General features: G+C 42.6%; 1 long non-coding RNA gene across 1 annotated transcript; it reads left to right on the top strand.

The window, feature by feature from the left end:
* The first annotated feature begins 17,661 nt into the window (after positions 1-17,661).
* Positions 17,662-81,650, top strand: LOC118398281 (uncharacterized). The gene is made up of 3 exons (XR_004828593.2): positions 17,662-17,898; positions 77,566-77,769; positions 81,447-81,650. It is a non-coding gene; the product is annotated as an uncharacterized LOC118398281 (long non-coding RNA).
* Positions 81,651-127,928: the final 46,278 nt, after the last annotated feature.

Below are 127,928 nucleotides of genomic sequence, written 5' to 3'. Positions count from 1 at the left end.
TCACACATGCAGAAGGCTGTATTTCCCTGTTTTTTTAGTAAATGTAGTTTTATCCCATTTAGGTGGTAATAGAATTCAATGTTTACATACTTTATCATATAAAATGAAGTGATATATCATATCAAATGTTCTTTTCTCCTCTCACCAAAAATAGCCACAACATGGTGCAAAACCCTGCGAAAGCTGTCAAAATTCCAATCTGGGAGAGCGCTCTGTGTTTTCAAGAAAACACAACCGAAATCCAAGAGTGAGTAGATAGAGGAGGAATGTCTTCATCGGCAGCCAGCGAGGGAAGCCAAGGGAATACTGTGGTGAAAGGCCCAGGGTCAAAAGGTCAAGTCCCTATTATGGACAGTGCCCTGACATCCCTAGGATTCAGGGCAGGCTATCAACAGATACAAATGACCAGGTCCTCATCACTTCACTGTGGTCCAAACCACCCCGATGTGTGTGTGAGATGTGTGTGTATTCTGTCATAGTGGGGGCACAGTGTGGGAGAGGAAGGGTGTGTGAATTAATGCATTGAGGAGACCCAAGATAACAAATCCCCAGAATAACCAAGACTACCAAAGACACAAAGCATGTGCAAACATTTCTGGGAAATCTGGGTACTGTTGACGTACTTTGCTGGCGACTGTTACAAAGTCCAAACGAAGCAGAGAGTCATTGAATGTATTAAATCAAAACTACTTGCACTGCCATGAACATTAGCTTAAATGCCATGCTGTCAAATAAGACATACTATCATACAGTCTGCTGTATACATAGCAGGGTTGAAGGCAGTCAGTTCAGGAAGTAAACTGAAATTCCAATTCAATGATTGAAAAAAGGGCATCTATTTTCAACGACCTCTCAATAAATTGAAAAGAAGAAGACATTTATGTGAGCAAGAAGAATTTGGGGGGGCGATTTTAAGTTCCTGAATTGACAATTTAATTTGAGCTCAACCCTGATACATACGTAGGCATACATCTAAAATCTAATCCAATCAAATCTACTCACATGCCTCGTAAACAACAGGTGTAGACTAATAGTGAAATGTTTACTTATGGGTCCTTCCCAACAACACAAGAGAGAGAAAATAAATTAATAATAAATTAATTAATAATTATAATTAATAATAAAACTAATATTAACACAAGGAATAAATACACAATGAGTACCATAACTTGGCCTTTTGTCCTTTCTTCAGATTACGACCTCTCACTTTCTGTTATTTGAAAATGAAATATTCTCCAAAATATCGCAATTGTTTTTTTTAAAAACAAGCCATAGAAAGTTGGTTGCAATTTCAGTTGAATCCACCAAAAAAGACCGAACAAATATTACAACAACAAATATTATGGTTCAACTCAAATATACTCACTGATAATATACTAATGTCGGCCCGGCATTAAAGACCAAAAGCGGTTCAAAAAAATTGTGACAAATTAAAAAGTACACCTGTTTCATTTAAGGACATACAAATAAAAAAAAAAGCTGTACCATATAGATTGCAAAATAGTTTTTCAATGTACCAATTCCATGACACGTGGTTTTATGAACTGATACACAAAATTACGCCTTAAACAACTCTTGAAAGAGTTTTTCAATTTAAATGATTATACAACATTCTTGCCACCAACAGAATGTTATATATATATATGGGGTATACAACCATCCCAGCTCTGCAGATACAGAATCATGCTGCGAAGATACAGAATCATTTGATCATCTGTTTTGGTACGGTCCATAATGTAGCTTGTTTTTGGGGTCGCATGTTCAGGAATGGCTGAAGAATTGCAACCTTTGCCTGGAGCTAACTCTGCAAATAGCACTGCTGGATGATTTAAAAAAGTCATAGTCAATTGATCATAAAATACAACGATACTCTGAGCAAAAATGTTTATCTTAAATGTACAACCTGTAGAAACTATTAGAATAGAAAGGTTCAGAGCTTTTGTGAAACATCACAGCACAGTTGAAAAATATATGGCAAATAGAAATCAAAACGGGATGGTCTTCAGGGATAGATGGGAGGGGTTGAGGGTAAACCGAAGGCTGGAACTGGAAGGTCTTCAGGGATAGATGGGAGGGGTTGAGGGTAGCTGAAGGCTGGGACTGGAAGGTCTTCAGGGATAGATGGGAGGGGTTGAGGGTAACTGAAGGCTGGGACTGGAAGGTCTTCAGGGATAGATGGGAGGGGTTGAGGGTAACTGAAGGCTGGGACTGGAAGGTCTTCAGGGATAGATGGGAGGGGTTGAGGGTAGCTGAAGGCTCGGACTGGAAGGTCATCATAGATAGATGGGAGGGATTGAGGGTAGCTGAAGGCTGGGGCTGAAAGGTCTTCATAGATAGATGGGAGGGGTTGAGGGTAGCTGAAGGCTGGGACTGGAAGGTCTTCATGGATAGATGGGAGGGGTTGAGGGTAGCTGAAGGATGGGACTGGAAGGTCTTCATAGATAGATGGGAGGGGTTGAGGGTAGCTGAAGGATGGGACTTATAAGAAACAAAAGATAACTATTGCAAAATATAATGTGTAGATGGGAGGGGTTGAGGGTAACCGTAAAATGTATATAGCATGTATGGAAGTAGAAACCTAAGTGTTGTTGTCCATTAGTTTACTACAATTAGGGGAGGGTTAGGAGAAAATATATTTAAAAATATCTATATACTGTACATACAGGAAAGAGTTAGTGCAAAAAGGGTCTATACAGATAATCCGGATAGCTATTTTTTAAGAACCATTTAACTAACTCTTCAGCAGTCTGATGGCTTGGGGTCTGTTCAGGGTCCTGTCTGTTACAGGCGTGGTGTATCGGTACTGCTTGTCAAGTGGTAGCAGAGAGAACAGTTTATGACTTGGGTGGCTGGAGTCCTTGACAATTTCTAGGGCCTTCCTCTGACACCGCCTGGTGTAGAGGTCCTGGATGACAGTGATGTACTGGGCCGTATGCACTACCCTCTCTAGCGTCTTGTGGTCGGATGCCTAACAGTTGCCATACCAAGCATCGTAGAACCTTTGAGGATCTGAGGGCCTATGCCGAATCTCTTCAGCCTCCTGAGGGGGAAGAGGCATTGTCGTGCCTTCTCCACAACTGTGTTGGTGTGTGTGAACCGTGATAATTCCTTAGTGATGTGGACACTGAGCAACTTGAAGCTCTCGACCCGCTCCACTGCAACCCCTTCGATGTGGATGGGGGTGTTTGCCCCGCCCTCTGTTTCCTGCACCACATTGCCAGGTCACTGACCTTCTCCTTATAGGCAGTCCAGTCGTCGGTGATCAGGCCAACCAACATCATGTCGTCAGCAACTTTGATGATGTTGGAGTCGTGCGCGGCCACGTAGTCGTACTTTGTACGATCAAATTATGAAGCAGAAATGCATTGTCATATCAGAAATAACCTCCTTTCCGCTCATATTGGCATCGTCTGTGCCTTTTCACAACAAGCAGCAGTTGTAAGTCTACAGGAGGAAACACACGAGCTGTTCGTACTTGCAGCATCTTAATTGAGTTGTGTAATCTCACATCTGAATTCTCATAGAAATGTAAACATTGAACATTGAGAAAACAAATGCAGTTTCAAAGCTACAGGACTACAGTCATTTAAAAAAAAAACCGATGCGGTCTCAAGTGGGTCTTTCGACATACCACTTTCTTTGACAAAATGTGAAAATCGGCACAGCATGGATTATGTCCGTTTTTCAAGGCTGCTGTACAGCTTTTCTAAATCGGAATCTGGCTCATGTTGTGCTTTTGAAAAAAAAAATGAGCAACATTTATTGGTTGTCAGTTGATTTCTTCAATGCATGTGTACATACACAATACAGCTATACATGCAAGACAATTATTACATTGAGACTACTGAATTGTCTAGAAATATCAAGATTGAAAAATGTACAAATTGCATTAAAAAAAGCATGGTTATACGTAGAAGACAAGTCTCAATTGTCATACAATTATTACGTTGTCTCCATATGACCGGATGTCAACTGTAAATCACATTAGCCTCTTACATAGATAAATAGCACATTATTTTCTTGGGATATTATGAAAGAAAGATAACTGTTACAAAATGCACAAAGTGAGTTTAATTTAACCCAGAGTTATAGCCCAATAGAGACTTAAGCAACGTATTCAGACCCTCTTCAATAGCTTAACACCCTTCGTATATAACAAGGAAAATTTGAATGAATTACATGGTTGTGCAATCCTTTCAGAGCTCCACTGTGGTACTGACACTATGAGGACATAGAATAGGCTAAAGCCGCTAATCCCCAGGTTTGTCATGGCAATGCTGAACCTGCGCCAGCATCCATACCATTCATTGCAAGTGCTAATGCGGGTCATAGCAGTGTATTATTCTCCTGTTTGGAGTTTGGAGTCCAGGGCAGACCTGTCATATTCTGAGTTCCTACTGAAAGACCCACAGTTGAGTCCCACCATGGTCTCAGGGGTCCGTAAAGCATACACACAATGGCTATGTTAACACGCCTCGGCATGATGACTTTACTTTTCAAACTTGACGGTTGAGAGGTGAGAATTAGGGATTGAAGCTATGTGTGTGTGTGTGTGTGTGTGTGTGTGTGTGTGTGTGTGTGTGTGTGTGTGTGTGCGTGCGTGCGTGCGTGCGTGCGTGCGTGCGTGCGTGTCTTGGTGTGAATGGGAGTAGCTATGCGTTTGATTATATCATAATAATAATAATGGATTGGATTTATATAGTGCCTTTCTACCAACTGAGGTACTCTGAGTGCTTTGCATAGTAAAGCAAATGTGCAAGTAGATGAATTACTTGCACATTCATCTTCTGCACATCTATTACTCCAGTGTTTAATTGCTCAATTGTAATTACTTCACCACTATGGCCTATTTATTGCCTTACATCCCTAATCTTACCTAATTTGCATACACTGTATATAGATTTATTTCTGTTGTGTTATTGACTGTACGTTTGTTTATCCCATGTGTAACTCTGTGTTATTGTTTGTTGTCGCACTGCTTTGCTTTATCTTGGCCAGGTCGCAGTTGGAAATGAGAACTTGTTCTCAACTGGCCTACCTGGTTAAGTAAGGGTGGGGAAATAAGGGGGAAACTCACCTCTTCAGTGTGTGTCACCCACCTGGGTAAACACCCCTATTCTTGTCCACAGAGAGTCAGGACGCCTGTTTAACATCCCATCCGAAAGACCGCACCCTGAGCAGGGCAATGTCCCCTTTACTGCCCTGGGGCATTGGGATTCAATCTTAAGACCAGAGGGAAGAGTGTCCCCTACGGGCCCTCCAACAACACTTTCAGCAGCATCTGGCCTCCCATCCAGGGACCTAACCAGGACCGATTCTGCTTAGCTTCAGAGACAAGCCAGCAGCGGGATGCAAGGTGGTATGCTGAGAGAGGAGGACTGTTCACCTACAATTAAATCCATAAGGGTACTTCAACAAGGCCTACATTACAATGAGCACACAATGTAAGCTCACTTACCAAGATCCTAGAGGCCCCAAAAAATTAAGCGGCTCAATCTCTCACGGATTTCCTTGCAAGGAAGTGCATTTAAAAATGACATAAGAATAGAAGCATACACACTCAACACACCAGAAAGAAAAGACCAGCCGAGAGACAAAGTGGGCGTCTTGTGGATAACCATGGATAACATGTCCCCGGACGAGAGATAGTGACTGACAGACAGACAGACAGACCGACCAACATGTTTAGTCTGCCTCCTAGCCCCTTGGATTAATTCCTGCTGCAGCAGATGAATTGACTGATTCTATAAACAGCCTAACATGGCATATGTCTGGAGGGATGATGTCATCAGGGTGAGCCGGCTCAAAGAGTGACACCCCCAAGCCATTAACTCGAGCGGGCTGCCATTCCTAGTTATCCCCTCCACTCTTGAGACCGAACTCAACACCGGCACTGGGCGCTGTCCTCTGTCAAAGCAGACGGTTCTCCCCTTCTATCCACCCAGATGGCAAAGTTCAGGTCAAGTTTAAAGAAAGGTAAGAAAGTCCCTGCCTGTCAATTTTCACAATGCAGTCTTTTATTGTAATTCTTGATTGAGGCATTAGTTCCTCTCATCGTCATTGGCGGTTTCCAGATGTGGCAATGTCACAGGAGGAATGTAAGGTATGAGCAGTGCTGGAAAAAGTATCAAATTTTTGGACTTGAGTAAAAGTAAAGATACCTTAGTAGAAAATTGCTCAAGTATAAGTGAAAGTCACCCAGTATCAATCAAATGTATTCATGAAGACCTTTTTACATCAGCCTATGTCACAAAGTGCTAAACAGAATCCCAGCCTAAAACCCCAAACAGCAAGCAATGCAGATGTAGAGGCACGGTGGCTAGGAAAAACTCCCTAGAAAGGCAGGAACCTAGGAAGAAACCTAGAGAGGAACCAGGCTCTGAGGGGTGACCAGTCCTCTTCTGGCTGTGCCGGGTGGAAATTATAACAGAACATGGCCAAGATGTTCAAATGTTCATAGATGACCAGCAGGGTCAAATAATAATAATCACAGTGATTGTAGAGGGTGAAACAGGTCAGCACCTCAAGAGTAAATGTCAGTTGGCTTTTCATAGCCGACCATTCAGAGTTAGAGACAGCAGGTGCGGTAGAGAGAGAGAGTCCAAAACAGGAGGTCCGGGACAACGTAGCACGTCAGGGTTCCATAGCCGCAGGCAGAACAGGTTCAACTGGAGCAGCAGCAGGTGGACTGGGGTGGACTGGGAACAGCAAGGAGTCATTAGGCCAGGTAGTCCAGGGCTCAGGTCCTCTGAGAGAAGAGAGAAAAGAGAGAAAGAGAAAGAGAGTTAGAGGGAGCATACTTAAATTTACACAGGACACCGGATAAGACAGGAGAAATACTCCAGATATAACAGACTGATCCTCGCCCTCCGACACAAACTATTGCAGCATAAATACTGGAGGCGGAGACAGGAGGGGTTGGGAGACACTGTGGCCCTGTCCGACGATACCCCCGGACAGGGCCAACCAGGCAGGATATAAGCCCCCACACCACTAGAGGGATATCTTCAAACCACTAACTTATTACCCTGAGACAAGGCCGAGTATAGCCCACAAGGATCTCCCCACGGCACCAACCCGAGGGGGGCACCAACCCGGACAGGAAGATCACGTCAGTGACTCAACCCACTCAAGTGACGCACCCCTCCTAGGGACGACATGGAAGAGCACCAGTAAGCCAGTGACTCAGCCCCCGTAATAGGGTTAGAGGCAGAAAATCCCAGTGGAGAGAGGGGAACCGGCCAGGTGGTTCGTTGCTCCAGTGCCTTTCCGTTCACCTTCATACCCCTGGGCCAGACTACACTCAATCATAGGACCTACTAAAGAGATGAGTCTTCAATAAAGACTTAAAGGTTGAGACAGAGTCTGTGTCTCTCACATGGATAGGCAGACCATTCCATAAAAATGGAGCTCTATAGGAGAAAGCCCCGCCTCCAGCTGTTTGCTTAGAAATTCTAGGGACAATTAGGAGGCCTGCATCTTGTGATCGTAGCATACGTGTAGGTATGTACGGCAGGACCAAATTGGAAAGATAGGTAGGTTTTGTAGGTTAACAGTAAAATCTTGAAACGAGCCCAAGCCTTAACAGGAAGCCAGTGTAGGGAGGCTAGCACTGGAGTAATATGATCAAATGTTTTGGTTGTAGTCAAGATTCAAGCAGCCGTGTTTTGCACTAACTGACTTTTATTTAGTGCTTTATCTGGGTAGCCGGAAAGTAGAGCATTGCAGTAGTCTAATCTAGAAGTGACAATAGAATGGAGTAAAAGTCTAAAAGTATTTGGTTTTAAATATACTTCAGTATCAAAATAAAATGTAATTGCTCAAATTTAAAGTAAAAGTAAAATTATAAATAATTTCATATTCCTTATATAAAGCAAACCTTTTCTAGTTTTTAAAAAATTACAGATTGCAAGTGCCATTCTCCAACACTCAAACATAATTTACAAATGAAGCATGAGTTTAGTGAGTCTGCCAGATCAGAGGCAGTAGGGATGCCCAGAGATGTTCTCTTGATAAGTATGTAAATTAGACCATTTTCCTGTTGTGCTATGCATTCAAAATGTAACGTGTACTTTGGGTGTCAGGGAAAATGTATGGAGTAAAAAGTACATCGTTTTCTTTAGAAATGTAGTGAAGCAAAAATGAAAGTTCTCACCTCCTGGGTACTTGCCCCTACAGTTAACCAGTTTAGCATTGTAGCTAAAGCAAGCAAAACGTTTGAGTAGTCATTCATCTTCAGGGCCAACAAGTTACGAAAGCCTACAGCATTTTGCATGCTCATGCTAACATGCCAATTCAACTATACTTCTTGCTTGTTACAGCACCTGAACACAGAACACCTTCAACAATCTGCAATGTGCTCTGTGCACTCACAATACAGAGCAAGTACCTACTGTAGCACACTAAAGCACATATCTGAATACTTCAACTTTTTCAGCATTCATAGGACTCTTTTACAAATCCATTTGATCAGGTCTGTCACATAGAATTACCTTATGCAATCAACAGGTTGCCTGACCCTGCGCGCCAACGAACGCGTGAACAAAGAACGTGATCTTCGCTGCTTGTTTGCGAGGCAAGCGGAATTTGGCGCAATTTAGAGATATCTGTCACGTCATACAGACAGCTACCCTTTCCTTTGCTCCATAATCTGAAAAACAGAGTTAACACTAAACGACGTGTGCCTGCAGGTCTGCTTTGGTCGGAGAAAGTTCAAGGTCCTTCGCTGAAGTGTGTACAATCACTGCATTTCCAGGGTGATTGGCTTTCCAGATCAAACTTGTTTAGATCCCCTATGGGCCATTAGCTTCTGTACTCGAATGAATCTGGCGTGTACTTAAACAAGTGGTCAATGCTGCTATGCTGTTATCTCGGCAAGCAGAGGGAGGAGAGACCCTTCAGAAGTGTTTACGGAAGATTAGAATCACACTCCTCCATTCTCCCTAACAAGGCACATAATATCCCCCTAAAGTTTACTTCCATTTCCACACACTGGGCGAAAACCAGTTGAATCATCATTGTTTCCGTGTCATTTAACCCAAAAATGCAATGTGATGACGTTGAAGCAATGTGGAAAACTGATTGGATTTGCAAAAAGTCACCAAGGTAAGGGAATGTCATGTTTTTTTTTGACCCAACTTTGAACCTAAATCCAATGACAGGGAGACATTTTTGGTTGATTTCACATTGACAACTTATCCAAATGTAAATCAAAACTAAACGCTGAACTGACGTCTGTGCTCAGTGGCCTAAACTAACGCAGACCTATCAAATACACTGGCCATAAAGATGGATTAGAAGATCTCTAAAAAATTACACTCTAATAGTCTCGGTTTGCGTGAAGAGGACCCCAACCCCATACCTCTGCATTGAGTTTAACGTCCCATGTAAGATCTATTGCTCTCTCTCATTAAATGGGGGTAACATTTTGGCTAAGATTCTACTGTAGTAGTGGACTGCATGCACGAAGTGCAACTGACATCTGCTGAAAGCTGAAACCAGTTGATGTCAACAGACTTACTTTGCCTGTAAATTTGTTGTCGTTGATCTAACAAAGAAATCCTAATCGTAGCCGCCTCATTGTAGGATTTCATTCAGTGCCCCTTCAACGTCAATTATTTCCCTTTGAATAAATACCTCATCCACTTCATCAATACAATGCGTTTCGTCTGTGCGAGTGTCTACGTAGCCCACTATTCTTCGTTCCTGGTGTTTGTCAGCCTTCCACAACACTGTCAAACCTGCAACCCGATCCACTATGGGGAAAAGATAGCAATGCATCAGTAATTAGCCCCAACTCATTTAGCTGGCTACCTGGACCACTGTTTGACACGAGTCATGATGTATGTGACCCCAAAGTCACTGACAGGAAGCTTTTTTGTCATCGTCAGCATTGGCCCGATGACGTACATCAGACAGACGTAGCAAGCCCAGCTATCTTTCTACTTACTCTTCTAATTTCCCCATTGGCCAGCCCTGTTTGCACTCTTAATCTCGAATGCAGCCAGCATGCTGCCATTTGTCATGTTGTATTTTCATCTGCGGTAATGGGACTGGTCGCTCTAACATGGGAAAAGAGCATGACATCATCGCACGGTTACTTTCTGGACTCACGTTGCCTGTGGAATCAACAACACATATCAAGTCAAAGTGTGTGTGTGTGTGTGTGTGTGTGTGTGTGTGTGTGTGTGTGTGTGTGTGTGTGTGTGTGTGTGTGTGTGTGTGTGTGTGTGTGTGTGTGTGTGTGTGTGTGTGTGTGTGTGTGTGTGTGTGTGTGTGTGTGTGTGTGTGTGTGTGTGAGTGAGTGTGGATGAGATCACCCACGTGAGAGCAATAAATGTATTCACCTATGGTACTTTGTCTTTCGTCTATTCCATCATTATCCAACCGTTCCTGACTCAAATGTAGTTGCCTATCAGGTTCACTTACTGGGATGTAAAAGCACCAAAGTGGTGCTGAAACATGGAAGTCCCACGCAATTAGCCACGGATAGAGTTCGTGTGTGTGTTCATCCTCTTCTAGTTAACCCTTGCCTTGGTTTTCTTGACAGTGCTGGCCTGTGTTTTCATGACACACAGGAGGATACATCAACCCCCTGAGATGAATGGGGATAGGGATGGGTACATTTCAGGTTTACTTGCAGTACACTTCCCTTCTCTGGCTCCCAACGCATGAAGTATGGAAGTAGAGAATCTGATAAGGCCTAAACAGGGCAGAGTCTGTTTCTCTGTCTGCCTATCCGCTCCAGCCATCGCCTGTTGGGGGGCTGTTTGCAGATATCATGAGGTATGATGCAGCCAACACCAGACAGAGCAGGGTTTTGTTGATTCTGTCACCATGGTAGTATTTTAATGGAGGGAATGGGAGTCCAATAATGTTCACAATGTAAACAATGTAAAAAAGGAAAGGCTCTTTTTCAGGACCCTGTCTTTCAAAGATAATTAGTTATAATCCAAATAACTTCACAGATCTTCATTGTAAAGGGTTTGAACACTGTTTCCCATGCTTGTTCAATGAACCATAAACAATTCATGAACATGCACCTGGGGAATGGTCCTTAAGACACTAACAGCGTACAGATGGTAGGCAATTAAGGTCACAGTTCTGAAAACTTAGGCCACTAAAGAGGCCTTTCTACTGGCTCTGAAAAACACCAAAAGATAGATGCCCAGGGTTCCTGCCCATCTGTGTGAACGTGCCTTAGGCATGCTGCAAGGAGGCAAGAGGACTGCAGATGTGGCCCGTGCAATAAATTGCAATGTCCGTACTGTAAGACACCTAAGACAGTGCTACAGGGAGACAGGATGGACAGCTGATGTCCTCGCAGTGGCAGACCGCGTGTAACAACACCTGCACAGGATTGGTACATCCGAACATTACTCCCGCGGGACAGGTACAGGATGGCAACAACACCTACCCGAGTTATACCAGGAAAGCACAATCCCTCCATCAGTGCTCAGACTGTCCACAATAGGCTGAGAGAGGCTGGACTAAGGGCTTGAAGGCCTGTTGTAAGGCAGGTCCTCACCAGACATCACCATCAACAACGTCGCCTATGGGCACAAACCCACCGTCGCTGGACCAGACAAGAATGGCAAAAAAGTGCTCTTCACTGACGAGTCGCAGTTTTGTCTCACCGGGGGTGATGGTCCGATTCACGTTTATCATCGAAGGAATGAGCGTTACACTGAGGCCTGTACTCTGGAGCGGAATCGATTTGGAGGTGGAGGGTCTGATGTGGTCTGGGGCGGTGTGTCACAGCATCATTGGACTGAGCTTGTTGTCATTGCAGGCAATCTCACCGCTGTGCGTTACAGGGAAGGCATCCTCCTCCTTCATGTGGTATCCTTCCTGCAGGCTCATCCAGCAATGCCACCAGCCATACTGCTCGTTTTGTGCATGATTTCCTGCAAGACAGGAATGTCAGTGTTCTGCATATGAGCCCGGATCTCAATCCCATTGAGCACATCTGGGACCTGTTGGATCAGAGGGTGAGAGCTAGGGCCGTTCCCCCCAGAAATGTCGGAACTTGCAGGTGCCTTGGGGGAAGAGTGGAGTAACATCTCACAGCCAGAACTCACAAATCTGGTGCAGTCCACGAGGAGGAGATGTACTGCAGTACTTATTGCAGCTGGTGGCCACACCAGATACTGACTGTTACTTTTGATTTTGACCCCCCCTTTGTTCAAGGACACATCATTTCATTTCTGTTAGTCACATGTGTGTGGAACTTGTTCAGTTTATGTCTCGGTTGTTGAGTCTTGTTATGTTCATACAAATATTTACACATGTTAAGTTTGCTGAAAATAAACGCAGTTGACAGTGAGAGGACATTTCTTTTTATTTTATTGTCAGGAAACGTACAATATGAGGACTCATGTACAACAGATGAATCTTACTTGTGATTGATGTAACAACTATCCAGGTCACGTTGCTGTAGATCTGTTTGGCTCTGATGAAAACATATCTTCTACTTTGATAGATAATGTACTTCTTGTAGCAAAGCCAAAGAAGACGTTCATTCATAATTCATTCTATTAACACTATGTAAGATGTTCCAGCCTTGTTTGCTCATGTGATTAAATGTTTCTATGAAATCCATCTTCTGGAGTATTTATGTTGTTGTTCATCAATTATACCTTTATTTGAAATGCCGCGAGTCAAAGCCTGTCATTTATGATAATATAGTTCACATCTGTGCACATGTCTCATGTCTTGTTTAACAAAACGACATGCAAGAGGAAAAAAATGGGGACATTTAGACAATTTTACATAAACACAAAAATAGCAGTAAATCAATCCCTTTTCACTAGTGAACTAAAACATTGCCTGTGTATGAAACAAAGGCCAACACACCTGTGGAGGAACTTGTAATCCAGCTAGATAAATGCCCACCACAACCTACTGTTTTATATCATGTTTTATGGACTGGAAATGTAAATATTTGCTCTCTGGACAAAATGGCAACTGACATGTATGGCAACCAAGTCCCATGTGACCCATAAAATTAAAGCCAGCCCCTTTCATGTTTTCAGACACAAACAGTGGGATGATGAATCCTGTATCCATTTACAGTTGACTTACTTTACAAAGCCTCAGTAGTATTGAGTCACCCCCACCTGCTTTTGAATGGCTCACTGTAGAAACATTGAAATTCTGAAGCAATAGTCCAGAAATGAGGGTAATGGAATGTTTTCTGTGGTAAATTAGAGAGAAATACAGGCACATATCTGGTAATACAATGCAAATGAATATATAGGTAAAGTGGAACTCATTGTTATAATATAATATTTAGTTGCTTACACAATAAAGGTGGAAAACGTATTGGGCTTGGCTCACATCCACTCACTCTCACATGCTAAAATAAAGAAACCCTTTGCTCTATTGGTATACATTTGGCTATGAGATGCACAAATGACTTATTCATTAGATTTTCATGACATTTTTTTACAAACGATTTCATAACATGTACATTTATTAACTACCAAGATGTCCTCACCACAATAGTCCTATTTCTCTCCCTGTATCTAGATCTAAATCCAGAGTAGCACCTGCGGAGACTATGGCCCTCCACTCTCCTATTCCCCCTGCCCGGATATTTTCCATCCATTGGCACCAGACCTGCGAATTCCTGTGTGATATTAGAGATAGCTACTGGTCTAAGAATAGTACCCAGTTAGATAGCCATGTACAGGGGGACAGGTGGAGTAGGCCCTAAAAGGCTGACTGGCTGGCACGTTGGATCGTTTCAATGGCATGCCTTTATTTGATGCCTACTGCAGAAAATGATTAGTGTCACACTGTTATGTCAGGAGACTCCATCTACACCTGTGTGTGTGTGTGTGTGTGTGTGTGTGTGTGTGTGTGTGTGTGTGTGTGTGTGTGTGTGTGTGTGTGTGTGTGTGTGTGTGTGTGTGTGTGTGTGTGTGTGTGTGTGTGTGTGTGTGTGTGTGTGTGTGTGTGTGTGTGTTTTTTGTCAGTTGATGTAACATTGAACCAATCTACCCAGGTAACCCTACAAACGTGCCCCGGTCAATGTGAGCTATCATGGACACTTCCTCGATCTGTTTTGACATCTCCTCCTCGTCTCTTCAATTCGATTGTGCATTCTTGCAGTTAACTCGGAGTGATTTGATTATATCACTTTCGTTCTCACATTCTCTTCACCAGATCGATGACCCGCCCTGAGAAAATAAATGGTTTTAGCTCTAGTGTTTTTTTGCCAAATAAGCCACAAATCTGAAGCCACAGTGTAATAATGGAGACAAACCCTCACTCTGAACCTCAAGCTGCTCGAAGCCCACTTGAACTGGATCTGTACAAGCAAAAGCTGATCTGCCTCGAAAAGGACATGTACTTCTCAGAAAAGCACACAGAAAGTGTAAAAGCAACCCAAGATTAGCAACATTAAAGAAACATTCAATTGCTGAGATAAATTGGGCTCAGCAGAATCCAAATGAAGCTCTCTTGCACCGAATGATCTTCTTGTACGCATGTGAAGTGGTGGCCACCTATTGAAGCTCTGATAGTACAACACTGATATAGTCTGAGAACCTCTGCCAAGCATGGGACTATGCCAAACTGTGATGTTTTCAAATGCATTTAGGAGAGATATGGCATGAGCTTATTCTATGATAAGACCTCCATGAAAAAAAAAGCCTAGATACGGTATGACCACATCTCTACGTGTACTCCTAAATCTCTTTGCCAAGAAGCCAAAGTCATTATTTTTTATCTCTTGTTGCGAGGTTAAGTTTAGGCTTCTTTAAGATTGTGTGCGGGTTGTGTAATGTCAAAGCAATATAAATAAATGCTGTAACACACTGCTGACAGCAGCACTCCCTTAGGTTGACAAGACTTTCTGATTATGGGAGACTTTTATGGGACCCCAACTAAAAATGATGAGAAGAAGATGGGGGACATGGAGCCCAAGTGTACCATAAGTCCAGTATTTCCACATAGGGAAGTCTGAGCTGCTTTCTCTTAGTCCCCGAATATGAAAAGGGTCTGTAAAGGATCATTGTGTCATGGTTGGCGACGCGTGCCTCGCTGATCTGCAACACAATGAGGTGACAGAGTTTAGCGAGGACCTTAAACACTTTTCTGATGTAGCTCTATATTACACAGGAAAATAATAAAACAGTCAGCTCGACGTGTCTTCAGCCAACAGCAAGTTATCCTCCGTTTTGATATGAGGGGGGGGGGGATCACCTGTCAGGAACACTGACCGTGGTACAAACCAGACCCACTATCCTCCGCCACACTTTTCTTTACGATGTGAAGTAACTTTAGTACGTGGAAAAAAAGGCCATTTCGGGGTGTTAGATTCTTCACATACTATCTAAAAATGAATACCCTAATTTCACCATCGACGCACATTTATTATTGACTTTGATCTATGTCATTTCTGTTTACGTGGTTGCTAATTTGCACTCATCAATTTCATGTCAAGTCTTTAGGGTGGAAAGTGGAGGACAAGAATAAGCTTGGTCACGCTAAGTATATGTTTACTGTGAGACTGTCACATCAAATAAAACCAGAAGTGGTCCAATGGTTTACATCACGTCACTTTGTTGTGTGGGTCAGGAGGCCAACGATAAACACAATCAATGGAGCTCCCTCTCTCTCCGTGCCTCAGGATAGGCGTGTGCGGGCTTCAGTGGTTCTTTGAGTGTATGTCTATGTACTTGTCATGCACTGAAGTCACTATTAGCTCGTAGAAAAATACTAGAACTAAATTCCATAAAGGGGAGCCGAAAGCACCAGCACATGGTGTGCAACCTTTCTGACCCAGAGTTTGACCAGCTTGCTGACTGTGGTGGTTCTGTTTGTTGATCCTAGTTTTTTAACAGTTTACAGAACTGGGGACCGGTCATGCAGTGTCGTTTCCCCGTTTTCACAGATGGGCAGACGGCGGGCACGGCTAGCGCACATTCTCTGCTCGTTCAACCGTGTCTGAGTGACAGCCACCCGACGCTCTGTACTGAGTGAAGCCCATGTGTACTTAACATGGAAAACATTTGACAAAGCCAGAAGTGTGGATTCCAACAATATGCTCTTTATGAGTAATTACCCTGGGTTGTTGTAATCAGTCTGTTACAATGATCTTATAAATGAAGACAGCTATCCAATAATAACATTCAGTAGCATGTTACAACTGGCATTTTATTCCCATGTGAAGTCAAATTCAAGATCCTGTTTAGGTGAAGTGGTAAAGCAGTAGGCAGCATATGGTTGTGTGGATTTGTGAATACTGACGATGGAGGTGAGTTGTGGTAATAAGTAAGTCCAAAAACGTTCCGAGCAGACCATTTCAATTCACTGTGTACTTTCATCGTGACTTTATCAGACTTCCTTATCAAAGACGTGATTAGAAGCCAGCAAACTTGATGTGAAATACGTCAATCGGTTTCAGATGGAAATAATATGATTGAGAGGAAAATATTAGAAATGCAGCCAGAGACTGAGTGTGATTTTGTGGACAATGTTTCTGCATTTTTTTTCTTGTTCAAGGCTTTGACATGCCGTACCTCAGGTTGTGGGCAAGCAAACAAATTATGATAAATAAAGTGAACAGCAAGGATTTCATAGTCAGCCAAAACCAGAATCTGGCCATGTGTGTTACCGTCACAAACATATGTCTCCATGTCGGCAATGGTCTTCTCCTAGGTGTAAAGGTGGTGTTGTGGTGCCTTTGAAGGAAATGTAAACGGTGTATTGAAACTTTTACTAAAATACATTGTTGCCATGGAACATGACTTACCATAATGGAACATGGCAGCCATTTTGTTTTCAATAACCACACAACCGTCTGGGGTGTCAATGTTCTGAAAACAGTTGATACAATAACTGCAACAAGGGGTAATCTTAAACCTCCAACTTCCTTGTTTGTTTTTGAGTAGCAATGGAAGTTGCTGTGCTGAAAGTTATGGCCTTTGGAGCCACAGGTAATGCCTCCCAAAATACAATGTTCATAAAAGGGTTGAAAGGTCGTTACTACAAAGTTTTTCATTTCATCACTTCCAAGCTTGAGTTGGGTTTAAAAACACATAGATATATTCGATGTGAAGGTAACACTCCAATTCTCCTGGAATGTCAAAAATGATACTGAAGGTCCATGGCTCGTGAGGCAAGGGGCCAGCATTGAGAAGGTCGAAGGTAATGTTGAAGCTCACTCTGTGCCAAGTTTGTGTTAAAATAAAACCCTGTTACAAACAATATGAACCAAGAACATTTTGTGAACCCATCACAAGCTGTTGAAAATATTATATTTGATGAAACATTGTGCAGAAGCGTGTGGTTTACTGATCTAGGTCCATATCTTAATTTCAATCATTAATTATCCAACCACACAGCACAAGACAAGTCTTTCAGAAGATGCGATCGTGCCAGAGGTACTATTTTGTGTCAGATATACTTTTTCATGCCAAAGAGATACTATTGCCCTATTTGAATATAATGAACAGCAGATGTGCGCAAAACGAAAACTTGTATATCATCTATAGCTTGTCTATAACATCCCACCATATTGAGCATTTCATACTCCGTTGGACACTCGCCAGCCTTTCAACACTTCATCCAACTCCTGATGCTCTTAACATGCTAGCTCTTTTTTCTTCCTGTCCTGCCATGGTGAGGGAGAGTGGGAGAGGTCTTGTGCTAAGCACCTTCATATGCTGTGAGCCCGTTGCCAAGTTAGCTCTCAACACATGGAGAACGGCCCAGAACGATGAGCTCCTCTGGACCAGAGTCCGGGTTCGTCTGTCACTGCCACTTTCCCCGTTAGCCCTGAAGAGGAGGACAATGGGTGAAGGCAAGAGTCACACCTGACTGTATGAGAGAGTGGCTCCACCGAGGTCCCCATATGACATGTGCTGAACTCAGCAGGCGGCGTGACAGGTAGGCGGGTCGACAGACTCTGAGAATAAGCTGACACTTTCTTTGGCCACATAAGGGACATCACAGGAGATGATAAATCAACCGTATTTTTACCCTCGTCCTTCCCGCCATAGTGATATGTTCTTGATTACAGTATTAAAGTGCTCTTGAGGGGATTACAACACTAAATAGACATAAATCCAGGTCAGAAACAAACTGTCAGCGCTATCTAAAAGGGTCTAAATGGCCGACTCAAACCCTACGCGTAGCTTCGGAGGAATTCGGCATCTTGCTCGCCCAGGAGGGGCCTGACGTGGAGACGTACAGTGTGGTTCGAAATTATTTTTTACTTGTAAATATTACTTGTTAAAAAAAAAATCTCTTTCTCTGAGCTATTTTATTAGTATTTCATAATATAATTTCCCCATTTATTTGAGTATACAATATAGCTCAGTATTTTAATTATTTATTTTATACAGTCGTTATTACTTATCTTTATCGAGGCTGTCAATAATTTAGGCTTCTACTTTGTTGTCTGATCACTAAATTTGGCATTTGACCATTGTATTGAGAACATGGTTATTTTTTCAATTTCTTCTTTTTTTTTATTCAACATTTATTTAACTATAGGCAAGTCAATTAAGAAGAAATGTGTATTTACAACGATGGACTATCCTCATAATAAGCGATTGGAAAGAGCCCAAACCGAAATATGTGGCAAAAGAAAAGGAAAGCCTTCCACATCTCAGATTCCAGGTCTTGCATTATGAATCCACGTTCATTAGTGGGAAATTGGCGTGCTTTGTTAGTATTGTGCGAGGTGAAATCTATCTGTACAAATGACTTAAGGACACAAGTGGAAGGTTAAGAATGTAGGTGACAGAGAGAGGTGAAAATCTAAGAATTGTATTTTCATTGAACATGTATTTTAAACTCCCTCCACTGGTTATTTGATTACTGTACTTTTCATGTATTTTATGTAGTTGCTTGTGTTTAGGCACCAGGTCCAACCAATAACCCAGTTTAACCGTATGGATGTAGTATCACATATCTTCCATGCTGTGCACACTGGCATTTTCTTGCACACGGGCATTTTCCTCTTCATGCCACAAATAACTAGCGATTGCCACATGCAGAAGAACAATATTGAATCATTGATGTAGGACTGTCTGTACTCCAACATGAATATCTAAAGAGATCAAAAAATAAAAAATAAACCCTTCAGGTTAACGCAAGGTACATGTAACAGATCTGTAAAATAACAGTTATAGTGCAATATCGGGCCGCGATTAGCACATTGGGGACCTAGATCTATGAGACCTTAGATTCAAACGTTTATGAACATTCTTTATACTCCAGTAGCGTAACATTGGCCAACGGAGCCATGGGGGGAAAGGTTAAGGGCAAACAGATAAAGAGCAATAGGGAGGATAGGGCTGATGAAAGCAGCACCAATATATAAAAAGGCCAGCCAAGGGCCACAAGCCCTAATAATAACCCTGACAACAAGATTACCAGCTGTGAGGGTGTGAGAGAGAAATGGAACAGCACAGCCAGGTGTGTGTGTGTGTGTGTGTGTGTGTGTGTGTGTGTGTGTGTGTGTGTGTGTGTGTGTGTGTGTGTGTGTGTGTGTGCGTGCGTGCGTGCGTGCGTGCGTGCGTGCGTGCGTGCGTGCGTGCGTGTGTGTGTGTGTGTGTGTGTGTGTTATTTAGTGAAGTACGCAAAGTGTGCCAAGTAAGCCAAGAATAGTAAGTCAGGCTGAGCAATGGAAACACTGTATTCATATTTGAACGGAAATAGAAAGCTAAATCTAATACTAAGTTCTAAATATATGGTTGTAATTCAAATCCTTTAGAGTTCTTTCACAGAGGTAGAATGTATTTGCTTGCTACACCTGGTGTCACGCCTGTCACACTGGTATGAAGGATTTTGGAGAGAGGCGCAGGAATACACGATAGGGGTTTTTAATACACCCAAAACAAACAGGTATGCAAAAACACGGGGCTGCAGAAAAGAGGCAGGTGGCAGAAGTCGTAAACAACGGACATGGGAACAATAACCGACAAGGACAGAGGGAACCGAGGGCACATACAGTGGGGCAAAAAAGTATTTAGTCAGCCACCAATTGTGCAAGTTCTCCGTAAAAAGATGAGAGAGGCCTGTAATTTTCATCATAGGTACACTTCAACTATGACAGACAAAATGAGAAAAAAAAATCCAGAAAATCACATTGTAGGATTTTTAATGAATTTATTTGCAAATTATGGTGGAAAATAAGTATTTGGTCAATAATAAAAGTTTGTCTCAATACTTTATTATATATACCCTTTGTTGGCAATGACAGAGGTCAAACATTTTCTGTAAGTCTTCACAAGGTTTTCACACACTGTTGCTGGTATTTTGGCCCATTCTTCCATGCAGATCTCCTCTAGAGCAGTGATATTTCACCCACGGGGTGAGATCTTGCATGGAGCCCCAGATCGAGGGAGATTATCAGTGGTCTTGTATGTCTTCCATTTCCTAATAATTGCTCCCACAGTTGATTTCTTCAAACCAAGCTGCTTACCTATTGCAGATTCAGTCTTCCCAGCCTGATGCAGGTCTACAATTTTGTTTCTGGTGTCCTTTGACAGCTCTTTGGTCTTGGCCATAGTGGAGTTTGGAGTGTGACTGTTTGAGGTTGTGGACCGGTGTCTTTTATACTGATAACAAGTTCAAACAGGTGCCATTAATACATGTAACGAGTGGAGGACAGAGGAGCCTCTTAAAGAAGAAGTTACAGGTCTGTGAGAGCCAGAAATCTTGCTTGTTTGTAGGTGACCAAATACTTATTTTCCACCATAATTTGCAAATAATTGAAAAAAAAATCCTACAATGTGATTTTCTGGATTTTTTTCTTATTTCGTCTGTCATAGTTGAGGGAGAGGAACGGAGTGGCGGAAGGTGGAGGAAAAAGTGAGAGAGGAGGAATGGCGTGATGGAGGAGCAGAGGCGTAGGGGAGAGGCGGGCAGTAGTGATAATGTACAGGAGAACGAGAAAAAGACCAGTCAAGACAGTAACTCTGCCCCTGAGGCCTCCATCATGCAAGAAGGGAAGGAAAAGAAAGGAAGCGTGTGCACCAGGTGGTTCTCCACGAAATGGTGATCAGGAGAAATTAAACACCAAACTATTCTATTAACAGAAATATTACCCCACTCCTCATTTTGATTGAATTAAGTTCAGATGTTCATTACAAAAAGAATACTGTGTTTGTACAGTATAATGTCTCTACTATAAATGGTCCTGGGTACGGCGGCTCCTTTTCTTCTCACGTCAAAACAGTACCATCACCGTCGCTAACAAACAAACAGCATCGCTGCTCAGGAGTCAGTTACATTGGCAGAGCATGTCAGTTTATGTATCTGGTTGAGAGAATGCAAACAAGATGTTCCTATAAACCAGACTTGTGATGGTTTCTGTAAGCCCCAGCAGATTAAGGAGACAGAGAGGCTGAGCTCATCGGAGAGTTGGGCACCAACGTTTATTCTCAGTAGCAGAGCTCGGGGGCTGTAATTTGTACGTGTAACGGATGTGAAACGGCTAGCTGAGTTAGCGGTGCGCGTTAAATAGCGTTTCAATCGGTGACGTCACTTGCTCTGAGACCTTTAAGTAGTAGTTCCCCTTGCTCTGCAAGGGCCGTGGCTTTTGTGGAGCGATGGGTAACGATGCTTCGTGGGTGACTGTTGTTGATGTGTGCAGAGGGTCCCTGGTTCGCGCCCGGGTATGGGCGAGGGGACAGTCTAAAGTTATACTGTTACATATGTGTGTGTGTCCGCACATTTGTGCATTCATGTGTGTGTGTGCACATGTTGAAGAGGGGCCAATGAGCATTAATAAATTTGCCTTATTTTTCTCGTTAGCTACTCTGCTCTCCCCCCATTTGGCAACGGGTCGTAGGATGGCAGTTGTTAACTAAAAAACAGTAGGATGAGTACTGAAGCCCCAGCTGAGTGCTACTTCACAAACACTAACATCTCTCTCTTCACTTTTTAGATAGAGGAGTTGATGACGCCGAAGACATTAGTTATTTACGTTGACAAACAGGTAACTGACCAAATAAAGGAAACACTTGAGTAAATGAGGGATATAAAGTATTTTGAAAGCAGGTGATTCCACACAGGTGTGGTTCCTGATTTAATGAAGCAATTAAAAGATACCATCATGCTTAAGGTCATGTCTAAAAATGCCCAGTTGCCTATTATTTTTGCTACCATGGCTAGTAGAAGAAATTTCATTGACCTCGAAAGATGGGTCTCAAATTAGCATAGGGGGTTTAAATGGTGTGTATGTGTGTGTGTCTTAGTCACAAGATCTCAACCCAATTGAACACTTCTGGGAGTGTTCTGGAACGGGTTTTCCACCACCATCAACAAAACACTAAATTAGGGAATTTCTCACAGAATAATGGTGTTGCAACCCTCCAATAGCGTTTCAGACTCTATGCCAAGGTGCATTGAAGCTGTTCTGACAGCTTGAGGTGGCACTCTGCCCTATTAAAACACTTTATTTTGGTGTTCATTTTTATTTTGTCAGTTACCTGTACATTTAATATATCATCTAAATGACATGTTGAAATACTATAGTAATGGATTTATTGATATAGGTACCACTCATATCTGTGTTGTGTCTATGGCAATGTATTTGCCAGAGGATCACATGGAAGGCTTTCTAAGACTGCTTTAGGCCTGTGTGTGTATTAGCCCGCATTAGCATTGTGGCTAACACCCTCTTGTGATATCACCACAGCTTTCCTTTCACCCTCTACAACGAGATAAACACCCCACTGAAATCCAACTTCTGCCTGGAAACACTGAACTGTGACCCAGTGATGTCTCAGCCAGCTATTTGGCGCCTTGGTTTGGTAAGGATATACAATGTTAGTGGCTCTATATACAGCTCTTCTGGCTGTTGTACAGTATCATCCAGTTTGATCACAGCGTGAGGTAATCTTTTAGGTGGATTAATGTTTATAGAGAAAATGTTTGTCAAAGTACAGCATCAGCAGTGTAACGTACATTTGGAGAAAAAAGGTTCCAAAAGGGTTCTTCAGCTGTCCCCATAGGATAACCCTTTCTGGTTCCAGGCAGAACCCTTTTGGGTTCCATGCAGAACCCTATGTAGAAAGGGTTCTACATGGAACCCAAAAGGGTTCTACCTGGAAGCAAAAAGGGTTCTTCAAATAGATATCCTATGGGGACAGCCGAAGAACACTTTTAGGTTCTAGATAGCACAATTTTTTTTGTTAGAATGTGCTCTGCTGTGTAAGCTAAAAGATAGCTCATTTAGGAGCCACTAGATTGTGTGTGTGCATGCCTGTACTGTAGATTGTCAATATGCATGTGTGTGTGTGTGTGTGTGTGTGTGTGTGTGTGTGTGTGTGTGTGTGTGTGTGTGTGTGTGTGTGTGTGTGTGTGTGTGTGTGTGTGTGTGTGTGTGTGTGTGTGTGTGTGTGTGTGTGTGTGTGTGTGTGTGTGTTTGTGTATGTGTGTGTGCCTTTGTGCACGTATGCTTGTGCGTGAGTGTGTGTGTTGGATAAGATACATCGAATGACGAAGGGATAGACCAGAGAGGGCTCACCCATACTGTTGAAGAGTCCCACTTTGAAGCCTGGTGTCACAGAGGTGTGTCGAGATTAGACACACACCGCCTTACCCAACTAGCTCTCACAGTCTCACGTCAGAATTAGACGTTCTTCCATGTTTCTCAAACGTCAAATTTCAAAGTTGTTCCAAATGTCACATTTAGAAGTGTTTAAGGTTAGGTTTAGGCATTAACTCTGAATTTGTAAGGGTTAAGTTCAGCCATTAACTCCAAAATCTTAAGGTTAGACATTCACTCTGAAAGGTTAAGGTAAGGGTAAGGTTTGGGATAGGCTTAAAACAAAAATGTCAAAAACAACTTTCTATTGTTGGATTTCAACTTGCAACCTTTGGCATGAGAGGCAGATGCCTACAGCCATCCACCATCCTTATCCACAATGCCCGAGCTAAACCGAAACATACTTAAAGGTAACAGTGCTCACTGCTGCTCCTAGTGGCAGGTTTCCACGTCATCTCCCAACGTCAAATACTTACTTGTATCTAGGGTGACCTAGCTGGCCTTTCCTGTCACAGGTTAATTCCTTTATGGACGAACTGCTCGATTAATTGTGAGTGTCTCATATCTGCTGAAAGGTGTTGGATGAGAGGCCTGCGTGAGGTCCTTTTTCATTTTGGCACCGGCTCTTTCTCTTACACCCTCTATTTTTAACCACTTGACAGCTGCATACATGTACAGTAAACCAGCACATGAAACCTTTTACAAAAAGGTTGGAAGTGGGAACAACCGGATGCAAGGCCCAACCAATGTAATCCCGACTCGCGTGTTAAAGAACTCTAAATATTGATACAGTCCGGATTTAATGCCTTATATCACCCAGACGTGCCATTCCTCCTCCAGTTCCTCATCAGTTTGAATTATGCCCATGGGATTGTTCACATTGGTCCTTGGTTATTGCAAAACTCACAGGCAATACTGTGCTGGGCAACTGTGGGCGTCATCCCTTTTCAAAACACATCTCAATTAGCAATTTATACCAATTAAGGTGGGACTTTATGCTAACAGACCTCGGGTATCACTGTCCAGGATATCCAGGATATATGATGTCTTCATTTATCTGTAATTATGCAATGGCCTTCGCAGCTGCAGTGTATTAGGGTCAATTCGTTGGACACGCTCCGAGAGCCGAGGTCATCAGACATTACCCAGGGTCCGCCTGGGTAATGGCGTGTTTGGGTTGGCCTCGCTCTGCACACAACTGTCTTTTTGACATCTCTAATATGAGGAGGAGTCATGAAAACGATCAATTATCAACATTTTACGAAATATCTTCTCACTAATTGCGATGGTTTGCCATAGCATTGCCAGGACGGAGTGTATATATATATATATATATATATATATATATATATATATAGATATATATATATATATATATAGATATATATATATATCAGGTATGAAAAACACGATTCCTCTGAAAACCGACGCAAGGTCCCTTGAGCGACTTAATAAATCTGACCTCAATTTCGTGATTCAGACCAACTGCTGCTTCATTTGACTATTGTATTTGTTTTTGTCCAGCCTTAAATATACATACCTGAGCCATTTATGGATGAAAGCTGCCCAAAAAAATGGAATGCGTATTATTGCTGTGGCTCGACTCGATGTCCTGCGTGCAGGTGGAAAGATGGCATCTGCTGTGAAATGGTATTTCAGGCCCAGTTAATGAATGGAGTCATTGTGCTACAACATTAATGTGCTACTCAAGTTGTTACCTGAAAATGCAAAAAAATGGGTTCCAGATTTGACGAACAAGAAACGTTAGGTGTTATTTGTTATTTATGGACGTTCGGTAGTTTATTTATTTTTTTAGCTCAGCATGCCCGTGTTGAAAAGAGTTCCTAATGACACAACAGTGTTTTGGTTAGACTTGGATGGAAATTGATGATAATTTGGTGAGGAAATGAAAGGTTTCCCTTCCCTTTAAGTGATTTATAAACAGCCTTTGAAAGGTGAGTGAATGAATATGCCTGAATGAAGCCACATCAATCATTCAGCTGGAAATAAACTTCAACAACCTTTCTCTCAGCATTGGCTGTTGAACTGAGGCAGCAGAAATCTCATCCATTTTCACCTCTGTACTCACATTTAGCCCTCTCAAACAATGCACAAGCAAGAGCCTTGAAAGAGCCTTGGAGCATATTACCAAACACTATCGCTGGGTTATGTATGGTCCCCCTTTGAGCTCATATCCAGAGAGAATTTTTAGGGAAAATTAGGGTCCACTATCTCCTTGGTAATTAATTCCTGTGCTGCGTATGTGTGCGGTGGGCAGTGTAGTGGGCAGTGTAGTGTGTGTTTATGCTTAGAAGTGAGTATTATGTGTATATGACTAATCCATAAAAGTAGGTTTGAATGTGTGAATGTACACACAGCCATCAGTAGCACTTTATCCATTAGCTCAGCTGTACAGCCTCATGACTCTCCCATTCTCCCATTGCCCCATAGCTGCAGTTATCACCACCCTCTCTAATTATGCCTTTCACTCGCGCAGCTAGCTGAGGGGAGACCTATACTATCCACACCAGCCCTTCATGGCCATGCCATACTAAGGACTTAGCTCCCACTCAGCCAATTGACAGGAATATGCAGGCAGATAGAGGGGTTCACCGGTTCATCACGCAGGGGCTCTGCCACCACTTGAAGCCTGCAGGGTTCCATTTATGTGGCAACACATGTAAAGAATGCCGGCGAAAGCGCCTGATAAAGGATGGTTGACTGTAGAAGACTTTGTTTGGTCTGTTGTTAACCCCTATGTGAAGGAATGCCTCTCTGGTCTTTGCTCTGACAACATACACCCAGAATACATTCCTCTTTAGTTATTAAGCGTCTATCTTTCCTCGTCTTCTCAATGTAATGTGATGTGCTGTGATGTTAGGTGTATCCTCGAAAATTGAGGATTGTTGTTGATTTGTTTTGTAGAAAAACAAATGGGTTGGTCATATTTTAGATTGTGCAGAGCTTGATACTCAAGCTTGAGGCTCAACTAGGCATGAGGGTAATTCTAAAATCTACTTCAAGGGATTCAGGTTTGAGGCTGAGGGCTTTTGAATAATCATATTTTGCATGTTATATATTTTCCGTTTTAGATCCATTCCATGTCAAAGGACCCATGAGCACCAACATGTGAAGTTCATAGGAGCATTTCAAATTGGGTGTCAAATAAAAGCTAAGAGGCAAGGCATATATGCATTTTTATCTAAAACACTTTATTTTAAGGGGTCCATATCACCGTGTAATTACATGTATAATAACACTAACAAGCGTTGTAGTTAATTGTAATAACTCATAGTTACACTGTAATAACATGTAACTGGTGGTAATTGCAGTCTGTAATTACAGAGGTGTAACAACAAGTGCTTGTCACCATGCTTGTTACAAATGGGCAAGTTTCCATTAAATTCACCAATTTCAGTGTTTTATTTCTTACTCAGCAGCATCTGATTCAGTAATAACGATCACAAGGTTGTAATCGGTTGTGGAGAGAGACGCTGGATGTTCCGAGATTACATGGGCTCTAATTATCTTCCTGCAAAAGCACACTTCAAAATTTCCTCTCAATGTTGTTGCTACCACTTGCCCCCAAAAAGTGGACCATCTGGGATAACTTGGTTGAATTCACAGAAACAGATAAGATGTAGGTCAACCTCACTGTCTGGGGTCGACCATACGGGTGTCATCCTCAAGTCAAACCAAGTCAAATCAAATCAAATCACATGTTATTGGTCACATACACATGGTTACCAGATGTTAATGCGAGTGTAGCGAAATGCTTGTGCTTCTAGTTCCGACAGTGCAGTAATATCTAACAAGTAATCTAACAAATTCACAAAGACTATCTTATACACACAAATGTAACAAAAACTGCCCAAGTTACACCAGGAACGCACAATCCCTCCATCAGTGTTCAGACTGTCCCCAATAGCCTGTGAGGGGCTGGACTGAGGGCTTGTAGGCCTGTTGTAAGGCAGGTCCTCAGCAGACATCACCGGAAACAACGTTGCCTATGGGCACAAACCCACCTTCATTGGACCAGACAGGACTGGCAAAAAGTGCTCTTCACTCAAGAGTATTGTCTCACCAGGGGTGATGGTCGAATTCTCGTTTATTGTCGAAGGAATGAGCGCTACACTGGGGCCTGTACTCTGGAGCGGGACCGATTTGGAGATGGAGGGTCCGTCAAGGTCTGGGGCGGTGTGTCACAGCATCATCGGACTGAGCTTGTTGTCATTGCAGGTAATCTGTGCGTTACAGGGAAGACATTCTCCTCCCTCATGTGATACCCTTCCTGCAGGTTCATCCTGACATGACCCTCCAGCATGACAATGCCACCAGTCATACTGCTCATTCTGTGTGTGATTTCCTGCAAGACAGGAATGTCAGTTCTGCCATGGCCAGTGAAGAGCCCGAATCTCAATCCCATTGAGCACGTCTGGGACCTGTTTGATTGGAGGCCGTTCCCCCCAGAAATGTTCGGGAACTTGCAGGTGCACTGGTGGAAGAGTGGGGTCATCTCAAAGCAAGAACTGGCAAATCTGGTGCAGTCCATGTGGAGGAGATGCACTGCAGTAATTCATATAGCTGGTGGCCACACCAGATACTGACTGTTACTTTTGATTTTGACCCCTCCCCTTTGTTCAGGGACACATTATTCAATTTCTGTTAGTCACATGTCTGTGGAACTTGTTCAGTTTATGTCTCAGTTGTTGAATCTTATTATGTTCATACAAATATTTACACATGTTAAGTTTGCTGAAAATAAACGCAGATGACAGTGAGGGGCCCTTTCTATTTTTACTGAATTTACTTGGCCCCCGATGATGCGTTGTGCAGACCGCACTACCCTCTGGAGAGCCTTGCGGTTATGGGCGGAGCAGTTGCCGTACCAGGCAGTGAAACATCCCGACAGGATGCTCTCGATTGGGCATCTGTAAAAGTTTGTGAGTGTTTAAGGTAACAAGCCAAATTTCTTCAGCCTCCTCAGGTTGACGAGGCACTGTTGCATCTTCTCCACTCTGTCTGTGTGGGTGGACCATTTCAGTTTGTCCATGAGGTGTACACGAGGAACTTAATACTTTCCACCTTCTCCACTACTGTCCCTTTGATGTGGATGGGGGGATGCTCGCTCTGCTGTTTCCTGAATTCATCTGATTTGTTTTGTTGACGTTGAGTGAGAGGTTATTTTCCTGATACCACACTCTAAGGGCCCTCACCTCCTCCCTGTAGGCTGTCTCGTAGTTGTTGGTAATCAAGCCTACCACAGTAGTGTCCTCTGCAAACTAGATGATTGAGTTGTAGGCATGCATAGCCACACAATCATGGGTGAACAGGGATTACAGAAGAGGGCTTCGAACGCACCCTTGTGGGGCCCCAGTGTTGAGGATCAGCAGGATGGAGATGTTGTTGTTTCCTACCTTCACCACATGGGGGCGGCCCGTCAGAATTTCCAGGACCCAGTTGCATAGGGTGGGGTCAAAACCCAGGGCAAGTTTGGTGAGTTTGAAGGGTACTATTGTGTTAAATGCTGAGCTGTAGTCAATGAATAGCATTCTTACATAGGTATTCTTCTTGTCCAGATGGGAAAGGGCAGTGTGCAGTGTGATAGTAATTGCATCTTCTATGGCCCTATTGGGGTGGCAAGCAAATTGGAGTGGGTCTAAGGTATCAGGTAGGGTGGAGGTGATATGATCCTTGACTAGTCTCTCAAAGCACTTCATGATGACAGAAGTAATTTAGTTCAGTTACCTTAGCTTTCTTGGGGACAGAACAATATGTCCGTAAACACACCAGCCAGCTGGTATGCGCATGCTCTGAGGATGCGGCTAGGGATGCCGTCTGGGTCAACACGTTTAAATGTTTTACTCATGTTGGCCACGGAGAAGGAGAGCCCACAGGCTTTCCTAGCGGGCTGTGTCAGTATGTTTGAGTTTGAGTTTATTTTTTATTTTTACAGGGACAGTGCACATTAATCAACGTTTCAGTAAAAGTGCCGGTTTTAGCCAGCCGGCTAATTTTCAACCACAGTCCCTGGGCAGGTTATTAAAAACAATTACAATATAGACAATAGCAACATAGAACAAGCAAGACATAGCAACATAGGACAAGCAAGACATAGCATACAGACAGAGCAACATAGAACAAAAAGCAGCAAGACAAAATTCATAAAAGCAACAAAGTGTTTCCACACCTCACAAGCTACAGACAACAGACAACATGGAAAGCGGCAACACACAGCTAGGGACCATGTTCACAAATCTGATTGACCTTTAGCCATGTCTTCATTCTTTATGTGTGTCTGATGGCAGTGTATTCCAGACATGGGAAGCTCTCACAGAGAATGCAGATTTACTAAAGGTGCTTTTCCTTAGGGGAACTATACAGTCACCTCTCATGGCAGACCTTGTGGATCTGCTGCCATATGTCTGGGTTTTCTGTTTAACAAAAATATTGAGTGGAGGGGGAGCCAGGCCATTAAGGATCTTGAATACAAGACATGCGTCGGTGTATCGCACAAGATTTTCCCAACTCAAGAGCTCATGCTTTCTAAGGATGTGACAATGATGATGGCTATTGGGCTTCCTATCAAGCACTTTGAGAGCCTGTTTGTAGACAGACTGAATAGGTTTTAATGTTGTACAGCAAGCTTGGGCCCAACTAGTCAAGCAGTATGTTAAGTGGGGGAGTATCATAGAGTTGAAGTACAGTTTTTCTACCTCTGTAGTCAAACAATTTCGTATAAATCGGAAATTAGCTAGGTTGAATTTAGTTATTTGAATTACCTTTTTCACATGCTTTTTAAAAGAGAGGTTGGAATCAAGTATGATGCCAAGGTACTTAAAATCGGATACCACCTGGAGCTTCTCCCCTGACACATAGATATCTGGCTCAGTAGCATCTGTTGCCCTCTTTGTGAAGAACATGCAAACAGTTTTTTTCACATTGAGATGCAAACACGAGTCACTGAGCCATTTTGTAACCTGGACCATTACAGTAGTGAGTTCTTGTGCAGCTTGTTGTTTGCTCTTTGCATGCACATATATCACTGTATCATCTGCATACATTTGAACTTCAGACCCAGTACAGACAGAAGGCACTGTATTGTCGTCAAAGGGAGCCAAGAAGTTGTTTAATTTGTCTGGAAGCAAGATGTCGATGTCCGCGATGGGGCTGGTTTTCTTTTTGTAATCTGTGATTGACTGTAGACCCTGCCACATTTGTCTCGTTTTTGAGCCATTGAATTGCAACTCTACTTTGTCTCTATACTGACGCTTTGCTTGTTTGATTGCCTTGCGGAGAGAATAGCTACACTGTTTGTATTTGGTCACGTTTCCAGTCGCTTTTCCATGATTAAAACGGAGCTTTCAGTTTTGCGCGAATGCTGCTATCAATCCATGGTTTCTGGTTACAGAAGGTTTTAATAGTCACAGTAGGTACAACATCACCAATGCACTTGCTAATGAACTCGCTCACCGAGTCAGCGTATACGTCAATGTTATTGTCTGAAGCTACCCGGAACATATCCTAGTCCACGTGATTGAAGCAATCTTGAAGCGTGGAATCCGATCGGTCAGACCAGAGTTGGATAGACCTGAGCACGAGCGTTTCCTGTTTTAGTTTCTGTCTATTGGTTGGGAGTCATGGTCAGATTTGTTGAAGGGAGGGCAGAGGAGGGCTTTGTATGCATTGCAGAAGTTAGAGTAGCAATGGTCCAGAATGCTACCAGCTCGTGTCGCAAGTTCAATATTCTGATAGAATTTAGGAAGCCTTGTACTCAGATGAACTTTGTTAAAATCCCCAGCCACAATAAATGCAGCCTTAGGATATATGGTCTCCAGTTTACATAGAGTCCAGTGCAGTTCTTTCAGGGCCGTCGAGGTATCTGCTTGAGGGGGGCTAGATATACACGGCTGTGACTATAATCGAAGAGAATTCTCTTGCTAGATAATGCGGTCGGCATTTGAATGTAAGGAATTCTAGATCAGGTGAACAAAAGGACTTGAGTTCCTGTATGTTCTTATGATTACACCATGTGTCGTTAATCAAAAGGCACACACCCCCATCCTTCTTCTTACCAGAGAGATGTTTGTTTCTGTCAGCACGATACGTGAAGAAACCGGGTGGCTGTAGCTAGAGTGAGCCATGTTTCCATGAAACAGAGAATGTTACAATCTCAGATGACTCTCTGGAAGGCAACCTGTGCCCTAATTTCGTCCACCTTGTTGTCTAGAGCTTGGACCTTGGCGAGTAATATGCTCGGAAGCGGTGGATGGTGTGCTTTGCCTTCTAAGTCTGACCAGTAGGCCACTCTGTCTGACTCTCCTGCGGCGACTGCGTTGTTTTTGGCCGGCCTCTGGGATGAGATCCCATGTTCAGGGTGCAGGTCCGAACAAAGGATTCGCTTCAGGAAAGTCATAATGTTGGTAAATTGACGTCGCTTTTATATCCAATAGTTCTTCCCAGCTGTATATAATAACACTTGGGCTAACAATGTAAGAAAGTGGGTGTCATCCTCAAGTGGGAGGATAAACACACAAGTACACCACAGAGTACAAGTAAAAACTGTTTAAGTACAATGTAATTACTAGGTGTTAAATGGGATTACGCTAGTCAATACTTACTTGTAATTAATGCGTACTTACATAGCACATTACCCATCCTGACAATCTGGCCCTAATTGCAAACCTTCTGGAAGCACCATACAAGTGAAAAAATAAACACACTAGTACGTGACAAAGTACATATAATATCTGCATACGTACAAAAGCATTGCCGCTAGTTGTAACACAGGATTTACCTGTGTAGAGTTAAGTGTAACTTTAAAGTTACCTATGAGCTATTTCTATATAATTACCTACTACTCATTACCAAGTCAAAATACCTACAAACAAAAGGTGAGCTTCTCCATTAGTCAACTTTATTGCAACATGTAACAGACCTTACATTTCTTTGAAAATTACAAGATGAAACAAAGATATAGACCTACTCAATAACATAAACCTAACTATTATAGTGGTGGTGAGTAGTAGTCTAGGGGTGCATTCCTAAATTCCAAAAAATCTACTCCAATTTCAGAGTATTCATACAGCCAAAGCTTCCAGTGTGCGCTCAGAACGCTCCGAGAGCGAAACACTTTGAATTTAGCAACCACAATCTGACAAAGCTCTGTATTTAGGAACGGCCAGAGCTGAGCGCACTCTGGATCGTCTTTTTCTTCCCTTTTTAACATGACAAGTAACAATGGAAATCATCAACTCTGTCTCTGTCTTCATCTGTTTCTTTGTTGTAAGCATTTCCCCAACCTGTAGTCTGAAACCTTGTGGTATTAAAGAAGATTGTAGCTATGACAACTTTCATGACCCTATACTAGTTATCATCATAATGATTTCTATATGTTAGGTATGCTACTTAGCTAGTTGTTGTGTTATCCCGCTAGCAATAATAGTGCTTGCTAACACTATTAACACATAACTATTTGCCATCTTTAGTTAAGTAGCTGGTCAGGGTTAGAAAACTAGCTTGCGAATCCCCAAAAAACACAACAGATTGCATGGAAAGTGTTTTCTGTAGATGGTAACTAACATTAACTAGCTAGCTAAAGTTAGTTTGTAAGTTTGTAGCTCTAACAAAAATGCCAGAAAAACAAACGTTGGCTAGTTAAATAACTGTAGCTATCTAGCTAACACAAGGCTAGCTAGCTGGCAAATGCTAACTAGCTAGTTAACTACCTGTGTTAATTTGTTCAGCAAAATGAATGTATACATATTGCATGTAAAACTTACTTTCTGTCTCCTGTGTTAACGTGTGTGTCTTGTCTACAACACTTTGTTTCTTTTGCAGCAATCTCCCATGTCTAGATTTTGCACACTGATGAGAATGTCAGTGTCAACCAATTTGGGCCCTTTCAAAGCCGTAGTAATTTCGAGCATGTAGTACAGATGGGTAAATGTTGACATGATGCCTTAAAGGTGCGCTATGTGGAATAGTTCACCTAATTTCAGTTTATGTAGAGAATCATTGTAATGTAGAGAATCATTGTACCATCTAAACCGCTGTTAGATGGTGCAATAACAAACAATATTGTATTCTAAACTTTTTGAAGCTGGTTTACAAAACCGAAAGTAAAAGACGTGAAAACGAACCTTAAGAACAGGAAGCATAGAAATAGCGCACATAGAACAGATCTACTGCTTCTTAGACTTGCTTTCAATGTCAATGACAGATATATAACTCACATTTCTATGGGAAGTTGGTCAAGTCACCCAGAAAGTTACATATTCCAGCCTTAATTACTTGGATAAATATCCAATTGCACTGATGCATCCAATGACATATATAAACCCTGGATTAATGATGCTGTATATTGGCCATTGAGAGGCTTTGAAACCACCGGTAGGCCATATTGGCACGACCTAGTATTAGTGGTGGGAAAAGTACCAAACAATCATACTTGAGTAAAAGTAAAGATACCTTAATAGAAAACAACTCAAGTAAAATCACCCAGTAAAATACTACTTGAGTAAAAGTATAAAAGTATTTGGTTTAAAATATACTTAAGTATCAAAAGTAGAAGTATGAATCGTTTCAAATTCCTTATATTAAGCAAATCAGATAGCACCATTTTATTTGTTATTTATTTATTTACAGAAAGCCACTGGCACACTCCAACATTCAGACATAATCTACAAACGAAGCATGTGTGTTTAGTGAGTCCGCCAGATCAGAGGCAGTAGGGATGACCAGGGATGTTCGGTTGATAAGTGCGTGAATTTGACTATTTTCCTGTCCTGCTAAGCATTCAAAATGTAACCAGTACTTTTGGGTGTCAAGGAAAAAGTACAATATTAAGGAATGTAGTGAAGTAAAAGTAGTCAAAAATAGAATTAGTAAAGTAAAGTAAAGATATCCCAAAAACGACTTAAGTGGTACATTAAAGTATTTTTTAGTTAAGTACTTTACACCACTGCCTAGTAGGATAATCCCTCCATAGGAATGAATGGAATTCTACAGTCTTTCAATTAAATGTTTCAAGGACAAAATACTTTTTTTACATGGAATAAGAGTTTGTCTTATGAAAATGTTAAGTGCATTTATAAACCATTATTCAACCGAGCTTAATAGGCTTTATTAATGTGTCTAATTAATTCTGCGTCGTCCACTAATTCCAAGGTAATGTACAGAACGACTGCGTTTATCCCTTACTTATTATTTTTTTTAATTCTTCAAGCTCTGTCAAGTTGATTGTTAATCATTGCTAGACAGCCATTTTCAAGTCATGCCATAGATTTTCAAGACAATTTAAGTTAAAAATGTAAACTAGGCCACTCAGGAACATTCCAATTCATCTTGGTAAGCAAGTCCAATGTAGACTTGGCCTTGTGTTTTAGGTTATTATCCTGCTGTAAGGTACATTTGTCTGTGCTTAGCTGTATTCCCTAGTCCTTGCTGATGACAAGCATACCAATAACATGATGCAGCCACCACCATGCTTGAAAATATGGAGAGTGGTACTCAGTGATGTGTTGAATTTGCCTCAAAAATAACTTGGTATTCAGGACTTAAAGTTAATTTCTTTGCCACCTTTTTAGCAGTATTATTTAAGTGCCTTTTTGCAAACATGATGCATGTTTTGGAATATATATATTCTGTACAACCTTCCTTCTTTTCACTCTGTCATTTAGGTTCGTTTTGTAGAGTAACAACAATGTTGTTGATCCATCCTCAGTTTTCTCATATCATGCCCGTTCAACTCTGTAACTGTTTTAAAGTCAACATCCGCCTCATGGTAAAATTCTTGACAGGTTTCCTTCCTCTCCGGCAACTAGGTTAGGAAGGACGCCTGTATCTTCGTAGTGACTGGGTGCATTGATACACCATCCAAAGCCTAAATAATAACTTTACCATGCCCAAAGGGATATTTACACATCTACCAATTGGTGCCCTTCTTTGCGAGGCATTGAAAAACCTCCCTGGTCTTTATGGTTTAATCTGTGCTTGAAATTCACTACTTGATTGAGGGACCTTACAGATAATTGTATGTGTGGGGTAGTTATTAAAAAATCATGTTAACCACTATTGTTGAACACGGAATGAGTCCATGTAATTTATTATGCGATTTTGTTAGACACGTTTTTACTCCTGAATTGATTTAGTCTTGCCATAAATAAGACTCAAAACCTTTCCTGTGGACTTAGGGACATTGGTCCCTCAACAGTACAAATCGGGTCAAATCCTGATGGGGAGTGTCTGAGGACTGACTAAGTGTATCTCTTTCTGTTTACTAAACACTGGTTTCTCATGAGATTACAGATTATTCAGGAAGGTGGTATGTGTGAGTGTGAGTGTGTGTGTCTTCCATGTCAGCTCCTGATGCAACGGTCCAGACGACCTCTCTTTATCTCAGCTACAGTGTTTGGGCTGAGGAAAGGTTACAAGCACTGCAGCACTGCTGGAGTCATCATCAGGCTGGTAATTCAAACCTGCTGTTTTAAGGGCACACACAGGCACGCGACTGGAATGGGGTCAGAGGTAGAGGGGGGGTATCTAATCTTAAATTAACTGCGCTGGAGTGCTTTGTGGGGAAGATCAAAGGAGCGTTTGTAGTCCAGCTATTGTCCACCATCTCTGGGGGTAGATTGGTTTTTAAAGAGGGGCAAAAGCCACTGCACCTATAGGGTGGGGTAGTGGGTTATCGGTCAAGGCTGTGTGCTATCTGCACTGAAGTGCCGGTGAAGTTGATCAAAGCTAGCAGAGAACAATAGTCAACGATCTGCAAGAAGATGATGGAATTCTCGGAAGGTGAGGACTTCTAATATGTCTTGTCGTCTGTGCTATAATTGTTGATAGATGAGTATTTGCTAGAATTAACTCCATATCCGTAAGTCTTTATATGATGTATTGCAGTAGATAGTGTTAAACCAATATTGTTGAATCAGCTGAATAAATATTCTGTTTTATTTGATGACTAATCCAAATCAAAGAAGAGGCCACAAAAACAATAATGTGAGTAGAGAAAACTTTGCCAATTTCACAAAGACCTGCTGATTCCAATTGTGTTTTACATGACTTGGGTTACAACCCCTCTTCCTCACCCTGGCCCACCTACAGAATAAGAAACTGTAAAAATTGAACTCTGATAAATCATCCTTATGCCATGTGCTCTCTCCATCCTCCGTGGTCATTCTGGGAATGGCTGTGGAACGCCGGTATACTGTAGGAAATCTGGGATTGGAGTGTAATGGATTGTTGCGCTGGGAATAAGGCTGGGATAGAATGTAACATTCTGAGACAAGGCTCTGATATATTGATTTATAGAAGCTGTGGAATATATTCCAACGAGTGGGAGCCCAACACAAGGCAAGAATTAATCTCAGTCAACCCAACAGATAGTTTGAGATATTTTACCTCCACTCAGAGAGTAACTTCATTGTGATGAACATGGGGTTTGAAGCTTTCCAGTAATAAATGCAGACTGAGTGTACAAAACATTAGGAACACCTTCCTAATACAGAGTTGCACCCCCTTTTGCTTTCAGAACAGCCTCGATTCGTCGGGGCATGGACTCCACAAGGCGTCAAAGGGTTCCACAGGGACGCTGGCCCATGTTGACTCCAATGCTTCCTACAGTTGTGTCAAGTTGGCTGGGAGTGGACCTCTACTCTAAATAGTTCACTCCATCTCATCCCACAGATGCTCAATTGGATTGAGATCTGGTGACTGGGCAGGCCACTGCAGTAAGCTGAATTTACTGTAATGTTCTTGGAACCATTCCTGGATAATCCTAGCCTTGTGGCATGGGGCATTATCCTGCAGATGGATACACTGCTGCCATGAAGGGATGCACCTGATTGGTAATGATGTTCAGATATCCTGTGGCATGCAAACGTTGCTCCACTTTTATCAAGGGAACCAAGGTGTGCCATGAAATCACACCCCGCACCATCAGCCTGCAATGACCCATTTTCTACCAATGGCTGGATGTCATTTGGGTGGTGGACCATTCTTGATACACAGAGGAAACTGTTGAGTGTGGGAAAGCTAGCAGACTTGCAGTTATTGACAAACACAAACCGGTGTCCATACCCTGTTCAAAGGCCCTTACATTTACATTTACATTTAAGTCATTTAGCAGACGCTCTTATCTAGAGCGACTTACAAATTGGTGCATACACCTTGTGACATCCAGTGGAACAGCCACTTGCATCTAAATCTTTTTTTTTTTTTTAAGGGGGGAATCTTTTGTTTTGCCAATTCACCCTCTGAATGACACACACACACACACACACACACACACACACACACACACACACACACACACACACACACACACACACACACACACACACATTTACATTTACATTTAAGTCATTTAGCAGACGCTCTTATCCAGAGCGACTTACAAATTGGTGCATTCACCTTATGACATCCAGTGGAACAGCCACTTTACAATAGTGCATCTAAATCTTTTAAGGAGGGGGATTACTTTATCCTATCCTAGGTATTCCTTAAAGAGGTGGGGTTTCAGGTGTCTCCGGAAGGTGGTGATTGACTCCGCTGTCCTGGCGTCGTGAGGGAGTGTGTTCCACCATTGGGGAGCCAGAGCAGCGAACAGTTTTGACTGGGCTGAGCGGGAACTGTACTTCCTCAGTGGTAGGGAGGCGAGCAGGCCAGAGGTGGATGAACGCAGTGCCCTTGTTTGGGTGTAGGGACTGATCAGAGCCTGGAGGTACTGAGGTGCCGTTCCCCTCACAGCTCCGTAGGCAAGCACCATGGTCACACACACACGTCTCAATTGTCTCAAGGTTTAAAAATCCTCCTTTATTAACCTGTCTCCTCCACTTCATCTACACTGATTGAAGTGGATTTAACAGGGGACATCAATAAGGGATCATAGCTTTCACATGGATTCACCTGATTAGTCAATGTCGTGGAAATGTTTTGTACACTCAGTATATAACTTGTGTATGATTCATCATGTACATAGATTGATTCATCAGAGATAGGATCATCTGTATTGCTAATTCTATTTTTCAGTAGAAGTAAGTCCACATGTTAAATGTTACAAATCTAGTTCGTGTTTTTTTGTAGTGATTCAGGTTAAAAAGGAAACGTAGAACCTATTTAATTTCACCACTGAGGGCCTCTATAGTTACACTTGCCTGGCTCGTGACTGCCACCTGTTGTAGGCACAGTTTAACTACATCCCTAACTTAACACCAACAAAGGTCAGTTCACTTTGGCCCCCATCTACTGTAATTTACTATGGTCTTTCACTGAACACATGTCACTTGGCTAAAACAATACAGTCAGGTTCAATATGCTCAAAGACAAACTTTGGCCTAGTTACTAAAATCACTAGGCTTCATGAATTTGTCAACTCCTGGTCTCTTTGAAAGGGGCCAAAACTTGAAAAACTGTTAAAGAGCAGTAAAATGGTGACTGGGCTCTGTGTTTGTGTGTGAGCTGCGTTTACGGCGCATGGGCCCCTAAGAGCTGTGACAAGGGAGTGTGGGTCCAGACATGCTGTCTGGAGGAGGTCCCGTCACTCATCGCCCCCGGCTTTCTGAAAGGGGAGGGAGGGGACACAGGGCTGGGGGATAACTGTGGCTGCATATGGTCCTCTGCCTCTGTCCAGTGGGCCTGGGGTAGCAGGGAGGCGAATGGGTCGGTCTGTGGCTGCATATGGTCCTCTGCCTCTGTCCAGTGGGCCTGGGGTAGTAGGGAGGCGAAACAGGTCGGTCTGTGGCTGCATATGGTCCTCTGCCTCTGTCCAGTGGGCCTGGGGTAGTAGGGAGGCGAATGGGTCGGTCTGTGGCTGTATATGGTCCTCTGCCTCTGTCCAGTGGGCCTGGGGTAGTAGGGAGGCGAACAGGTCGGTCTGTGGCTGCATATGGTCCTCTGGGAGAGGGCATTGTCAGTCTGCTCATGGTCCTATAAGGTAGAAATAGGGAGGGGAAAGGTGGGGAGAGGGCTGAGTCTGCCTGGCCTGCCTATGGTCTTCTGTATTTTTGGTGTAGTACTATAGCGAGAAAGGAAGCTTCCGTCCATTGGGGTTGGGAGGGAGAGGAACAGTCTATTTTCTTTCTGCCTGCCTACAGTCTTCTGTAGTTGATCAAGTTTTCTTTGGGCCATGGCTAGAAGGGGAAGGCAAGGGCTGTCCCCCGTTCCTCCTTATGGTCTTAGGACAGAACAGAGAGGGTCCACTGGTGCTGAGGTAGTGCAGAACGGAATGGGCTGTGTCCGCCTGGTCCTTTGTCCTCTAGGGTAGTGGGGATGATAGAGGGTTGTCACTGTGCCTGCCTTCAATTTTCTGTCCACTGAGTAGCGGGAGTCCACAGGGCCCTGCTCTTTACCCTAGTAGAAAACTGGAGACAAGCCAGATACTGTGAAACAGTTCCACAAGTTACTCACATGTCAGAGCACGTATGTGTGTGCGTGTGTGTGCGCGCGTGTGCGTGTGTGTGTGTGCGTGTGCGTGTGCGTGTGCGCGCGTGCGTGAGTGTGTGTGTGTGTGAGAGAGAGTCTGTGTCACACTTGATGCCCACTAGAAGTCATGTCATATCCTGCATTAGGAAGATTTAACTGGAGACAGGAAAGTCCCCATGGAACTCAAAACTGAATGGAAAGATATGTTGCACTTCAATTAATACTTAACCTGACCTTGGCTGACTCCTCAGATAAACACGCAACATAGCAGCCAGATGACAGTATAATGTACAGCGTCATTCAGCTTCACATTCATTTGGCTGCTAACTGCAGTCCATGAACAGTCAGTCATAAACATAATCTGTTCTGACACTGATCTATAATCGTAGCAGTTTTACCACACTTTCTGTCTGCCCCCAATGTGGAAATTCCTTTTTCCTGTTTACCACCAGATGGCCCCACAGTACATCGTATTAGACTAAAGGATCTTTGAGGGATGAAAGTCAAGTCACTGTACTACTACTAAGTCACTAACCCTCAAGCTATTTCCAAAATTCTAAAGAAACACAACACCATAAGTGCTTATGCCACATGGTGTCTTAAAATGGGTATGCATTTACATATTGTGCATAGAGATAGCACCCGGGGAGGCGATCACGTTAGAATGTGTGTCACCGCAGAACGTGAAATTGATCCTGAATACATCTGCAGGAAAAAAACGTGTTGGTGTGTTTGGTGTTTCTAAAGCCGTTGTGTGTGTGTGTGTGTGTGTGTGTGTGTGTAGGGGGGGTGGGTGGGGGGGGGGGGGGGGAGATATAGTCTTAAAGGGACATTTCCCTGCTGATCTTTCACTGCATGTCCATTAACCCTATCAGTCCCAAGAACCCACTTATCATTTATCTGACTTTCATTTATTTGCATGTCCAACACTCATATTTAGCCTCTGGAAGACCAGGGCTACAAGTAGAACACAACACAATTCGACATAAACAGCTGTATTCAAATGTCAAAAAGAAAGACAGGTCAGCCAAAGCAAAAAGCTGTCAAAAACAGGATTTATATGAAGTACAGAAATGGTTTGCTCAGTGGGAAATTAATATCCAACTAATCAGTGACAACTGTGTGGAGTTTGTGACAGCAAACATCGTAAGCTTATTATAGTGCTACAGACACTATGTCCTTGGATTTCCTATGATCCTCTATGTAGAAGAACCCCTTACATTCTGACGGCTCTTGTATAGCTTGTGAGCGTCACAGAGGAAAACGCGAGCTTTTTTTTCATAGACAGCTTTTAATAGTTTGTAGCTCAGACCATTCGTACTCGCTCAAATTCCGTGGTCGGGTTCCCTTTTGTAGGGCAATGTGAACACACTCGACTACTGCAACACCGTTTCTCCAGCTATAACCCCTCACATTGGTTCTGCAAAAGAGAGAAGATGGTGATGTGCAGGTTCGCAGAAAACAACTTGTGCTGTTTTTGAATATAGATAAGCAATTGATAAGGATGCACAGAGATAACAAAATATGTAAGGCGTTTAGTACTGACACGATGTGCAGATTATTTGCTTGCAATATAGGCTAACAGGTTCACGCTGTTTATTATATTGTGGAGTTTAAATAGTGTGAGAAGACAACAACATATTTGGTGAATCAATGCTAGCGCTTAAAGGGGCATTGGGTGTACAATTTTCAATTACATTCTTATTTAATCTGCTTTTATTCTATTTATTTATTCTGCTCTTTATTATTTACTATTATGTCTTCACCTTTTAACTAAATGCAATCGATTCGCTTCCAAAATGTAAGTAGGTATATCGAGCTGTCCGATAACACGTTCTGATGGAGTAGCTTGTCCCGCACAAACCCATAGTGCATTGAGTGAACATTGGAAAAATACCTTGGCCACAAAATAGGTGAAGTGAACTGGCAAAAGAGTTGAGTCCTCATTCAAAGGCAAGGGCAATGTCAATACAAAGAGAAGTGAGTTCTTAAGCTGTTTTTTATTTGACCTCAAGAGTTCACTTGGATGTAACAACTACCAGCAAGCACGGGCTGCTGAGGTAACATTTCTTCGGTTATCTTACTTAGAAGTTGTGCAGAGGTAACGTGGCTAACTTATCTAGCTAGCTAACAAGCTAGCGATCTACATGTGTTTATCTAAACCAAAATTGCGCTAGCTTTCCCCTTATGAAAAAGATAAAGAGAAAGGAGAATACCTAGTCAGTTGTACAACGGAATGCATTCAACTGAAATGTGACTTCCGCATTTAACCCAACCCCTCTGAATCAGAAACGTTCGGGGGGCTGCCTTAATTGACATCCATGTCATCGGCGCAGGGAACAGTATAACTGCAGTTAGAGTGCAGTATAATTGCATTATGATTCAAATACTGCTTCCAAATAACACCTTTTATTTACAGCAGTAAGTTAGAGTGCCGGTATAAATGCAGTTCAGCTGCAGTACACTGCAATTATTCTGCAATTACAAAATACCACAGTCGACTGCAGCTAGTGCACTTTTACTGCAGTTTCAAAACTGCAACCGTTTTTTGTAAGGGTCAAAATACGCTGGTTAGAAATTCCAAAGCAAATTAGTGTAATTAGCCAGCTGCTATCTGGCAATCTGATTTTCTAACTTTGCAAGCTTACATAAGGTCACGTTAGCTAAGGTCTACTGGACCATATCTAACCGTTAGCTAGCTAATTAACTACTGCAGAGGGTAACGTGACTGGCCTACGTGTTCTATTTACAGAGTCCGATCCCATCAACATCTGCAGTGGCAACAACATCAAGCTCAGCACCAGGAACTAGTGTAAGTCACCTTTGCTAAGTCTTTCCATGACTCCACGATGAGCAAATAAGTATATGGCGCTAAGAATAAACACGGTCCGTGTTTTGTTGTCGTAGTTGGTGTGTTTATAAGTCGGCTACAACTTCTCCTGTAGTTCTCTGTGTTATGGAGGCTTAGTTGATTGTTCATGCAAAAGCAGAGTTATTATTAAGGAGGGGATGGTGGTGATGACTGACTGGTGTCTGAAGGTTGGAATGCATGATCTATTGACAAGAGGTGGGTGGGTGGGTATAGTACTGTGTTTTAGTGTCTATTGATCGGGACAAAGTGTTGGCTAATCACTGACTAGTGTACATCCTACAGTCTAATCCTGCTGCTGCTGCTGCTGATGATGATGATAATGACGCTGATGACCTTGACACCAGCTTTAGTAGTACAGATCCTGTAGACCTATTGGATGAAAGCTCAATACCCTGCCCTGAACTTTAGTCACTGTCACTAGCCAGCAACCACCCGGTTACTCAACCCTGCACCTTAGAGGCTGCTGCCCTATGTACATAGACATGGGACACCGGTCACTTTAATACTGCTTACATACTGTTTAACCCACTTCATACACACTATATATACAAAACTATGCGGAAACCCTTTCAAATGAGTGGATTTGGCTATTTCAGCCACACCCGTTGTAACAGGTGTACAAAATCAAGCACACAGCCTTGCATATCCATAGACAAACATTGACAGCAGAATGGCTCACAGAACGGTACCGCGAGTGCTGAAGCGTGTAGCGAGAACCAATTGGCTGTCCTCGGTTGCAACGCTCATCCCAGAGTTGCCTCTGGAAGCAACGTCAGCACAGGAAGTGTTTTTTTCGGGAGCTTCATGAAATGGCTTTCCTTGGCAGAGCAGCCACACACAAGCCTAAGATCACAATGCGAGAAGCGAAGCGTTGGCTGGGGTGGTGTATAGCTTGCCACCATAAGACGCTAGAGTAGTGGAAACGCATTCTCTGGAGTGATGAATTACGCTTCACCATCTGTCAGTTCAACGGACGAATATGCGTTTGGCGGATGCCAGGAGAATGTTACCTGTCTGAATGTATAGCGCCAACTGTAAAGTTTGGTGTAGGAGGAATAATGGTCTGGGGCTGTTTTTCATGGTTCGGGCTAGGCCCCTTAGTTCCAGTGAAGGGAATCCTTAATGCTACACCATACAATGACATTCTAGACGATTCTGTGGTTCCAACTTTGTGGCAACAGTTTGGGGAAGGCCCATTCCTGTTTCAGCATGACAATGCTCCCGTGCAAAAAGCAAGGTCCATACAGAAATGTTTGTTGAGATCGGTGTGGAATAACTTGACTGGCCTGCACATAGCCCTCACCTCAACCCCATCGAACACTTTTGGAATAAATTGGAACCCCATCTGCGAGCCATATCAGTGCCTGACATCACAGATGCTCTTGTGGCTGAATGGAAGCATGTCCCCACGGCAATGTTCCAACATCTAGTGGAAAGCCTTGAGAGAAGAGTGGAGCTGTTATAGCAGCAAAGGGGAACCAACTCCATGTTAATGCCCATGATTTTCAGATGTTCGACCAGCAGGTGTTCACATGATTTTGGTAATGTAGTGTATATATACGATACCGTTCAAAAGTTTAGTTCACTTAGAAATGTCCTTGTTTTTTAAAGAAAAGCACATTTTTTGTCCATTAAAATAACATCAAATTGATCAGAAATATAGTGTAGACATTGTTAATGTTGTAAATGACTTGTAATTGGAAACGGCAGATTTTTCTATGGAATATCTACATAGGCGTACAGAGGCCCATTATCAGCAACCATCATTCCTGTGTTCCAATGGCATGTTGTGTTAGCTAATCCAAGTTCATCATTTGAAAAGGCTAATTGATCATTAGAAAACCATTTTGCAATTATGTTAGCACAGCCGAAAACTTTTTTTCTGATTAAAGAAGCAATAAAACTGGCCTTCTGTAGACTAGTTGAGTTTCTGGAGCATCAGCATTTGTGGGTTCAACTACAGGCTCAAAATGGCCAGAAACAAATAACTTTCTTCTGAAACCCTTCAGTCTATCCTTGTGCTGCGAGAAATTGCCAAGAAACTGAAGATCTCGTACAACGCTGTGTACTACTTCCTTCGGAGAACAGCGCAAACTGGCTGTAACCAGTATAGAAAGAGGAGTGGGAGGCTGCGGGGCACAACTGAGCAAGAGCACAAGTACATTAGAGTGTCTAGTTCGAGAAACAGGTGTCTCACAAGTCCTCAACTGGCAGTTTCATTAAATAGTACCCGCAAAACACCAGTCTCAACGTCAACAGTGAAGAGGCGACTCCGGGATGCTGGTCTTCTAGTTAGAGTTCCTCTGTCCAGTGTCTGTGTTCTTTTGCCCATTTTAATATTTTCTTTTTATTGCCCAGTCTGAGATATGGCTTTTTCTTTGCAACTCTGCCTAGAAGGCCAGCATCCAGGACTCGGCTCTTTACTGTTGACATTGAGACTGGTGTTTTGCGGGTACTATTTAATGCCAGTTGAGGACTGTTTCTCAAACGAGACACTCTAATGTACTTGTCCTCCTGCTCAGTTGTGCACCGGGGCCTCCCACTCCTCTTTCTATTCTGGTTAGAGCCAGGGTAAATGGGTCAACCTAGATATCCTGCAATATCGTGGCAGATAGGAACATCGTTGAGACAATGGTTCAATGGCTTTATTGAACAAGGACCACCATATCTACTCACTGCTAGTATGATCATGCAATCGGCAAAACACAAAGGCCACAATAATTTGTACAAAAACATGACTCCATACATTGTTAGATCAGACAACCGGCTCAATCAACCAATGATGTCATTGGTTGAACTTTTCCGGTGAGAAAAATATATAATACCGCTATGGTGCACAATTATGCCTTAAACATCTCTCATCACTCATAATTATGTAGGGAGACAGGAAAAACACCCCAAATAGTGTCAAGGGGTGAAGTTTCCCTTTAAGCATCATTGTATATAATTGTATATGCATGTTTATATGGTACAACTGGAATTGAAAGAAATGATAAATCTCTCTCTCTCCGCCCTCTAGCAGTGTAATTGTGTGTACGCTACACTATTTCCCTGTGAAAAGAGTAGAAAAAATCTGGTGACCTGCAAAAGGGATGTTGTAACCTTATACTTTAAAAATATATATATATATATTTTGTATCTTCAAAGTGGTAGGCAAATCAAATTGTTGTGTAAATCAAATTATATAAGAAAGCAGGAAAATTGCAGGGGTGAAAACAGCCACTGTATGCTCATTCATTGTCTGTCATTAACAAAGAGAGCTGGACAGGCAGCAGGCCACTGCAAACAAAGAGACATACACAGGCATTACATTATCACTACACCTGCAAGGGGCTCACCTCCTATTTGATAGCTACTGACCGAAGAACACCTAAGCTACCAATTTTCCACATGTAGGTTTGTCAGAATTAAATGACAGCAACAACAACAGTTGTTAAAAAAGAAGGAAAAAGAAGTGTGAATTAAGCTGAAGTGTAGTTATTGCAGCAACATTAGGCTCTGAAGCACTTAGTCCAGGGCTCTCCAACCCTGTTCCCGGAGAGGTACTGTCCTGTAGGTCTCCACTCCAACTCTACTCTAGCACACCTGATTATAATAATTAGCTGGTTGATTAAACCGAACCAAGTTAGTTATAAATGGGGGTTGGGGCGAAAACTTAAGGGAGTTTAGCTCTCCAGGAAAATGGTTGGAGACCCCTGACCTAGCAGACCCTGTGAAAGATGGTTTATCCCTGTGAAAGATGGTTTATCCCTGTGAAAGATGGTTTATCCCCGTGAAAGATGGTTTATCCCCGTGAAAGATGGTTTATCCCCGTGAAAGATGGTTTATCCCTGTGAAAGATGGTTTATCCCTGTGAAAGATGGTTTATCCCTGTGAAAGATGGTTTATCTCTGTGAAAGATGGTTTATCCCTGTGAAAGATGGTTTAACCCTGTGAAAGATGGTTTATTTATTTATTTTGTATTTAACCAGGTAGGCCAGTTGAGGACAAGTTCTCATTTACAACTGCGACCTGGCCAAGCTAAAGCAAAGCAGTGCGACACAAACAACACAGAGTTACACATGGAATAAACAATCATACAGTCAATAACAATAGAAAAGTCTATATACAGTGTGCGCACATTAAGTAAGATTAGCGAAGTAAGGCAGTAAATAGGCCATAGCGGCCAGAGGTCCGGACAGCAGGCCCTCCGATTTGACACACGGAACCCTGTCAGAGAAGTAGTTGGTGAACCAGGCGCGGCAGTCATTTGAGAAACCAAGGCTGTTGAGTCTGGCGATAAGAATGCGGTGATTGACAGAGTCGAAAGCCTTGGCCAGGTCGATGAATACGGCTGCACAGTATTGTCTTTTATCGATGGCGGTTATGATATCGTTTAGGACCTTGAGCGTGGCTGAGGTGCACCCATGACCAGCTCGGAAACCAAATTGCATAGCGGGGAAGGTACGGTGGGATTAGAAATGATCGGTGATCTGTTTGTTAACTTGGCTTTCGAAGACTTTAGAAAGGCAGGGTAGGATAGATATAGGTCTGTAACAGTTTGGGTCTAGGGTGTCTCCCCCTTTGAAGAGGTGGATGACCACGGCAGCTTTCCAATCTTTAGGGATATGAGCCAATACGAAAGAGAGGTTGAACAGGCTAGTAATAGGGGTTGCAACAATTGCGGCAGATATTTTTTAGAGAGGGTCCAGTGTTTATGTGCTGGTCAAGGGCAGTGAGGTCTGGAGTGAACCAAGGGCTATATCTGTTTTTAGTTCTACATTTTTTGAATACTTATATGACTATGGGTGATACTGTAACTTTTATACTACTCTATAGACGTCATGTCATATTGCAGATACATAGTCAGTGACGGCACATTAACTTTGCATAAACACTATAACCTACAATGCAATGCTTCTTGGGACTTATATCTTATTTGATGTTTGGGAATGCTGGTGAGGAACGGTGAATGTCAGTACTGAACAATGTGCAGCTTTTTGGGTGTGAGGAACACATTACACGACTGCCACAGAAGAAACAAAGAAAGGCAATTCCCTATTCACATGAGTATGAGAGTTGCTATGGTTACCGCGCTACAGTACAACAATGACTGACAGATTTAATATGACTAAGAAAGAATCCAGGAAGGCTGTACCTGATAATTATCACAACACCCCGTCCAGCTGTCAAATCCAGCCGTCAGTTTACTGTAAATCAACTCTCAAAATTACCCTTCACATTCCCTGATCAATCAAGTCCATCGTAATAAAGAGGCCTAGGCTGTGGAAAGACTCAGAGACATAGAAACCCCCACGTCCTGCACATTCCCCAAATTCATCCCCCAGCGTTCCCAAATGTCTCTTTTGGAGGTTTGGAGGCTTGTGTGAGCCCCTGCCAGCAGTACCGCTTCCATACAGCGCTCCGTAAATATTTGCACTCGGACGCAGCCAAGTTGACTTAACGCGGTGCACGATGTTCCCAGAGTAGGGCATCGGTGAGAGGCTTGGGTTTCAGGCAGCACTGAGCACCTCTTGTCCCGCCATCTTACGCCAAGGGAGTCATTCAACACGGACAGACATCCCTGGCGAAAAGGTAAATAGCCACATGAGAGAGCGCTGTGGTTTTCTCTCTGTGGAGACTGACACACGTACTCTACTATGATGGTCTGGTGGTGTGCTGTCGATGAGCAGAGATAAGAGCATTCTGGGTAGGGTGCCGGGTGGACACAGAGAATAACAGGAAGGACTGTTTCACTGGGCACAGACATCAATTCAACGTCTATTCCACGTTGGTTCAATGTAAATTCATTTAAATGACGTGGAAACAACGTTGATTCAGCCAGTGTGTGCCCAGGGGTTTTAAAAGCGCTGTTCTTCGTTCAATTTTGTTTTGGAGTGTGCTTCTAGTGACAGAGCACGTATCTAACCAACCTGGACTCAGAGGAAGCCATCAACATAGTAAAGGTTAATCTGGCCCTAATCTATGGATTTCACATGACTGGGAAAGCAGATATGCATCTGTTGGTCACAGATATCTTAATAAAAAGGTAGGGGCGAGGATCAGAGAACCAGTCAGTATCTGGTGTGACTCCCATTTGCCTCATGACGTGTGACACATCTCCTTTGCATAGAGTTGATCAGGCTGTTGATTGTGGCCTGTGGAATGTTGTCCCACTCTTCTTTAATGGCTGTGCGAAGTTGCTGGATATTGGTGGGAACTGAAACATGCTGTCGTACACGTCGATCCAGAGCAAACATGCTGAATGGGTGAGATATGTGGTGAGTATGCAGGCTGGGCAATTTTCAGCTTCAAGGAATTGTGTACAGAGCCTTGCGACATAGGGCCGTGCATTATCATGCTGAAACATGAGGTGATGGTGGCGGATGAATGGCACGACAATGGGCCTCAGGATCTCGTCACGGTATCTCTGTGCATTCAATTTGCCATCGATAAAATGCTATTGTTTTCATTGTCCATAGCTTCTGCCTGCCCATACCATAATTCCACAGCCACCATGGGGGACACTCTGTTTGTTCACAACGTTGACATCAGCAAACCACTCGCCCACACGACGCCATACATGCTGTCAGCCATCTCCACGGTACATATGAAACCAGTATTCATCATCAAAGGTGAGCTTTTGCCCACTGAAGTAGGTAGCGACGCTGACCTGCAGTCAGGTGAAGACCCTGGTGAGAATGACGAGCACGCAGAGGAGCTTCCCTGAGATGGTTTCTGACCGTTTTCGGACAATTCTTCTGTTGTGCAAACCCACAGTTTCATCTGCTGTCCAGGTGGTTGGTCTCAGATCTCGCAGGTGAAGAAGCCGGATGTGGAGGTCCTGGCGTGGTTCCACATGGTCTGTGATTTTGAGACCAGTTGGACGTACTGCCACATTCTCTAAAATGACGTTGAAGTCGTTTTATGGTAGATAAATTAACATTAAATTCTCTGGCTACAGCTCTGGTGACATTCCTGCTGTCAGCATGCCAACTGCACACTCTCTCAAAACTTGAGACATCTTTGGCATACTGCACATTCTAGTGTGGCCTTTTCTTGTCCCAATCACAAGGTGTACCTGTGTAATGATCATGCTGTTTAATCATGTTATTTGTTTGCCACACCTGTCAGGTCGATTGATTACCCTGGCAAAGGAGAAATGTTCACCAACAGGGATGTAAATGAATTTTTGCAGAAAATTTGAGAGAAATAAGCGCTTTGTGCATACGGGAAATGGATCTTTCATTTAAGCTCATGAAACATGGGACCAAGACTTTTCATGTTATTAATAATATCTTTACAACATATCACAGTAACCAAACACCAATAAACAAAAGACCACATGTAAACCCATGAAAACGTTGATCTCTCTCCTCCTGAATTGACAAAAAATGTAAATACGAATGTCGCATATACGGGAGGGCTGCAAAAAAACTGTAAAGAACAAGAAATAAATAGGTAATTAATATCATGAAATGGTAGAGTTAGACTCATGATAAAATTGCCAGCAATTTCTCATTAGGTACATTACTGGTATTACAGTAAATGTACATATTATTGATTGTTATATTGATTTTGTATAAATAACTTTGTATCAATGTGATTAGTATTAATTAGATATTATAGATAACATTTTCCCCTGGTTCAGTTTACTCCAAGACAACTTCAAACTTGGACAATTATTTTCATATTCCTTTAGATTCCCATTTACATTTGCAGTCATTTTTTTCAAATTTCACAGTGGTCATTGGCAGTTTGAGCCATTCTTCAAATGACGGCAAGTGCTCTTCTTTCCAATGCCTTGAAATGACCCTTTTAACAATGAGAGTTAGTGACCTGAGCATGGAAGCGTTTGGTGTATTTTCTGGGAAGTTCATTCTCAGCAAGACAGAGGCTGCATTTGTATGTAATCCCATTCCTATTGCTCCTTGAAGTAGAGAGAATATTATTTTCCAATTTGATTCCAATTTAGGACACAACATATGAACAAGTCCAGCATCATCTTATTTACAGTGTATTTGGAAAGTATTCAGACACCCTGACCTTTTCCGTAATTTGTTACTTTACAGCCTTGTTCTAAAATAGATTAAATAACCTGTTTTCACTTTGTTATTTTGGGGTATTCTGTGTAGATTGATGAGGACAATTTTGTATTTAATCCATCCATACTGTCACGACTTCCGCCGAAGTCGGTCCCTCTCCTTGTTCGGGCTGCGTTTCGGCGGACGACGTCACCGGCCTTCTAGCCATCGCCGATCTACTTTTCATTTTCCATTTGTTTTGTCCTTGTCTTTACACACCTGGTTTCATTCCCCCAATTACTTGTTCATTATTTAACCCTCTGTTCCCCCATGTTTGTTTGTTTGAGTGATTGTTTGTCTGTAATACGGTCTGTTATTGTGGGCTCGATTTATTGTGTTGTATTTGTGAATATTTTAGTAAATTACGTTATTTACTCATATCTGCTGTCCTGCGCCTGACTCCCCAACACCAGCTACACACAGGCACTATTACACATTCCTTAATTACATAAGTATTCAGACACTTTGCTATGAGACTCGAAATTGAGCTCAGGTGCATCCTGTTTCCATTTATCATCCTTGAGATGTTTCTAGAACTTGATTGGAGTCCACCTGTGGTAAATTCAATTGATTGGACACGATTTGGAAAGAAACACACCTGTCTATATAAATTCCCACAGTTGACAGTGCATGACGGAGCGAAAACCAAGCCATGAGGTCGAAGGAATTGTCCGTAGAGCTCTAAGATAGGATTGTGTCGAGGCACAGATCTGGGGAAGGGTACCAAAAAATGTCTGCAGTATTGAAAGTCCCCACAAAGGTCCATAATTCTAAAATGGAAGAAGTTTGGAACCACCAAGACACATCCTAGAGCTGGCAAACTTGGCAATCGGGAGGGAAGAGCCTCGGTCAGGGAGGTGACCGAGAACCTGATGGTCACTCTGACAGAGCTCCAGAGTTCCTCTGTGGAATTAGGAGAACTTTCCAGAAGGACAACCATCTCTGCAGCACTCCACCAGTCAGGCCTTTATGGTAGAGTGGCCAGATGGAAGCCACTCCTCAGTAAAGGCACACGACAGCCCACTTGCAGTTTGACAAAAGACACCTAAAGGACTCTCAGATCATGAGAAACAAGATTCTCTGGTCTGATGAAACCAAGATGAACTATTTGGCCTGAATACCAAGTGTCACTCCTGGAGGAAACCTGGCACCATCCCTACGGTGAAGCATGGTGGTGGCGGTAGCATCATGCCGTGGGGATGTTTTTCAGCGGCAAGGACTGGGAGACAAGTCAGGATCGAGGGAAAAATGAACGGAGCAAAGTACATAGAGATCCTTGACGAAAACCTGCACCAGAGCTCTCAGGACCTCAGACTGGGGGCAAAGGTTCACCTTCCAACAGGACAAAAACCCTAAACACAGCCAAGACAATGCAGGAGTGGCTTTGGGACAAGTCTCTGAATGTCCTTGAGTGGCCCAGCCAGAGCCTGGACTTGAAACCGACTTAAAATCTCTGGAGAGACCTGAAAATAGCTGTGCAGCGGCGCTCCCCATCCAACCAGATAGAGCTTGAGAGGATTTGCAGAGAAGAATGGTAGAAACTCGCCAAATAAGAAGAGTTAAGGCTGTCATCGCTGCCGAAGGTGCTTCAATAAAGGGCTTAGAAATTAGTCTGAATACTTATGTAAATGTGATATTTCTGGGGGTTTGTTTTTATACTGTTGCAAACATTTCTTACAATCTGTTTTTGCTTCGTCATTATGGGATGTTGTGTGTAGATTGGTGAGGGGGACAGTTTAATCAATTTTAGAATGAGGCTGTAACGCAACAAAATGTGGAAAAAGTCAAGGGGTCTGAATACTTTCCGAATGCACTGTACATCTCTATCAAATGTTGCTATCGGTTGTAATTTTTTCCTTGTACATTTTAGGAGTCCAATAAGATCTATTAATTATATTATACTGAACCATTTGTTAAGACTCTCTGCATATTTTAAAGCAGATTTCCCACACTTTTTTCCATAACTTCAAATCTTTTCCCCATTTCTCTCTTAAGGGAAGGTGTAGTCCCATTGTTTTGTCTTTTAAGAATTTATACACCCTAGATCTTTTATGAAATTTTCCAATTTGTTCAAATCATTTTTTAAATGTAACTGTTCTATCTGCCAATTTGACTGCCTGTACAATCGGAATTATTATAAAATGGTTGGTAAAGCCGGTCTTATCCTTTTAGTTCATTCAGACCCATAATTGTACCATCTTTATACAATTCAGATATAGCCAATATCTCCACAATACCAGTCTATGATTAATTTGTATGTGTGGATATTTTTTGTGTGTGGATTTCCTTCATCCAATGAATATATGTTACGAAATGCAATTGCCTACCCATCCACCTTGACCAACCACCCTTATAAGTAACATTCTGTTTTATTTAACCATACCAAACGTAACATATCATACTAATTTGAGTGTCCCGGATTTACATGTACTATGTTACGTTTATTCTATGAGACCAGGCTGATCTGACTGACAGACAAGTGTAATTGAATGAATCCAAGCAACCTCATCAAGCTGAGCAAAGATGTGAAGAAGAAAACACTAACGTTGTCTGTCATTCAATGTGAAGAAAAAGGGTTCAGCGGAGTGAAAGCCTCAAATCAAAACAATGAAGACAAACAGACTTGACAGCTTGCCCAAAAGGGTTTAAAAGAAGTGACAAATGAAGACTGTACCTTGCCAGAGAAAGATAAGCTAGAGAAAGATAAGAGAATGGCAGTAAGGAAGACATGGGGTGCAGATTAAAATTGCAAAACAGCATACGTTCCAATCAAATAAGCTTTTATTTTCTTCAAAAACACAATCCCTCTGCTCAGCTGGGTAGAATAAATGGGAGATGTTAACCACCTAGGGAAATTCCCATGGAGGGAATGAATCCCTGTTATTTCATGGGGAAGAGGAAACTCTGCCTACATAGAGAGTTAGAGCTGCAATCCAAGGGCCTGTTCTGCTGGAGGGGATCCAACACAGACAAGTCCTGACACCGAGGGATCTGGACTACTAAGTCTCTTCTCCTCTTTCTTTCAATAGTTTTTTCTATTATTGATGCACTGGCTCACTTGCTCAGTCGTTCACCTCCCTAGTCTTTCCCTTGCTCGCTTACTCACTCACTCAATCACTGTCTATCCTTCTCTCTATCAACCATAGTGTGCTTATTAATTGCTTTGTCACTTTTCTTATCCCACTGCACTTCTTACTTTCCCCCAGTGTATAACCTGTACAAATGTGTGGTGTGAGATGGAAATACGACTTTTGCAACTTTTCCATCGGAGAGTGGGGTCGCGGTCAAGGATCAGACATTGACAACGATTCTGGAGCAATTATGGTTAAGTGCCTTTGCTCAAAGACAGACTGACAGATTTTTCACCTAGTTGGCTTTGTTTATTGGTCCAACGCTTTTACCACTAAGCTACCTGCCACCCGTATCGTCTGTATTCATTTGTGGATGTCCTTTTTTAAAATTTGGGATCTTTTTTTTTATTAATACACATACAACATATCACAGTAACCAAACAACCACAAACAAAAGACCACATGTAAACACACGACAATGTTATTCTCTCTCTCCCCTAATTTGACAGTCACATTTCTATACTTTTCTTTGCATATCACAATTTCATCCTAACAAAAAATTGAAATACAAATATTGCATATATGGGAGGGCTGCAACGAAATTAAGAACAAAATATAAATAGGTCATTACTATTTTGAAATGGTAAAGTTAGAGTCATGATAAAATTGCCAGCAATTTCTCATTATGTACATTGTTTGTATACATGAATTCTAATCAATACCTATGATTTAGTATGATTTACATATTATAAATAACATTTTAGAACTAGCAATTTTTGGGTTACTGGTCCAACGCTCTTACCGCTAAGCTACCTGTCACCAAAAGACTAATGACTTACTGTAGTGAATTGATACTCAGGAGGTGCATGATACAGTGGCTATTGTCAACTAATCTATGCTCATTACCAGCTACAATGGACATGTTTTACTTGGAAAATCATATATTCCTCTGATAACCTTGGCTAGCTAGCTAATGGTCACCTAGTTAGCATTAACACAAGCAAGCTAGCAATTTATGCTACTTATATTGGACTGAACTGCAGTTTTCTCATGTTGTGGACATCCTGAAGTGTAATTATTCAATCTCACCATATAGTTTGGGTTTCCGAACTCAGTCCTCGGTACCAACTAATAAACTAATCATCAAGCTTTGATCATTTGAATCAGCTATGTAGTGTTAGGGGAAAAAAACAAAACGTGCACCCCTTGGGGTTCTGAAGCCCGGGTTTGGGAAACACTGTCATATAGTGTTACCCCAACACTTCTGTACAGAATCTTGTATCTTCAACATCTACTGGATGAAGGGCACAGTTCATCAAAACTACACCTACGAGAGTGCACTTCACTTTGGCCACAAAATGGACTCCACTTCTTCCACTCTCCCCACCCTCCTCAGCCAGCCTGATGTTCTCTCCTTTCTTCTTCTATGTGTGGATTCTGCAGCACTGAGATCCTTTGGTAGTCTTATCTACAGGTCCTAGTTTCAATTGAAAAGCTGAATAAGGTGAATGTGAGTATGATGGGTTCTATTTTGCAGAGATGACGACTCTCACACATAGTTCCTGAAAGCAAATTTGACCATAATTGTTTCTAGTTTTAAAGGGACAACAGCAGTTGCTACATCCGTGTTTGGACTTATATACACTGCTCAAAAAAATAAAGGGAACACTAAAATAACACATCCTAGATCTGAATGAATGAAATATAATTTTTTCTATATTTGTTTCTTTACATAGTTGAATGTGCTTACAACAAAATCTCACAAAAATGATCAATGGAAATCAAATTGATCAACCCATGGAGGTCTGGATTTGGAGTCACACTCAAAATTAAAGTGGAAAACCACACTACAGGCTGATCCAACTTTGATGTAATGTCCTTAAAACAAGTCAAAATGAGGCTCAGTAGTGTGTGTGGCCTCCACATGCCTGTATGACCTCCCTACAACGCCTGGGCATGCTCCTGATGAGGTGGCGGATGGTCTCCTGAGGGATCTCCTCCCAGACCTGGACTAAAGCATCCGCCAACTCCTGGACAGTCTGTGGTGCAACGTGGCATTGGTGGATGGAGCGTGTCGTGATGTCCCAGATGTCCTCAATTGGATTCAGGTCTGTGGAACGGACGGGCCAGTCCATAGCATCAATCCCTTCCTCTTGCAGGAACTGCTGACACACTCCAGCCACATGAGGTCTAGCATTGTCTTGCATTAGGAGGAACCCAGGGCCAACCACACCAGCATATGGTCTCACAAGGGGTCTGAGGATCTCATCTTGGTACCTAATGGCAGTCGGGCTGTGCGGCCCCCCAAAGAAATGCCACCCCACACCATGACTGACCCACCGCCAAACCGGTCATGCTGGAGGATGTTGCAGGTAGCAGAACGTTCTCCACAGCATCTCCAGACTCTGTCACGTCTGTCACGTGCTCAGTGTGAACCTGCTTTCATCTGTGAAGAGCACAGGGCGCCAGTGGCGAATTTGCCAATCTTGGTGTTCTCTGGCAAATGCCAAATGTCCTGCATGGTGTTGGGCTGTAAGCACAACCCCCACCTGTGGACGTCGGGCCCTCATACCACCCTCATGGAGTCTGTTTCTGACCGTTTGAGCAGACACATGGCCTGCTGGAGGTCATTTTGCAGTGCTCTGGTAGTGCTCCTCTTGCTCCTCCTTGCACAAAGGTGGAGGTAGCGGTCCTCCTGCTGAGTTGTTGCCCTCCTACGGCCTCCTCCACGTCACCTGATGTACTGGCCTGTCTCCTGGTAGCGCCTCCAAGCTCTGGACACTACGCTGACAGACACAGCAAACCTTCTTGCCACAGCTCACATTGATGTGCCATCCTGGATGAGCTGCACTACCTGAGCCATTTGTGTGGGTTGTAGACTCCGTCTCATGCTACCACTAGAGTGAAAGCACCACCAGCATTCAAAAGTGACCAAAACATCAGCCAGGAAGCATAGGAACTGAGAAGTGGTCTGTGGTCACCACCTGCAGAACCACTCCTTTATTGGGGGTGTCTTGCTAATTGCCTATAATTTCCACCTGTTGTCTATTCCATTTGCACAACAGCATGTGAAAGTTATTGTCAATCAGTGTTGCTTCCTAAGTGAACAGTTTGATTTCACAGAAGTGTGATTGACTTGGAGTTACATTGTGTTGTTTAAGTGTTCCCTTTATTTTTTTGAGCAGTGTATGAATTATATGTACCCAATGATTCTTGAAGAACATACATTGCCTACTGAAAGTATTCACACGCCTTGGATTTTCCACATTTTGTTGTGTTACAGGCTGAAATTAAAATGTATCAAGTTGAGATTTGTTTTGTCACTCGCCTACACACAATACCCCATAGCGTCAAAGTTCAATTATGTTTTTCAAAATGTTTACAAATTCATCAAAATTGAAAGCTGAAATGGCAAGGGGTATGGGTACTTTCGGAAGGCACTGTAACTTCTAAATGCCTCATGAGCTGAGTTGCACTGTTGTACCCCATCTAAACCCCAATATTACCCTGCTTAGCTCCAATGTTTCTAAACAAAGTAAAAAGAAAAACACTGTATAGCCTCAAAACATGGTTAAAAACGATAATTTTGTTATCATGGATGGTCAGTCGTTGCATCCATAGCTCTGTCTCTGAATTAAAGAGTTTATATTTCTATAGCCCCATCGCTCCGCTTTCTACCAAAACAGTGGTGTGGAATACACTTTATTATTGTTTCAACTGCTGATTGGGCCTTTAAGGGATGCATTTGAAATGACTGTGTTTCATGCTGCAAGAGTCTCCCAATTCAGATCTGACATGACACCGTACCTTGTCAGACATGCCATCATTATAGTTTTTTTCCAACACTGTTCGTTTATATGTCAGCTACCTTACTGGGTTTATATATATATAAACGTTGCGTTCTGTGGTATCACAAAGTTGTTCATATCAACATATACTGCAGCATTGAATTCAACATTCTTACACTGCAAGGCAAGAATCAGCAAGAATCCTATGCAGAAAAAAGGTTTGTAAAAGCTTCTTGTTGGCAGTAAAAACCTTCATTTGTAAAGGCGAGGCCCATTCTGCATTCCTCCATGGCTGACAACCAAATAAGACCCAAACCACCAGTGCTGGGCCAACCCTGTCAGAACAAACTCATGGGCCACACACAGTGTTGAGCAAATCTCAGACCATGCCCAATGGCCATTGCAAGTTTGATAGACATTTCCTCATTTCCACATAACTTTCCACCATAGCAACTATATTTTCATAACATACCACCACTCAAGCTATTAAACTTATCCCACATGCTTGTCCACTTCCATGTAGGAGACTGCGCAAATAGAGGTGCATCCATTAGCATTTTCTATTAAACAACGCATACGCATATCGGGCTTGATTATTGACGTGGTATTCAAAGGCGTACAGGCAATTGAAGAGATGACTGTTAATTACCCATAAACCAGTCTAATTGCATTCGCTATCTAATGAATAGTCAGTGAGGATAAATGGCTTGGCTCTAATGAAACTGCTCCCAGTAACCCCTGGTAGATATCATTTGGGTTTTCAAAGCACAAAGTAGAGTGTGAAGTAATTCTGTAAAAAGTTCCTCTCTCACTCCGAGGTAATGTGCAGGTAAGTATTTGTGTTAACTAATGCGACAATACAATTTAGTATGCGAAAGTGACATCCACTTACTGTATGTTGTCAATTGGTTGAGTACCTATGTTTCCCTAACCTCTACACTCTGTGATGAAGCCTATAACAAAACAGAAGATGTAATATATTGAGGGTATACGTTTCAATAGCAGGAAAAGTAGTTATTCTATTTACATTTTACGTTTCAGTCATTTAGCAGACACTCTTATTCAGAGCGACTTACAATTTGTGCATCCATCTTAAGATAGGTACAGTTGAAGTCGGAAGTTTACATACACCTTAGCCAAATACATGTAAACTCACTTTTTCACAATTCCTGACATTTAAACCTAGAACAAGTTCCCTGTCTTAGGTCATTTAGGATCACCACTTTATTTTAAGAATGTGAAATGTCAGAATAATAGTAGATATTTATTTATTTCAGCTTTTATTTCTTTCATCACATTCCCAGTGGGTCAGAAGTTTCCATACACTCAATATGGGTCAACTTGGGTTAAACGTTTTTGGTAGCCTTCCACAAGCTTCCCACAATAAGTTGGATGAATTTTGGCCCATTCCTCCCGACAGCTGGTGTAACTGAGTCAGGTTTGTAGGCTTCCTTGCTCGCACACACTTTTTCAGTTCTGCCCACACATTTTCTATTTGATTGAGGTCAGGGCTTTGTGACGGCCACTCCAATACCTTGACTTTGTTGTCCTTAAGCCATTTTGCCACACCTTTGAAGTATGCTGGGGGTCGTTGTCCATTTGGAAGACCCATTTGAGACCAAGCTTTAACTTCCTGACTGATGTCTTGAGATGTTGCTTCAATATATCCACATAATTTTCCTGCCTCATGATGCCATCTATTTTGTGAAGTGCACCAGTCCCTTCTGCAGCAAAGCACCTCCACAACATGATGCTGCCACCCCCGTGCTTCACGGTTTGGATGGTGTTCTTCGGCTGGCAAGCCTCCCCCCTTTTCCTCCAAACATAACTATGGTCATTATGGCCAAAGAGTTCTATTTTTGTTTCATCAGACCAGAGGGCATTTCTCCAAAAAGTTGCAAACCTTAGTCTGGCTTCTCTATGGTGGTTTCTGAGCCGTGGCTTCTCCCTTGCTGAGTGGCCTTTCAGGTTATGTCGATATAGGACTTGTTTTACTGTGGATATAGATACTTTTGTACCAGTTTCCTCCAGCATTTTCACAAGGTCCTTTGCTTTTGTTCCGGGATTGATTTGCAATTTTCGCACCAAAGTACATTCATCTCTAGGAGACAGAACGCGTCTCCTTTTTGAGCGGTATGACGGCTGCGTGGTCCCATGGTCTTTATACTTGCGTACTATTGTTTGTACAGATGAAAGTGGTACCTTCAGCCATTTGGAAATTGCTCCCAAGGATGAACAAGACTTGTGGAGGTCTATTATTCTTCCTGAGGTCTTGGCTGATTTTTTGATTATCCCATGATGTCAAGCGAAGAGGCACTGAGTTCGAAGGTAGGCCTTGAAATACATCCACAGGTACACCTCCAATTGACTCAAATTATGTCAATTAGCCTGTCAGAAGCTTCTAAAACAATTTTCTGGAATTATTTAAGCTGTTTAAAGGCACAGTCAACTTAGTGTATGCAGACTTCTGACCCACTGGAATTGTGATACAGTGAACTAGAAGTGAAAACTCTGTCTGTAAACAATTGTCGGAAAAATGACTTGTGTCATGCAATGTAGATGTCCTAACTGACTTGCCAAAACTATAGTTTGTTAACAAGAAATTTGTGGAGTGGTGAAAAATGACTTTTAATGACTCCAAGCTAAGTGTATTTAAACTTGCAACTGTAGCTGAGACAACAAACATCACAATCGTATCAAGTACATTTTCCCTCAACAAAGTGTTGATCAGCAAAGCGCTGACGTGATAGTTATTTGCGGTACTCTTCAAAGAGGTCGGGTTTCTGAGATTTTCAAAAGATGGGCGGGAACCCTAGTGGGAAGCTTGTTCCACCATTGGGTTGCCAGCACAGAGAAGAGCTTTTTACTGGGCTGAGCGGGAGATCAGAGGTGGTGGAACGAAGTGCTCGGGTTGGGATGTAAGGTTTGAGCCCCAAGGTAAGCAGGTGCAGTTCCCCTTGCTGCTCCTTTGGCATGTACCATGGTCTTGAAGATGATGCAAGCTCCAACTGGAAGCCGGTGGAGTGGGGTGACATGTTAGAACTTAGGAAGGTTTAACACCAGGCGGGCTGCGACATTCTGGATAAGTTGCAGGGATGTGATGGCACCAGCAGGAAGCCCGGGCCAACAGAGAGTTGCAGTAGCCTAGATGGGATATGACAGATCTACTCTGTTTCTGTGTGAGGAAAGGTCACACTCTCGGGATGTTGTAGAGCGTGAACCTGTAGCAGCGAGTCACTGCTTGGATGTTTGCAGAGAACGACAGGGTGTTGTCCAGACAGGGTGTTGTCCAGGGTGTCTGTAACAGCTCATGTCAGTGCAATGACTCTGGGGATCAATACACATTGTCAGGTTTGTAAAATCTACATGAAACAAATTAGTTTATTATTCGTTTTACCAGTGACTGCTTAATCCTCAAGTTTCACACCAAGGTTCTTTGCACTCTGGGAGGGGGGCACAGTGGAGTGTCACCCGTGATGGAGAGGTCTTGGAGTGGACAGACTTTTCTCGGGAAGAAAAGCAGCTCCATTTGTTCTAGGTTGAGCTTGAGGTGGTGGGCCGACATCTGCCAGGCACACAGAGATAAGTTTCACCACCTGGGCATTAGAAGGGGCTAAGGAGAAGAGAAGTTGAGTGTCATCCGCATAGCAATAATGGGAGAGACCATGTGAGAATATGACAGAGCCGAGTGACTTCATATAAAGAGACATAAAAGGCATGTGAAATATTAGTGCTAGCCTGAAATCCTGATATGAATGGTGAAATGGACTTGTTGGATTCCAGGCTAGGAGAGTCCCTCAACTTCCACAACAGCACCATCTAAAACGCATGCAGCCGTATAAACCTTAACTCAAATCTTCCCATGGTTCTTTTCGCGGAGTCTATTCCAACAGTACATTTCATATCCCATGAGCCTTTGTGGGTTGAAAATTGACAACTCACCCAAAGAGAGAAAGGCATTATATGTTTGTTTGATTCCTCCCAGTCATCAGTGGCTTCCCAGTGATTTGTGAGCTTTATAAGATGGGACCAGTCACCTAAAAAACCCTGTAGATTTCCCAGAATTTATGAGCGAGTTCCATTATGGGGTGAGGAGGCCTGAAATTGAACGGGTGTTGACCTGAAACACATATAGAACACATCTACAGCAGCATGCAGTGTCAGGTTGGTCTGACACACAGGGTTGCACAGTATGGGAGGGGGCCCAGAAAACAGGTTGTACAACCAAAGTCCACATTGCTCAAACCACTTCCCCTCCTCAACAAACAGGAAGGTGTCATTACCAACCAACCAGAGTCTTGAGTGGGTTCAAAATAACCTGGTGCTGCTGATTCTCTCTCTCAATATTATTTTCTCGACTCTGTCCCTCTATTTGATCTGTTTATGCTTCCTGTCACTTACTCACTTGCACAGGTGCACACACACACACACACACACACTTACAGGGACTTGGAACACGCATAGTGCTCCGCTGTCTTTAAAAATGATCACAAGCATCCTTTCAAAAAACACAAGCAGAGAGAGGCACGGATCTACAGGAGAAACACAGAGTTGATTGAAGACAAGCCAAAGCTTCCTTGACACCTCAGTGGAAGGAAAATTCTGTAATTACGGTAGAAAAAAAGACTGGATGAGAGACTCAATCAAAGAAAACAAAAAAGAGGGGCTGCATTTATCATGGAGCACGACAGGTGGATTACGCCCTCATCAGCCATCGCCACGGTGATTGTGCATCATTAGGTCGTTTTTGAGATGGGCAACCAATCATGGCACATCGTTGATTGCTGGGCTCAACAAATTATGAGATACGTTTGGCTGGTTTCAAGCTGCGAAGTGCAATGTTACTCATAGTCACACATACCATGATTTGAAGGTCACTTATAGTGAAAATGTAACAAAGGTCATCCTTGCTCAGTGACCTTGAACATACTGTATACTTATATGTATCAGCCTGTTAATACCCAAAAGGAACAATCTAGAAATCTACTGTAATAATAACTGCCTACTCAATTCAAACCCATAGGCCTAGGATACAGTATGTATAGTGTCAATCTTCTAGCCATGCCCTTTGTGTTGGCTCACCATGGCTCTCTTCACACTCTCCCAGCCTCCCAGGTCCTGAGCACTGACAGCTGTTTAATTAGGTGACAATAACATGAGTGACATAGACAGGAAAGACCATTGGCTGGCTGCTAGTGTACATGTCCACTGACATGTGGTTGAGATGGACTGACCGGAGGCTTGTAAAAGGCATGTCTTATCCTACGCCTCAGGTTGCTCAGCCACACAGCATGTTTCCAAGTTATGGGTTACCAAGGTAACTTAAGGGGAGGGAGAATAACACCACACAGCTGGTGAGAGAATGTGAGAGACAGCCAGAGAGAGAGCAAGAGAGCGAGGGAGAGTGAGAGCAGGCCTAAGGATACAGTGATTTAAGTCTTGCGTAGACAGATACCGTAAGCATGCTTATGTCCGTGGTATGTGACCATGTTTATTTTCAGGCCAGCTGTGCTAAACTTTTTGGTGTCCCCAGTCCAATGTTGTAAAAACTTGGACATCTCTCGTAAACCAGCACAGTTTATATTCCAGATGCACCTGTAGGTAGCAGATTTCAAGAGAATAGTTTTCCATCTAATGTGTGGTTCCTTTATATACTGTCCAGTGCTTTTGGAAAGTATTCAGACCCCTTGACTTTGTCAATATTTTGTTACATTACAGACTTATTTTAAAATGGATTAAATAAATGTTTTTCCTCAGCAATCTACACACAATACCCAATAATGACAAAGCAAAAACTGTTTTTTAGAAATGTTTAGAAATGTATTAAAACAGAAATACATTATTTAGAAAAGTATTCAGCCCCTTTGCTATGAGACTCACAATTAAGCTCAGGTGCATCCTGTTTCCATTGACCATCCTTGAGATGTTTCTACAACTTCATGGGAGTCCACCTGTGGTAAATTCAATTGGTTGGACATGATTTGGAAAGGCGCACACCTGTAAAATATAAGGTCCCAAAGTTGCAGTGCATGACAGAGCAAAAACCAAGCCATGAGGTCAAAGGAATTGTCCGTAGAGCTCCGAGACAGAATTGTGTCGAGGTACAGATCTGGGGAAGGGTACCAAAACATTTCTGCAGCATTGAAGGTTCCCAAGATCACATTCTTAAATGGAAGATATTTGGAACCAGCAAGACTCTTCCTAGAGCTGGCCACCTGGCCAAACTGAGCAATCGGGGAAGAAGGGCCTTGGTCAGGGTGGTGACTAAGAACCTGATGGTCACTCTGATAGAACTCTAGAGATCCTTTGTGGAGATGGGAGAACCTTCCAGAAGGACAACCATCTCTGCAGCGTTTCACCAATCAAGCCTTTATGGTAGAGTGTCCAGACAGAAGCCACTCCTCAGTAAAAGGCACATGACAACCTGCTTGGAGTTTGCCAAAAGGCACCTACAGACTCTCAGACCATGAGAAACTAGATTATCTGGTCTGATAAAACCAAGATTGAACTAATTGGCCTGAATGCCAAGTGTCACATCTGGAGGAAATTTGGCACACTCCTTACAGTGAAGCATGGTGGTGGCAGCATCATGCTGTGGGGATGTTTTTCAGCTGTAAGGACTGGGAGACAAGTCAGGATCAAAGCAAAGATGAACAGAGCAAAGTACAGAGCGATCCTTCATGAAAACCTGCTCTAGAGTGCTGGAAGGTTCACCTTCCAGAAAACTCCCCTGGCAGAAACTCCACAATTGTCTTTTCTTTTTTTATATTTCACCTTTATTTAACCAGGTAGGCTAGTTGAGAACAAGTTCTCATTTACAACTACGACCTGGCCAAGATAAAGCAAAGCAGTGTGACATAGACAACAACACAGAGTTACAAATGGAGTAAACAATAAACAAGCCAACAACACAATAAAAAAGTCAATGACACAGTAGAAAAAAAGGCATAGGAGCAAATAATTACAATTTAGCAGATTAACACTGGAGTGATAAATGAGCAGATGATGATGTGCAAGTAGAGATACTGGTGTGCAAAAGAGCAGAAAATCAGTTAGCTGCTCAGATAGCTGATGTTTAAAGTTGGGGGGGGAAAGGGGGGAAGAGTCTCATACTTCAGCGATTTTTGCAATTCGTTCCAGCCACTGGCAGCAGAGAACTGGAAGGAAAGGCGGCCAAATGGGGTGTTGGCTTTGGGGATGATCAGTGAGATATACCTGCTGGAACGTGTGCTACAGGTGTGTCAAGCTTGTAGCGTCATACCCGAGCAGACTCTTATGTTGTAATCACTGCCAAAGGTGCTTCAGCAAAGTACTGAGTAAAGGGTCTGAATACTTAGGTAAATGTGATATCTCCGTTTAAAAAAAATAAATTACCAAAAATTTCTAGAAACCTGTTTTTGCTTTGTCATTATGGGGTTTTGTGAGTAGATTGATGATACATTTTTTTCAATGTGGAATTTGGCTGCAATGTAACAAAATGTGGAAAAAGACAAGGGGTCTGAATACTTTCCGAAGGCACTGTAGCAAACCACACACAGAGAGCAGATGCCATGACTTCTCCAAAAAACAAAAGAGCATGAAAAAAACACATCAGACATACAGTACCAGTCAAAAGTTTGGACACACCTACTGATTCAAGGGTTTTTCGTTATTTTGTACTATTTTCTACATTGTAGAATAATCGGGAAGATATCAAAACAATTAAATAACACAAAAGGAATCATGTAGTAACCTATCAAGTGTAAAATAAATCAAAATAAATTATTATATTTGAGATTATTCAAATAGCCACCCTTTGCCTTGATGATAGCTTTGCGCACACACTTGGCAATCTCTCAACCAGCTTCATGAGGTAGTCACCTGGAATGCATTTCAATGTACAGGTGTGCCTTGTTAAAAGTTCATTTGTGGAATTTATTTCCTTAATGCGTTTGAGCCAATCAGTTGTGTTGGGACAAGGTAGGGGTGGTATACCGAAGATATCACTATTTGGTAAAAACCAAGGAATATTATGGCAAGAACAGCTCAAATAAGAAAAGGTAAACAACAATCCATGATTACTTTAAGACATGAAGGTCAGTCAATCCGGAAAATGTCAAGAAGTTTCTTCAAGCGCAGTTAAAAAAAAACATCAAGCGCTATGATGAAACTGGCTCTCACGAGGACTGCCACAGGAAAGGAAGACCCAGAGTTACGAGTTCATTAGAGTTACCAGCCTCAGAAATTGCACCCCAAATAAATGCTTCATTAGAGTTCAAGTAAGTTCAGAATTCTCGTCTGGTTTGCGCTTAGTGGGACTATAATTTGTTTTTCAACAGCACAATTACCCGTGTTCATGTTCAATCTCTCCCTATCCAAGTCTGCTGTCCTCACATGCTTTAAGATGGCCACCATTGTTTCTGTACCCAAGCAGGCATAGGTAACTGAACTAAAGGACTATCGCCCCGTAGCACTCACTTCTGTCATCATGAAGTGCTTTGGGAGACTAGTCAAGGATCATATCACCTCCACCTTACCTGTCACCCTCGCACCACTTAAATTTGCTTAACAATAGATCCACAGACAATGCAATTGCCATTACACTGCACACTGAGGAAAAGCTATGTAAGAATGATGTTAATTGACTATAGCTCAGCATTCAACACCATAATACCATCCAAGCTCATCATGAAGCATTAGGCCCTGGATTTAAACCCCGCCCTGTGCAGTTGTGTCCTCGACTTCCTGACGGGCCACCCACAGGTGGTGAAGGTAGGAAGCAACATCTCCACTTCTCTGATCCTCAACACTGGGGCCCCACAAGGGTGCGTGCTCAGCCCCTTCCTGTACTCCCTGTTCACCCATGACTGTGTGGCCATGCACGCCTCCAACCCAATCATTGGCAGAAAGTTTGCAGACGACACAACAGTAGCAGGCTTGATTACCAACAATGATGAGACAGACTACAAGGAGGAGGTGAGGGCACTGTGTGTGTGTGGTGTCTGGAAAACAACTTCAACAAAATAAAGGAAATGATTGTGGACTTCAGGAAACAGCAGAGGGAGCACCCCCCATATCTACATCAATGGGACAGCAGTGGAGAAGATGGAAAGTTTTAAGTTCCTCGGCGTAAACATCACGGACAAACTGAAATTGGCCACCCACACAGACAGTGTGGTGAAGAAGGCGCAACAGTGCCTTGTCAACCTCAGGAGGCTGAAGAAATTTAGCTTGTCACCTAAAACCCTCACAAACTTTTACAGATGCACAATTGAGAGCATCTTGTTGGGCTGTATCACCGCCTGGTACTGCAACTGCAACGCCCACAACCGCAGGAATCTCCAGAGGTTGGTGCAGTCTGCACAAAGCATCACGAGAGGAAACTGCCTGCCCTCCATGACACCTACAGCACCCGATGTTGCAGGAAGGCGAAAATTATCATCAATGACAACAACCACCTAAGCCACTGCCTGTTCACACCGCTACCGTCCAGAAGGCGAGGTCAAACAGGTGCATCAAAGCTGGGACCGAGAGATTGAGAAATAGCTTATCTCAAGGCCATCACCCTGTTAAACAGCCATCACTAACACAGAGAGGCTCCTGCCTACATAGAGACTTGAAATCATTGGCCACTTTAAGAAATGGATCACTTGTCACTTTAATAATGCCACTTTAATAATGTTTCCATGTCTTGCATTACTCATCTCATATGTATATACTGTATTTTATACCATCTATTGTAACTTGCCTATGACGCTATGTCTTTGCTCATCGATATATTTATATGTATATATTCTTATTCCATTCCTTACTTGGATGTATGTTTATTAGGTAGTTGTTGTGGAATTGTTAGATTACATGTTAGATATCTGTCGGAACTAGAAGCACAAGCATTTCGTTACACATGGTTAGCACATGTTATTGTGAGTGTATGTGACCAATACAATTTGATTTGATTTGAGTTTGACACACCTCCAGGCTGTGTAAGGGCTATGTGACCAAGAAGGAGAGTGATTGAGTGCTGCATCAGATGACCTGACCTCAAACCAATTGAGATGGTTTGGGATGAGTTGGACCACAGAGTGAAGAAAATGCACCCAACAAGTGCTCAGCATGTGTGGGAAGTCCTTCAAGACTGTTGGAAAAAAAATTCCAGGTGGAGCTGGTTGAGAGAATACCAAGAGCGTGAAATCTGTCATCAAGGCAAAGGGTGGCTACTTTGAAGAATCTAAAATAATTTGATTTGTTTAACACTTTTTTTAGTTACTACATGATTTCATGTGTTATTTCATAGTTTTGCTGTCTTCACTATTATTCCACAATGTAGAACAAACAGAGGCTTTCATGCTGTAAAATGTATAAAAAATTCATGCTAGACACAAAACGTGCCCCAAAATGGAAACGGAAATGTTTTTCTGTCATCACTACAGTATCTAGCATGCTGGTTTTATTGTCAAGTGAAAAGTCACATCTAGGAATATATTTAATCCATTACGAATTAAGAAACATAGTATATCTCTGACTGAAAAAAGGCAAATGTGTCCATTTTGCACATGTTAAAATCCCACGATGGATTAGAACAGGCCTGTGCTGACAATGAGTTAGTGTTTCTATGAATTCTGAATGAGTTGCCCGGCGTATGATCCATTCCATCTCATTTCCCACAGCATTGATTTACGGAAATTCATATTACTGCTGCCACGTTAGTGGCATCGAATCAATGAAAATCGAATTATGCTAAGAATGACAGTAGTGTAACTAGAAGAAAATTGGCACGAATTTGGTTCTACCGAGGAGTAGACAATAGAATGAGGGGATAACACAAACTCAGAATGTAATCATCACTCATATTGTAGGCTTAGATGCTAAGCTAATGCACTGTATTAAACCAGATCAATACGTGTCCTATATCATACGCTTGCCTGGATATTCCATCATTGTGATGGGCTCTAATTGCTCAATGAGGAAACAGCTGTTGAGGCTCGAACTTTTTTTCACAGAGCTGGAGATGAATATTGATGCACTTGAATTCACAGGGTTTTCATCTGACAACATAGTAGCTAGCAGACTGACTCGCACCTTAAACACTTCAATACGCATGCAGACACACATGCACTTCATGTCAAAATGTATCCTTATATACATCTTCCTTACAAATGTCCCAGTTAATGTTGAAAAACGTTGAATCAAATAATTAACAAACTTTAGATTTCATGGGACACCACACACCAATCTTAAACGGATCCTCCATTGTCCAGACTCGAGCTAAACATTAATTCCATATAATGAAATTCTTCTTGGAATTATTACAGTTTGATTCCAACATTTAACATTTCAACCTTGACGAAAGCAGTAATCCTTTCCCTTTGCACTAACCTTAAGGAAGGGCAATGTGATGAAGAAATGTTGTGATATAATGATCTATGCCATTGATTGCACAGTAGTTTGCCGTACCTGGTAGTTTCAACTGATTGGTAACAGCCTCAGTGTAATCAGAGATGATTGTCAAAGAAAGAAATAAAGAAATAAATGGATGTTCAGTCATGATGATGAATTTGCATTAGGTAAGGTACATATCTAGTTCCTGTGGGGCCTGTTCCAACTCAAGGTGTCAAAAATAAATCCTCCCCTCACCAGAGGAAAAATTATTTTCACATGACCCTCCCCTTGTACTGTAAAATAAATTGGACACCCCCTCAGCCTTCAGCTTATGTACAGTTGAAGTCTGAAGTGTACATACACCTTAGCCAAATACATTAACTCCGTTTTAAACAATTCCTGACATTTAATCCTTGTAAAAATTCCCTGTCTTAGATCAGTTAGGATCAGAACCTTATTTAAAGAATGTGAACTGTCAGAATAATAGTAGAGAGAATCATTTTAATTTAATGTAATTTAATTTAAACACATTCCCTGTAGGTCAGAAGTTTACATCCACTCCATTAGTATTTGGTAGCATTGGTAGCATTGCCTTTACACAAGCTTCCCACAATATGTTGGGTACATTTTGGCACATTCCTCCTGACAGAGCTGGTGTAACTGAGTCGGGTTGGTAGGCCTTCTTGCTCGCACAAGCTTTTTCAGTTCTGCCCACACATTTTCTATTGGATTGAGGTCAGGTGTTTGTGATGGCCACTCCAATACCTTGACTTTGTTGTCCTTAATCCATTTTGCAACAACTTTGGATGTATCTTAGGGGTCATTGTTCATTTGGATGACCCATTTGCGACCAAGCTCTTCCTGACTGATGTCTTGAGATGTTGCTTCAATATATCCACATAATTTTCCTGCCTCATGACGCCATCTATTTTGTGAAGTGCACCAGTCCCTCCTGCAGCAAAGCACCCCCACAACATGATGTTGCCACCCCCGTGCTTCACGGTTGGGATGGTGTTCTTCGGTTTGCAAGCCTCCCCCTTTTTCCTCCAAACAATAACAATGGTCATTATGGCCAAAAATATCAATTTTTGTTTCATCAGACCAGAGGACATTTCTCCAAAAAGTATGATATTTGTCCCCATGCGCAGTTGCAAACCGTAGTCTGGCTTTTTTATGGCGGTTTGGAGTAATGGTTTCTTCCTTAATGAGCGGCATTTCAGGTTACGTTGATATGGGACTTGTTTTACTGTGGATATAGATACCTTTGTACCAGTTTCCTCCAGGATCTTCACAAGGTCCTTTGCTGTTGATCTGGGATTGATTTGCACTTTTCGCACCAAAGTACGTTCATCTCTAGGAGACAGAACGTGTCTCCTTCCTGTGCGGTATGACAGCTTCGTGGTCCCATGGTGATTATACTTGCTTACTATTGTTTGTACAGATGAACGTGGTACCTTCAGGCATTTGGAAATTGCTCCCAAGGATGAAACAGACTTGTGGAGGTCTACAATTTCTTCCTGGGATCTTGGCTGATTTTCTTTGATTTTCCCATGATGTCAAGCAAAGACGCATTGAGTTTGAAGGTAGGCCTTGAAATACATCCACAGGTACACCTCCAATTGACTCAAATGCAACTTTTCAGGGAAGTTAGAAACCAATATACACAGGCAGTTAGAAAAGCCAAGGCTAGCTTTTTCAAGCAGAAATTTGCTTCCTGCAGCTGTAAAGTCCATGGAGAATAAGAACACCTCCTCACAGCTGCCCACTGCACTGAGGATAGGAAACTCTGTCACCACCAATAAATCCACTATAATTGAGAATTTCAATAAGCATTTTTCTACGGCTGGCCATTCTTTCCACCTGGCTACCCTTACACCGGGCAACAGCACTGCACCCCCCGCAGCAACTCGCCCAAGACTTCCCCATTTCTCCTTCTCCCAAATCCAGTCAGCTGATGTTCTGAAAGAGCTGCAAAATATGGACCCCTACAAATCAGCCAGGCTAGACAATCTGAACCCTTTCTTTCTAAAATGATCTGCCAAAATCGTTGCAACCCCTATTACTAGCCTGTTCAACCTCTCTTTCGTGTTGTCTGAGATTCCCAAAGATTGGAAAGCAGCTGCGGTCATCCCCCTCTTCAAAGGGGGACACACTCTTGACACAAACTGCTACAGACCTATATCTATCCTACCCTGCCTTTCTAAGGTCTTCGAAAGCCAAGTCAACAAACAGATTACCGACCATTTCGAATCCCACCACACCTTCTATGCAATCTGGTTTCCGAGCTGGTCATGGGTGCACCTCAGCCATGCTCAAGGTCCTAAACGATATCTTAACCACCATCGATAAGAAACAATACCGTGCAGCCGTATTCATTGACCTGGCCAAGGCTTTCGACTCTGTCAATCACCACATCCTCATCGGTTCACCAACTACTTCTCTGATAGAGTTCAGTTTGTCAAATTGGAGGGCCTGTTGTCCGGGCCTCTGGCAGTCTCTATGGGGGTGCCACAGGGTTAAATTCTTGGGCCGACTCTCTTCTCTGTATACATCAATGATGTCGCTCTTGCTGCTGGTGAGTCTCTGATCCACCTCTACGCAGACGACATCATTCTGTATACTTCTGGCCCTTCTTTGGACACTGTGTTAACAACCCTCCAGATGAGTTTCAATGCCATACAACTCTCCTTCCATGGCCTCCAACTGCTCTAAAATACAAGTAAAACTAAATGCATGCTCTTCAACCGATCGTTGCCTGCACCTGCCCGCCGTCCAGCATTACTACTCTGGACTGTTCTGACTTAGAATATGTGGACAACTACAAATAGCTAGGTGTCTGGTTAGATTGTAAACTCTCCTTCCAGACTCACATCAAACATCTCCAATCCACAGGTAAATCTAGAATTGGCTTCCTATTTCGCAACAGCATCCTTCACTCATGCTGCCAAACATACCCTCGTAAAACTGACCAACCTACCGATCCTCTACTTCGGCAATGTCATTTACAAAAAAGACTCCAATACCCTACTCAATAAATTGGATGCAGTCTATCACAGTGCCATGCGTTTTGTCACCAAAGCCTCATGTACTACCCACCACTGTGACCTGTACGCTCTCGTTGGCTTGCCCTTGCTTCATACTCGTCGCCAAACCCACTGGCTCCAGGTCATCTACAAGAACCTGCTAGGTAAAGTCCCCCCTTATCTCAGCTCGCTGGTCACCATAGCAGCACCCACCTCCAGCAGGTAGCACGCGCTCCAGCAGGTATATCTCTCTGGTCACCCCCAAAGCCAATTCCTCCTTTGGCCGCCTCTCCTTCCAGTTCTCTGCTGCCAGTGACTGGAACGAACTCCAAAAATCTCTGAAACTGAAAACACTTAACTCCCTCACTAGCTTTAAGCACCAGCTGTCAGAGCAGCTCACAGATTACTGCACCTGTACATAGCCCATCGATAATTTAGCCCAAACAACTACCTCTTCCACTACTGTAGTTATTTATTTATTTTGCTCCTTTGCACCCCATTATTTCTACTTTTCTACTGTACTTTTTTTCCCGGAATTTTCCAAGCTGTTTAAAGGCACAATCAACTTAGTGTATGTAAACTTCTGACCCACTGGAAATGATACAGTGAATTATAAGTGAAATAATCTGTCTGTAAACAATTATTGGAAAAAATGACTTGTGTCATGCACACAGTAGATGTCCTCACCGACTTATCAAAACTATAGTTTGTTCACAAGAAATTTGTGGAGTGGTTGAAAAATGAGTTTTAATAACTCCAACCTAAGTGTATGTAAACTTCCGTCTTCAACCTGTACATGATTGGTTGCTCCTCCCCATCATATATCTGGGACATGTCCCGTGTCGCATGTGTCTGTCTGGACCAACATCAGTACCTGGAGATCGGGCGTTGCGAGAATCGGATGGGAGCACAGCACATCCTTCAGGCACCTGGACGCCGCTTCGGTTTCGCCCGTCCATTTCACTGTTTTCGTGAGACGGGCCCTGGTTAGATCGGTAAGGGGGAGACTATAGCCGCAAAGTCGCGAATAAACCGACTAGTATCATGACAGTCCCAGAGAGGACTTGAGCTGTGTCTTGGTGCGTGGAACGGGCCCGTCCAGCAGAGGGTGCCATCACCACGTGATGTAGACTACTTCTGTCACCAGGCCTCGACAACTCTCCCCCTGGTGGCGAACCTGCGGAACGCCATAATATATACAGTATGAGTCAAATTTTGGACACACCTACTCATTCTAGGGTTTTTCTTATTTAAAAAAAATGTTTTCTACATTGTAGAATAACAGCGAAGACATCAAAACTATGAACTAAAACGTATGGAATCATGTAGTAACCAAACAAGTGTTAAACAAATCTAAATATATTTTATATTTGAGATTCTTCAAAGTAGCCACCTTTTGCATTGATGACAGCTTTGCACACTCTTGGAATTCTCTCAACCAGTGTCAGCTGGAATGCAGGTAGTCACCTGGAATGCATTTCAAATAACAGGTATTTCTTTCCTTCTTGAACTGGCTCTCATGAGGAACGCCACAGGAAAGGAAGCTCATTAGAGTTACCAGCCTCAGAAGTGCATCAAAATGCATCAAAGAGTTGAACTAACATGCACATCTCAACATCAACTGTTCAGAGGATACTGCATGAATTGCACCTACATGGTCAAATTGCAGCTAAGAAACCACAACTAAAGGACACCAATATGAAGAAGGGACTTGCTTGGGCCAAGAAATACGAACAATTGACATTAGACCGGTGGAAATCTGTCCCTTGGTCTTAGTCCAAATTTGATTTGTGGTTCCAACCGCAGTGTCTTTGTGAGACGCATAGTAGGTAAACGGATGATTTCCTCGTGTTGTTTCCACCGTGAAGCATGGAGGAGGAGGTGTGATGGTGTGGGCCTGCTTTGCCTGTGACACTGTAGGTGATCTATTTAGAGTACAAGGCACACTTTACCAGCATGGCTGACACAGCATCCTGCCATGATACGCCATCCCATTTGGTTTGAGCTTAGTGGGACTGTCATTTGTTTTTCAACAGGACAATGACCCAACACACCTCCAGGCTGTGTAATGGCTATTTCACCAAGAAGGAGAGTGATGGAGTGCTGCATCAGATAACCTAGCCTCCACAATCACCCAACCTCAATCCAATTGATATGGTTTGGGATGAGTTGGACCACAGAGTGAAGGAAAAGCAGCCAACAAGTGCTCAGCATATGTGGGAACTCCTTCAAGACTTTTGGAAAAGCATTCCAGGTGAAGTTGGTTGAGAGAATGCCAAGAGTGTGCAAAGCCGTCACCAAGGCAAAGGGTGGATACTTTGAAGAATCTAAATCTAAATCTCCAATATACACACAATGCATTCGGAAAGTATTCAGACCCCCTGACTTTTCCACATTTTGTTACATTACAGCCTTATTCTAAAATTGATTAAATAGTTGTTTCCCTTCATCAATCTACACACAATACCACATAATGACAAAGCAAAAACAGGTTTCTAGAAATGATTGCAAATGTATAGAAAAAAAAGAACAGAAATATCACACTTACATAACTATTCAGACCCTTTACTCAGTACGTTGTTGAAGCACCTTTGGCAGTAATTACAGCCTCGAGTCTTCTTGGGAATGAAGCTACAAGCTTGGCACACCTGTATTTGGGGAGTTTCTCACATTCTTCTCTTCAGACCTCTCATGCTCTGTCAGGTTGACTGGGGAGCCCTGCTGCACACCTATTTTCAGGTCTCTCCAGAGATGTTCGATGTCCGGGCTCTGGCTGGACCACTCAAGGAGATTCAGAGACGTGTCCTGAAACCATTACGATGTGGTCTTGGTTGTGACCTTAGTTTCGTTGTCCTGTTCGAAGGTGAACCTTTGCCATATTCTGAGGTCCTGAGCACTCTGGAGCAGGTTTTTCATCAAGGATCTCTTTGTACTTTGCTCCGTTAATCTTTCCCTCGATCCTGACTATTCTCCCAATCCCTGCCGCTGAACAACATTCCCACAACATGACGCTGCCACAACCATGCTTTGCTGTAAGAAGGGTTTCCTTCAGAGGTGGTGCTTGACATTCAGGCCACATTCTTGGTTTCATCAGACCAGAGAATCTTGTTTTTCATGGTCAATGTCTTTAGATGCATTTTAGCAAAATCCAAGCTGGCTGTTATGTGCATTTTGCTGAGGAGTGGCTTCTGTCTGGACACTCTACTTTACTACCATAAAGGCCTGATTGGTGGAGTGTTGCATGGATGGTTGTCCTTCTGGAAGGTTCTCCCATCTCCACAGAGTAACTCTGGATCTCTGTCAGAGTGACAATCATTCTTGGCCTCTGACCAAGGCCCTTCTCTCCTGATTTATCAGTTTGGCCGGGCGGCCAGCTCTAGGAAGAGTCTTGGCGGTTCTAAACTTCTTCCATTTAAGAGTGATGGAGGCCACCGTATTCTTGGGGACCTTCAATGCTGCAGAAATGTTTTGGTACCCTTCCCCAGATCTGTGCCTCGACACAATCCTGTCTCGGTGCTTTACGGACAATTCCTTCAACCTCATGGCTTGGTTTTTGCTCTGACATGCACTGTCAACTGTGGGACCTTAAATAGACAGGTGTGTGCCTTTCCAAATCATGTCCAATCAATTGAATTTACCACAGGTGGACTCCAATCAAGTTGTAAAAACATCTCAAGGATGTTCAATGGAAACAGGATGCACCTGAGCTTAATTTTGAGTTGAATAACAAAGTGTCTGAATACTTATGTAAATAATGTATTTCTGTTTTTTCTTTTTAATATATTTGCAAACATTTCTACAAACCTGTTTCCGCTTCATTATGGGCTATTGTGAGTAGATTGATGAAGATTTTTAAAAAATATACATTTTAGAATAAGGCTGTAATGTAACAAAACATGGAAAAGGTCAAGGGGTCTGAATACCTTCCGAATGCCCTGTGTATAGAGCATATACATAAGAAGAGAAGCTGAGGCCCGAGAGATAGAGATATGTCAGATGGCTACTGCGCCTGCTATACAGACATAGACGTACAGCAAGAGGGTAATTCCTTACATTTCTATCCAAATATTTATAGAAAGATAAGCATTATATTGTTAGATTATAGGTGTTTCAGGCCTACCAGAGTAACAGTCTTCCTCACCTCAAGTTCAACTGTCGGAGTCAGTTGGAGCGCCAAGGCGCGCTGCCTTCATGTCACGGGCCTGCAGTTGCTAAAGCTTAGTAATAGCCCCCCCCCAAGAAAACACACAAACCACCCCAATGCAAAAACAAAAAAAGTTTGACAACCCTCCTCTATTTTAGACCACCCCTCCCCTCCAGTAAATTTTGATCTGTTCCTAAAGATATCACTTTATAATCTGCAGTTTGGGAAGGACAGAGTTCGTAGAGACCAATATTGAGTTGTAATATGAAACAGTTATTCAGTGGCAATGTAAGGCCTCAAGATGATTCTGTTTTAAAGTGAAGTCATGGTCAAATCATAAAAGTTTTTGAACAAACACATAACTCTAATTGCATAAATGCATACATGAATACAGACTGGCGTGGTGTCAGAATGGCACATCACAGTATATCAGAAATATACCATAACTCTTGTGATTATAAGTAATATGACATTTCCTAAGACGGGTAGACAAGTTGTTTGGCAATATGATTCACTTCCTGATAGGATCAGACTAAGGACAGGATGTTAAATCATTCAAATTGGGACAACAGTGAGCAAAATCCACGGAATGCCGTCACAGCTCGCTTCTGTAACGAGACAGATGGATGGCAGCCCTTAAGCTAACCCTCCAAGATGGTCTCACCACGCGCGCATGATGTTACTTAGGTAACCGTCGCCAATATAGCCATCCGTGACATCACGACCCCTTAAAGGGGTAAACAGAGGGGGACGGAGAGGGAAGCGTGTCGGCAGCAGTTCCGCTTAGTCCAATTTTTATTTTGTTCAAACACAGACTGGCGTGATGTCAGAATGGCATAGCATTGTTTTCTGCCATTGTGATCTCATCTTACAATCACAGGCCATTGACCACAGCACAAAATGTTGCTTCTGTTCTGCTGCACTAAACTAAAATATAATTACTGTTAAAGGGAAGTATTTCAAAGTATATTTCAAAATCTGAAATGAATTAAGTATATCCAAAAAGTCATATTAGGTTCCCAGTTATTTCCTCCCTGACAAAGCAGGTGGCAATATCTTACTTACCAAAATCGTCGCCTTGCCCCCCAGGTTTCCATGATTCAGTAATAGAGAACATTTTCCCCATTACATATTCAAAGCCGTAAATCAACAAAAGCAGGAGGGGTGTGAAAATAATACATGAATAACTTACAAAGGGGGGAGTCAAGTGTTGTTGATGTTTCCTACTCACTTTCTTACTCTCTTTCTCCACCGAGAGAAAGTTGTAAAACGTGGACTTCCTGAATGGTGCTCTTCCTGTTTCCAGGCCTATCTGGGAGAGAGAGAGAGAGTGGTCTCAGTGTGCTTGTTCCAAGCTTCCAGCGCCGGGTCACGGGACCGAGGGGTGAGCAGCTTACACTATGTCAGGAGTGGAGGGCGACTACGTCAACATGTGGTTATGCACCTGCAATAACAACTGTCCGCCCATTCATACATAACGTCGTACACCTAGGAGCTACATTCTGGCCAGGTAGGGTGAAACGCCAACGTTATTTTTTCGTATTATTTCTAGACAGCTTGTGAGGTTGTCTTTACATTCAACATTACGGTATTAGACGTTACGTTATACTCTACAACATGAATTGCAATTCCTCCCTACTGTTCTTTTTGCTAGGCTAACACTGGTGTAACCATATGCCCTTGTTACCACGGGGAAAACCTGCCTGGGATATAGATGATGTAGGCTTCACTGGTACAGTGAGCCCTGTGAAAATGAAATGTATGAGGTTCTATAGCTAAGTCCTAGACAAGCACGATTACCTTGTGCGTGTAGACCTGGGCGGGGTATGATAAAAATAAATCCATCCACACCACCAAATTCCATCATTAAGTAATCAAAGGCTCAGAGAAGTTGATGGGAAAACAGTCTGTATAGTATACATAGGGAACTTCCCAAAATTCGGAGAGAAGCAAGTTTTGATTCTCTCTGATGTTGTCGAGACCTCCCATAAGCTGCACAAATCTTTTGATTGAATAGGAGTTAAATCCCAGTGACATGATGGATGAGGTTCTACACCTCTTGGCGTAGCCAGAGAAACTATATGTTACCTCGGATGAACATTAGATTCTCAAAAGGATAATAATGCCCCGGATATGCCCTGGATAATTTATTTAGGCAATGATTTTTCCACTTTTGTATCGGAGGTTAGCGTTTGGATTCATTCAACAGCCCTCCATGATAAGTGGATGAGAAATGAAAAGGTGTGTGTGTGTCTGTCTCTGTGTGTGTGTGGACCCTCATGTGTGTCCTTAATAACTACACCCGTTGACTTTTTACAATTTGATGTGTTACAGCCTGAATTTAAAATGTATTACATTGAGATTTGTTTTCACTGGTCTACACACAATACTCCATAATGTCAAAGTAAAATTATATATTTTTAAAGATTTTGACTAATTAATAAAAAATTCAAAGCTGTGAGTAAATAAGTATTCAACCCCTTTGTTAATAATTTATCTTCTTACGGGTAATAATAATAATAATATATGCCATTTAGCAGACGCTTTTATCCAAAGCGACTTACAGTCATGTGTGCATACATTCTACGTATGGGTGGTCCCGGGGATCGAACCCACTACCCTGGCGTTACAAGCGCCATGCTCTACCGGGTACGTGGGACGGTGGCGTCCCACCTAGCCAACATCTTCACAAATTCACAAATTCACAAATACCAAATTCAAATATTTAATATTCTTGAAAATGTATGTGTTATACATCAAAATAAAGCTTAACTTCTTGTTAATCCAGCCGCCATGCCAGATTTCAAAAAGGCTTTACGGCGAAAGCAAACCATGCGATTGTCTGAGGACAGCACCCCGCATACAAACACATGAAAATCATATTTCAACCAGGCAGGTGCGACACAAAAGTCCGATATAAAAAAATGCCTTACCTTTGATCTTCCTCTGTTGGCACTCCAAAAAGTCCCAGTTACATCACAAATGGTCCTTTCGTTCGATAATGTCCTTCTTTATATCCATAAAAACTCAGGTTAGCTGGCACGCTTCAGTCAATAATCCACTCGGTTTCCCTCCATCAAAATGCATACAAAATGAATCCCAAACGTTACTTATAAACTTTTCCAAATAAGTCAAGCAACATTTATAATCAAACCTTAGGTATCCTAATACACAAATAAACTATCAAATTTAAGACGGAGAATAATATGTTCATTACCGGGCTTTCCTCCACACGCTTGGAAACACTACAGCCAAAATGGGAGCCACCTAGAAAAACGACCATTTCTGGGTCATTTCCCCATAAACCAGCCTGAAACTCTTTCTAAAGACTGTTGACATCAAGTGGACACCCTAGGAACTGCAATCTGGGAGGACTTGACCTTATTATTAAAATACTAGCCATTGAAAATAGTGGTAAACTGAAATCTTTTTGGGGGGGATGGTTTGTCCTCGAGTTTTGTCTGCTATATCAGTTCTGTTATACTCACAGACATTATGTTAGCAGTTCTAGAAACGTTAGAGTTTTCCCTATCCAAATCTACCAATTATATGCATATCCTAGCCTCTGGGCCTGAGTAACAGGCAGTTTACTTTGGGCATGCCTTTCATCCTGATGTCAAAATACTTACCCCTACCCCAGATAAGTGCAGCTATTGATAGATGTGTAGAAGATATTAAGAAGTTATTAATTACACTATGGATGGTGTATCAATACACCCAGTCACTACAAAGATACAGGCGTCCTTCCTAACTTAGTTGTCAGAGAGGAAGGAAACCGTTGAGGGATTTCACCATGAGGCCAATGGTGACTTTAAAACATTTAGAGTTTAATGGCAGGAAGGAGGAAGGAGAAAACTGAGGATGGATCAACAACATTGTAGTAACTCCACAATACTAACCTAATTGATAGAAGTACAGAATACAATTTTTCCAAAACATGCATCCTGTTTGCAAAAATGCACGAAAATAATTGTACAAAAAATGTATACAAAGTGTTGTGTTTGGAACAAATCTAATATAACACAGTCTGGTTCAGATTAATTCCCCTTTCAGCGGGTCAATAGCAAAAAAAAAGGCCAAATCTACACTGCAGTTGCTTACCAAGAAGACATTGAATATTCCTGAGTTGCCGAGTTACAGTTTTGACTTTAAATTTACTTGAAAATATATTTCAACACCTGAAAATGGTTGTCTAGGAATGACAAACAACCAATTGGACAGAGCTTGAAGAATTGTTTAAAGAATAATGGGGGCCTCCCGGGTGGTGCAGTGGTCAAATTGGTTGTTTATCATTGCTAGACAACCATTTTCAGGTGTTGAAATAGATGCCACCAGTGCCCAGGGTCTCTGTGCCACCAGGCTCTGTCGCAGCCGGCCGCGACCGGGAGATCCATAGGGCGACGCACAATTGGCATAGCGTCGTCCGAGTTAGGGAGGGTTTGGCCGGTAGGGATATCCTTGTCTCATCGCGCACTAGCGACTCCTGTGGCGGTGTTTCCTCCGACACATTGGTGCAGCTGGCTTCTGGGTTGGATGCGCGCTGTGTTAAGAAGCAGTGCGGCTTGGTTGGGTGGGGTCTCGGAGGACGCATGGCTTTCGACCTTCATCTCTCCCGAGCCCGTACAGGAGTTGTTTTGATGAGACAAGATAGTAACTAACTAATTGGATACCACGAAATTGGGGAGAAAAGGGGGTAAAAAAATACAAATAAAATAAAAAAAGAATAATGGGCAAATGTTGCACAATCAAGTTGTGGAAATCTCTTAGAGACCTAGAAAGAGTCAAAGCTGTAATCGCTGCCAAAGGTGCTTCTACAAATGATTGACTTAGGGGTATGAATACTTAGATACATTTAATTTTCAAGAAATTTGCAAGACATTTTAAAAACATGTTTTCACTTTGTCATTATGGGGTATTGTGTGACGGGTAAGAACAGATCTATTTAATCCATTTTAATTCCGGCTGTAACATAACAAAATGTAGAGCCAAGGAGTATGTATACTTTCTGAAGGCACTATAATTAGCTAATAAAAACATTTTTTTTAAATTGTAGTGGTTCAGAGTGGCTCAGCCTACAATCTATAGATATACATGTAAATGGCCATATAAAAAAAGCACACTAAAACCTAACAAAATATATGTCCAAAAGGCTATCATTGCACAATAATTTAGGCCCTCTCTTTTCAGCCCACCACTAAAAGAGCCTTGCTGGTTGGTGCGCAGATTAATTGCACATCTGGTATCAGTTAGGGCTGCATACTTGGCACCGCTGAGGCTTCTACAGTCGAGGAAAGCAGCACGTTCCAGGAGCCCGGCCCAGCCTCTGACTCTCCCCCACGTCTCCTGGTTAGAAACAGGACACATTTGTCTCTGAGGGATTTTGACCCTTGATCTCCATGGGGGGGGGGGAGATCTCCTTGTCATTGACTTTTAGTCATTGTTTGATTGAATATTTTGAGTTATTAGACAGTGGGAACGTTGCTCTGGGAAGAGTGTGGGAGAATGTGTGCAAAGGAGGGAGAGAGAGGGAGAGCTAATGGGTTGTGTGGGGGATGGAGGGAGAGATAAAGAGTAAGAGAGATGGATGATGAGAATTGTGATAGTGGCTCAATGGGTTGTCTACTGACTATCTATTATGCCTCTTACAATGACACATCGTCCTGCCCTTGCCATATTCAACACCTCTCGTCCATTCTGTCTACATTGAGACAGAAATGCTCAATTTTCAGTTTAAAAATCCAAATAATTTTCTATAGATAAAAGGATGTAGCGCTCTGTGTGAATTATATCAAGCATGGCTAATCTGACTGCCTTTGTTTTGTTTTGATAGCCAACTCCAGATGAGACCTAACACTCTGTTGCTGGAATGCCGTGAGGCCCTTGGGCTTAGCAAACCTAGCCTCAGGATTTGCTAGCATGGCAATACCAGACAGACCACAATCACACACTAGAACATAGCAACACACCAGGCCAGTCACAACAATAACACTAAACTGTCAACCTAGACAGGTAAACACCAAAACAAACACATTATCAAAGCCATGTGAACTTCCATGAGGTAGCTAACACTCACGTCATTCGCAGTTGCGTAATACCAAACACCACGATTGGTGGAATGCTAGTTTCTCAAGCAAACTGGTCACAAAGCTGTCCAAAAACAAGCCATGACAACTATAATCTCCATAAAGACATAAGTACATATAATCACAACAATCACCTACTTGTGTGGGTTCTTAATATCACTTCCCTATTATTGGAGGGTAAATGCTAGGTTTGGCTAGCATAATTGCTATATACTAGTATACTAGTCTAGCAAAACATTGCTGTAAAAAAGTGACTGTTATTCAGCTGGGGTGGAAAGCAATTATAAATACATTATGAGGAGCTGAGAGCAGCAGTACAGGATGTGCCGATGAGAACGGCATAATTCCAACCGCCGACACACTTTGCATATCTGCAATCCAAGCAACTTCCTCACCTTCTCACCATAGTAATGGCCAGGCATGGTCACAGTCTCCTTGGCACAGTCCATCTATTGTTTTTGCTTTTTCTGGAGGGGGTAGTAGAGGGGGAGAGGTGAGGAATGAGAACATGAAGGGAGTTCCGACCACATAAGCGGTGCAGGCTTGTCATTACGGCACATTAGCGTTAGCATTGGGCTAACGCGCTGCATGACGTCCATTTCTAAGTCCATTTCTAAATGCAGTCTGCTGACGCAATTGGTCAACTCAAGTGGGTTGTAGTGGAGGAGGCAGTAGTGGAAACACCACAGAAACAACCTCATGACAGGAAACTAATCCACATCCGGACATTCACAAAGGTCACATTTCTTTAATGTGGTGCTCTGTGACCTTTTTTGCCAAACTGTGAATAATAGTATAGAATGATGTGATATCCTATCTCCCATAAGGTCTCATTTAAATTCTAGATCCACTAATGCTGTACTCCAGTTGCAATATTCTCAGTAAGGCAACTTACAGTTTCTCTCCGAAATCCACAAAATTCACAATGAGACTAGTGTGTTTGAATACACATGATCACGATAGCAGCCAATCCCTAAACTCTCTGACTGGTAAAGGCAGCAGTGTGATTCTGATTCCTCTAAGAGTGAGTTGTGATTGACGACAGCTATTGTGGCATCCTTATTTGCGGCCCGCAATGAGATTACATTGCAATTACACGAGCATGCCAGCCCATAACGTGATGCTAGCGAGGGTACAATATTCCCAAACAAACAGTAAAGTTGCTGAAGAGGCTGCAGAGAGAGAGGCTCCTGTTCCCTTGGTGGGGGAGAGTGCAGCAATGTGACGCAGTTGTCTTTTCATTGGTGGCCCGGCCACCCGCTCAGCAAGCTAGCTGTGTGTGTGTGTGTGTGTGTGTGTGTGCGTGCACTCTGAGGTGGTGTGTTTGTGCCTGTATGTGTGTGCGCGTGTTCAGTCTGTCCCCTCAGATGGTGTGAGACATGGGCAGATGTGGAGTGGGGTCAGAGAGGAAGGGGGTAGCATCCATACACAGCCAAGCAAAAGGTCAAGGTGAAACACCTACCTCTATGTTAAGATAGAGGACTGAAAACGGGACACTGCTATACCATCCCCAAGTATAATAAGTGTATCAGAATTAAAAATCTAATCTAATCTTCGGTTTCCTCAGGTGGGTGGTTTGGGCGGTTTGAACTAAAGGTCCTGACATTTAAAGATGCTCTGTCCAATTCAATATTTGACAGTCATGCTCTGGTTTATAAGGAGCTTCTACTGTGTGATGTAATTGTTCTTATTTTAGGACAATTCCACAGTAACGGAATTACTCTGAGAATAAACTGTGTGTAAAAATGAAGGATTTTTGTTTGGTTTCAGCATAATTCCTTTACCATGAAATTGCCCTTTAACATTCCAGTCAGTGTGGTTTTGCCACCGGAGAAGGAATATATACAGTACCAGTTAAAAGTTTGGACACACCTACTAATTCAAGGGTTTTTCTTTATTTTTTACTATTTTCTACATTGTAGAATAATAGTGATGACATCAAAACTATGAAATAACACACATGGAATCATGTAGTAACCAAAAAAGGGATATTCAATCAATCCCTATCCCAGTCTGTTGTTCCCACATGCTTCAAGAGGGCCACCATTGTTCCTGTTCCCAAGAAAGCTAAGGTAACTGAGCTAAACGACTACCGCCCCGTAGCACTCACTTACGTCATCATGAAGTGCTTTGAGAGACTAGTCAAGGACCATATCACCTCCACCCTACCTGACACCCTAGACCCACTCCAATTTGCTTACTGCCCAAATAGGTCCACAGACGATGCAATCTCAACCACACTGCACACTGCCCTAACCCATCTGGACAAGAGGAATACCTATGTGAGAATGCTGTTCATCGACTACAGCTCGGCATTTTACACCATAGTGCCCTCCAAGCTCGTCATCAAGCTCGAGACCCTGGGTCTCAACCCCGCCCGTGCAACTGGGTACTGGACTTCCTGACGGGCCGCCCCCAGGTGGTGAGGGTAGGCAACAACATTTCCACCCCGCTGATCCTCAACACTGGGGCCCCACAAGGGTGCGTTCTGAGCCCTCAACTGTACTCCCTGTTCACCCACGATTGTGTGGCCACGCACGCCTCCAACTCAATCATCAAGTTTGCGGACGACACAACAGTGGTAGGCTTGATTACCAACAACGACGAGATGGCCTACAGGGAGGAGGTGAGGGCCCTCGGAGTGTGGTGTCAGGAAAATAACCTCACACTCAACGTCAACAAAACTAAGAAGATGATTGTGGACTTCAGGAAACAGCAGAGGGAGCACCCCCCTATCCACAGTGATGGAACAGTAGTGGAGAGGGTAGTAAGTTTTAAGTTCCTCGGCGTACACATCACAGACAAACTGAATTGGTCCACCCACACAGACAGCATCGTGAAGAAGGCGCAGCAGCGCCTCTTCAACCTCAGGAGGCTGAAGAAATTCGGCTTGTCACCAAAAGCACTCACAAACTTCTACAGATGCACAATCGAGAGCATCTTGTCGGGCTGTATCACCGCCTGGTACGGCAACTGCTCCGCCCACAACCGTAAGGCTCTCCAGAGGGTAGTGAGGTCTGCACAACGCATCACGGGGGGCAAACTACCTGCCCTCCAGGACCCCTACATCACCCGATGTCACAGGAAGGCGAGGTCAGTACAGGTGCATCAAAGCTGGGACCGAGAGACTGAAAAACCGCTTCTATCTCAAGGCCATCAGACTGTTAAACAGCCATTGAGTGGCTGCTGCCAACACACTGACTCAACTCCAGCCACTTTAATAATGGGAATTGATGGGAAATGATGTAAAATATATCACTAGCCACTTTAAACAATGCTACCTAATATAATGTTTACATACCCTACATTATTCATCTCATATGTATATGTATATACTGTACTCTATATCATCTACTGCATCTTTATGTAATACATGTATCACTAGCCACTTTAACTATGCCACTTTGTTTACACACTAATCTCATGGGGCGGCAGCGTAGCCTAGTGGTTAGAGCGTTGGACTAGTAACCGGAAGGTTGCGAGTTCAAACCCCCGAGCTGACAAGGTACAAATCTGTCGTTCTGCCCCTGAACAGGCAGTTAACCCACTGTTCCCAGGCCATCATTGAAAATAAGAATATGTTCTTAACTGACTTGCCTGGTTAAATAAAGGTTAAATAAAGGTAAAATAAAGGTAAAATAAAAAAATAAAAAATAAAAATATGTACATACTGCACTCAATACCATCTACTGTATCTTGCCTATGCCGCTCTGTACCATCACCCATTCATATATCTTTATATATTATATATTCTTTATCCCCTTACACTAAGGTAGTAGTTTTGGAATTGTTTTGGAATTGTTAGCTAGATCACTTGTTGTCGGAACTAGAAGCACAAGCATTTCGCTACACTCGCATTAACATCTGCTAACCATGTGTATTTTATGACAAATAAAATTGGATTTGATTTGATTACCATCCTGAGACAATATAGCCCACAAAGATCTCCGCCACGGCACAACCCAAGGGGGGCGCCAACCCAGACAGGAAGATCACATCAGTGACTCAACCCACTCAAGTGACGCACCCCTCCTAGGGACGGCATGGAAGAGCACCAGTAAGCCAGTGACTCAGCTCCTATAATAGGGTTAGAGGCAGAGAATTTCAGTGGAGAGAGGGCCAGGCAGAGACCGCAAGGGCGGTTCGTTACTCCAGTGCTTTTCCATTCACCTTCACACTCCTGGGCCAGACTACACTCAATCATAGGACCTACTGAAGAGATGAGTCTTCAATTAAGACTTAAATGTCGAAATATGCAGGTCCAAAAATGGTTATGTATAAAATGGTTATGTGTTCAATAGTATTAACTGTTAACTTTGCACGTTCACCAGCAATGAGGCAGCATAGGCCTACTGGCCTTTTGGTATGTAACAATTACTTGATTGATGTATTATTTAATTATGAAGCTTGCATTTGGAATTTGTTGTTAAAAATAATAATTAGCCCACGATAGGAAGATGCTCTCCAAACTCCCGTCCAAACTCCCGTCCAAACTCCCGTCCAAACTCCCGCCAGTGGAAAGTGTTTGTTTTTTTCTGTTGTTGAAATGTTTGCTTTTGCCTCTCACACGTTTAAATGCATGTGGTAAATCTTTATTCCGTTTAATACTAAAATAATTGCTAGCGTTTCATCATTCCAACCCCATACCTATTGCAACACGTAGACATTTCTGTTTAATGTTTGATAGGCCTGTAATACATTTTAACTTAGCCAACCTTTTCAATGTACCCTGCTCTGAGTGGGCACAATGTTTACAGTGCACATGAATGTTCACAAGACTCATGAGGTAGAAGTTATGTGTATTTAATTCAATGTATGGTTTCCTTTGTTCATATTTCCTGGGTGATATCAGAGTTACGTGTGTCTGTGTCCTAGGAGCGCGCAGGCCTCAATGCGCATAGAACGCTTTGGAGTCAGAAAATGAGTAATGGAAAATGATTGTGATGAAATATCATGACAAATAATTACTGTACGTCCGATTAAGACGAATGTAGCCATGTAATGGATGTGGAAATTGCCTTTTACATTGTAGAACCAGTGTTATTGGTTGTAATTGCCAATTGTGTCGTTGTATGGTCCAGGGGGTGCTTACAGTATATTATGTAGGCCTGCTTGTTTGAGCTCCTGTTAGACAGGTTCCATTTGGTTTCTCAAGGGGAGGCTGTACAGTCTTGCTCTCTACCTGTGTCTGTTCAGATAGGAAAGGTTAAGGCTGATACAGAGGCTATTTCTTTTGGACTTTTGCCCGTGTATATTTGGTAAATATACTTGTATATTTTGTATGATATGGCACTTTCACCATTGGATCACCAAGATCTGTAAATAAATCTACTCTCTGAGCACATCAACCTGCCCTGCCTTCTGCTGATTTCATGACCTTATGACTGCTACATGTCCCTATTTTACAGTTCGAGTAGACAAAATAATGAAAAGGGCTGTCTGGTAACCTCAATAAATAGACAAATATTATTAGTTAAACAAGTTATTGCAGGGGCCTCATGAGTGGTGCAGTGGTCTAAGGCACTACATCGCATTGCTAGCTGTGCCACTAGAGATCCTGGTTCAAGTCTAGGCTCTGTCGCAGCCAGCCGTGACCGGGAGACCTGTGGGGCGGTGCACAATTGGCCGAGCATCATCCGGGTTAGGGGAGGGTTTGGCTGGCAGGGATGTTTTTGTCCCATTGTGCTCCAGCAACTCCTGTGGTTGGCTGGGTGCAATGCACATTGACACGGTCGCCAGGTGTACAGTGTTTCGTCTGACACATTGGTGTGTCTGGCTTCCGGGTTAAGTGGGCATGTGTCAAGAAGCAGCTTGGCTGGGTTGTGTTTCTGAGGACGCGCGGCTCTCGACCTTCGCCTCTCCCGAGTCCGTACGGGAGTTGCAGCGACAAGAATGTAACTACCAATTGGATACCATGAAATTGGGGAGAAAAATGAGTAAAAAAATAAAAACAAATAAACAAGTCGTTGCTTTACTTGACTTGAAAACGTGTGACTCAACTAGCTCTTAGAATGCACCACTTGGACTTGACTCGAGTCTTGACCCACTGTACTTGGGACTCGACTTGAGACTCGAACGAAGTGACTTGAGACTTGCTTGTGACTTGAATAAAAGTGGCTTGGTCTCACCTCTGGTATACACCAAGTGATGAAAAGCAGGACCCAGACATTGAGAGATTACATAGTTACTGTAAATTGTTGTACAGCTTGTGAGGATGTTCCATAATATTAATAGTCCTCTTTTCTACACTTCCTCTTTCTACACTTCCTCTTTCCTCCGCAAGTCACTCCACATCTTTAGTACGACCACACTGAGCCTCTTCGAAACCAGCCGATGCATCGTCTGCCAACACTAGCCCATGTCATACCCCCCACACACACACACAAATTACCACAGTCATTCTAACTATGACGTCTGTTGTCATCACATTTCACAATACATTATCTACTGTATTTATGATACATTATCTGAAACACCAGCAGCTGATGTAGCTGTCTACACACTGTGCAGACAGATTTACAGACTGATGCACTCCAATAGTGACTGAGAGATTTACAGCAGGTTTGTTGCCTTTGAGCCCGAGACACCTCCTGGTGCAGTCTGGGCTCGTTTCTATTAAGATTAATAACGGCTGTATTTACGAAGCAAACTGTCCCTCCAGGACCCTTAAGGCTTCCGTGTTCCAAACCGCCACTGGAACAAATGCAATGGGCTGACGGAGGGAGAATCAAAGGGATGGAGCGAGAGAGTGTAATAGAAATAAATATATTGGCTGTGTGTGTGTGTGTGTGTGTGTGTGTGTGTGTGTGTGTGTGTGTGTGTGTGTGTGTGTGTGTGTGTGTGTGTGTGTGTGTGTCTGTGTTTGCCTGCCTACATGCCCATTTGCCAGAGCCTGTGTACCAATGTCTGTGTGTCACTTCACTCTGCACCAATTATTCTACTGTGACACCCACAGTGTGTCACTGTGTAACTCTACTCTAACGACAGATTTCCTCTTCGTCTGAAGAGGAGTAACAGGGATCGGACCAAAACGCAGCGTGGTAAGTGTCCATAATTATTTATTAGGAAAACAACTGAACACTCAAACAAAACAAAAATAACGTGCATCAACGAAACAGTTCCGTGTGGTGACAAACACTGACTCGGAAAACAAACACCCACAAACCAACAGTGAAACCTAGGCTACCTAAATATGGTTCTCAATCAGGGACAACGATAAACACCTGCCTCTGATTGAGAACCATATCAGGCCAAACACAGAAATGGAAAAAACGTAGAAACACAAACAGACTGCCCACCCCAACTCACGCCCTGACCATTCTAAATAAAGACAAAACAACGGAAATAAAGGTCAGAATTCGACAATACCCCTCCCCCCCAAAGGTCCGCCTCCGTGGCCTCTTAAACACGGCGACCCTCGCTGCTGACCTCAGACTGGGGACCTTAGAAATGGGTCCCGAATGGGCGGGAGACTCCGGCAGCGCCGGACAGGCGGGAGACTCCGGCAGCGCCGGACAGGCGGGAGACTCCGGCAGCGCCGGAGTGAAGGGCGATTCTGGCGGCTCCTGGCTGGCTGATGGCTCTGGCGGCTCCTGGCTGACTGGCAGCTCCTGGATGGCGGCTCAGGCAGCTCCTGGCTGGCTGGCGGCTCTGGCGGCTCCTGGCTGGCTGGCGGCTCTGGCGGCTCCTGGCTGACTGGCGGCTCTGGCGGCCCAGGACAGACTGGCGGCTCTGGCGGCCCAGGACAGACTGGCGGCTCTGGCGGCCCAGGACAGACTGGCGGCTCTGGCGGCCCAGGACAGACTGGCGGCTCTGGCGGCCCAGGACAGACTGGCGGCTCTGGCGGCCCAGGACAGACTGGCGGCTCTGGCGGCCCAGGACAGACTGGCGGCTCTGGCGGCCCAGGACAGACTGGCGGCTCTGGCGGCCCAGGACAGACTGGCGGCTCTGGCGGCCCAGGACAGACTGGCGGCTCTGGCGGCCCAGGACAGACTGGCGGCTCTGGCGGCCCAGGACAGACTGGCGGCTCTGGCGGCCCAGGACAGACAGGAGACTCTAGCGGCGCTGGGCAGGAGGAAGGCTCCGGCAGCGCCGGACAGGCGGGAGACTCCAGCAGCGCCAGACAGGCGGGAGCTCATGTAGGCAGAAGACGGAGAGACAGCCTGGTGCGGGGGGCTGCCTCCGGAGGGCTGGTGCGTGGAGGTGGCACTGGGTAGACCGGACCGTGAAGGCGCACTGGAGCTCTTGAGCACCGAGCCTGCCCAACCTTACCTGGTTGAATGCTCCCGGTAGCCAGGCCAGTGCGGCGAGGTGGAATAGCCCGCACTGGGCTGTGCTGGCAAACCGGGGACACCATGCATAAGGCTGGTGCCATGTACGCCGGCCCAAGGAGACGCACTGGAGACCAGATGTGTAGATCCGACTTCATGGCACGTGGCTCAATGCCCACTCTAGCCCGGCCAATACGAGAAGCTGGAATGTACCGCACCGGGCTATGCACCTGCACTGGGGACACCGTGCGCTCCACAGCATAACACGGTGCCTGCTCGTTCCCTCTCCGGTAAGCATGGGAAGTTGGTGCAGGACTCCTGCCTGGCTTCGCCACACTCCCCGTGTGCCTCCCCCAAGAAATTTTTGGGGCTGCCTCTCGGGCTTCCAGCCACGCTGCCTCCTCATACCAGCGCCTCTCTGCCTTCGCTTCCTCCAGCTCTGCTTTGGGACGGCGATATTCCCCTGGCTGTGCCCAGGGTCCTTTGCCGTCCAGAATCTCTTCCCATGTCCAGGAGTCCTGTGTACTTTTCCGCTGCTGCCTGTTACCACGCTGCTTGGTCCTTGGTTGGTGGGTGTTTCTGTAACGACAGATTTCCTCTTCGTCTGAAGAGGAGTAACAGGGATCGGACCAAAACGCAGCGTGGTAAGTGTCCATAATTATTTATTACGAAAACAACTGAACACTCGAACAAAACAAAAATAACGTGCATCAACGAAACAGTTCCGTGTGGTGACAAACACTGACTCGGAAAACAAACACCCACAAAACAAGTGAAACCCAGGCTACCTAAATATGGTTCTCAATCATGGACAACAATAAACAGCTGCCTGTGATTGAGAACCATATCAGGCCAAACACAGAAATGGAAAAAACATAGAAACACAAACAAAGACTGCCCACCCCATCTCACGCCCTGACCATACTAAATAAAGACAAAACAAAGGAAATAAAGGTCAGAACGTAACATCTACTTTCTGTTGTAATCACTGGTACTGTATTGAGCCGCCGCCACAAACAATATTTGTTCTGTTTTATTTCATCTGGGGAGCCCAATTGAGACCAGGGTCTCATTTTCAATGGCGCCCTGAGGACAGAAAATGAGATAGAAAACTACAAGATACAAGATAGAATAACAAGATACAGTAACAAATACATTACATTGGAACATCACAAAAACCACAGGCATCATAAACAAATGGTTAAAGTCAATCAATCAAAACAATTGTACACCTCTGTGAACTCATTTATCAGCGTTTTCAACTGCCGAGTGGCACTAGGGAATCCAAATCTAGTGATTTTTGTAAGTGATTCCAAAACTGTGGAGTGTGAAAACTAAAACGCGGATTTACCTCGTTCCGTGGAGACCTGGGGAATCTCAAGAGTTAAGCAACCCTGCGAATGGGTTTGGTATCTCATGTTTTTATACTTTACAACAAAGTTAGCTAAGTCGGAAGCTTGTATAGAAGAGCTTGTAAACTGAAACGGTGTAATGAAGTGATCTAAGAGACTTTTAATGCGGACCAGCCAACCATTTGATACAGGATGCAGTGATACTTATTTTAAAAAATCTCTCCTCTCCTCTCCTCTCCTCTCCTCTCCTCTCTTCTCAATTCAATGGCTTTATTGGCATGGGGGACATATGTTTACGTTGCCAAAGCAAGTGAAAAAGATAATAAACATAAGTGAAATATACAATACAAATGAACAGTAAACATTACACTCACAGAAGTACCAAAAGAATAAAGACATTTCAAATATCATATTATGTCTATATACACAGTGTTGTAACGATGTGCAAATAGTCAAAGTACAAAAGGGGGGAAAAATAAACAAATATGGGTTGTGTTTACAATGGTGTTTATCACTTGTTGCCATTTTCTTGCGGCAACAGATCACCAATCTTGCTGCAGTGACGGCACACTGTGGTATTTCACCCAGTAGATGGGAGTTTATCAAAATTGGGTATGTTTTTGAATTCTTTGTGAATCTGTGTAATCTGAGGGAAATATGTGTCTCTAATATGGTCATACATTTGTCAGGAGGTTAGGAAGTGCAGCTCAGTTTCCATGGCCTGTCTTCTCTTGAGAGGCAGGTCTGCCTACCACGGCCTTTCTTAAATAGCAAGGCTATGCTCACTTCGTCAGTCACAGAGGTCAGGTATTCTGTCACTGTGTACTTTCTGTTTAGGGTCACTCTGGATAAGAGCGTCTGCTAAATGACTTAAATGTAAATGTAAATATCATTCTTGTTTGCATAGTTATTTTGATAATCCTTTCCAATGTGTCAAGAAATTATCTTTTTTGTCATGATTTGGTTGGGTCTAATTGTGCTGCTGTCCTGGGGCTCTGTGGAGTCTGTTTGTGTTTGTGAATAGAGCCCAACTACCACCTTGCTTAGGGGATTCATCTCCCGGTTAATCTCTCTGTAGGGGATGGCTTTGTTATGGAAGGTTTGGGAATCGCTTACTTTTAGGTGGTTGTAGAATTTAGCGGCTCTTTTCTGGATTTTGATCATTTGCGGGTATGTTTCTAATTCTGCTCTGCATGCATTATTTGTTGTTTTATGTTGGACATTTTTGCAGAATTCTTTGTTTGTCCCATTTTGTGAATTCTTGGTTGGTGAGCGGACCCCAGACCTCACAACCATACTGATAGGTTCCATTTGACAGTCTTACTGATATTTCCTGTCAAGGCCCAGGTCTGGCTGAATCTGTGCACGATTCAAGGCCCTCCTTGATTGGTGATTCTAGTAGGGTGAGGTCTCTCTCTCTCTCTCTCTCTCTCTCTCTGTCTCTCTCTCTGTCTCTCAAACAAGAACTGACAACACTTACTAAACATCATCGCTTGACAACAGGAGGGAAAAAACTCTTTGTCCTGACTTCTGGGGCAGACTAGTACTCAAATACACTAACTGGCTATCAGACCAATAAATGAACTAACAACAAGCACTGACAACACAAATCTACCATGGGAGCTTCCAAGTCAGAAAGGATCAGGTGAATAAAAGTTAATGGCCATTCGTTGTGGTTCCCATGATGTGGTGTATTAGCTAAACCCTGCACATAGTGTTGGAGAGCTATGAGACAGTGCCCCCCACACTCCCACTCTATAAGCTCTTGTTCATCACCCTTTACCACCAGTGGAGGCTCGACCTTATGTTAATATCCAAAAGTCAACTCTAACACCAAATGACAGTGATTATCTTCAACTTCGTCGCCCATGTGTGTCGTTAGAGACGTGTTGTACTGTTCTGAACATTATACAGTAAGCACTGTGGACTGGAGTGTGCAGTCAAAACAAACTACCTTTATCTAGTTTGGGGGCGATATGATCCTCTAATGTCAGATTATATCACAATCTTCTTCAGAAAGAGGACATTCACTCTGACACAGCAAGGAGGGGAGGGAGGGAGGGAGAGGTGTGTGTGTGTGTGTGTGTGTGTGTGTGTGTGTGTGTGTGTGTGTGTGTGTGTGTGTGTGTGTGTGTGTGTGTGTGTGTGTGTGTGTGTGTGTGTGTGTGTGTGTGTGTGTGTGTGTGTGTGTGTGTGTGTGTGTGTGTGTGTGTGTGTGAGAGACAAACATTTAAAGGATTAGGTTTTTCCAGTGTTGGACAATGTGGAGAGGCCCTGCTGGTTTGAGAACTCCAAGGTCCAAACCATGGAATTAGAATTGGTCCGGACCGCAGTGACACGAGCAGGGGGGAGCATGGTGATGTCATAGTAGAGTGATTTGATGGTGATTGGACCCGGGCCTTGTCTGACCTAATGGGAACTTTTCCGGGTAGATTGGAAATGCTTTAGCTAAGTACTTAAGTTAATATCTACTAGGAAAGAATGCCAAATTACTTAGCAATATAGAATCAAACAACAAAACGTGTTCTTGCCTGATGCATGTTTTCTTTAGCTACTATTTTAAAAAGGAAAAAAAGAGAAGAGACCGATTCTGGATGCGATAAATGTAATCTACCGAGCTGGATAAACTGATTCATGCGTCACAAGAATTTGGCTCGGATTTACTTTTTAATTGAACATATCTGGGGCGGTCTGCTTGACTTTGACATCAACAGTGAACTGTCAAATTGACAAGGAGTGCAGTCAGTGTCCAACATACCCAGTATCCTACGACTACTGTGTTGGTGTCCTTTTTTTCTGTTCATGTTACAGAACATTGGATTCAAAGATGAAAGAATTCTAAGTTCCACGGAAAGCTTTCAAGTGCGCTCATGTGAAATAATGTCTCCCATATAATATACTGGCAAAGTGTTGCTTAGCGCAAGCGCTTACTTTGGACAGTTTGCGACATGAAAGGCTTTCCATTACTCTGTGAAATGCAATACTTTTCAACATAGAACCACACACTGACTCTAAGCTGCATTACACCACTTAATATAGATTAATTCAATGCTATAATTGTATATACTAGCTCTGTGGGGAATATAAAAGTGCTTGGTCTCCCCCAGCCTCCTAGAGCCTGATGCTAAAAATAACATAAAAAATGGAGAGAAAAAAAAACGAAGCAAAAACAACGCAAGCATGTACTATTGCGCTTAATAAAGTGGTGGGACTTTTGAAATGTCGTTTGGGGTTGGGAGAGTGACATTTCAAAGACAGGTTCATTGGAGTTTCCTTTTTCGCGATGAAATCTATGAATGTGAAGAGGTTTCCATATCAAATGTTAGTCATAAAGGATGTTCTCAGATACTGTCACGGGCGTCGTAAGAAGCGGACCAAGTTGCAGCGTGGTGGGCGTACAATTTCCTTTCTATTTGAATGTCGCCAACAAAACAATACAAAAACGACCATGAAGCTTACAGGTCTAAGTGCCACAAACAAAATTAACCACCCACAAAGAAAGGAGGGAAAAAGGGCTACCTAAGTATGATTCCCAATCAGAGACAATGATCGACAGCTGTCCCTGATTGAGAACCATACCCAGCCAAAACATAGAAATAAAGAAACATAGAAAACAAAACATGCCCACCCCACATCACACCCTGACCTAACCAAATAGAGAAATAAAACGGCTCGCTAAGGTCAGGGTTGTGACAGATACTCTTTTATTGGCTGAGTTTTGAGTAATTGCCTGCTACTTTTGGTTTGTTGTCGATGTTGGTTCCAACCAGACCTGGGTACAAATACATTTGACCTTTCAGTCATTTAGCAGACACTCTTATCTAAAGCAACTGAATGAGTGAATACATTTTGCACAGTACTGAGTGCATACATTTTCATACTTTTATTGTACTTGTCCCCCGTGGGAATCGAACCCACATCCCTGGTATTGCAAGTGCCAACCTCTACCAAATGAGTATTTGCTTTCTTTTAAATACTTTGAGCATTTAATTGAACTAGCCTGGAGTGCCAGATGGGTGGGGTTTGCACTTTTATAATTATTCTGTCATTGGTTCCATTGCACCAGGCAAGCTCAATCAAGTGCAGCTTATTCATTTGAAAGAACATAAATACTATTTGAAACCAGTTCTGTTTTCACATGTATTGCATGTGTGTTTGAAACTAGGATTATTTATCTTCCCACACTGCTGAGTCATGGTAACCAGGATTTATAGCTGCATTATAATGGCTTAGATATGCATCTTTGATCAACTATAATGGGAATATGGGATCCACTATTTTGTTTTTTTGTTTCAGGATCCATAGTCACAATGACTGATCCATTCAAACGCAATTAATAAAAAATGGAGTATTCAGCTCCTTTTCTTGGTAAGACCTTTCATGAGCATGTTGTCAACAATTTCATGAGCACCAACCCATTCTGTTTTAACCCCTGGGTGTAGTTCAACTACCACCCAGCAGAGGCCACTGTGGGCAAACGTCTTGCTATGCCAGGATCTTTGACATCATCAACCTAAAGCCTTGACATGCACACATGCACCAATGTAATTGCTATGGAAACATATGTGTCCATGGAGTTAGGATGAACGACTGTATCTTTGTAGTGACTGGGTGTATTGATACACCCTCCAACGTGTAATTAATAACTTCGCCATGCTCAAAGGGTCTTTGTGGTTGGATCTGTGTTCAGAATTCACTGCTTGACTGGAGGACCTTACAAGTAACGGTATGTGTGAGGTACAGAGATGAGGTAGTCATTCAAAAATCATGTTAAACACAATTATTGCACACAGAGTGAGTCCATGCAACTTATTATGTCACTTGTTAAGCAAATCTTTACTCCTGAACATATTTAGGCTTGCCATAACAAAGGGGTTGAATACTTATTGACTTTGTAAAAGTTTTTAAAAAAAACATACTTCCACTTTGACATTATGGGGTATTGTGTGTTGGCCAGTGACAAACAATCTCAATTTAATACATGTTAAATGCATGCAGAAACACAACGTTCTGAAGGCACTGTATAGGGACACTTTTCCTGCAGGACCTTTGCCATAGAGGAAGGTCAATGGTGACTTTAAAGCAGTTACATAGTTTAATGGCTGTGATAGGAGACAACTGAGGATGGATTGAACAATTCAGGTGTGGAAAGCTCTTGGAGACTTAATCCCACTTTGTGGTGACTATTGAATATCTCCTTGGTCTGTTTACTTTCAATGAAAGTGAGAGGTACCTTTAGACACCTCTAAGATACGGTATCAGCCTACCTTTCAGACCCACACTCAGTGCCACCTCACTCTCTCTTTATCACACCATAACTCTATGCTCTACAAAAAGGAAGCTTGCCAAACACCTCAGTGAGCAAACACAATAATGAGTGCTGTACCTAAACAGTGATTTGCAGGCTGCACTATAATTCAGCCAGGCACGCCACAGACACCAGCTAGACACAAGATGGATGACTTCAACGAGACGAGCCCAGAGACAATGTGTACCATCTTTCCTGTCTGAAGCAGACTAATGGCCTGTAAGAAAGCAGGTGTGTGTGGGAAGAGACAGAGGAAACACAAAAGCACTGGCAGCCAAGCTTAATGGATCAGAAACATTGGCAAACAAATCAATCTCCTCTCCTGCATTTGTTCTAGATGCTGGTGTTGCTTCCATGTGAAAATGACAAGCTCGGGTGCCTCGGTGAGTCATGAGTGACTGTCATTCCATTCATCCAATAAACAGGCTGGGAGATATCACTGGCATTTGTCTTTTAAATTATCTTGCATCCAAAAGCAGTTTTATATCTGTTTAGTTTTTGTCTTGGTGTTTGTGTGTCTGTATACGCTAGTCTGTGTGTGTGTGTGTGTGTGTGTGTGTGTGTGTGTGTGTGTGTGTGTGTGTGTGTGTGTGTGTGTGTGTGAAGCAGGCTTTCATTATTCTCATAGCAACCTGCTTATGCACTGAAACAGCACACCACTAATGATTAAACCAAGCTCAGAGGCAACCCGTCTTTGTAGATAAACTCCAAAAGCAATTGTTTATTGCAGGCAGAGAAGAAAAACATCCATCTGATTCAAGACTGTAAAAGAAATGAGCCTTTGAAAATCCACCAACCGGTCCCGACCCTATTTGCTATTTGTTTAGAACCAGCGTGGTACTGTGTAGCCAACAAAAGGGGGGAGAGGGAAAGTATGTTTTTTTTTCTCAGAGAATGACAGCGTTATTGAGTTCCTACCTTTACTGGCAGCCTTCTTTTTTTTTTAACATGGATCCATGCCAGCAAATACTTACCGTAATCCATTTATATTGTTCTCCAGGAAAGCGCGCTCATCTTACTGCAGTGAGCTGATCCTCAAAGTTATAGCCGACTTGAAAAAAAAAAATGTTTCTGACTTGACAGAATCATGGTCCACAGGGTCTCCCAGGCATACAGTATATCTGGAACTTTACTGGTTCCGGTGGACATTTTGTCCACCTGGGCAATGTTCCCTGTCTTCCACTCAAGTGTCTTGTCTGTACAGGCTAAGAGCAAATATTGCCAGTCATCTTAAAATGTCCACACCAGTAGAAATGCACCTTTTTAGTTTTTTTGAGCTTAAAGACAACGGCCAGATCGAACCCATGATGCTGCACAACCATTTAAGTAAATAGATCATTGTTTTAGTCAAAGTGTGATATATTTGGGCTTGAAGTAACAAATCCCGAAGTGACCACTTTGTGCAAATCTGTCTAGTCTTTTCCTGATATGACCTACAAATCATTTTACCACCCACCAGCATGGCATTGTTAAAGAAACAGAAACAACTGCTAAGTATTTCCTTTTCGCGACTGAGATGATCCAAACAGCCTTGTGTCCACTTGTGCGGGTCATGGAGCAAATTAAAATAGTTTTTCACCAGAAAATGAACATAATCCATTTGGGTAATTTGTCCATTTTCACGTCGTTTTTATCTAGTTTGTATTTTTAAATGTACAGTACCAGTCAAAAGTTTGGATACGCCTACTCATTTAAGGGTTTTTCCTTTATTTGTACTATTTTCTACATTGTATAATAATTAAATAACACATATGGAATCATGTAGTAACCAAAAAAGTGTTAAACAAATCAAAATATATTTGAGATTTGAGACTCTTCAAAGTAGCCACCCTTTGCCTTGATGACAACTTTGCACACTGTTATGTGAACATTTTTATAAACGCTATAATTGCGTAATATAAAACCCGCTCCCCCGTCACCCAAGATGACTGGTTTTGACCACTAAAGTTTTGCTTCACTACACACTCTACTGCTTTGATTGGTGTAATGTTAGCTAGAAACCACAAGTGTCTTACCAAATAATAAAAAGGCACTCGCAAAAGAAAATTCAAGGAACCTATGTATAGGTAGCCTTTGTCATTCTTCGGAGGTGGAACCTAAACATGTCATTTGCGGTGTGCATGATCATCAGCAAAGACACTGTAGCCTATCATTTCACTTCCTCTGTGAGAACCATGAGCACCGGCTGACTTGGCTTTGTTGTACCGAAGCCAAAGCCTCCCAGCAGCCTACCTACCAAAGGTTGCCCTGTGTTCATTACAATGTAGAAAAATGCACATCAGCTATCTTTAAATAGTTATCCGTATTACCGGCGCTTCATCTAATTCTTTAGAACTATTTCTATGACTGATTCGCAGCCGCAATTTATGGAAGATTCCAAAACTTTGGAGATTACAATAGATGGCGAAGTCAAAAATAGCTAACTATATAAGGTTAGCATGCTAGCTAGCTATTTGCTATTTTTAGGCTCCACATGGAAATTCCCCCACCCAATTTGTAAATATGTATAGGTAGCCTTTGTCATTCTTCGGAGGTGGAAACTAAACATGCATTTCCTCTCTAGGACAGGACATTTCTTTGAAATAGTTCCTCTGTAGGGGTTCTTTAAGGAGTCCATTTGAGATGATATGTCTTATATTTGAGCTGCTGCCCCCTACTGTTGTGGAGGTGAAGCACTCATTGTTTCCATTAGAAAATGTTGGACCTGTTGGAATACTCTAAAATACATCCTTCCTCTAAGTAATCAGTGATCTGACATGTCATAATTGGTGAAAGCAATGCAATGGAAAACTTGATCACACCAATCCAGTTGTGTTGGGTCATTGATCACTAAAAGAAGGGAGGGAGAATGGATGTTTTTAAGAGTGCACTTAAAGGTCTAGTGCAGTCAAAAATGTGATATTCCCTTTTATTATATATATATATTTTTCCACACTATGAAGTTGGAATAGTACTGTGAAATTGTGAAAATGATGATACTTCCTGCCTGGAATTTCAGCCTGTTTTGGTGGGGTGGAGTTTTGGCATCACCAGGCGGTAAATTAGTTCATATACCAATAAGAAAGACAGTTCCAAACTTTCTGCCAATAACAGCTCGTTTCCAGTTTCCCCCTCCACACTCGCAGACAATCCTAGCTAAATTCTTGCTTTTAGAAATGGTCATTTTCTAAGAAGCGATTTTTGTTTATTTTTTAAAAACATTTTAATTTAAAACAATCACATTAAGGTACTTCATTGTTACCCAGAAATGATTTGATATTGAGATAAAAATGGCTGCATCGAACCTTTAAGTCCCTCTGACCCTAAGTTACTTCCTAAAAGTCTAGAACTGGACATCACAGGGTTGTCATTGAGAAAAACTTGTGCTACAGCAACCAAATTCACCAAATATCATGTTATGTTCCCAACCCTATAGTCTATAGCCTCCCTACGCAATACTTAAATACTTGACCACAAACCATAAAGAGCTATGCATGATGATAGAAACAAGGTTCATGAAGGACGATTTATATGAACTTCCATGTCTCAAAGTACGAACAACATGCACCATAATCAAAGACCACGACACATACATGCGTTCTAGGACCCAAGGCTTCAAAATCAAACCCTTGTGTCCATTCATTTCCCATGCTTATGATTATGACTCAAATGGTCATAATCATCAGTTGATTTAGGTCATTACTTAAGAATGACTTCAGTTAGCCATGGAGAATGTGAACCCTGAGCATGTGAGTCATGGTTAACAGCACCAAGCGCCAAACAGCAGGCTAGTATGACATGTGACTGTGACTTCTCAGAGCAGCACAGAGCCACATGTGACTTCTCAGAGCAGCGACAGGCTTATTTGAAAGGCAAATTTCAGAGCGTTTTCATAGACGACAACGAATGTCAGAATGTTAGACTGAGAGGACAGATTCATTCTGAATGCATAGAGATGAATACACAATGTTGGGTTGCTATTTTTAGGAATAGGAGGCACTGTCTCCATGGTAAATTAGTTTTTTATATACAACTACTGCCATTTATCATTTTATCAAATCATTCTGATACGCAGTGAACAATGATTGAACTAGTGGAATCGTGACCACAGTGGTGGGTTTGGCATTGACAGAAAAATGCATATGATGAAAATAACCTCATACCTAGTGTAAAATATGGTGGTGGATCTTTGATGATATGGGGATATTTTGCATCCACTGGTCCTGGGGCCCTTGTTGAGGACAACGGCATTATGAACTTAACCTAGTAGCAGGACATTTTAGCAAAAAATCTGTCTGTCTCTGCGAAACTTAGCCACAAGTGTATCTTCCAGCAAGACAATAACCCGAAGTATGTCCATAATAAAGTGATGCTCTACCTTCTTTACAGCACTATCAACAAGGCAGGTCCTACAAGGCCCTAGTTTTATCACATCTGGATTACTGTTCAGTCGTGTGGTCAGGTGCCACAAAAAAAAGGACGTACACAGAGAGCTAATATTAATAATATTATAAATATGAATAATATGCATTTCAATCTCTCCTGGCTCAAAGTGGAGGAGAGATTGACTTCATCACTACTTGTATTTATGAGAGGTATTGACATGTTGAATGCACCGAGCTGTCTCTTTGAACTACTGGCACACAGCTCGGACACCCATGCACAACCCACACAACATGCCACCAGAGGTCTCTACACAATGCCCTAGTCCAGAACAGACTAAGGAAGGTGCACTGTACTACATAGTGCCATGACTACATGGAACTCAACTCCACATAAAATTTGATTGAAAAAAAAAAAGATTGAAAAAACACCTTATGGAACAGCGAGGACGGTGAAGCGACACAGACACATGCACTCTCTCTCACACACACACACACACACACACACACACACACACGATAACATACACACATGTACACATGGATTTTGTACTGTAGATATGTGGAAGAGTAAGGACCTGAGGGCACAAAGTGTGTTGTGAAATCTGTGAATGTATTGTAATGTTTTTAAAATTGTATATAGTTTAGTAACAGAGGGAGATTTTACCATAATTCTGTTTACCATAATTCTGATGTATCTACATAGTAAAAAAAAGTGTATTTACTGTGTAAATTGTGTAATGTGTAATATGTCAATTGTTCAAAGTAGTCATTGTGCATAGTTGTATGGTTAGTTAAACTTTGAAATCTGTTTTTGAAAGTGAAAAATCAGAGTTTCAGCATAATTCCGTGTTGAATTGCCCTCATCTTTACCAAGGCTGCCAATAATTTTAGACCTGACTGTACATACTTGTATTGCATACTACAGTTGATTGTATGCAAAAGCACACACTTTCCAAAGTCATAATAGCAAGGAAAAAAATCACCCAGAACTAAATTCCTTTAAAAAAAAAATGTATTCTACTTGGTGAATATCTATCTACCTGCTGCAATGACCCTGGGAGGCAGTCATTACGGAACCAATTGAAAACCAAACGGAGGCTCCATATTAAAACCGGTATGAAACGCTGTCAGCTCCTTTTAATTGATGGATGTTTCTGGAGTGGTTGATGATTACCAAACTGCTGGTAATATGGACACATGAATCATCCTCTGAAGCTGCAGAAGCACTCTGCTCACGTCATGGACTGACAGGGGAAGGAGACATCAGAGAACTCCTATATGAAAATTCACACAGAGAAGATGGGGAGAGTCTGTTAAGGAATGATACTGAACATACCAATGTTACAATGGCATCTATGTGGGATTTGATTACGGTTGCTCTGTGTGTGTATGTGTGTGTGCGTGCGTGAGTGTGTGTATGTGTGTGTATGTGTGTGTGTGTGCGTGCGCGAGTGTGTATGTGTGTGTATGTGTGTGTGCGTGCGTGAGTGTGTGTGTGTATGTGTGTGTGCGTGCGTGAGTGTGTGTGTGTATGCATCATCATGACTAAGGAGGACATCTGCGCGGAACATTGTGCCTCTCCACTTGATTTCACACATTTCATAATAACCTGCATTTGTCATCGCTTTTTTAATCGCTTGGCAGGAATAGTCACTGAGGATTACGCTCCCCATTGGACAAGAGCGGAGTAGAGAGGGAAAGAGTGAGGATTGTGGAGATTTCGCAAGCATTGTTACATTTCACAGAAAGAAAACAGGTAATTATGTAACAAGAGCGAGAACGAAACAAATGGATTAATGCTCCTACCTAAGCAGTACAGAGCTCATGCAGGAAGGGGATGGAAATGAAATGTTAGTCTGAAATGACGTTAGGATCCTGATGTAACCGTGTGCAGGTTACCGTCAGGTATCATTATCAGGGCAGGAGTCATCTGATTATTGACACAGGAAGAAGCACTTTGGGGCACATTAGCAAACTGCTGTTATCACGCACACACATGCGCGCACGCGGAACACCTGCACACGTGCAGAGAAATGGACAGACGGATGACGGACAGACGGACAGACAGACACAGGATGCGCAAATGTGTCCGTCTTGTTCAATTGATATACCACAACATTTCCACATACGTACACACATTTACGTGTAGGCAAAACCCTATTGCACCGCACACACATCCCATACACCAGACACACTCCAGCACACAATGACACACAATGCAGTCAGTCACGTGCAATTTGTCCTACATTTCTGTCTATTTCTCAGGAAGATGCAGCACTCCTAGTCTCAACTGTTTCCAGGTGTGGAATGTCAGAGATAATCTGGCCTATGGATCTCAGTGGGAAGCATAGGGTGTCCATTGTGCAGGAGCTGAACCCGTCCCAGCTCCCTTCATAGACTTACACTGTTATACAGTTGCTTTAAGGCGGCCCACCCTTCCTTCCAACTCTACCATGCTCTGTTTACTCATTGTTTCCACAAGTCTGGACCTGAGTGATCCAATATGTGGAAGAATACAAGCGCAGACACACAGAAAGACACTAGTCTTGCATACACACACACACGTGTGTGCGCAGACATGCCGCACGCACATGTGCATAGATATGCGCACCCGCGCGCACATGCTTGCATAGAAACACACACATAGAATCAAATCAAATGTATTTATATAGGCCTTCTAGCATCAGCTGATATCTCCAAGTGCTGTACAGAAACCCAGCCTAAAACCCCAAACAGCAAGCAATGCAGGTGTAGAAGCACGGTGGCTAGGAAAAACTCCCTGGAAAGGCCAGAACCTAGGAAGAAACCTAGAGAGGAACCAGGCTATGAGGGGTGGCAGGTCCTCGTCTGGCTGTGCCGGGTGGAGATTATAACAGAACATGGCCAAGATGTTGAAATGTTCATAAATGACCAGCATGGTCAGATAATAATAATCACAGTGGTTGTCGAGGGTGCAGCAAGTCAGCACCTCAGGAGTAAATGTCAGTTGGCTTTTCATAGCCGATCAATCATTAAGAGTATCTCTACCACTCCTGCTGTCTCTAGAGAGTTGAAAACAGCAGGTCTGGGACAGGTATTACGTCCGGTGAACAGGTCAGGATTCCATAGCCTCAGGTAGAACAGTTGAAACTGGAGCAGCAGCACGGCCAGGTGGCCAGCAAGGAGTCATCAGGCCAGTTAGTCCTGAGAGAGAAAGAAAGAGAGAATTAGAGAGAGCATACTTAAATTCACACAGGACACCGGATAAGACAGGAGAAGTACTCCAGATATAACAAACTGACCCTAGCCCCCCGACACATAAACTACTGCAGCATAAATACTGGAGGCTGAGACAGTTTTTCTTTCTCATAAATATCTCTTCACTGACGATATTCAAGCAAAAACCAGCATACACTGAGTTAGTCTTTGTTCATTTCTAGCCACCAAGCTCTGTCATTGTACGCCTTGATTACTGTTTATTTATTTGGCTTGAATTCCTCAATTAGATTTTGGTCAATTACTTTTGAAGTGGAGGACATGTTATTTCACTGGATGACTAGCAGATCAAATGAAAACATTTACATTTCAATATATTTAAAATAAAACGTTTAAATATATAGAAAGCAGGCTGTTCAGGGGGGAAAAAATGCATGGAGTTGTATTTTGCCCGTTAAATATACACCCTCAACAATACATCCCTTAAAATATACCTCTGTGAGCAAAGTGAGAGGCATTTACGCCCGCCACGAAGCTTCTCCGAACATTCATAACGCTGAGCAATGATTTATGAAAGCAGAATCTGTTCTTAACTTTGGCTTTCTTTGACGTTTGGGAAACTATTCAGTGTACAGTTGCATTATGGTCTGTCTACGAGACTGTCCAGACAAGTCCTGGATGGCCAACACAAACAACCAATCCCCTTTTCGGGCAGCAGGCATTAACCCCTCCACTGTTCATCTGCCCCTAGTGCAGACCGTAATTTTTCTCCATACCAATGAACATAGTTTATTGGTAAATGCACCTAAGCACTAAGCTGAACAGAGAAAGGCAAAGAAAAAACAACTACGCAGTGCAGACTTAAACTCATTGAAAGGAGACATTTTAGCTGGCTGCAAAAGCAAAAGATTGGTTTTGTCTGAGAGATTAGCAATGCTCGAATTTGTCTGGCCCCAAGGTGGCCATTAAAATGTTTGGCGCTCACTTGCCTATAGGTGAAGCTTCTTTAAAAAAAAAAATGCTTAAACTGAGATCCAGATCTAAGGGAAGGGGAATTACCAGCCATCCAGAAATGAAATGGCCTGGAATGGGCTGAAGAGCAGCTGAATAGAACAACAGACATGTTGAGCTGAAAATATGTCCTCCCTCCTAGACAACCTTCGCCTTTCATGTGTTCTCGAGCGTTCTCGAGCGGCACGATTTATGTTATTGAAGGTGGGAATTTTGGCGCCGGCATTGCTGAACTTGCTAGTGCAGGTCTTAGGTGCACATGTCAACAAGACATCTGATCACAGATTATATATGCGTAACAAGCTCAGGTTTCTGAAAACAGCCTCTTCCAAGTGTGACAAATAAAAAGTCTGAGATGTGAGCGGGAGAAAAATAGGGTTTGGTTGTCGGGTTCCAATCCTCCTGTCTCATTGTTAGCAGAACACAGGAGCCGGCTGTGTGTTTTGGTAGAAAACCAGACATTTGCCAGGCTCTAGGCTTCACACATTGTCCAGAACTGTGGCAGAGATGCTGAGGTGGGACTTACAGTAAGGGATTTACACGCTGTGTAAGTGGCTTTTGGTTTTGACATTCGTGCTGTACACTTTTATATTTTCTTTATATATTTTTTTGTCCCTGCAGATACCTTTTTGGTTTCAGGTAGATTCCTTTGGTGGTGAAAACTGTTATATTTAGAACCTTTAGTGGTGAAAGGGTTCCACGTAGAACCTTGTATTAGTGAAAGGGTTGCACTTGGAACCAAAAAGAGGGCTCTCCTATTGGCACAATTGAAGAACCCTTCATGGTTCTAAGTAGCACCTTCTTTTCTAAGAGAGTAGTTTACCAACCTCTCACAGACACTGGTGATATGGAACAACAGCAACCAAGGATGTGAGGGATAGTGAGGGATAAACATTGGTCTTGACTGTGGCCTCTGTCTCCTTTCCTACCTTTCTATCTCATTTCCTCTTTTCACATGGCTCCTGTCCTTCTCTCTATCTTCTCGCTCTAATCTTTACCATTATTTTTTATCTGCCCATCTTCTCTTTCCCCTCTGCAATCCTTCACTCTCTCCTCCCTCCTTTCCCACCTTTCTTCCTGCTCATCTTCTCTCTATTACCTTCCTCCTTCCTTACTTTGTTTCTCCTCCCTTGCTCCCTCTCCCCTCTCACCTCCTCCGTCTTATCGTCCTTATCTGCCCTTTACTCTCTTCCCTCTTCATCTCTCTTCACTTCTCTGCCCTTCTCCTCTCCTCTCGTTTCCCATTCCCTCTCTCTCCTCTCACCGAGATGTGAGGAGCATTGCCCTCAACGTTGGCTCCAGAACAAAAGCTGGCCTTGTGAGGCTCTGTTTGATCACCGACGCGTCTTCTCACATAGCAGCGGTTCACAGCAGGCAAAAGATAACGCCACCGTTACTGAAGTCTTAAACTCAATTGGAATCCCACAAAGGAATTTTTTTAAATAATAAAATACAGTTTCTCAGCACGAGGCTAAGACATTAAGTTAGTTACTTATACAAAGGGCATGCAGAAATCAGAGTTAAAGACAGGCTGGCCTTAGGGGGGAAAAATATGTTTTTTAAGAGTAAATTAATGGGGGACTTCCATGGTAATGGAAAAGTAATACTCCTAATCCATAAATCGTCTTCTGGCCCCTGTGTCAGTTTAGCAGTGGAATGACTGGACTGATTTGTGCCAATAAGTCTTATGTCAGACATCCTCTCTGCTGGGTATCCAGTGTCCTCCTCTTCTCCTTTTCCCTCCATATTTGAATGTGGTGGGTTTGAGTTCTCCCGGTTCTCCCAGGGACTTTATCAGCCTGGTATTGTGGTTGATTAATGGCGTCTGGTGATGTTTATCATGTGGCTCTCTTCATTGCCCTGATGAATGAGGACTCGTGAGTAACCTGATCTCTATCTGGCCCCTACATACCTGCATAATAACCTGCATAAGGGGGAATGTAGACGGGTGGCTTGCGGAGCAAACTCCTGCTGCCCCGAGGTCATAACCTCACTGTGACCTCCACTGAAGCTCTAAACTTGCGGGAGATTGTTGTGGTGCCTTAGAAAAGATACTGGAGCAATGATTCAGTCTACCAATTCCAATTATATTGGCTCCAGCTTAGGTGAACTCTGACCCAGTGTCATCAAGCTTGGTATGTCCGAATCCAACTGTCCCTGGGCATTTATCACCAGTCACCTCATCAGGTTCTGTTCCATTTAGTAGAGTTCTGAAAACCGCAGTTAGGGTTTGTCATATCCTCATATCTTCCTGGTGTAATACAGTGCCGGAAAGTATTCAGACCCCTTGACTTTCTTCCACAATTTGTAACGTTACAGCCTTATTCTAAAATGGATTAAAAGAATACAACATTCTCATCAATGTACACACCATACCCCATAATGACGAAGCAAATATCGTTTTTTTGAAATGTTGCAAATGTACCGTATTAAAACAAATAAACAGAAATACTTTATTTACATAAGTATTCAGACCCTTTGCTAAGAGACTCGAAATTGAGCTCAGGTGTATCCTGTTTCCATTGATCATCCGTGAGACGTTTCTACAACTTGATTTGAGTCCACCTGTGGTAAATTCAATCGATTGGACAGGATTTGGAAAGGCACACACCTGTCTATATAAGATCCCACAGTTGACACTGCATGTCAGAGCAAAAACCAAGCCATGAGGTTGGGGGAATTGTCTGTAGAGCTCCCAGACAGTATTGTGTCGAGGCACAGATCTGGGGAAGGGTACTAAAAAATGTCTGCAGCATTGAAGGTCCACAAGAACACAGTGGCCTCCATCATTCTTAAATGGAAGAAGTTTGGAACTACCAAGACTCTTCCTAGAGCTGGCCGCGCGGCCAAACTGAGCAATCGGGGGAGAAGGACCTTGGTCAGGGAGGTGACCAAGAACCTGATGGTCACTCTGACAGAACTCCAAAGTTCCTATGTCGAGATAGAAGAACCTTCCAGAAGGACAACCATCTCTGCAGCACTCCACCGATCACGCCTTTATGGTAGAGTGGCCAGACGGAAGCCACGCCTCAGCTAAAATGCACATGACAGCCACTTGGAGTTTGCCAAAAGGCACCTAAAGAACTCTCAGACGATGAGAAACAAGATTCTCTGGTTTGAGGAAACCAATATTGAACTCTTTGGCTTGAATTCCAAGAGTCAGGTTTGGAGGAAACCTGGCACCATCCCTACGTTGAAGCATGGTGGTGGCAGCATCATGCTGTTGGAATGTTTTTCAGAGGCAGGGACTGTGAGACTAGTCAGGATTGAGTGAAAGATGAATAGAGCAAAGTACAGAGAGGTCCTTGATGAAAACCTACTCCAGAGCTCTCAGGACCACAGACTTGGGGCAAATGTTCACTTTCCAACAGGACAACGACCCGAAGCACACAGCCAAGACAACACAGGAGTGGCTTCGGGACAAGTCTCTGAATGTCCTTGAGTGGCCCAGAGCGCGGACTTGAACCCAATCGAACATCTCTGGAGAGACCTGAAAATAGCTGTGCAGTGACGCTAGCTTCCCATCCAACCTGACAGAGCTTTAGAGGATCTGCAAAGAAGAATGTGAGAAACTCCCCAAATACAGGTGTGCCACGCTTGTAGCGTAATACCCAAGAAGACTCAAGGCTGTAGTCGCTGCCAGGGGTGCTTCAACAAAGTACAGATTAAAGGGTCTGAATACTTGTAAATGTGATATTTATTTAATGTAATTTTTTTTATACATATGCTAAATTTTCTATAAACCTGTTTTTGCTTTGTCATTCTGGGTATTATGTGTACTGTAGATTGATGAGGGGGAAAAACAATTGAATCGATTTTAGAAAAAGATGTAACAAAATGTGGAAAAGGTCAAGGGTTCTGAGTACTTTTCAAATGCACTGTGAACCAAGCCCCGTCTCCATCTCATCTTGTTAAGTTAAGGCTTCATAAGCTGGGTTGATTGTGAGACTCCACTGCGCCAATCACAGGTTCAAGGTGCAGCACAGGAAATCAAGTCCAACCTTTGTCATCTCTGCTATTATATGAGGCCTAACTCCCTACCACCACTAAGCATTTTGTCCACATCTTTGCCGAACCAAATGATGATTGATGGTAGTTCTCGTACGATAATTGGTGAGCCTTTTCAATTTGATGAAAAGAGAGCTTTTAGGCACACCCAACTAAGCACACGAGCTGGACCTTAAAGAACATCTGTAGAAAAATAATAATATCTACTCATTCTTAGCTGCTGCTAAAGGCTAGCTGAGGGCCGACATTATTTTATATCAAGTTGTTTTCCTTCCTGTTTTTTTATACGCCCACCAGCATTTTGTTCCCACTCTCACAATGCAATAAGCCATCCACTGTTGAGTATGGCCTTGAGTGGGAAACCATAGAGCTCGTCCCAGTCCAGTGATAATATAATGTCCTTACAGTGGGTCAGAACGTCAACATCACTAGGAACAGCTCACTGTTTACTGTGGCTTACTGGAGATAAAGCCAACAATTTTGTGGCAGGAACTGACATCACTGGGAGCTGTTCAAACTTATATTTATATTCAGCTCGGCGCTGCGGTTTCTGTAAAATGTCATGGTATCATCAGAAAATGACTGACTTTCCCTGGAGCATAGATTATTGGTGAATCTAGGAAACATTTTCATTTACTCTGACTCTCTTTTTCATGGTTTTCTCCACCAGTCACTTCCTGTTTGTGCTGCCTGCGTTTCTCCAGAACTTGCTGCTGAAGAAAAATGGAAATTAACACGCTGGCTAAATGCATCATCGACCTTGTGTAAGGTACGGACACTATGGCATGCCCTCAGAGTAGAGGAAGTATATAGCACCTCATGGATCTGAATGTCTCTGACCTGTATGGTGATGTGAATGGCTCTTTCCGTCCTCAGTAGAAGAAGTTCAGAGGAACACATTATTCCGCCTCACCATTTGTGACACTACCTCATTGTATGATAAAGACAGGGAGTTAGCATGTGTCACATTGATGGACCTCATAGAGAATTCAACTGGCATCCGGTACCCAGCAGTCATCTGTAAACTCCCTCTGAACTTAGAAAAGTCTTGTCTCACATCAAAACAAAGACCCTAGGGTACAACAGATCTTTACTAGGTGCAATGGACTGTGCTGTAAGTTTAGCACGCAATGAGAAACAGTAGGGTATTCTGCTCGCAATATCTGGGAGACACAGCCTGTCATGGGGGCAGTCAAAAGAGACTGGAGTTGCATGCTATGAGGTAAGGTAGTTGTGCAGAGAGAAGGCTATCATACTGTAGCTATCTATGAGATGCAGGAAGTGGAATGTGGAATTAGTGCACTAACAAAGACATGTAGTATCGTGCAGCTAGCATATTGTTTTGCGAAGGTTTGGTGGGTGAGAGTGACCGCTCTCTAAAGATCAAAACTGCACTTAATTAACAGATAAAATATCATATGGACTGTGCAGTCAAACAATCATTGTAGCATACAGTTAGCCACGGAGATGTATTTGAGCATTAGTTTTTTTTACAATCGCTAGGACCCATTTCTCAATACTTAGGTCACTTTTTCAAAACTCTTCACACCGTGAACACAACAGCGGTCTATGTGGGCTAAACCGTGGGTCATGTTGCATTGCTTTGGCACAAAATGCATTCAATGACGACGTCTTTCAAATGTCATGAACTCTTTTCTCACTCAGACACGACCACCACCAAAAACGTATGTACCTTAAGGCCAATTTGCACATGTTTACATACTATTTTCAAAACGGTTAAACTTAAGTTCAAAACCTATCATAACACAACCTTGAATGAGACCGCAATTTGCTACATTTCTACAGCAATACCGCATTGAAATATATTCTAAATCTAAAAAATGAAATACTATCAGAACAATTAGACCAACCACAGCTGATTCCCATTGTAGCTGAACACCTACCCAGGTGTTAGTCTTTCAATTACATTACCATCTATACAAAAGGGGACATCTTAGGAATAATGCTGTACCGTAATGTAAACAATGGACCCAGCCAGAGAGAGAGAAGTGGCTGACAGAGGAAGAAGAGAGGCTGGGAGAGGGAGAGGAGTACGTATGCGTGGTGGAAGAAGACTGAGAGGAAGATCAAGAGCTGTAGTCTCAGATGAGATTAGGGCCACTATAATTGATCATGTTATAAATCATGGTCTATCAATGTGAGAGGCTGGTCTGAGAGTGCAGCCAAATCTGCTACTCTCAACAGTTGCATCTATTGAGAAACTTCTGGCAAAACAACAGGTACGATGTGCATTCTGCAAGGGCAGCTGACTGAACTGCACATTACAGAAGGAAATTGAGCAAAGCCTCCAAACCTACTTGTGTGTAATTGTTTTTGTATTTCTGCTTAGAACCCAACGGTTACCTCCCACAGGCGGGAGAGGTAGGATTTTCACTGCTGTGCAGGAAACTGCAATCGTTGATATGGTCATCAGAAACAATGGCATAAAACTCACAGAGATTCGGGACAGAGTGTTGGCAGACAACATTACATTTGGAAATATTCACAATGTAACAATAACAACTATTTCTAGAGTCCTGAAACAACATAAAGTCAGGATGAAGCAGTTGTACACTGTCACCTTCGAGAGGAACTCTGAACGAGTCAAGCAACTCAGGGACCAATATGTCCAGGTAAGATGACTATAAAATACAGAACTGGTTTTGAAGTAAACCAAACAGGGCAGAGGCACACAATGGCATGTTTTTAGGTATAAACTACCGTAATAGCCTGACTCTTATGTTGCCATGTGGATTTATTTTAGAGAGTCATGGAGATTGAAGCCAGGCAAACGCCCCTCATATTCATCTTTGTGGATGAGGCTAGTTTCAAATTGGCCAAAACACGGCGGCGAGGAAGGAATGTGATTGGGAAAAGAGACACTGTGGATGTCCCGGGCCAGAGGGGTACCAACATCACAATGTCTGTAGCAATATCCTCTGATGGATGGCTGTTACACAAATCGCTAATTGGGTCATACAACACCGAGCGTCTCATTTCATTCCTGGGTGACCTCTATGGAAGGGTTGTGCCAGGTGAGGAAAGGGGTACAGTGAGGTGAAATCGGCCAACGTTTGTAATTGTATGGGACAATGTGGCATTTCACCACTCCCATGCAGTCGCAGAGTGGTTTGCAGCCCATTCCAGGATGGTGTCACTTTTCCTCCTTCCTTACTCTCCATTCCTCAACCCCACAGAGGAATTATTTTCCGCATGGAGTTGGAAGGTTTATGACCACCATCCACATGATCAAATGTCCCTTCTGGACGCAAAGAATGCTGGATGCCTGGACATGCTTATCTGCAGAAGATTGCCAGGGATGGACCAGGCCAGGGATGGACATACGTATCTGCAGAAGATTGCCAGGGATGGACCAGGCCAGGGATGGACATACGTATCTGCAGAAGATTGCCAGGGATGGACCAGGCCAGGGATGGACATACGTATCTGCAGAAGATTGCCAGGGATGGACCAGGCATGCCAAAAGATTCTTTCCTATGTGTATTTTCCAAGATGACATAAGATGTGATGTGGATGAGAACCTGTGGCCAAATGGATAAGACAGGGTTGACTGGCATTGCTACTGTATCTGTATCGGTAGATGGTGTATATACAAATGATTGTATTTTGGAATCACTCAATGCCAAAAAATGACACAAAACATATTGAAGCATATTGCATCAGGTCTGATTCATTCCTGTAACATATACTGCAGTGAATTCTAGACAGTAGAGAGGTGTCATTCTTGTTTTGTAAAGACACTTGACAAAAGAAAACATTGTGTAATGCGACCTGTTGTTTAGTGTTTTTTTAGGTCATTGTTTTATGAGTGACAAAGTGTGCTTGTCGGGTGACAACCTTTGCTAATGTTATGGAAGAATGAGTTGATTTGAGACATGTGTTTTGGTAGTTTTAGTGCCTTTTGGATGTGAAATGAACTGCTGTGCCAAGCTGAAAGTTGGTTAGGAGAACTGTGTGAAGAGGTTTGAAAAAGTGACCTAAGTATTGAGAAGTGGGTCCTAGCGATTGTAAAAATAACAACTGGAAGTGACACGAGTACTCAATGTATGTTTTGATCTTGGGTTTTGTTATGCTTCGATCTTCCCAGGTGTTTTATGTTTCAGGTGTGCTCTTTCAATCACATAGAATGACCAGGTAAATATAGTTGAAAGCTATGATCCCTTGTTGATGTCACTTTTTCAAGAATGATTTATAAGCCTTGAGACAAGGATTATGTCAAATCTTTATTCTAAACTGGGTGTTTCAAACCCCTGAATGCCGATTGGCTGACAGCTGTGGTATATCAGACCATATACTATGGGTAAGACAAAATATGTATTTTTACTGCTCTTACGTTGGTAACCAGTTTATAATAGCAATAAGGCACCTCATGGTGATGGTGTCCAGGCACAGAACAGCCCTTAGCTGTGGTATATTGACGATATACCACACACACACGGTTGAATAAGTGGCACAGAAAGCTGTTTATATGTTGAATGAGTTTGGTGTTTGAGTGGTGGAAGGGGTCGACTGTAGAGGTTTGAGGGGGACGTTCAGGGTAGCAGCCAGGGATATAATTTCACTCCCTCAGCTTCAGCAGTGAAATACTTGGCTTGTGTAAATCACCCGGGGGGGGACAGAAGTCATGAAGGTGACACCTATGAGGCACTAAGGGTTCACAATGGAAAGATGTGGCTGGACACACTGTCTCTGGGTACATCTCATAACACATTGCTCTCATGTACCCTTTGGTAATCCCCTCTGATTCGAATGCACTGCAGAACCTCACCCACTAATCCGTCAGACCGGGGCGGCAGGTAGCCTATTGGTTAGAGAGTTGGGCCAGTAACCGAAAGGTTGCTGGATTGAATCCCCGAGCTGACAAGGTAAAAATCTGTTGTTCTGTCCCTGAACATGGCAGATGTTCCCCTGTTCCCCAATAGGCTGACATTGTAAATAAGTTCTTAACTGACTTGCCTTGTTAAATAAAAAATAAATACAAAAAATATCATGTTTCTGTGTTGTTACGGAGGCTTAATGTGTCTTATTTTGATTAAAGTACATTTATATTAACAGAGAGAGATACTGATTTTATTCATTTCAAAAGCACAGCTTAGTACTCTGTGGCTGTGAAAGCAGCAGGATATTCTTTAACGCTATAGGGAACGCGGGCAGGTTCCTGTGTTCATTAAGTTATAGCTCTATACAACATAAATCATCCGAATATGAGCAGATTTTAAGTGGGTGTGTTGGTACTGAACAAGCTCTTATTGGGGCCCACTGTCTGGGACCCAGCTTAGACCCAAGTCACTAACATTAACAATGGAGACGGATACAAACCTGAGAATGTCCAACCATTTGCACTTTCCACGGTCTGCTGTCTCAGGTTTTTAGGGCTCTAAACTCTGCTGACCCTGCTTTAACAAGAGGGTGGCCATGGCGAAGGGATGACTGCCAACAACAGAGCTGTCATAAACCCCAGACTCCAGACACAACACGTCTGCCTAAAGCACTGCAGGAGAGTAATGTGCGTGTGTGTGTGTGTGTGTGTGTGTATGTGTGTGTGTGTGTGTGTGCGCGTACATGTGTGCGTGTTTAACTATTCTTGTGGGGACCAGAAGTCCCCACAACAATAGTAAACAAACAGAAAAATGTACCAACTGGGGACATTTTGTTAGTCCCCATGAGGTCAAATGCTATTTCTAGGGGGTTTAGGGTTAGGAGCTAGAATTAGTTTTAGGGTTAGGAGATAGGATTAGGTCTAGGGTTAGGGTTAGGTTTTTGGGTTAGGGTTAGGGTTAGGGTATGAGTACGGGTTAGGGTTAGGGATTAGGGAAAATTTGAAATGGGACTGAATTGTTTGTCCCTACAAGGTTAGATGTACAAGACTGTGTGTGTGTTTGCATACACTCAAGACAGGTGTATGTGTGTGGTTGTGTGTGAACATGTGCCTATGTGTGTGTGTTTCTGTGAGTATGCACTTGTTTGTGTGTGTGTGTGTGTGTGTGTGTGTGTGTGTGTGTGTGTGTGTGTGTGTGTGTGTGTGTGTGTGTGTGTGTGTGTGTGTGTGTGTGTGTGTGTGTGTGTGTGTGTGTGCGTGTGTGTGTGTATTCAGTGGCTCCAGAGTTATGAACCTTGCTCGCAGGACGACTAATGGACCAAGGCATGCAATGCGTTCCTGTTTTCAACAAACGGAAAAGGACATTTTCCAAGGCTTCAAATTCTATTGGAATTGCTTGAGAAAATGAAAATGTGCAAATGAGAATTTGTCAAAACCACTCCACCAGGCAAATGTAAAAGTGACAAATGCTTCCCGAAAAGGACTTGAATGACGACCAAACCGTCTCATCGCGAGCGCCATCATGCGCTCCACCAGACACATTCATGACACGCAGGTTAAAATACCAAATCCAACTGTGAACTGTATTAATTGGGGACAGATTGAAGCACATATTCATGGTCATTTAGCTAGCTTGCTATTGCTAGTTCATTTGTCCTGGGAGATTAACGTGGGTCGTTATTTTACTTGAAATTGCATGTGGTAATGTTTTTTGCTGGATCTTTGTAGAATATTGACCCATTTTGAGTGACAAAAAATCCTGTGTTCTCTAATCCAACAATGAATCAATCGTCGTCATCTTCTTCTTCTTCTGTGGATTTTATATGGCGGTTGGCAAGCAACTTTACGGTGCATTACCGCACCAACTGGACTGTAGTGTGGACCTCGTTCAGCTTTCAATCACCTACTTGGGGGTATATGCTCGTAAAATCCAATGAGGTAGATGGGAGAGGCGGGACTTGCAGTGCATCAAGCGTCTCTAAAATAAAACCAATTATTTCTAACCAATTACTTTAGCGCCTGGCTATGCAGATGCATGTTGACGCATGCAAGCCGTTTGAATGAAATGATTGAAAAACATGTACGTGTACACGCTGGCGGTCTGGTCAGCATTGTCAAACTAGGGTCAAGATGGTTGATAGTCCATAATTCTACGCACTTAAAATGAACTATATCATTTAAATGATGTGTCAGTCACTGTTGCTTTAAACACCAATGATATTGCAGCAAAATCAGGAGGCAGGCAGCTAGTCACATCTGACTACATTTACTCTTTTGAAATGTATGTAGCCCTGTAAGCATTGATATATGAGTCTTTCCACACACTTAATTTGAGCCTTTTTGCTACAGCAGGAAAATAATCCTGCAGCAACAGGAAATGTGATTTATTATGTGGCTTATAATTAATGGACATTTTTGTAGGGGTTGACACATTTTTTTCATAAGGGAAAATCAAGTCTTAAATTTCAAAGTAGAAATTACAAACTTCAGAAGCCTTTTTAAACCTCAAATACACTACAAGTAAAACAATTTGTGCATTTCAGGGAAGTTATTCTGCAACAGGGTGATCAAATTAAGATCCTACATCTGTAGTAAGATCACATGTGAACTCAGTCTCTCAGGCAGATGGCTGTCAGTAAATGTTGCATACCTGCCCTGAGTAAAATCCGTTCGAGATTGTTTGACAGGAGTTTATTGTTCCTTAAAATTGACTATCTATCTGACTAGCCATCATTCCGAATCTATAGCTAGCAGGTCTTCAAGTATACATTCCACTCTACGAAATTACATTTGGAATAGATTTGTAAGACTTCACACTTCTGAGAAAAAAGTTATTTACATGATGGATTCTGAGAAACTTTTAGAAGAGGGCGATATAAACACATACTTTAATACAAACAAATATGAATCAGACTAAATACCATGCAGTGTGTTGCATTTCTCATGGCATTTGCAAAGCCAATGTTTCTCAGATGTGTGAGATTAGTTGAATGTTAAATTTGATATATTCCTCAGACAGAATACGCCTAGCTGGAGCTAAATCAACATGGGTGGCATTTCAAGATAAAGGAACAATGTTTCAAAGTTGATCACACTGTCATTGTGGAATTCTGTTGTTGAATATTTTGGGCAATTCCAAATTTGGGAAAGAAAAATAATGTGAGCAATGGCAGGAAAGATGCCATTAGCCTTGTCTGTGGTGAGAGGCAAAACACAACCATATGAGGTACTATGGGCCCAGGCTCAAGACAAACCCGTAGGGACCAATGCACAACGCGCTGCGAATGGAAGGTTTCGACATTTATCGCATCTTAAATCACCATGTACTGCAACACAAGAGAGAAACCTGACTCTCGCAGGGCTGCAATGGAATCCATGTTAGCGAGGTAAAAATAAAATATCAAGGGAGGGTCACAGAAACTACACTCTCATCACATGGATCCGAATGCACGAGACAGGGCCAATGAGGTGCATCTGACGAAGAACATTCCTAAATGATGTGTGTTCTTATTTTCTCACGCTCCGTCTGAAAACGTTTAGTCAACCGTCCCTGGTCTCTGTACCTCGCCACTCCTGAGATGCCGGAGAGTTGCAGTCAGCATTCCCAGATTCAGATGAATAAGTACATCTACCACAACATGACCAAAGGGACTAGCATTTCCCTCTCTACTTTTGGCCTTCAACACAAGAGAACTAAGACACCTATTATCATTGTACATGACAACTGACAAGTCTGGTATCTAGCAATTCTAATCAGGCAAGGACAAGGTTCAAGCCTAATTTGCTTAAAAAGACAACCATGTTTAATTACGGATAAAATGTCTCGCTCCTCTCTCAAACTGCATTTTTTTTAAAAATGAGAGATACAGTACACCCCGGCGAGCTGTTGAAATAATGACCCAATGGTTGTTATCGCCTCCATTTCAGACACTGTTGAGGTGTTTAATAACTGAAGTACCATCTCAATCTCACCAGGGGTTTCACTGCTCATTTTAAAACAAATAATATGTTGCTCTTCGGACTTCGCTTACACTCCGAAGGCAATTCGAGGTCTGTCAAACATCCCCTGCCAGACACCCAGTCTATCCCGAAAGCACTTGATCTGATCTGCTGCTACACAATATGGTGGCGACAGGCAAAAACACCACTCTTATGCAACCCAGAGTTTTAGAGCACGCTCCCGACTCGGAATAGTGAACGGCTACAGTCAGACAGATGGGGGGGGTTAGGGGGTTACAGGGGAGCAGCAAAGAAAATGGCGAGAAGATCAAATTACATGTAAATGAAGATTTTGAGCTTTTGAGCTTTTAGTGATAATAGTCCCACAGAGACGTCTGTATTACACAGAGTTCACATGATGGCTGACTGCTTATGCAACTGGGGAGTGGGGACACAGTGCAAAGTCTCTGCATATGAAGTTAACTCCTCAAATCCCTGTCAAATTCAACCTGCCCATAGAGACTCGCTCAGTTGGTGGTATTTCTACCTGAACACCCAAGAAGAGTATGAGCCATCTTTCATGATCGGTTGTATAACAAGTTCCTTGATAAAGCGGCCATTCCCCTTTGGTAATTTCCTCAGAATTCTTTAGCCGTAGCATATTTCTTACATCTTAAGAAATTACATCAGACACCTGCACCCAACTATGCTGACACAAAACTACACACTTTGAGGTCTGGTCCCGCAACCAGCACACTAACGTGACAACCCTTAGATACCGAGACAGGACTCCGTTTTAGAGTACTTTTAACCCCCCACCCCACCCCATTTGCAGAAACAGAGTGCTCTTACTGCAGCTCCGGCAGAGTGATCCAGCTGGGCTTTTATGAGATACTGGAGTGGGGCTTTGCGTCAGGAAGACTGGCCGGCTTGTGGGGAGGACAGAGGAGCCATTTAGTTGCCCCCATCCCCTCACTGATCCTCTTTAAAACATTCATTCATAAACTCCCGGAGCCACGTACTCCACATCAAACGTAGATCTTATACGAAAAGCACTAAGCTGATGCATCTAGGAAAGACAAATGGAGAGAAACAGATAAACAGGAGTATGTACAGATAGAAATGTATATAAATATTGATGGGCTAAATATATTCAAAAGGAATTGTGTTTTTTTTGTGCAGTAGTGACGTCGGAATACTGATTTAAAAGCAAGAGGACTTGAATAGATTTTGAATGGCCAATTAAGCAGCTGCATCTTTGGAAGTTCAAAGTGTGGAAATGGTATTTACTGTTGGTTATACTGTATATTCTCCAGGGTCTTTCTCTAGAAAGGCTGAGATTTTTTAGCTTTTTCAAAAGGTGCATGCATCTATTCTGCCTTCACTTAGTGAGTTCAGCGTTTTTTATTTTTTATTTTTTAAACTTTGTGGCATCTTTTGTTAATGCTGCCAAAACTTTAGTCAAATCCCAGTACGGAGAAACCATCCACATTTTTGAAATGTCAATATAATACCATTTAACATCATGGTAACTACTTAATTTAACCCTGATCACCCTTTGTGGGGTGTTGAAAGACTGATAATGAGGTAGTCTAGGTACCGGTAGCCTACATTTTGGCTAGGCTGTATAGGCTAATATTCTTTGATGGTAGGTATGGTCTTTCCATGTCACTTGTCCTTTTTTGCAGGTGTTTATCTTCCATATTCAGCCGACCTGAATGTTAAAAGGATTTCCACTGTGTAAATACCCTTTCAAGCATTAAACTAGGATGTATAATTTATTTTTTAGATCCACTGAAGTGGACACGCTAACCATGGCAACAAATAGAGTAACAGACATAACATAAACATTACTGTCTCGGAACATACGGCTGTTGTGTCTCTCTCGTGTTTTTCTCGTCTTTTCCCAGAAGTCTGAATTCAGAAATGTCGTCCAAACTTGCTAGCTCGCCACAGATCCCCATTCACGTCTAGAATGTAACAGTTGATGCAATTTGGCATGACAGATTTATGCTTTAAATACCAGGGACATTACAATATGAGAGCAAGGCAGAAATCAAAAGAATGAGATGGGAGGAGAGGAGAGCAGGAGGATGATTGTGATTAAGATGAGGAGGCCCAAGTGGACGAAGATGAAAGAGAGATATTCACACGAGAATTCGATTGGACAGGCGTGTCTCTCAAACACTCCGCGGTTCACTTCACCATCCATTAAAACCATCCATCCTTTCTACAGAGCATCAGCCCTTTCACTTTCTTCACTGTCAAGGGGAAGAGACAAAGTGGACATCGACGGCGAAGGTGGGGGGTCTCTCTAAATAAATATTGGATGGTTTCTTTATTCAATGTCACATTTGATTTGTGGCTAACGCCATACGTCGCCTTTGATTTGTTGCTATTGGGTTTGATATGCAAAACGCCTACATGCCAGATCCGGTGATGCACAGCTAATTGGCTCGGTGGGATGCGGAGTCGAATCTGGAGGCACCGTGTTCTACTGAACTTGAAACCTGTGTCCCTTGTTCGTTCCTAAAATCACCTTGGCTAAGGTTTTACAACATGGAATCCCTTGGTTTGTCATTAGCAAGGGCAGCAAATATGCAGGCTGCCAAAACATCCCATTCTGGATGGGGTGCTGGCTCGCCCCTCTCCTCCCCTCCTTCGAACCACATAAATCACAGACTGTCTCTTCAAGGTTGACCTCTTTGTGAACTACTGCTGGCTTTTGAGAGCTGTTTAAATAGCGGAGGCAAGAAAAAAGACACTAATGCTTCACAGGGGATTTTACTATTCAGATTGCATACTTTAGCTCAGTCTTAGAGTATGTCAAGAGGGTGATTAGAAGTGAAAATGTTGTACAACGACAGACCCATTGAAATGAATGGGTGAAATCACACTCCGTGGACGAGACGCTGTCTCCTACTTCTAATGGGTAATGACATTTGATTAGGCATACGATAAAAACACACAAGTTGACCTCTTCTAGCAAGAGCATAATCTACTTGCTTTTCAATATTGCTATTTGTGTATCTCTTACGAGAATAATTCATTCTGGAAGACTATCAGTTTGATACACAAAGCAAAGGACCAGTATAAACAGGTTGTAGCTAGCCGTGGTTACCGTCCGTGACTGGCACGACACCAGAGTGGTCACAGGCTCTGATAGGCTACTGTGACACCCCGCAGAGATAGTGAGAAGGACAAGCACACAGACAGGAAGAAAGGGAAAGTAAAGAGAGTAAAAGAGGCAAAATCATTGTGGGGCGTGGTAGGCAGGAAATTAAGTCAACAGTCTCCCTCCTTTCCTCCCCTAAACAGAATGACTGTAGCAGCTATGGGGCCATGGTCCTTTGCTTTCTCTATTCTGCTTCGGGGGAGTTAGCGAGCTAGTTTTTTACGAAACAGCCACTACACTGAACAAAAATATAAACGCAACATGTAGTGTTGGTCCCATATTTTTTGAGCTGAAATAAAATATCACAGAATTTTTCCATACGCACATAAAGCTTATTTCTCTCAAATGTTTTGTGCAAATTTGTTTACGTCCCTGTTAGTGAACATTTGTCCTTTGCCAAGATAATCCATCCACCGGACAGGTGTGGCATATCAAGAAGCTGATGAAACAGCATGATCATTATACAGGTGCACTTTGTGCTGGGGACAATAAAAGGCCACTAAAATGTGCAGTTTTGTCACACAACACAATGCCACAGATGTCTGAAGTTTTTAGGGAGCGTTGGGAGTGCTGACTGCTGACTGCAGGAATGTCCACCAGAGCTGTTGCCAGAGAATTAAATGTTAGTTGTCTACCATAAGCCGCCTCCAACGTCGTTTTAGAGAATTTGTCAGTACGTCCAACCAGCCTCACAGTTGCAGACCATGTGTATGGCGTCATTTGCGGGTGAGGGGTTTGCTGATGTCAACGTTGTGAACAGAGTGCCCCATGGTTGCGTTGGGGTTATGGTACGGGCAGGCATAACCTACGGACAACAAACACAATTGCATTTTATCGATGGAAATTTGAATGCACAAAAATACCATGATGAGATCCTGAGGGTCCATTGTGAGGCCCATTTTTAAAAAATGTATCTGTATTCCCAGTCATGTGAAATCCATAGATTAGTGGGGCCTAATGAATTGATTTCAATTGACTGATTTCCTCAAAATAACTGTTCAATCAAATCTTTAAAATTGTTGCATGTGGCATTTATTTATTTTTTCAGTATAAAATGAGATGAGAAAATGTAACTCGAGCTTGTGTGGACTTTGGCATCAGATATGAAAACATAGCCACAAAGGAACAGAACAAATGTGTGTACGAACCTAAACACATATATGCATGCTTTGCTGGGTAGGATAATTGTAATACTGGACTTTGTAGCAGTGAATATGAAATGAGGAGTTTTCATTAATCACGTTCTGGGGTAAACACTCATGCAAATGTCAAATGTTTTCAAAATAGATGACAAAGGTCAGGTCTAATACAGAATCAGGTATCTCGTCTTTTGAGTAATGTTGTATTCTTTCTATACTATTGTCACAAAGACAAAAGGTATGCAGAAGGAGATTCAAGCTACATTTCTGGGTTTGGGAACAACTAGCTAAATGTTTAACTGCAGTAGTGGAAGCCAGTGGTGATTCAGCCAGGGCTTTTTGGTAAAAGAAGATGAGCTCCCCACAGATGGGCAAGTGAAAGTGGGCTAATTAATGATTAATCTAACTTGGCCACAACAGAAAGACAAAAACATATCCCAGGTTGAGAAGCACTTCAGATTTCTGGCAGAGAGGGTAAACGCAGGCAAAGATGTCATCCTTCATGCTGTTTACTGGACCTTATGCACATTGTGTCCATAAGAAATGGACCAAGAAGAAAGACAGACAAGCTAAGCTACGGGCATGAATGGACCTCCATCAATGCTGAAAAGTATTCTTTCTGACAGACATATTGAGTTATTAGTTAGCCAAAACTGCGCAAAACTGTATGGCATCGGGAATATGTGAAAAGGAAAATAAATGGAGATAGAAAGATATGTGGAGTAAACATAACAAGGTTTTTAGTGTTGATTGGTTTTAATGAGATTTAACTGTCATTTTGCCCCTGAACAGGCAGTTAACCCACTGTTCCTAGGCCATCATTGAAAATAAGATTTTTTGCTAAACTGACTTGCCTAGTTAAATAAAGGTAAAATAAAATAATATATATATAGTCTGGCCATTAATCAAATAAATCCACCATATTAGGGGTGAGATAGCAGTGTTTTCTGTGGAATTTCAATTAACTTGTTGAAAACAAATGTCATGTGTACAAGTACAAGGAAATGCCTTTCTTGGGAGCTCTTTCCCAACAATGGAGTAATCAATGATGTAACATTTTTAAAAAATCGAAATAAGAAGGGCATGAGAAAGTAAACTAGATAGAAACAGGGTCAGTTCCAGTACCATATTTACAATGTGCAGGGATATTGGAGTGGTAGGGGTAGATATGTATAGTGGAAAAGGTGATTAGGCATTAGGATATATGATAAACAGACAAGCAGCAGTGTATACGATGAGTGTATGTGAGTGTGTGTACATGTGAAGAGTCAGTATGAATGTGTATACTGCAGAAACATGAGACTGGGCAATTGAACAATTTAAACAGAACATTTACTGGAAGAACTGTGTCATGCAAAGTTTAGTAGCAGAATTTAGGCGAAATCTCCCTCCGTTTTGGTTTTCCAAACCATCTTAAATATCTGCTCCAAATTAAGATTCAAAGATCGTCTTCAGAAAGAATGGGGTGTCAGCTATGACATGACACCTTGAGTTTGAAAAAAAAAACGATTTTGGTTATTGAGCTACAGTATGTGAAGTGGATTTACATCCGGGTATCGGAATTACATTATGGGTCCCTGATCTGTACTATATAGAAATGCATAGTTATTTATATGAATATCATTATCTTCATGATAATATATCCTGTATAGGTACACAAACGTAAAAATATCCAATATCCTTCTTTCGCATATTTGGGTGTTAATCTACACACCGGCTATTATTGTAATGAGCTCCGCCCCCAAAACAAGACCACATTTGGTTGGTCCGGGCCTGACTGAATCGGAAACAATCATAGACGTCTTAATCTCACAAAAGAAAAATGAATGTTCAGGAACTCATTCGGGATCTCAATGTATTGTTGTGAGTTAGAATAGTAGAATACACTGACAGGAACTCAATTAGCCATGTCAGCTAACCATTTTAAGATTGGTAAGGTAGTCTAGCCAGCTATGATGGCCGAACAGTGACAAGGCATGCAGGGTACGTGCCCAGGGGCCCTGACCTCCAGGGGGCCTCCATCAATGTTGTTAGTCACTCTCACTCAAATATCATTAACATGGTATAAGTCATGGCAAAATGTGTAGAATTGCAGGAAATTAGCTGTACAACTGCAACAACAACAATTGTGCCTCATGGCAAAATAAGTAGAATTGCATGAACATTTTTATAAAATTGGCAAATGTTTTCTGCCACATATGTAAAACTGCAGAAACCACATTCTCATTTAGGGCCCCCAAAAGGCTAGAGCCGGCCCTGATCACAGCACAGCAAAGCACAACACAGGACAATTGAGTAGAGTACAGTACAGTACAGTAAAATGAAGTACATTATACTGTACTCTACTCTAGTGTGCTCTACTGTACTGTACTGCACTGTGCTGTCCAAACTTGTTGAAACATCTATGATTGGTTCAGATTTGGTCTGGCCAGGGCGGACTGACCAAATTTAAACTACTTTTCAAGACCGGTGTTGGTCGGTGCTTAGTGGGTGAGGATTCTTGTTACAGTAAATGGAAAGAGGGTATGTGGTAGGTGTCATGGTAGGTGTCAGTAAGAGCCAGGAGAGGTGACATTAACTGGAGAGAGTGAGAAAAGAGAGATAGGGAGAATGAGATGGAGCGGTTGTCCAGACTGAGTGTTTAACACTCTTGGTTTGACCACCAGACGACAGAAAGAGAAAGAAAACAGTTATGAGCTGAACATAACAGTATGCCAGTGGAAGGGTGACCCAACTGTGGTTTGTGACTACTATGATTTCACGTTGTAGCCAATTAGTTTGCAGTAATTCCGTTACCGATTTGGTAACATAATTACGAGTTTTAATTACTTAATAATTCATAAACAAACTTGATATAAGTAAAAACACTATAACTACCTTCATTTTTATTTATTTTTCTCCTCACGAGGGAGAGAAATCTGAAAATATTTTAAAGATACTGGGTCTTTGGTAAACATATTACAAGAGGCAATGTTTCTTAAACTTACAAGAGGCAAATCATTTCTCCAAAACTAAATGTAAGTGTTGATATTAGTTGGCAAGTTTCTTTACTTCAACATTATTGTGTTTTGAGACTTTCTCTGGGAGATGTTGTCTAAAACTCCACAGAGGAACTCCAGAGCTGTGTCAGAGTGACCATTGGGTTCTTGGTCACCTCCATGACCAAGGTCCTTCTCTCCTGAATGCTCAGTTTGGCTGGGTTGCCAGCTCTAGGAAGAGTCTTGGTGGTTCCAATCTTCTTCCATTTAACCATTTAAGAATGACGGAGGCCAATGTGTTCTTGGGGACCTTTGATGCTAGACATTTTGTGGTACCCTTCCCCAGATCTGTTCCTCGACACAATCCTGTCTCGGAGCTCAACGGACAAGTCCTTCGACCTCGTGGCTTGGTTTTTGCTCTGACATGCACTGTCAATTGTGGGACCTTATATAGACAGATGTGTTCCTTTCCAAATCATGTTCAATCAATTGAATTTACCACAGATGGACTGTAATGAAGTTATAGAAACATATCAAGGATGATCAATGGAAACAGGATGCACCCAAGCTCAATTTCGAGTCTCATAGCAAAGGGTCTGAATACTTATGTAAATTAGATATTTCCGGTGTCTTTTTCTGTGTTGTCATTATGGTGTATTGTGCGTAGATTGATGAGGGGAAAAGCTATTTGTAACCTCACAAAATGTGGAAAAAGTCAAGAGGTGTCATGGTTTTCTTCATCTGAAGGAGAGTCGGACCAAAACGCAGCGTGGTTATATTGACTCATGTTTAATAAAAACGGATAAACATGAACACTACAAAACAATAAACGTGGAAAACCAAAAACAGCCCTATCTGGTGCAAAACACAGAGACAGGAACAATCACCCACAAAACCCAACACAAAACAGGCTACCTAAATATGGTTCCCAATCAGAGACAATGACTAACACCTGCCTCTGATTGAGAACCATATCAGGCCAAACATAGAAATAGACAAACCAGACACACAACATAGAATGCCCACCCAGCTCACGTCCTGACCAACACTAAAACAAGGAAAACACATACGAATGATGGACAGAACGTGACAAGAGGTCTGAATACTTCCCGACAGCACAGTATATAATTAATTCCTACTGAATATGTATTGTATTTAACTGCAGTATAGTATTATTACTATTCATGTGAACACTGTTATTATTATGGACATTGGTATTGACCATGATCTTTACCCTCTTGTGACGTCATCACCCGGCGTCAAAATCTTACAACGTGGCACTCACTCACCTCACGTTGAGTTGGCAATATCGCTCTCAGTACTCTATTACTTGTACACGGCTGTACACCTTTATTTTCTTGTTTGATAGTAAAGGCAATTATAACATTGAAATGTGGACATTCCTTGTCAAGTTACCACAGCGCCCATCGGTACTTTTAGATGGAAATGCCCGATCAGAAAGTTGAATAAGAATAACAGAAATCTATTTATTTCTCAAAGTAAAAAAAAAAAAAAGAGATATACATACAAAGGGAATTAATAGTAGGAAACATTTCTAAACAATGCAAGATTTCAGCACCTTATCGAGGGGAAATATACCTCTTACAACATTACTATAAAATTTCATGAAGCGAACATGGGGTGGACTGTACTTCATGTGCTATCACAGTGATTCCCTTTTTGAACAGCTTGTAATATGTTGACAATGGGCCATTTTTAGGTGAGGTAAAAAAAAGTTATCAAACTTGGTATTGACAGGAATATAACAGATTACATTTTTGAGTGACATTCAATTTCAAGATTATACTGCTTGGGCTGATTGACTGTCATAACAGTCTTTGAGAGATGAACTACCTGTTACGAAAGGTGTCAATGGTGTTACATAACAAGTATAATTGGAAGCCAGGTTATGGAATTTAGCAACCCCCCCAAAAAGGTATTTCCCTACTAACACCGACTTTGCGGATAAATACTTTGTTGAGAGAAAATGTACTTGATACAATTGTG

The sequence above is a fragment of the Oncorhynchus keta genome, chromosome 19 (genome assembly GCF_023373465.1).
Source record: "Oncorhynchus keta strain PuntledgeMale-10-30-2019 chromosome 19, Oket_V2, whole genome shotgun sequence".
In the NCBI taxonomy this organism is placed as follows: domain Eukaryota; kingdom Metazoa; phylum Chordata; class Actinopteri; order Salmoniformes; family Salmonidae; genus Oncorhynchus; species Oncorhynchus keta.
The sequence above is the reverse complement of the archived record's forward strand: the minus strand, read 5'-3'. Positions and strand labels throughout refer to the sequence as shown.